Below are 144,179 nucleotides of genomic sequence, written 5' to 3' on the forward strand. Positions count from 1 at the left end.
GCTGTGTCTATCCGGAGGTTTTATGAACAAGGGGGTGGGCAGGGGAGAGGCTCCTTCCCCTACACGTGTGTGGCACTGGGGTTTCTCCTGCCTGTGACATGCAACATGAGGCAGGCCCAGCTGTGTGTTGTCCCCCTGCTGCTTTACACCATGGTGTGCAGCCTGTGCCTCCCTGGAGCGCAGCGCTCCTCCCCAGGTGCTCCCAAGAGCATCTCCAGCGCTCGGGTCCGGGAAAAGGGTTTCTTGGAACTGTTTTGCCATATTGTGTCCAGCACGGAAGTGACAGTAGTGTAACATCTTCTTCCTGCCAACACCCTTCTTAAAGATCCGTGGCCTGGAGCAGTAAGAGTCAGAAACAGCAGCCTGTACTTTTTGTTATAGACACTCGCTTTTCAGCTCAGCAGTAGTTGGGACCATCTGTGCTCCTCCGTTCCTCCTGATAACCCAAAATCCCAGGCTGAGGAACACGAGGAACTGCCTTGCAGCAGTAGTGAGTCAGAAGAGGCTGTGGGCTGTGGCAGAGCCAGAACTCCTGCTTGGATAAAAACGGAGAGTTTGAGTAACTGGGAGCAAGACTGACTGAGAAGCCGTCTTGCTTCACCCTGCTGCCTCCAAATGCTTGTGAAGTGCTGAGTCAGCGCCAGGCTCTGGAGTCCGTGCGGTGCCTTGGGTGAAGCAGATGTCTTTCATTGAGCCTCTTTGATCCTTTCTTTTCAGTTTACTCACAGAGCAAATCTCCCCGTTACTTTCTTTCAGCTTTTGTGACTGTCTGCTACAGCAGTGCCATCCTCTTCCTCACCCTCCTACTGACTTTGGTGAGCAGAAGAGGATTCCCTCACTGCATGGCCCTTAACTCTGTTTTCCTGTCTCTTTGCTGGAGAATCCCCCACAGTTTCAGCAGGTCTGATGCTAACATTCCAGGTTTGCTTTCTGTGTTCAGTGCACAAAGAAGAACAGCTAGTGTTCTTCTTGCTCCTGATGGCTACAGGAACAGTCCTCTGACTCGTGTGCCCAGCTTGAAAAGGAACCATTTTCTGAGGGCCAAAAATCTCTTGCATTTTTCCAGAAGTACCTGGGCTCCAGTTTCTGCTCGAGAGGAACACTTTTCAGTCAGTCCGGTTTCCTGAACCAGCGCACCTCAGGCTCAGGCAGTGCCAAAGCTGGTGTGCAGAGGGGATGGCTGCATGGTGCTATGCCCTTTGGGCCATGACACCTTTAGGCAGGGACTGAGCAAGGAACCCCTTCTGGCAACTGATCCCTACACATCACGTTTGGAAGCCTTTTACGAGGAGGATGTGACCCCACAAACTCCCCAGCGCACAGATGTTTTCCCAAAGTGAGCATTCAAGCTACTGCTCTTGTAGTTGCATGGGTTTGCAAACTTTAATGAATTCCTGGTATTTAGCTCAAAAAAGAATAAACCGAAACCATCAGGAAATGCCCCATTAATGCCCTGGAGATAGAATCAGAGCTGGAAAACTCCAGGCTGGACTGTAACAGCACAGCCCATGATGTAAAACCCATGTGTTCAGCAGGCCAGAAGCCAGGAGCCCCAGGCTATAATCCCAGTGCTGAGCTCCCCAGTTTGGCTAATAAAATTACAGGAAGGGGGGGAGAGTCTTTGTTTAAATTTCCCCATGTTTTCCTGAGCAGGCTCCTTTTACCATATGCATTAAGAGTCGCGAGGTTACTTGGGGCTTCCATGCGTCTTCTTGAAGCTGGGGCAGCCCCAGCCTTTCCGGGTCTCCCCACTTGGCAGCAGCTGTGATGCAACACCCTGACACTGCCTGCACGGCTGCAGAGCTGGGAGTAATGCCGAGCGGCTGGCTAGCAATAGGAAAGCTCTGGGAGAAGGCACCATAACGCACACAAGGCAGCAGGCATGTAAGAAGTCTCTGGAAGTGCAAGTGCTCATGTGCACCTCCTTGGCTCCAAACCACCATGTTTTGAAATAGCAGCGTCTATGTGATGTGAGTCGCCCTTATTCTCAATTATTCACGAAAGAGTCACATCCTTTCCACCCTGGACTCTTCTCCATACTCACCTCCTGTGAGAAACAGGGATGTACTAGTTGCTGCAAGGTGTGTTCATTTCCAGAAAGGCCATCAACTACAGCATGCACAGAAAAAAGGATCTGGGTTGGTTTTGGTGGAGTGTGTTTAATTTCTGTGTTTGTTTTTTTCCTGCTGTGATTAAGAAAAGCTCTTGCTCAACAAGAAGGCATTTGTTAGAGGTGTGCCTGTCCTTCATTAGGGGATAAGAACAGTTCATAGCTCTTCCAGGGCTGATAATAGTAAGACGTTTGGACACATAGATAAAGAAAAGCTGATCTCTATGAGAACTAAGGAGAAGGGTCAAAACTGGAATATATTTCTGGAGCCAGTTACTAGGAAGAAACTAGGGAGTTTTGCCTCACGAGCAGGGAACTGGAATGCCAGCTATGGATGCAGATTCAGCAGCTGGGCTATTTTTGGCTTGTGAACTGTTCTAATGGCTGTTTATTTTTAAGGTCATTTTCTGTTTGCATAGCATGTACACCCTTCTGGTGGGTGGGAGGCATTATAAAAACAATCACTGCTGCACAGAGTTATGAACTAAGCTTGGAGAGGGATGGAAAAAACAGAACTCTGTGTACTTATTGCTTTAAAACCCCAGAACATCTGCTTAGGTCATAAGGTTTGTTGACCCACTCTAAGCTGTACCCCCACCAGAAAAATACAGTTGCAATTAATACAGACTACTGCAGGGGATTGCAGAAGACTTGGGAAAACTCAGTCAGATGATAACATGGTTTAAATAAAAAGGAAGCCATTTTTTTTTTCACTTGTGCTTACCTTCAAGCAGTAAATAGAAACCCAGGGCATTCACCCCAGGGCTGAGGAGTCAGAACTCGTGCTGGCCGGCTGGGCCTGAATCCCAGCTGTTGTTTAAGACTCTTGTTAAACAACAACATGCTTTATTGTCATATTTTCCTGGCTTCTTCCTGTTGGCCATATCTTTATTCACACACAGTCAAATGATACAAATTCATTGGAACAGTGGCAGTTTACAAAAGACAGTAAGAATGATTATTTTTAACTGAAATTTAAAAACCCCTAAGCCTGGCCATCTGGCAGGCAATGCACTGTTTGGAACAGGTCATGGTAAGGAAACAAGTTTATAACATTGGCAGTGTACTCCCCGCCATGTTCCTTTTCCAGAGCATAAAATATACAATACAAAAATATACTAAAAGTAATAACAGAGTTTGTAGAAATGTCTGCTGCAAAACAATTGCTGTTGTCTGATTTTCAGTATATTTACTCCCATGCTATATTATGATAATATACTTGAATAAACACGGTTTATTTCTAACTTAATTTGAACTTTAATGTTGCTCTCAGGTTAACTGTAAAATCTTGGGCTCCAATCCTGGAAGTACATAAAAGACCTTAACTTTGGACTTGTGAGACTAATAGACATGAGGTGAGCCCACAAGCGAGCATTCAATGCCTTGGGCTCCTGCTCAGGAGGGAAGTGGAAGTTGAAATGCTGTATTTCATAGGATCTTAATTTGGGGTATTTTCCTGGATTTTTCAAGACTTTTAACAAGTCTTCCCTGGGCTATCCTTTCACCTGATAGGCTTGAGTTCATCAAGTTGCTGGTAGAGTGGTGGAACTGCCTATTTTTTGAGATCTGGGGCTGTGCACTTAGTTGAGTCAACTGTGGTAAGTCTCTCCCTCATTATCTCACTCCTCTGTATAATTTTACCTGTCTCTTTCCCCTCTCCTTCCTTCCTCCTAGCGCAGTACCACCAAAATGCCCTCGTTCCATGCAGGAGCTGGACGCTCCAGTGCTTTGCTAAGGCCACTTACGCCGAGCCTCGTACGAGCTCCCTGCATTTGGAGCACCATTCCATTAGTGTTTCCAAAGTTGAGAGACCTGGGAGTAGAAATGTAAGCCCGTGCCAACCTTACCATGAAGGGATGAGCGGCTATCCCCTCAGGCTGGCATTCTTGTAATGAGAATCTCTGACATGGATGCAATGTTCATGGAAAATGGCATCCAGAATGCCCCTTGACATTACAGAGGAACACACTGCTAGCAGGCAAGCATGTTTAACTCCAGGATTTCTTGCTTCTTTTTCTCCCAAAAGCCGATCTCAAAGCATTTGAGAAACGAAGTTAGTATTGCTCTGTTTTTGCAGACAGGAAGACTAAGGCACTGAAGGGTGAGGTCTTTTGGCCAAGGCTGATCTGCAGGTCTCTGCACCAGTCTGTCTCATATCTCTTCCCTGAGCTGCTGCTCTCTGTGCCCATGTTGTATGAGACAAATTCTCAGAGGGGTGACCCCATCTCTGCTCCTCACACAGACGCCACACACAGGGGCCAAGATCCACTTTGGTAGGCACGGCCTCCAGAGAAAACATCAAGAAGGACATGCACTGGAGCCAGAGGTTGGCTTCCCAATGTCTAAATGCCACTGACTCCCAAGGAGGTCAGCTATGGAAAGATGACCAGGATACTTCTGAGGTATAAAACTCTGTGTCTGCTGGCCACTGGTCAGCTTTGTCGTCATCAGACTTGTCACTGTCATCGCCACTGGAGGGTTCATAGCCTGCGATGTCAGAGCAGATTGGCTCTGGCTGCCTGTGATCTGCCTCTGCCTCCTTTTTCTTTTCTGCCAGCAGCTGCCTGTAGCACAGGTTGCAGACCCTCAGGGGCTTGGGGGACAGCCGGGGCATCAGGAATCTCTGCCTGGAGCAGTCTGCGCAGACGACAAAGCCGCACTTGCGGCAGTGGTGCCTTCGCGTGAGCGTGGAGAACTTGGTCTGCGTGCAGCGCATACAGATGTCTGTCGCCTTGTCTGGGATCCAGGGGGCTGCATGCTCCGTGGAGGGCTGCCGGCCCGTCTTCGTCAGCAGGTGCCTGATGCACTCCTCCAGATGGCTGATCCACTCCTTCCGCTCCGTGAGGGAGGCTGCGGAAACCACAAAGGACTTCTTGGAGGTTTTAATCATCCAGCGGTTCTTCATCTGCAAGGTGTCTGGCAGCGTCTCTAAAGTGACATCTTCAAGGGGAATGATGTGCTGGGAATTGTACTTCCTTTTGTTGATGACTATGCTGCCATAGACAAGGATGTCATTGAAAAGGAAGAATATGCGAGGCTTTGGTTTCTTGCGGCATTCTTTGGTTAAAATCCCTTCTCCTAGAAGGACCCTTCCCGGGACGGCTAAGGGCTGTCCAGAAGCCCCAAAGCAGTTTTCCACAGCAGCAATGCGCTGGCTGTTGATCTCAGTATTTGCAAGATGGTCCACCATCTCCAGCTCACTCTGAAAAGAGGAAAATACGGAGGGAAGTAGTGAAGCTGCAAGCATGTGCATCGGGGTGGGGCTGAGTAGCGAACATATGCACAGGTGAGACACTCCTAATGCAACCTGAGGTTATGAGTAATCTCCTTGTCAGTCCTCACTTTAGTTTGTTACCTTTTTAAATTAAATTTTCAAACTTTCTGACCCCATTTTCAACAGCCTGGTCTATACTGCGATAGTTCAGTTTGCAGCAATGGAAGCCCTTGAAGGCAGAATCAGCTCTTCCATTACAGCTGTGCTTTTTACCAGTATAACTGCATGCCCATAGTAAAGGAAGCCGGCTGGTCTGAAACTGCTCTTATGCATTACTTGCTCAGGAGTTACCATACTGTGACAGCTGAAGGGTACCAGGACCCCTCCCTTCTATCCCTCTGGGTCCTGGGAGCTAACTGATGCCAAGCTGGATGCAGGCCCAGGGAGGACACATCTGTGGTTTTGGGAGCAAGCCTCCCGTTTCTGACTGCACACCTGCTTTCTTGAGGATTAGTTACAGACACACACACCCCACGATGCCATTTTGAGCCAGAGCTGAGGTAGAAACAAAACAGTGCAGTAGCACTTGTTCCTGCTGGTCCTCCCTGCGTGACAAAAAGGGGAGGAAAAAAAATATAGCAAAAAGCACCCACTATGTGAATAAACCCACACAAGCCAAGCCCTTCCTCCATTACCCCAGTTATGCTGGGGCTGCCAGTGCTTCCAGTTACAAGACACATCATTCTGAAAATAGTCTGATCTCTGCTGAAGGGGAAGTGGAAGGCAGCATGCTCATCCCTCTTCACATCTCTGCACCCTCCTTCTCATATAATCTGGGGGTTTGACAGCCTGTTGGGTATTTTTTTAATAGAAAAACCTACATAAGGGTAACTGTAGCGAAAACAAATGTTTGCTATTGGTAGTTTGCAGTAAGGAAAGCACTCCATGCTGTAAGTTCAGTTTTTCGCTGCACCTAGCCCCTCCTGTGCTGAAGGGTGCTGCTCCGAGGCCAGCCAGCCACGGGAACGTGAGTCATTTCCTCCTCCCGCGAGGTAGCTCAGCCATCACGAGGCAGCTCCATGATCACAGGGATCTGTGTCGCCCTGGTTGCTGTTAGTGGTTCATCGAATCACTAATGCAAAGCTGTTCTCCAACACTTTCCCCATTTGCCTTGTCCAGAGTCCCTGCAGTCATGGGTGCTGGAGCGGAAAGGGAACAGACAACATGCCTGGTCCTGTGTGTTCGGGACAATGATGATTTACATTCTCCCCTTGCCCTTCACCCCAAATCACCCCTTCAGTATGCTAGAAGGGAAACCACAGAGCCGCTGTTTAAGGCTGCTGCGTGCCATTTACCTCTCGTCTGAGCTATCTGGCAGACAGACCAACCAATTCCTCTGAGTTCCCAGAATTTTCTTCACTAGAGCAGGCCAGGGTACAAGGACACAAAGCTAAGATGCAGGTTTAGCCCCAGAAGACCTAAATGAAGCAATCTACCCTGCGGAAATAGCTTTCCCAGAGAAATGTTGAATGGCCAGTGCTCCTGAAGAGCTGGTTTCTTTGGGGTCTCCCTCGAACTAGAGGGAGGGTCCCAAGGCCTCTAACTTCCTTCTGGAAGGATGTGTATCTTCAGGGCCTCGAAGCACCAGAATGGATTTGATGGAGTTGGACAGTGTTAAGCATGTCCACTCGTGTGTGTGTGTTCTCCAGCATGGAGGGCAATTTACAATTAACTGCAATGTTCCAACCGGGGGCCATGCTGCAGCCAGACTGGGGGAAGCCAGGGGCCTTGACACCATCAGCAGTGGCTGAAGCAATGCCCCATCCAACCTGCCATTTCAGTACAGACATGCAGAAGTTATGCAAAGGGATTTATTACTTGCCGTCAGGAGATGAGAAAGGCTCCATTCCCCCCCCTCCTTGATCTGTCAGCCTGAGTGGACCCGTGCATGGAAGGGAGCTGCTCTCCTACAGGACATACATTCAAATTTATTCTGAATTACATTCTGAATGCAGCACGTGTTTTTTTTCTCTCCCTCTTAAATATGCAAATCAGGCCAAAGAACAAACAGGCAGGGAAAACTATGGTCCCAACTGAACACCAAACTCCCTGACTATGAATACCTGGAGTCTCACCTATCCAGGGACGTGGTCTCTCAGGGTTTCCTGAGGAGCTTTTGAGTGAAAGAGCAAGATAAACACACGAAATAATAAAAGAAAAAGAAAAACTGAAATTACAGCTCAGGAAGTTTAGTGTGGAAAGACTGTGAATGCAACAAAATCCTGTCAAGAATTTTTGGCACCAGCAACACCAAGTGGGATAAACCAAAGCAGTTAATCCTGCTCCCACTAGTCTTCTCACTTCCTCATCATGTTTCTGGGTTATGGAGTCCCAGCTCTTAGCCTACTTATTTTACTTTTATTTTATATATTTCAGAAGTGTAGTCTAACCTCTCAAGCAAGCACAGTACTTGACACAACTCTATTTCTAGGGATCTCCATGTACTGGATCCCAGTGGAAATGAAAACGTTTTGTTAGATATAAAGACGGTACCTGCAAAGAGGTAGGAAACATAAGTCCATTTTCAAAGAGGAGTGCAAGCCGGGCTGCCATGAAAGTTTTAGCTGTTGCATGGATTTGGGCCCCTGCATAGGCCAGAAAGCTCCTGAACTTGCTGTGTGGAGCAACAGGAGAAGGGGCTGGACAGGGGAAGGACACAATCCTGCAACGTTGAAGAAATGAAAGTGAGCGCTTATTACGCATCACACTTCTACCTGCAGGGTATGTCCTTATTCTTCCACCCTCTGGTTTGTTACCTAGTTAAAATGCCACAAGTTAAGCAAAGAAAAGCTAACTCTGTTCTGGGAAAATCTTACCTGCTAAGACTAAAAGTGTCAGCTGCGGTTCTAGCCCAGGGTATTTCCCAAAGGAGTTTTCCCAGGGAAGCAAAAGCAGAGCATTTTTCTTCCATCTCTCTCCCCTCAGGCATAAATGACTAGAGAACAGCACATACACATACTAAGCAGTAAAAAAATAGGAGGGGTAGGATTCACACTCCCTACCTTTAGACTTGGACAACTAACTCCATCCCTCTCTACATGCTCCCTTTTTAGTTAGAAGAGGGAGAAACAGCCATCTGCAGAAGGTGACTCGCCTCATCCCACCACACAGAAGATCAATTCTGCTCCGACTGGTAGTGTTCAGCTTGAGTAACCACATACAAACCGATTTCATGTTAATATTGTGCCTCACTGCAAATAATACTCAGTTTGGCTTTGGAATGGAAGTACTATGTGAATTTGGTATAGATAGATAGCTTCTGAGTGTTATTATGGTCTCCTTTACTGGGAAGTGAGAGCCTCTCCCTTTGGAACAACAGTGATGAGATATACAAATGAGGATATAAATTCTAATGTATTTTATTCATTCTGGTAAATATTTTTTTCCTGTTTGTCCAAGTTTGTCCTGACAGGTCAGCAGGGTCAGAGTGCTTATTAGCAAGTGATACATATGCATGTGCGGCAGAAGCTTACACAGTTGAAATGAGGGTGGGAATATGTACTGTACTGGCATGCTAATTTTCATGGGAGATTTTGGCATGGCAGAGTTTGGTTTTTTGTTTTTTTTTTTTAATCAGGATCTGTTGGTTCTGCATGTGATCAAATATTATGCAGTGAATATGTAACTCAGTGAATACAACTGATATTCAAAGGAAAAAAACCTACTATTTGGCACTCCACTCAAGAAGTAAGCAAGCCACGTCTTTTAACAATGAGCCCTTGTTCACTTGTGATTATAAACAGCCATGTTGATGCATGCCAGGCAGGGCATTTCAACTTAAGCTCCTGGGTCAGCGAGTCTGGGGTATGTTTTTCAAGTCTGTATGTATCTAAGTCTTAGGCATAGCAATGTAGTGAGCCGTTCTACCTGACCCTTGTTCTTGCTGTCAAACAGAATGGACAGTCCTGGTGTCCGTTGCATACCTAACGCATACCATGTGCAAGGGATGGTCCATGAGTATCAGCGCACTGAAACCAGACTGCTGAAGTCTGCCAGCAGAAAATGCCTTGAGCCTCATCTCTCCACAGCTCTCCCTTACTCCCTCTTTCTGCTTTGCTCAGCTGTGAAGTCCCTCCTGGAGTCAGGGCTGGCATAAGCTCTTCCTCACCAAGCATGGTTAACTGGGATGCAGCCACCTTTTGCCAGAACAGGCATTTCAAGCAAGAAAAAACACAGTTCCTCTCTTTTTCCTGCTGGGGGGGATTTGAGCTTGCCTATCCCTCTTTCCTGGCATGCTGTAGCTGCTGGACCACTGGGGGCAAGGGGGGCAGGCTCTGGCAACCCCATTCCAGCTGTGGTCATAAGAAACCGAATTCAGTACATCTATGTTTTGGGACTGTCACATGAGGCCTTTGATTGAGAAATACCACCAGTCCTGGTGGGATATAGACTAACAAAGCTTCCTGCCACCGTTGCTCAGCATGCCCAGGACTTCTGGCATGTAGGGCCTGAGCATGGGGATAGCTGAACAGTGGCTTCTGAGGAGCTCAGACTGATGCTACCAAAACCAGCAGTTGGCAGCCCGAGCTCAGCCGTGGCTCTTGCACGTGCCACCCAGCCTCAGAGGCACCCAAGCAGCTTTGTACAGAAGGAAGGAAAACCTGAAACTCAAGGAAGAGCCTCAGCCCCTCCCTCTCCCCTGCTCTCCATGCACACATCCTCTGGCAGCAGTACTCCATGGGCACCTCCTGCTCCCCACTCTGCTGCTCGTCAGCGTCAACCTGGCAGGTGGCCATAAAGAAGAGACCTTCATAAGGAACTCCCAGCATCGGAACGGGAGGCGGCAGGACTAACGTTAACAGCATTTGGTCAGGCCACCCGTTACATGCTCAGGCTGGACAAGGGCTCCTGACAAATGACATACACAGGCTTGCTGGTGAGGGCGGGCAGTCACCAAGGAAGAGATGAATTCTCTGTCTCTCCCAATGCCCAAAAGCCCACATGCCTTTTAGAAGAGATGTACGGCCAAAGGTGGGGGGTTCCTCTTACAACTCTGCAGTGGGACCACTGTCTGTGGCTTTAGTACAGGGTCAAACTTGGTAACTTAAGAGTTCTTTCTAAAAAAAATAATAAATCGTCACTCTAACTAGCGCTTATGCCGTGCACAGACATCGGGGTGCTGCACAGCAGCGGGTGGCGATTCGGTGCTGCCCCGCTCTCCCGTGAGCAGGGCACCGCACCTATGGGTGGGCGCAGGTCCCACCGCGGGCCCCGCAGCGCCGAGTCCTCCGGGCGGCGAGCACGGCCCCCCCCCAACCTTCTCCTACAGCGGGCGGAGCAGCGGAGCGCAGCCGCCAGACCGCTCCCCTCCCGCCGCACCGGCCCCGCGGCGGAAACCCTCGACTCTTCCAAAACTCCCCCCTCCGCGCAAGCTGCCTGCCGAGCCGAGCCGAGCCGAGCCGAGCCCCCCCACAACCCCGCTAGGCCCCGTACCTCCGCGGAAGGGCCTCGACCGCCGCTGGCGAGCGCTCCCCGACCGCCCCTCGCCCGCCGGCTCCGCTCCGCCGCCGGCCCGAGCTGCGCTCCCGCGGCCCCGCCCACCCCCGCGCCCGCCGGCCAATGGGCGCCGCTCGGCCTCCGAGCGCCGCGGGGGGCCGCGCCCCCTCGCTGGGCGGCGGCCAATGGCGGGGCGGGGCGGGGCGGGGCGGGGCGGGGCGGGGCGCCGCCAGGGGGCGCCCGAGCGCGGTCTCCCCGCTGCGGGGCGGGGCCGGGCGATGGGGCGGGGGAAGGGCGGGAGCCGCCGCCGCCGCGAGCTGCCGCCGCGAGCTACCGCCGCTTCTGGCGCCGCTGCCCAGCGCTGCCTCGCGCGCTCGCGTCCCTCAGCGCCGCGAGCGGGCTGGCCCGGGCCGTGCGGGCCCCCGGGCGCCTCCGGGCCCTTCTGCCGCCTCTCCTCAGCTGGCGCCCCGACAGCGCAGGGGCTGGTGCCCCCTGGGGATGCTCCAGGGGCGTCTCTTGCTGTGGCTGTGTCTCCCCGGTGGCTGCGTGTGCCACGGGCCACCGACCGCCCCTCCCGCGTGTCGCTGCCGTGGGGTTGTGGGACGGGTGAGCAGAGGCCGCGGGCTTCCCTCAACACCCGCTGTGGGCGCCCCAGGCCGGAGGCGTGGGTGAGCCGAGCTCTGGTCTGTGCCTGGCGCTGTAAAACAACCCCCAGGTACCCGGGCCTGTGCTGATCTATAATTCAGGTGCCTGCTCTCTTTCTGTAATAGCTTTTCTATTTTTAATGGGAACTGATGGACCTGTCAAGGTATTAGAAATGTGTTTTTCTTTCCAGGTTTTCGTTTTCTTTAGTAATAATAATGTGGACTGGGAAGCTTCTGGTTCACTTTAGAGCTAAAGTGCTTGGGCAGTCACGAGAGTTTCCACGAGACCTTATTTCTTCATACTTTATGTTTGTGTCTGATGAGTAGGTGAATGAGGACATGGACTACGTTAATTGCAGTATGTAGCTCCCTGGCAGCATATGAGGGAGGGTTAGTTACAGAGAGGGTCCTCTGATCGGCAACAGACTTCTGAAAACCTGGGAGAAGAGAGCTCACCACAGAGGGCAGGCGGCTGGGCTGAGCAGTGATTTTCATGTTATTGCTAGGGCTTTAGTGTGGGGTCTCTTGTGTTTGTGGGAGAGCAGGACTGAGTGGTCTGTCAGTGGAAGAAGGGGCAGAGCCTTTGCAGACCAGTTCTTACAACTGAGAGCTGTTTTGTGTTGAGCCTGGACACCACCAGTCTCTGTCCTGGCTGCCTTGCAAGCAGTCTTCTAGCTCTGGGGAGATCCGCCCAGTTTAGACATTAATCCTCGACAAAATGCTTTTTTACATAAAGCTAACTGTAAATATACAAAGTGCTGAACTAAATATGTCAGTTTGTCTTAGCTGCCAGAATAATTCAGATCTAACCAGCCGTAGATTATTACTCTTAAACTGGTTTTTTTTTTTTTTCTGTGCTGGTTTTGGCTGGGATAGAGTTAATTTCTTCACAGTGGCTAGTACAGGGCTGTTTTGCATTTCTGCTGGAAACAGTGTTGATAATGCAGAGATGTTTCTGTTACTGCTGAGCAGTGCTTACACAGAGTCAAGGCCTTTTCTGTTTCTCACCCCAGCAGCGAGGAGGCTGGGGGTGCACAAAAAGTTGGGAGAGGACACAGCCAGGACAGCTGACCCGAACCAGCCAAAGGGATATCCCAGACTGTAGGGCATCATGCTCAATGTATGCAGCTGGGGGAAGGAGGAGGAAGGGGGGACGTTCTTGTCTTCCCAAGTCACCGTTACGTGTGACGGAGCCCAGCTGTCCTGGGGATGGCTGAGCACCTGCCTGCCGGTGGGAAGTGGTGAATGCATTCCTTGTTTTGCTTTACTTGTGCGCACAGCTTTTGCTTTACCTATTAAACTGCCTTTATCTCAACCCACAAGTTTTCTCACTCCTGCTCTTCCAATTCTCTCCCCATCCCACCAGGGGGAAGTGAGCGGGCAGCTGTGTGGTGCTTAGTTGCCAGCCGGAGTTAAACCACAGCATTTCCCTATGTGCTAAAATTATTCTGAATTTTCTCTCATGTTATCCTAATCATAGTCTTTATCACTGAGATGTAGTGAAGGGTCTGGAGCACATGTCGTACGAGGAGCAGCTGAGGGAACTGGGGTTTAGTTTGGAGAAGAGGAGGCTGTGGGGAGACCTCATCGCCCTCTGCAACTACCTGAAAGGAGGTTGCGGAGAGCTGGGGATGAGTCTCTTTAACCAAGTAATAAGCAATAGGACAAGAGGGAATGGCCTCAGGTTGCACCAGGGAAGGTTTAGACTGGATGTTAGGAAGTATTTCTTTACAGAACAGGTTGTCAGGTGTTGGAATGGGCTGCCCAGGGAGGTGGTGGAGTCCCGTCCCTGGAGGTGTTTAAGAGTAGGGTCGACATAGTGCTTAAGGATATGGTGTAGTTGGGATCTGTCAGTGTTAGGTTAATGGTTGGACTAGATGATCTTCAAGGTCTTTTCCAACCTAGACAATTCTGTGATACTTTGATTTATTTTTCTTGTTGTTTTTCAATACGCTGACCTGGGCAATAGCTATTACATGTTGGCCAGACATAGCGTTGGGTTAGCCAAACAGTCTGGGATTTGAATGTTGTTTCTACTTTCTCTTCAGTCAGAAGTGGAGGTGTGTTCAGGCAACTGCTGCAGGAGGCAAGGGAAGCCCTGAGGTACACGCTGGATGTGCAGTCAGTATTAAGCAGTTGCACTTGAGAGCTGACTTTCTGTTGGTATTTTGTTTGTTTGTTTTGGAAGCTGTTACATCCTTGTTTGAATGCCTTACTGAGATACAAACTTGAGAGTTTAATCAGTAATCTTAAAAGCTATTTGATAGGCAGGCTCAGGAGCTCTTTTTTCCTGGCTGTAGAAGCGAAACATTTGTGGGACCACTTGAAAAAGCTGCAGCCCCAATTACCAGCTTTTAATGCAACTGGAGCAAGGTAGAGACTTTATCTGATCTATTGCCTCTGGCATTTTCTCCAAAACCACTTGTTTCTCACTAGCAGAAATATCTTGCCCAACTGGGATGCAATAATTTCAAAGCAAGTAAAGGAAACTGCAGCTGCTCAGCTGAGTCAGCCAAAGGTAAGCTCTGCAGGGGAGAAAATGGCTTTTTATTATCTTCTAGTGGCAAAATTACTAAAACAGCCTGCATGAAAAGATTAGATTATAATAGTAACAAAAACATCTGTTAAATTCTGAGCTCAGTGTATGTTTAGTGCATGTTTAAAAAAACCCCAGACATTTAATAAAATTATTTTGAATAAAACTCAATATTGACATTTAGTTTGGGATGTTAGGAACGCACCGTGATCGTAGGAAAGACTGTTTTTAACTAATTGACTACATGGGGCATTTCATCAGTGAACAAGACAGCTTTTAGCTATGGAGATTTTATTGAATTGAGCTTGGAATACTCCTATTACCTAATGAGTGAATAAGTCAATGTGTGTTCATTATACAGGTTACTTGTAAGCATGAATAACCTCTGTCCTACGCTCCGTGAGAGTGCAGTGTGCAGGGAGGGATGAATGTTTGTCTGATCTAGCTCCTGTTGGATCCACCTAATCAGCCTATTTTAGAAATGTATGAATTGTTGTGATTGATTTGTGTCTCTGAAGCCCTACCATCATTAGCGTGTTTTAGAAATGAGGTGCTTCCAAGTCTGTTGGTGCAGAAGTCGGAGCCCTGCTCAGCTCCCTCAGTACAGACTGAAACTTCAGAATGTTGGTTTCTAAAATATCACTAGTCCGCATGCCTTAACCGCTGCCAGACAAACCCATTTCAGAGGGTCCTTGTGTTCTCAGGGCTTCTCTCAGCCCACTTGCAGGAAGTTACCGGTTCTTGAGTGGTTCCTGGGAGCCTGGCTGCAAAATGATTGTCAATGATGAAAGTATTCCTGAAAGCAACCTTGAGACCTGCTTGCTCCTCTGTCTTTCACAGGAAGCAATACACAATCAATGTGCTTTTGTTTTTACAATGGCATTGCTGTGCTTTGCATATGTGTAGCACTTTAAGGATCTTGAAGTGCAGCAAAAATTCTGATAAACATATGAGGGTTTGTACCCTCCTCACAGAGGATGAAACTGAAACTTGGACACTTACATATAGTCATGTGCAGCTTGATCACTGAAATAGGAATAGTGGGTTATTTGCTATTGTTTTCTGCAGCAATGGGCTCTGGCTCAGAGTGAATCACTTGGGAGGCTGAGGGACATCCCGCAGAGCTCCTGACTCATGGCCTCGTGTGCCTCACACAGAGTCATACCCCAGCTCAGAAATCTCAGTGATTGTTACAAAAGCTGTCATGTTCAAGGAGCACAAAACCAGTCATGCTTGCAGATTCTAAAGTTGTAAGTTTGCATCATAAGAGAATTTGTGTTTGCTGTGCCTTGCTCTTCCCTGCTCAGACCTTCAGCCCTGTTCTTCTGGTCACATATGTATCGTGCTGTACATGGCCTTTAGGTAGAGTTGGAACTGAAGTCTTGAGCAACCAATAATGACCAAGCAGGTAAACAGCAGAGGCTAAATTTAAATGCTGTGTATAAACACATAATAAATACTTGCTCTCGGGTTGGGTTCTAGGAAAAAGCAAGAAGGGGGTGTGTTCTCCCCAGTTAAAGGAAGTGTGGTTGTCAGCACTACAAGAAGGGTTTGAAACCCATGTTATCTTTAGACTGTATACTGGTGTTCATGTTAAGCTTTGTCAGTTGTCTGTGGATCACAGTGCTGTGAAGACATAGGTATTTTGCTTGTTGCTTCTTAATTTTCAGTGATAAATAGCAGTGGTGAAACATACAGTGGGAGAGAGAGGAATGCTAGGGGTTTTCCCACTAAGCCAATTTTGCTGTCTTCACAGTGATCTGTAACTGTAATCACAGAAGTGGTTAGAAGATCTGATCCAAAGCTTGGTAAGAGTTTTAATTTCTGCTTTGGATCAGCATGTAATATGTAGTTCCATTTATATCCTCCTTCTTGACTGTAAAATACTCAGGGTATTTTGTCACTGGAATGTTCTTTATATGATGCCATTGGTTTGTACCATTCTGCATGACAGAGTATACTGTGACCAGGAAACATGATAAAACTTGAACCTTAAAACCATGAGCAAACCCAGATATGCCAATTTATGCTCGTGGGTCAAGCAGAGAGTGTGCAGGAGTGTGGTGGATGTCAGGAGGGCATGCTGGACCTCTGGGGCTGGCTGTGTGAAGTCGTGAGTGGGAAGCTGCTGCTGCCAGGACTGTGGATTTGCCTCGCCTTGCGGTGCAGAAACTCCCCCACCGTCCCACACTGGCAGCTCTTTCCCTGCCTCCCAGAGCACCTATGCCACATACCCCATGACAGCTCTGTGGCTTCTCCCATGTGGGCTGGTGGGTTGAAGGTAGCAAGGGCATTTTGTAGCTGAAAAGTGAGCAGGTGCCAGTAAGGAAGGGGTTGCATTGTTTCAGTGGAAAAGGTTTTTTTTTTAACCCAGGTTACCTAGTCTCAATTTTTTCAGCTTGTGTCACTAACCCATGCTTGCTTTCATTCTTAACAGCATGAGCTTGATGTTCATTTTCTGAGTGGATCGGTCGCTGTGAGTCTCCAGGCTGCACCCAAGAACTGCCCAGTACAGGGACATACAACAGGGAAAGCTCAGAAGTTTGTTCTCTTCAGAGGAGCAGGACAGGTGAGTATGCACTGAAAAACAAGCAGTAGGTCTGGCATGCTGCCAGACCACTATTTCTGAGTAGTGTTCCCCAGTAATGGGAGCAGGTTTTAGTCAAAGTATGAAAGCGGAAGGTGAGAAAGAGGTGAGGTAGGAGAGTATGAAATGCCAGAACTGTGAGAAGGTGCAGGTATTCAGTGCAGACAGGGGGTGTCATATTAATGGAAAAACGTATGAAATTAATGTGGAAGAAAGTGATGTGTCTAAAAAAAGCTGCTAAAAGCATTTTACAGCGTGCTGTGAGAGAGTACTGCATCTTTCGGGCTCAGCCAAATTGCAGAATAACACCATTCTGTGCATGTTCTTCATCTGAACTCTTTTCCTACTATTGCTATTCTATTTAAACAGTGATCTCATATTCAGAGTGTGCTTTTATTGCACAAGATAAATCATGGTGAACAATTAGGTATTTCAAACACTAAACTTAGGTAGATTAGGCATTTCAAATATTAAAGTGGGGAAAAAGCACAGGGAACAAGAGTATGATAGTCATCAGTTAATTTAAAAAGATGTAAATTTGTTCACTTATGATTGACTGATTAGTCAAAGACACATAAAAGAGTTTCATTCATAAACCCTGCTTTGCCCATGGATATAGCTTCTGTTTATCTGAAGAACATGCTTTGGTCTCTCTCCTTTGGAACTGCTACCGAGGCGGGGGGGGGGGGGGTGGGGGTGGGGGGGGGGGTGGGTGTGTGTGTGTGTGTGTGTGTGTGTGTGTGTGTGTGTGTGTGTTGCTCAGAAAAGAAAAATCATCTCTTTGTAAGGGACCTACGCCTTGCCCCACATCAGTGCCTTTTGTGCAGGAAGGCATCTGCTGTGATTGCCTGGGGAAGTTTGATGCACTGAGTACATAGTACTCTGTATGGAAAGGAGAAGAAAAAAAAAAAAAAAAGGAAATCCTTGTTTCCTTTCGTGTTCTTCAAATATAATGGAAAACAGAAAGGCGGTGTGTTTTTTTCAAGGTATTCTGCTGATATCCTAGAAACCAAGAGGGCAGACCTCAGCTTGGCTGGGATCCCCATCCACTGGCATGCTGGATCTTTAAATGGAGAGGTGCTGAGCTGAAGGAGGAACCATGGGGATTTCTTACCCGGTGGAAGAGGTTTATTGGCTTTTAGAGAGTGTGTTGCTGCCTGGGCTGCGCAGTGTATGTGATGTGACATAGGCTAGGGTACAAAGGATGTGTGAAGGATCACACCTTAATTTGTGAAGCGTAAAAATTCTTGCCTGCTTGAGAAAGCAGAGGGTTTTTGTGTAACAGGAGGTGTGTGGTGGGGTGTTCAGGGACATCTGAAGGAGGAGTTGAGGATTCTGCTGTGTACTTCAGCTCAAGCTGTGCAAAAATTGTCCATGTGCATGTGCTACCATCCTGCCTTTTTGGGAGTGGAAGGGAACTGCAAGAGTTGTTTTCTGGAGATTTCTCTCTTGATGGTATACTGAAATATGCAGGAAGCTTTGGTTTTTGTTTTCTGCTTTTTTTTTTTTCTTTTTTTGTCTTTCTCAGAATGAAATATTTCTTCTCTAACCTCAGCCCTGAAGAGCCGTTGAGGGGAGGCAGGGGAGGGCTGCCATTTGGGCTGTTTGAATTCATTAGCTTGGGAGCCCCCACAAATGCCTCAGGCCATGTACCTCCTCGTGCACCCAACTTGGGAGAATCTCTTACCGCTACTGCATGCATTAGCCTTCATTAATACAATTAGCATAATAGTGATTAGGATTCATTATTCCCTACAAAAAGATAAAGCCAGTAATACATATCTCAGAATCAGATTCCTCAGTGCCTTGTCTTGGGATTGCTTTATTTTGGGGTTGTTTGCTCTTTATATCCTTCCATCTCCTAGAAAAAAGGAAGCCACTTAATTGTAAAACTGTTTGGGTCAAAGAAATGCACTAAGATGATCTTTCACGCATGCTAAATAGGTGAATTGATCTATGGGACCCACACAGCTCAGACAGCCACTCAACAGTCGAAACTGCAAACTTCATCTTCTTCAAGCACAAAAGCTACTTAGTTTCCCCATGTTGAAGACTTTTTATAATAGCAATAAGGCAACTCTAGAGAGAACCATCTAATATTAACTCCAGGGAGTAATCATCTAATCACAATCTGGGGGTGATTTGAAGCACTCATCTGGACCAAATGCCTCACAACACCCCAGGAGTGGTTTTATTGCATGATAGCAGTACCCCATTGAGCCTTATTGCTTAATTAAAAACAAATTCCCAAGTAATTTTTTTGCCTTTCCATAAAAACACAGTAGTACATAGCATGTATAAAACATCCATTAAATGATGGTAGATGCAAATTTACATTGTGAGATACAATCCGTTTCTTTACCACTTGGGGTTGAAGTTAAATGTAAAACCATTTCCTATAATCTGTGCACTGCTGTGTTTAGCAAGGAATAAATATGGGAAAGAGAGGTTCATTGTAGGATGCCTTGTTTTTATTAAGTGATATGTTTGGTCTCCTTACAAAGGAGTTCAAATTCTTGTCCATCTTGCAGACACAATAGTCAGTCAACAGTGTGGCCTCTTCTGCTTCCTCCTGGAGATTTCCTGTTTGCTATCATTTCAGTGCAGATCTTCAATAGGAATCCCGTACTTCTGTCTGGGATTTCCATTCCTCTCTGAGCAAAGAGAGCACAAACAGTGCCGGTGATGTATTTGGGATACATCTAACATACTATACAAGTGGTGCTCGGCTGTCCTTTATGGGGTTTGTAGTCTAATGCAGATTAAGCCTGGTAGATGCAGGTTACAGCCACTTTTGGTGGCTTTGCTGCACAGCTGACCTCTGCCTGCACTGGGTGCATGGCCGAGATGTCTCCACCTCCTGCATTTTGACTGGGTCCACTGCTACAGCTGTGGCTGCTCTGCAAGGGACCCAGACTGTGGATGGGAAGAGTATGAAAGTCCTTTTTGTTCATGTTGAGGCATGCCTTAGCACCCCAACCCACAGCTCCCTTATACCTTTACAGAGTGCTTTCATAGCCCCAAAGTGATTCACAAATGTAGTGCTCCCCTGAGGACTTTGAGTATTGTTCATATATTACAGGCAAAGGAAGCAATACCAAGTTTTTAAGTGTTTGTCCAAAAATCATACAAGGAGTGCTAGATACACTGCTTAGAAATCTTGGCAGCCAAAGCTGTCATTGGGCTTTCAGCTACGGCACTGAAGTAAATGGGGGGAGAGAGGATCAGTATGACATTTTCTTCAGTTTTGTTGTGCAGGTGCCTTTAATTAATTGGTGGAGATAAGCTTGCAAGTACAGTTTTTTAAATAAAAGATGAGAATTAGTAGTAACTATTACTCTAGTTGTTCCACATGCCGAAGCTGCCTTGTGGTACCTACAAGCTCTGGATAGAGCATGGCACTTGTGTCAATCTCACCTGCTGTGGGCTCCATTCAGTGTTACACACACCCTTCTGCTTTTGCCCATCAAACGGTGCTTCCCCAAGGACTGGTGGGAGCTGAAGCCATGTGTGAATATCTACTGCTGATAGCAGGTTGCAGCATTCAGGGTTATAGAGGCAGCATGCTTTGTCCCATGTTTAGATTCTGTAAAAAATAAATGATTTTTTTTGTTTGGTGAACCACTTTGCTAGAATGTTTTGCTGACTTCATTTTTAATGTCCCGTTAGAAGGATGTTAAATGTTGTGGTGGAGGATTTGTTATAAAGAGGTTATGGCATCGTACTAAGGAAATGCATGAGAGTAAAACTAGTTGCCTGCTTCTGCTGCCTGAGATTAGTCTGAAAGAGTGGCAAAAAGAATAATTAAGTCTGTGTATTTAAAACAGTTCTACAGTAACTTGGGACATTGTCTGGTCAGGAAAGGACATGAAAGGACCTGACAATGTTCTCGAACAATAAACATTTTACCTGAAAGATCTCTGCTGGCTTTATTAGGAATGCCATTATCTTGCTTTGATCTGACTCTCTAGGACTGGTTGCTCATACAGCTGACATGAAGCAAGTAGCCAACAAAGGAAAGCCCTAATAGAATAGAATCATAGAATCGTTTAGGTTGGAAAAGACCTATAAGATCATCAGCTCTAACTGTTAACCTAGCATGGCCAAGTCCATCACTAAACCATGTCCCTAAGCATGACATCTGCATGTCTTTTAAGTACCTTCAGGTCACTTAACTACTGCCCTAGGCAGCCTGTTTCAATGCTTGACAACCCTTTTGGTGAAGAAATTTTTCCTAATATCCAATCTAAACCTCCCCTGGTGCAACTTGAGGCCATTTTTTCTTGTCCTATTGCTTGTTACTTGGGAGTAGAGACTGACCCCCACCTCACTACAACCTCCTTTCAGGTAGTTGTAGAGAGCGTTAAGGTCTCCCCTGAGCCTCCTTTTCTCCAGACTAAACAACCCCAGTTCCCTCAGCTGCTCCTCATGAGACTTGTTCTCTAGACTCTTCACCAGCTTTGTTGCCCTTCTTTGAACATGCTCCAGCACCTCAATGTCTTTCTTCTAGTGAGGGGCCCGAAATTGAACACAGTGTTTGAGGTGCTCACCAGTGCTGAGTACAGGGGGACGATCACTTCTCTAGTCCTGCTGGCCACAGTATTTCTGATACAAGCCAGGATGCTATCGGCCACCTGGGCACGCTGCTGGCTCATATTCAGCCAGCTGTCAAACCAACACCCCCAGGTCCTTTTCTACCAGGCAGATTTCCAGCCACTCTTCCTCAAGCCTGTAGCGTTGCGTGGGGTTGTTGTGACCCAAGTGCAGGACCCAGCACTGAGCCTTGTTGAACCTCATACAACTGGCCTCGGCCCATCGATCCAGCCTGTCCAGATCCCTCTGTAGAGCCTCCTTACCCTCAAGCAGATCAATGTTCCCACCCAACTTGGTGTCATCTGCACACTTATTGAGGGTGCACTCGATCCCCTTGTCCAGATCATTGATAAAGATATTAAACAGAACAGGTGAGGGAACAGAAACTTGTGACTGGCTGCCAACTGGATTTAACTCCATTCACCACAAGTTGTGGGACCCAGTTATCCAGCCAGTTTTTTACCCAGTGAAGAGTATGCCCACCCAAGCCATGAGCAGCCAGTTTCTCCAGGAGAATGCTGTGGGAAACGGTGTCAGAGGCTTTACTAAAGTCAAGGTAGACAACATGCACAGTCTTTCCCTCATCTGCTAAGTGGGTCACCTTGTTGTAGAAGGTTGATCAGGTTTGTCAAGCAGGTCCTGCCTTTCATAAACCCAAGTTGACTGGGCCTGATTGTCCTGTACATGCTGTGTGATGGCACAGAAGATGATCTGCTCCACAACCTTCCCCAGCACTGAGGTCAGGCTGACAGGCCTGTAGTTCCCTGGATCCTCCTTCCAGCCCTTGAAGATAGGCATCACATTTGCTAACTTGCAGTCGGCTGGGACCTCCCCGGTTAGCCTCGACTGCGGATAAATGATTGAAAGTGGTTTGGTGACCACTTCCACCAGCTCCCTCAGTAGGATGCCTGGTGGAATGGCAGGCATAGATGGTAGGTAATTCAGGAAATACATTTGCAGTAAGGAAAATTTAGTTGTTATGGAAACGTCTGAGAAAGGCAGCTGACATAGGGTAAGGCATGCACCAGATTAGCAGTACACATAGACGCAGTAAAAAGGCAAGTTCATGTAAGGTAAGGGAGCAGTTTCTAGGCACTGTCTGCTTCATGGGTGGTTTTTCTGTGGGAACAGGGAAAAAAAATCACTTTAAAACTGTGAGCATGTGGCTCCATCTTCTGGTACCAAAGCAAAACGTGTTGCTCTGGGCATAGAAGGAAGTGAGGAGATTTTTATAGCTGCTACAAAAGCAACAACAAAAACAACAGCAATAATAATAATAAATTAAAATACTTGTGCCTCAGAGCCAAGCCACAAGTTGTTAATGTAGTTTTGTGAAGCTACAAACTGTTCTGCTGCATGGGAAGAAAATTATCTCTTGAAACATTCTCTTAAGTGTGTAGCCCCAAAAGTGGCTTCTCTTCCAAAGCACGACACCGCTCTCCTACGTGTAAACAACGTTTGGTCAGAGCGTGGACCGTGCCAGCAAAGCTTGGTACCTGTGAAGGTGTTAATATTGTCTCCTGCTTATAGCTGTAGGATGTTTTTCTTTGTTTCCCCCTCCCCAACATTATCTTTGGCAAAGTAGCTAAAATTCATGATACATTGTCACAGAAATACTAACTGGGTAGAAGTAGAAATGAATGGTTCTTTGAGGTAGGCTGCCAGAAGTCAAAAGAAAATAAAGCTGGTTTATTACTTCACCAAACAGTGAATGTTGTTACAGTGCATATTGCGCATGCTTAATTGAGCTTGATTACTCAATCTGTTCACCTTAGTAACTAATTTTGTTTTAAGCAGAAGTAAGTCATTGTTCAAAACCAGAAAATGTTATCATTCTCTGGGTAAGCCTTAGGTTTTCTGAGTAATCCTAAAGAATTGCCTCAACTTTGTTGCTTTTTTTAAGAAAAAAGCCCACCATCACAACAAATCAGAAACACAGGTAATTATCTTGATGCAGTGCTGTCTTAAAGCTGTTGTTTGCAAGTCATTGCAAATAGGAGGTATTGCACTGTCAATGCAAAATTAAAAATGTGGATCATGTGTTTTACTTATTTTTACTTCCATGTATGTATTTAAGTATGTCTGTTTTTTTCCGTGGATATTGAGCCTAGGATATAAGGGACCCTGTATTCTTTGTATGAAGCATTAGTTTTCAGTGTAAACTCCTGCATGGCAGAGCTGTGAGAATGAAGGTGGGGGAACATAAATTTAATGTCCCCATTGCTTCTGCCCGAACTTGCGCCACTCTTCCACTAACACGAGTGATGAGTTATTTGCATGCAGCACTTACCCATGGGGAGGGTTGTGTGGAGACCTGCTTGGAAAGAGTGCATTTATGTCAGTCCAGCTCCTGTATGGCAGGGAATTGTATCACAAAAATAATCCCTAAAGTAAGCCCTGGCCAGGGCTTCTCATCATGGCCTCAGCAGCAAGGCTGTGGATATTGAAACCAGAGGTAGAACTAGCCTTTAGTCTTCAGCGTGGTGCTTTTAAGGCCCCCACAGAGAGGGAGACATTTGCAGTGGCCACAGGCTGTGCTGATATAATAAGATTGCATCTTCCATGGCTTGTATTTAGCATTTCTAACCTGTCCCTGAAGCCAGAGTGCATTGGACTTGCCCTTGGCACTACCCAAGGTTTCTCTTGAGTCTGCCTCCAACTCCTATGATCTTTTTTTCCCCTCCCTATATTTAACTTTCAGCTTAATCCTGTTTTGTTTCACTGGTGATTCCAAGCTTCGGTATCTAGGGTCTGTAGCTCTCTCCTGTGGATTATTCCTGAAGGGATCCACTCACTTTTCTGAAAGATGTCACAAGGGTAGCACTTTCACTGACACTAACAGTAAATAAATACTACAGACCTCTTTTATTAGGAAGTACAAACCCACAACAAATCCGGCCTGGAGTGTGTTTGATAAATCAGATCTTTTGCAGACATCTGGAGATTGTGTTTGCAAATCCCCAGCCAGCTTGTTTTGTAGTCATTGTTACCATAATTCAGGTTAATGTTGTTGCCACTTTTTACTTGCTAAAACGCATGTGGTGCTTTATTGCTGAAAAAAGTGGCTGCCTTGGAACAGAAGTTCGTTTAAAACCCTTCTTGGAAGTTTGCTGTTTGGAGAAACAAATGTCAAATCAATTGTCCCAGCTCCAAACTGCCATTCTGAAAATGCAGCTGTGAAAAGAGATTACTTGGGTACTGCAATGGGGTGCGTGTAAGAATCTAGATTGAAAATTATGTAGCAATAGAGGCCTAAAATAACAAGTAAACTTTTAGCTTTTCCTGCAAAGATTTGCTTAAAAAATACTAGATCCCATGCGAGAATGCTCATGCCAAGTTTTAAATCTCATTTGAATTTTTATAGCTGTTATAATCTCTGATATATAACCTTGGAAATAGGGTCTCATAACAGAAATGCCGAGTCCCTTGACTGTTGCCTTGCAAAAAAGAGTTGCTGTAATAGGCTACAATTCTGAGACAAGTTTGCAAGGCTGTCTTATGTCTGCATATCATCACTCAAATGGGTCTAAGCTGGGCTCTTCACGTTATTTTAGGGTATTTGTGTGTATGTGATCAGCCGTACGCAGCTGTTCCAGTAATGTCAGCCTTCTAAGTATAATAGGCACAATCCAGCATATCCTTATCCACTGAAATGTTGCCACAGGGAGAGGCTTGGAGTTTGGACACGCTGTCATGAAAAGTAAAGAAGAGCTTATTTTCTTTTTTCCCATCATTCTTCTATATTTCTGCGCAGAAAAAATGGAAGTTCCCAAGGAGCCTGAGCTGCAGAAGGATTCCACGTGCCAGTGCTCTTTTCCCTCTCATTATCATACGCTTGCAATCAAACTCTAATTTTTGAAATAAAAAACCTGCAGGATTCTTTATTGGGACTATTAAACCTTCAATCTTCATTATTTAGGACGGCTACTTACCTTTTACTCAATGAAGCCATAATGCAAGTGCTCCTATAAAAACTATCAAAATGGCTACTGTGGCAGTGAGTAGATTTTCCTCCGTGTAAAATAATCCTCTGTGAGTGAGACATAACTATCATTTACATTAATTAGGCAGCCATATAATGGTGTGTTCAATAGCTATTACATCATTTAAATTCTTCAGTGAGCACCTCAGCCACCCAAGAACTATCCAGCTGAACATTTCTGAGTCCATAATTTTGAAATAATCCTTTCGAGGAAGAATATGCATGGCAGAGTGTTGCAGACTATTTCACAAAAAAAAAAAAAATCACTTTATTCAGATTTATGGGATTATTTTAACATTTACAAGAAGTGCATCATCCTATTTTTCCCGCCCTCCCAGAATAACAGTGCTATTAAGTGGAGTCCATTTTGGGGCTGATACTGTCTGTACTCTAGAGGATGGCCAAGGAGCTTGTAGTCAGAGGTCTGCGTTGGCAGCTGGACTCACATACACAACAAGCACGTTTCTCTTAATATTCTGTTACAAGCCTGGGGCCCCACAGCCACGTGGCTCAGCTGAGAAGCCCTGACACATAGACAGGTGTGTGCAGTCACACTTGAGGTTTTGTTTTTGAAGTCTTAACTTTTGCCTTTAACAAGCATGTGAGGACTTTAGCTTTTATATTCAATTTTGGTTATTGATTTAAAATTTGTGAGGTCAAGCCAAAGTCCTTTGGCATTTCTGGTGGTATCATACTTCCCAGAAACTATTACATAAATATTATAATTAATGTTCTGACAACATTATTATATATTTTTGTATATTTTAAGATTAGTGTCTCAGTCAAAGGTATGCACATATGTCATGAGGCTAGGAGCTCATTCTGAGAGCTGAAAGAAATAAGGCCAAATTTATTAATACACCAGGAAGAGATTTCTATTAACGGGCCTGTACTGCAAATCTTTAACATGCTGTTCAGCTGCCTATAGAAGGTGATGGTTATTAGAAGATTGGTCAGGGCCTGAAAGTATATGAAAATATTATGTTTTAAATCAGTGTTGTTTGGCAATAGTTAGCTGCTATGGGCATAGTTCCTAGCAGAATGAAAGAAAGTAATAGCCTAATAACAGGCTGGGGAGCAGGCCAGGATAGATCGTAAAGTTTAGGTTGTGCCTTTTCCTTCAGCATACTGCTTCAAAGCTATCAGTTATGTTATTTTAGTCAATTGTACACTCAATTTTTTTCTCTTCTTAATGGTTGTAAGGTACTGTACCTTATCTGACTAATACAATAATAGAAAGCAGCAAAGAGCTCTCTTAACAGGGAGAGCTCTTAATTCAGTATTAAATGTTGCTGGGTTCTCTGTAGTTCTCCATAATCCCTATCCAACAGGTAGAGTGTGCAAAGCTATGTGTCAAAGCCTGTCTGTAGGTAGAACGCCAGATACTGTTTGTTCTGCAGCCCAGGAGGTTTGTATTTGCCAGATGTAACTGCGCCTCTCAGCAGCAGTGGATGCTTGATCCTCTATTTTTCACATTTGCACGTTAATTTAATTAAAACAGTACACTGAGGGAGATTTCTGCCTTACCAAAAGAATATACTTTAATCACACACTGTAGGGAAGGTGATTCAGAATTGGAGTTAGTTACCATAGGAATGACAGAATTAAGGAGGGGGAGTGTGAGACAAAGGTGAGTCAAACCTCTGTGAAATTCCGTGGAATTGGCTGTGTTGACGTATAATTTGGTCTGATATGGAGGACCATGGTCTGGTGAATGTTGTAGCATGACAAGCTTTTTAAATCCAGTTTTTTCATTTGTCTAACAAGATGAATGAAGGTGAGAATTTGTTACATAAGTCAACTAATGTGCTTTATTCACCAAGACCCTGCATACTAATGAGCTCACCTTGAGTGCAAGAAGACAGTATAGCTGGGGTAAGAGGCACAGCTGACAAGAGATAGTCTTTCAAAGTACTCAGGTGTTTCCCATATCAAGAGAGCTTGTTTGGAGTTTTGGTGTTGCCAAAGAGGCCAATTGGATATTTGCCTCAGCTGTGATGGTGCAGGAGACTGGCCTGATACAGCTGTTATATTGGTTTGGGGCTTTGGAGGCTTTTTATCCTGTTAGTACTGCTCAGATTTCACGTGCTGTGTAGGCTGCAGAAGATGGGGCTGTTGGAGCCAGAAAGGAGAGCTCATGGATTGCTGAAGCCTTGTACTTGCATCACCTATGGTAAGGTCACTGCAGAGGCAAAGGGAGATTAAGAACACTGTAGTGTGTGCTGAGGGAGGACTGTGAACAGCAGGAGCTAGGAGTTGGCTATCTAGTGGTCTTCAGTGTGAAGGTGTCAGTGACTGCAGCAGGAATGATGAGGTGACCATAACTTTTTGTTAGTTAAAAAACTTGTCTGTGTATGTTTTTGGGACTTGTAGCTGGTCTGTGGGCATGTGTAACTGCTCTGGTAAGGGGCTGAGGAATTGCCCTGTTTAGATAAAAGCAGTGTTGTCTTGCTGGTTTTGAGAAGACACTGCTCCTGTTTCCTGAAAACATGCTGCTGTTAAGCAGAGGAGCAAGGTGGTGTCTTAGGTCTAATGCAGTACAGTGGGTCCTGTCTGACATCAGAGCTGTGTTTTAAGTGAATCTTAAAAGGAGTAGAAGGAAGTGTAGAAAAAAATGAATTAACTGTTCTGGTTATATGTGGCAAAGGATGCTATTTAAGAAAGGAGTTATAAGCAAAGATGTAAGTTATTTGATGGCAAACCTGTCAGTAGCTCTATGGTGTGTGCTGGTTCCTTGGCACACGCACACCAACAGAAGCACCCAGAAGAGTGTGGGCCTGGGCTGCTGTAAGAGCTCTGTTGCAAACTCAGCGTTTCCTAGTCATGCTGTTGAACACCCAAGGACACAATTTTCCTTGGAAAGTGAAAAATTTTAATCATTTTTAGATGGTATGCTGTGGCTTTTGTTCTCTTCTCAAGGACTGCTTCATATTTATTTGTAGAATATTAAAGGTTATCTCTAAATCTCCTATAAAAGCTTTATAAACACTTGAAATAAAGTGCTGATGTGGAGAAGGACCAATAGCCCCTAGTTGGTTAGTGTGTGACACATGCAATCTGTAGCAAAATTGGAATATCTTTTTCCCTAGAAAGGTGGAAGCCTGCAGACGATACAGAGAATTACCAGTGTCACCAATGAATACCTGCAGCTTTTCTTTGTAGGATTTTTTTCCTCTACCGAACTGATGCTCCTTCCATTTGTTATTCAGTCTGAACACCAAGCTCACTCTGTTTTTTCTTCTGTACTCTTTCTCACCCCATCTATTTTTTAGTTTCTTTCCATTAGAAAACACCAACAATGTTTCCAGTCAAGGTTTCTAAACCTATGATTTGCAAATTATGGTAAAAATAGCTAAGCTAGGTTTGCCTACCTTTTATGTATGCACCTCAGAACAAGAAGCTTCCTTTTCCAGATCATACAGCCTGGTATAGCTTTATTCTGTCCTTTTCTTTTCCAGTTCAACAGGGGCATTGTTCTAGTAAAAAATACTACTCACCCTTGCTGGGACTTCTCCTTTGCAAAATGTAGCTATTTGTTAAGGACTATGTGTTACTGTTCCAAATTATTTTAAGGTTTATCTAACAAGAGTTGCTTGGTCAAAGGTTGTAAGAGGCTTAGATATTACTTCTAACCTCTTGCATTGACACAAGTCCTCCCAGATCTAAAATACTACAATGGACAAAGAGAGTCTGTCAGAGGGATGAACTTATCCAAGAGTTGAGAATTCATTAAAAAGGGCTTTGGTCCAGATCAGATTTTTATGCTCTCTTATGCTTGTCTAAAACATTGGGTGGCTTGAATACATAGAGTTAATGTCAGCTGTGTGCTGCTGTGATTTCAGTAACTTAGTATGAGTTTCCTGAGAAGAGTCCCAGGAGGCTTTTGGGGGTTTCCATTGTATTGCTGTGTAATCCATCTTTTAGAGGAAGTATTAAAAAAACCTCAAATAGAATATTCTGTATGATTTCTCAGATGTGACTTGGCTTTAATTTCAAGCATTTCCTACAATTTTGAGGTTTCAAACAAATTATGGTGGGTTTTTTTGTTTCCCATTCTTGCTTAAATGTTCAAAATTCAGTAACTGGATTGTTTACAACTGTTTCCGTTCAGTTGGTTATAAATATATATACATAGTAAAGAAGAGCAGAAATGTGTGTAACATAGTGAGACAGTATATTTTTCATTGTTGTTCATTATTCCCTGGTTAGCCTTCTCTTTAGTGAGAGTTTAGGTATAAAAATCATAACGAAAAACACGTCTGCTGCACGCAGTTCGGAGTTGAACATGTGAAGGAAGAGGCATATTAGAGACAGCTGTGATTTAGTTCTCCAGTTCTCTAATATTAAATCCATTAAGTATTTACTGTCTCAGCTAATGAAGAGATGGGGAACAGTCATGAATCAGCAGGGGAGAACTGGTGAGCAGTCATTTTCATGTTACCTGGTTTCTAAGGAAGTTCCTTCACAAGCAAAGGGAAGTTTAATGTGTTCTAGTGAAAGATGAACACAGAGCTGTGTTCTGCAGAATGCAGATGGGATGGGGGTTTGGTTCAAGGAGCTGATGGGTAGATGGTGATACCAGCAGTCTGTGGGAGCGATTTAGCTTAAGTGATTTACGGGGGCTGTTTAGAACACCTCACTGAGTCATTACAAAAAGGCCTTTTCAGGTGATTTACCAACTGCAGTAAGGGTGTCTTGAATGCGTTGGCTGTTCAGCTCTCTTGTTATTCTTCATTTGTCATCTGTCTTTATGTGCTATTAGCATGTGATTACCTTGAGGAGACCTTTGAACATCTCTTCAGCACTCTTCACTGTAAATAATGAATGTCTTGCTATTATTTATCGAAAGGGACTGCTAGGCAGCATTTGTCTTTTTTGGTTGCTGAAAGTTTAAAAAATGGAAATGCCAGTAGCTATGGGAAGTTGTATCGTGTTCATCTAATGTGTCCATATGGTAGAATATGGTATGTCCTTCACAGCACAATGAAACATGATTGTGCCAAATTCCAATTTGTATGGCATTCTCATTAATGATGTCTATTTAAGACGTCCGTTAAAGGCCCTTAATGTTAATTAACTGGACTATGCCAATAAAGTTCTATTAGCTTCCCCCTATTAATTTAATATTATAGGCATTTAACAGATGTCTTAATTAGATGTTACACTGAAGGCTATGAGCAAAATTAAAATTAGGTCATTGTCCTGAAAGAAAAGTTTCTGCTATGATTTATGCTTTCTACCATTTTGTTTGTTTTTCATTCTGACTTTTCACAGGAAAATAAGGGATTTAATTTCAGAGAACATTAGGTACTTCAGAGAACATAATGGGTACTAGGTAGAATAGTAACTTGGGTCTAACAACTTTAACACATCTTATTCTTACTTCGCAGATATAAATTCATTGAAAAAAGCTGCTATTCTTTTGTATTTCCCAGTGTGTTTATCTGTATTTTCAAAAGCTTTCCCAGTGTTTCTTTCTCCTAGTTTCCCACTGGTGTGAAATGACTGTATTTCCCTGTACAAAATACACATCTCTAGCAAAAACTGTTTTCCCCACCTCAAGGGCAGTACTTCATATAATTGCAGCAGATTTATTTCCATACCAACTCTGTTATTGCCTGACTTCAAAGGGGGCAGAGAAACAGTCTGTTCCTGAAAAACACTATTCTTGCCCATGCTGTGATTTCAACTGATCAGTTTGGTTCGGCGATGCTGCATCTGGTTTGTGTCTGAGGGATCGTGCCAGGGAGATGCAGCTCTCCTCTCCTGTAACCTCCCCCAGCAACAGGTTCCAGAAGGGAAGCAGGAGCTCTGGAGGCCAACTGAGGGCTGACTGGCACAGTTAGTGTTTTCACAGGACTGGGGAGGGTTGGAGGTGGTGATGATCTTTTGGCTTTCTCGTGGCAGATAAATGGTTTGTGTGCCCTGCAGTGCAGTTAAGAGCTCTAACTGGAGCTGTCCTAACCCCAGCATTAGGCTCTGGTGTATAGTGTATGTGAGGAACAGCTATGTCCTCTTTAAAGAGATGACCCTGGTTGGCTACAAGCTTCTTAAGTGGTGTTTTATTAAGGGTGGTTCGTGAGTTTAAAAGACTTACACTATGAAACTACCTGATGACTTCTGTTCCAGTGATGTACTGATCACAAGTGATACAAATTGCCATCCACACTAGCCTTTTTAAAAATTGTATGTAACACATACTAGTAAGAATAAAGGTATCTTTTAAATGTGTAACAGATACCATGTCTAAATATATATAAAAAAGGCTAGAGTAAAGCTATGAATAGAGGTTACATATTTGTAATGCAATTTTGTAGTTCAATTACCCACAAGATTGAATGGGGGTCACTTCCATCTTTGAATTTCTAGCTTCAGGCGCTTCCCTCTTTTGTGATGTGTTGTGTTCCCTACACTTTGGCATAATAATATGTAATTACTAATACAGACATATCTGGTTTAACCTTAAAGGAGGATGTTATTAGTAAGCACCTGGTAAGCAAACAGCTTATAGGGCTGCATTACATGTTTAGTATGGTTATATTTTCACTCATATACATGTTACCTGTAACAATATTAACCACAGGGAAGGAGATATTCAAGGTAAAACCTATCAGTTGAAACAACTTGCTTGCACCAGGCAAAGATGTTATGTTGGCCCAGGAACAGTTAATATAAAAGAGCAGTTATCATCACTTCCAGTCTCATTGTAAACACATAATAGGCAGAGAAAGCCCAACTGATACAGAAGGCAACTGTAACATTTATCAGGGTTACAAGACCTAACTTCCATTGTGCAACTTTATGATTTTAAATTGAAACAGAAGTCAGGTAATCAATACTAATCATATAAGTTTAATAAAAGTCAGAATGTTATATACAAATAACAGATAGAACAAACTCCAGCAGTCTGAGAGACTGTTAGTGGTCATTCTTCAGTACGAAATGCTTTAGAAGTCTTTCACATAACTATTCCACTTTTAATCTGTCAGAAAACCTGGTCTTTAAACTGCAGGAAAACAGCAGACATTTCTATTAATACTTCTGACTTTCCATGAAATCAGAGGTCAATAGTTCCTTTCAACTTGAATTTTTTTGCAGACCGCTCACTCGCTCTAAGCTGGAACTTGCTTCCGTAGATGTAGGAAATGAATCCATCAATCTCCAACCTAAATATGTTATTAAGTTTGGGAACAACTGAAAATGCAAAGGAAAGAAATTAACAGAAGTGGACTAATGTAAATTCCTGTTATGAAAATATACTGATGTACCATGGGTTACTATTCACACATAGACTTGATTTGCCATGTTTCAAGGTTTTAATGCTGTAGCAAGAAATGAAAAATAACCAAACCCTCTACATTTTAAACTGGAATTACTAAATTACTCCTCTTCCAGGAGTATGCAGTAATGTGCTGAACATCTCATGTGAATCAGATGAATGAGCCATGTGCATAAGCATGTTGGGTTCACTGGAAATGCTTTAATTGCTCATTTGAGATACTTTTTTGGTAAGATATTGGGCTGTTACGTGGTCAGTGAAGACACTGATTTCTGCCACTCTATGCAAAGAACTAAAAGGACGGATATAAAACAATGTACTTGAAGGTTCAAGTTGAGAAAAGCACTGCAAAAATTGTCTTGTGTACCTTTTAATTTGTCCTCTTTAGTGATAATTTTGAAGACATGTTTAAATTCCTGTAGAACGATTCCTGTTATCCCAACATAAGAGGGGCACTTTGATTTTGTGACTGAAAGAACAGAAGTATGTATGTATTAGAAAATTTCAGATGCAGGCAGTTCTTTACTCTTCTACAGTTGGCTCATGATTTTAAAAACTGCATTATTTTAGACTAATGCAAACCAGTTACAGTAATCACTGGTAAAACTTGCAGTTAATCTGTACAACTAACAACATGATCTTCAAGAGCAGTTGAAAAGTAATTAGCATTGGTAAATAGAGAAAGAATCCATGGACATATGATCTCACCTGTGTGATTCTAGAGTTAATGATACTGAAAGGAATGTAATAATAAGCCCCTGAAACAGAGTATCTACTTAACTTCAGATGATTTTGTAAAAGAAAACAAACGGAATACCTGTAACAATAGCTCCATGGAGATCAGCTTTTAGCAGTTTGCCCTGAACCATATGTGGCTGCCTTGAAGAGGGTGCAATTAGAGAAGAGGGAAAGAAAATTGTAACAAAAGTTAGGTTTACAAAATGTGACTCTGACTACTGAAATCATGGTCATAGCTTACAAAAATAGTATACACCCTATCAAGTAACCATGATGTTTCAAGCAGTAACTCAGTAATCCTGGAAATATCTACCAAATCAAAACCACACTAATTTAAAAATATCTCAACTTACGCATCTGGTTTAAGTCCATGACAGAGGTCTCTGATATACTGTTTCCAGAGTTCATGTAGTGGTAGAAAGATGGCGTATCTGTGGTAAAAAGACAAAAGTAGTATACAGGAACTTAATTATCAAAAAATCTATTGGTTGATTACTAAAGTAATCCATATTTACATTGTTAAAACTAACATAAGTTTTGTAATCTGCCCTCATAACCTGCAAATAACAAACAACAGGTTTGCTGTATAAAAAAAGTACAAAATATGCTCCCCTCTACCAACCCCAAATGGTGACATGTTTTAGAGGATGAGAATACATCTAAGACTGAAGAGATTTCTACTCTTTACCTCCCCACTTTGTTAGCAACAGCAGGGGCTTTACTCAACATGCATTAGTTTGAGGAACCTGATGCAGATTTCTGACTCTCTGGTCATGGCCAGTCTGACTTAAACTTAAATCAGAGGTGATTGTATCTGGGTTAGGTATACAAAAGGAAAGAGAACGAGTAACAAACAGAAATGAATTTTTGAACTATACAGACAAGAGAACTGTTTTTCATGGTGAAATGCCACTAACAGAGTCTCAGACGGACTTTGCATACTGAAGGGTTAATATCCACGTGTATGTGCTGTCACTTTTACATACTTTGATGTACTTCCCACTCTTATCACACAAAGAAAATATTTAAGATCTTACCTTTGCTGTTCGGGCTCAATTTCAAAAAGACGCATTTCTCGCCTTTGTTTGGCAGTAAAACCTTTTGTTTTCTTCCTCTTTTGCTTTGTCTTTTTTTTTGAATAATGCTCAAGAACTACAGCTTTCCGAGTTAATATATCCTGGATAGCTTCATCTTTCTTTTTTGGCATACTACGCTTCAGGAAGGCATTTACAAACGCTTTGGCCTCTTCTGATCCCTGAAGCTAAAGATATTTTAAAAGATACTTTATAATATTAAATTTTAATTGAATTAAGAACTTGCTGCTGACTAGCAGTTTTATCAAGCTGACAAAATCGACATAGGGAGATCTACACATAAGTAATCGTAAATGGAAAATGTTCACGTGCAGAAACCCCGTGCATGCACTGCCGAGTGCAAGCAGACGATAGCCTACGGCTTTCTCACGTCAGGTGAATGTGTCTGTTAGTGAGGAAATGCCCATTTTTGCACTTAATCTGAAACGGTGCCTTCAAACGCTGCAGCCAAACGGAGCGTACTGGGGAAACCAGGGCCGGCGCCCCCGCTCGCGGGCATAAACCCACCCCCCTTCCTTTGGTTCTGAATAAAACTGTGTGAGAAAAGAGTTGAAATCGCCACGTAGCTCCCGGGACGGGCGCTTCGGGCGGGAGAGGCTGCTCCCGGGACCGCCCCCGCCGGCTGTCCTGCCGGGCCGGGGCTCCGCGGGCATGCGGCGGTACCTGGCGGCGCAGCTCCCCCGTCTCCTCCGGCGGCAGGCGGCGGTACAGCAACCCTGCAAGGCACAGCGGGGCAGGGCGTCAGGAGGGGCCGCCGCGGCGCGGGCCCCCCTCGCCCTCCGGCGCTCGCCCTCCCTCCATCACTCACCCTCCATCGCGGCGGCGGCCGGCACTTCCGGCGCAGGTGGGTGACGACAGCGGAGGCGACGTGCGCCCGCTCAGAGAGGCGGTGGCCCGGGCTGGCCGCCAGGCGGCGCCTGCGCCCGGCTGCCTTTTAACCTCCCGGGCGGGAACGGGTGGCGCTTGGGCCGTATTGATCAGATTATCCTAATGGCGAAGGTGCTCCAGGAAATGAACATCCACAGTTCTCTTTCTACGATTATTAGGAGCTAAAAATATCTTATGGCAGTTCCCTAGTGTTTAAAGCTCGCAGTGGCCCTCAGAGGTGCCAAAGCCAGGTGCAGGCCTGTGCGGATGGCGCTGCAACGGCCTGCCCTGCCCGGGGGAACAGGGGCTCAGGCCCGGGCGCCGTTTGAACCCGGGTTGAGTTCAGGCTTAAAGAAACCCTCAAAACTGACCTTCACACAAGTCGTGTATCCAACACGCCGGCCTTGGTGAGCTGTGTGGGCACGCAGGCAGCTGTGGGCAGGGCAGGAGGACTGGGCAGGGGGCAGCCCTGCCCTCACCCTCTGGCCTTGCCTGAGGGCTGCATGACAGAGTCATGAGGGACAAAGGGAAACCGGTGTCAAAACATTTTCAGCAAACAGAAGCCAAAAGAAGTGGGGAAAGTTGTTAGGTTCTGCTTTCTAAAAAGCTTTTCTAGAGAGTTTATACTACTCAGTTTATCAAAAGAAATACCATCTTGTTACCATCTCCCCCGCTGCTGGTTTAGGTTAGTAAATCCCAGCCTTAACCTCAAATTTCAGAGGGTGCACCTCTAGAGGTAACCAAGACCCCTGTGTGTCCCAGGAAGAGCAGCCTCCCTGCATGTACCAGTGTTTCTGGGTTATTGCCTAACATGGCTGGCACTAGGGTCCCAAAGATCTCGGTGTCCCCCATAAATCACAAACCATGCTGGGCTCTGGTTTAGAGGGAAGCCATTGCTAAGACCAAAATCCAAAGAAAAGAACTTAAAACAGGGAAGTCACATTGCTTATTGAAACCATGAGGTTCTACAAAGGGGGAAGTTGTGGCCAGGGTAGATTGCTAGATTAGCCGTTTAGATTAAGCTAGATAGGGACCATTTAATATCTAACTTCTGTTAGGTGCCTGAACAGCTATGTTAGTATTATTATACAAGTGACAGGTTTATTTCAGCAGAGATCAGGATGCAAAATTAACATTCTTTCTAGCCAAAGAAACAGTCTTAGAAAATTAAATCTGTCTTATTTATCTTCTTTATACTAACAAGTTCTCTGACTTGGGAGAGTAAATTGAGCACCAGATATTTCAGTTACTATCATGGGGAACTTTCTTTTAAAAAATGTCTTGTCATTCATACCTTCTGTAATGCAGGCCACCTCATTTTCTCTAGTCATCCACCACTTCAGTATGATCACTTGGATTAGACAAGTCTGTTGTTCGAGTATTGATTTGTTAGTGTCCCTCCCATAGTAACAACATTGCTTTAGAGTCTGGACACGTGTTGTGACAGGCAGCCTGGACACATCAACCCTCACTTCTCCCTCATCCTGAAGTTGCTTCCACCAGAGATGCTGGGACATCCATTTCCACCTTTCCATCCTGCAGCCCCCTCACCTTCTGCCTTTTGTTGCCTCATTTGTTCTGCAGGTCTCCCCTGCCCAGGATTTACAGATGTGGTGCTGGAGTCAGCTACTGCCTGAGCTCTCCAGGCTGTGGGCAGGCGCAGGCCCTCTCTGCCCCCCACCAAAGTTCTTCCCATTCCAATTCTCTTGGTAGGAGAGAGGGCTTTTTCCTAGTCCCAGCCTGTCCTTCAAGGCCTCTCCAGCTGTGGCCCTCACTGCCTTTGCAGGTACCTGGCTGTTGCATGCTCCTGTTCAGCTGTTCCCAGTAGCTAACAGTGTGTCAAATGCTACTGTACCATGCCTGTACTCGCACACCTCCCCCCCCCAGCAACGTGAGATCTTTGTTTAAAATCTGTCCCCATGTTTCTAGCAATCAAGGTCAAAAAATCAGGAAGATGCCACTTGCTGTGGGGTTTACCCGCTCTAATATGTCACTGCCTCTTCACTCCTGGGATAGGACAAAGTTGTGCTCACTGGACAACAGAGGTACCTTGAAACCAGAGCAGCCAACTCCTTTTCCTTGCCAGCTTAGTCCCAGCTCATGCTGCTCTCTGCTCAGACATGATGGTTCTCCAAATACAGAAGAGGTTTATATTCTTGTCACGAGGGATGTTGGCTTAGCAGATAATTAAGCACTGCTTGGTAAAGGATACTTAGGGAGCAAGTTACTGAGGCAGGGTATAAGAAACACGGTGATTTTGTTGAGTGCTGCTGTGGAGCACAAAGGCACTAAAGTGATCCCTAACAGGGAATGAAATTGTAGAGATCTCTGTATGTGTGTAAAGAAGAAAGGGCCGGTCTCTGCAGAGTATTAAACATGAGCACAGGTTGGTTTGTATCGCAGACCTCCTGGCAGTTAAGTACATTGCCACAGCAAGCAGATCTCTTGGTTTTACAAAGCGTGGACTCCTTGAGTTGTCATTGCTACTAAGAAAAGATCAATTTTCATGAATGAAGTACCGGGATAAGCACTATGGGTCTTTAGGGCCGTATGAGTGCTCCTTCACTGGATTTATGCTGCAATTCCTAGGGCACTTCAGGGATTAATAGTCAAATCAGTGTTGGCGGTGCTGGTGTTGTAAATCCAATGATCCAGGCTAAACTGGTGCCTGGGGAAGCCAGTCTCTTCCAACAACTCTACATCTTCATTTCCCAATTTATCTTCAGATATAACATCTGAGGGAGCAAGATCAGCGCGTTAGTGTGTGTCACAGCAAGAAGGCTCCGCGTCAGGAGTCAAGACTCCCATCACATAAACATGAAAAAGAACAGGTGAAGAAACTGAGAAACCAGAGAATAGGCAAAGACTATTTGTAGAAAAGAAAGAGAAGGCTCAGAGGAATGAGGAGAGATGGGTAAAATGTGAATATAAAATGAAGTGGAAACATGCAAACAAAATAATTATAATGCATGTTTCCAAATGTGCAGCATCACCCGCTCTGCCTGTGTTAGTGTCTTAGACTTTTGAAGCTCTTTATGTCAAGTAAATCACCTTGGAATAGGTTTATAGTGATATAAGTCCCTAGTATATATTATTAATACTAAGTTATAGGTGCCAATATTGGCATTTCTTATTCTATGAAATCTATTTATTGCTTTATTTATTGCTCTCTAAAAATAATAACAAACCCCCAACATTGATGCAATCTAACTGTGTGCACTAGGGGGCCATATTGCTGTACCTGTAGGCGCTGTTGAATTACAGTGGTGGGGAAAAAAAAAGTGTGCAGGCCAGGGTAGGTAACAGCAGAGTCATGGGGAAAATTGAGTGAATTTGGGAGCAATTATAGAAAGAGCTTTATATTGACAGTCACAGAAAGCTAAAACTTGAGATGCAGAGTGACCAAAGATGTTAATTAAAGATATTTGTATGATGCAAGATGATCAGTGTTTCTTTAAAAAAGGGAGTAATTTTAGAACTGAAGTGAGAGATGAGCAGAAATACATGAAGTTAATTGATGTGTGTAAAAAGTGACTGGGCTATAATCACTGTTACACTTCTGCTGATTGTCACTGATAGAAGAAATAAATACTGTAATTCCCTGGAAGGACTGTCTCAGCAGGCATTTGAGCTTTCAAGATCAATATAGTTTATTCCTCTTGGCCAAATTGTATTAGTAACTGAATTTGGTCCCTAGGGACGTCTGTACTGGTGAAAATAATTTCCATTTAAAACCCTCTGATCTGATTTCCACTATCCAACTATCAAGCTGCTAATACAATTTCCACCCCCTTCCCTAGGGTTGTGCTGAAGCAGCGAGCAGCCAGCCTGTGCATGTCCCGCAGCCGTGCCACCACCGCCTGCCCGTGCCCCGCTGCCCCTCCACCGCTGCCTTTTCCTCCTCCTGCCGCCACCGCCTCTCGGCCTGGCAGGGAGCGCAGAGACGCCCCATGCCCACGTTTTCAGGGCGCCTTGGCTGGCCGTACCCAGCTCTGGCTGTGCAGTGTCAGGGTGGTGCAGTGCGCCGTGTGCCCTGCGTTTCCAGGGATTTGGTACTTGTGGTTCCCTGGAAAAACTGGTCTAGGAAGGGCTTGTGTCTGTGGGGTGGCAGCGGGTGGGCAGGGTGAGAACTGCCGTTCAGCCAGGTGGGTAGGGTATTTGATATCAGTAGCCTGATTTTGTTCATGTCAGTGCAGGTTTGCTAGAGGAAAGTTTGTAAGTTTTGTGTGTGGAAGCCCAAACTCCTGCATTCTGGGTTTGGTTGACCAATTTTAGACAGCTGTGGTTCAGCATCATTTGCATCATCTTCTGATGTACCCTGTATCCCTCAAATGTTTCTTTTCCATATATTCTTCAGTAAGTTTTTCTGCTTTATGAGCTTGTCTTTAACTCATGGATTAGGACGAGATATGTGTTCTGTGTGTCCGTCCCCCCTCCCCCCAGCTGATTAAACTCTTCCTTCCAGCTGTAGGTTCATTATTTCTTTACCATCCTAGCTCCTTGTCATCTCAAATTGCAGCTACCACTTCAGGGTAAATAAAAAAGACTCTTTTCTGTGTGTGAAGAAAACAAGAAAGCGCTTGGAAATGTAATCCAAATATATCTTACTGGCACTGAAGTCAGAAAGCAAATAATAATCCCAGGATGTTTTCAGAAAATGTCAATGATTTAACAGCCGGGTTTTAAAGTGCGAAGGGAAGAGCCGAGCAGCCTCTCGCAGGCCCGTGTCACCACCGCCGCTCTCACTAGAGGGCAGCCCGAGACCGGGGGTCGCTGGAGCGCCTCTGCGGATGGGCAGAGGCACAGAGGCATAGATCTGCTATGAATTTGCTGTGCTTATTTCTACGTGTTGTTATCATTCAGCTAACTGGTTTAAGTCTTTAAAAAAAGAAAGTTTGAAGGGTGTTTCCTCTTTTGGAAGAAATTTGCCTGCAGCTTTTTTTAGCAATGCAGGACTCCAGTTCTCCCAGACACCAGCCTCTTCTGCATCACCATAACATTATCAGTGGAAAGAGGATTTTGAAGGAATTCAATTTCACCACAAGTTAAGGAGGCCACTTTTTAAAACACCAGTATATTCTTACATCAAAATAATAAGCTATATCCTTCTTAAAGTATTAAAAATATGAGCAACGCTGGTATTCACCTGGAGATAACTACTGCAAACTAGAACTACCTAGCCTTGCCTCACAGAGCAGTGCTAAAAAAGCAACACTTGCTCCCCAAAACAGTAACGAGGAGTCAGAGCTGAGGCTTTGGCAGCTGATGTTTGGTTTCCCTGCATGCTGGGATCACGTATGATCCAATCACATATCAGGATGACAGACACCACTGCTGCACCTTAACAGCTTGTATTTACTAATTAATACCAGCATTCTGCATTCATGTATTATTCTGTGACAGTCTGTCTTACAGTCATTACTTTTGCTGTGCTTTGAGTCTCATTTAGATCTTATTGAATATTTTATTTTAAAATATAATTAACATTGGCTCATATGTGATAGGGATGTATGATGCAAAATCAGTATTAAAAATGATAAATTATAAAGTAATAATAGTCACTGGAGTTAGAGCAGATTGAATAGTTTAACGTATTTAATTTGGTTTTGTTAAACTACATAAAATTAACATAATTCATTAACATTTTGAAATAATACAAATAAATAGGGTTTAGGCTCAAAAATCAATTATGTTGGATTTTCATAAAAAAGGTTTAGACTTGTCAATTCTGCAAGCTTTTGTGACATGATTTGGTTGTCTTGACTTGGCACTTTACCAGTGGGTAGTAAGTTTTGGCCAAAAACATGTTGCTGCGTACTGCATGTTACTGTTTGTGATAGTGTGCACTGGAAAAGTGATACCTCAAAGAGCTGCTGCACTGTGGCTGCCTCAGTATTTGTGCATCCTTGTCAGCCAGGGTGCTTCCTCTGGTCACCTCCAAACCTCCTGGCACTGCCAGGCCACCCACATGCTCAAGGTCCACACACAGTGAGCTCCTAAATGTAACCAGGAGCTTTAGGCATGCTGTGTGTAACAGCCTCAGGGCTCTGGAGTGAGGTGAAGCAGTTTTTGCTAGGACTGAGGTGACAGGAAGGAAGAGGCACTTTTTGCACAAGGCTTATGTTAAAATAATTTATGTTTCACTGAAGGATCTTTTGGTGCATTTCCCAGAAAGTGCTTAAGCACTAAGTGCTTGGGTCAGAGTCTGGGGAGGGGGCACCCTCCGGCTCTGGGGGTTCTGGCTGGGGTCACGGGGGCTGCTCCTGCTGCCCTGACCTGACCCATGAAGGAGCAAGAGGCTCCAGCTGTGCGGGGCCGTGTCTGCAGTGCAGCCACCTCCCGCACAGCTCAGTGCCAGCAGGTGCTTCGTGCCAAACAGCCAGCATGCCTGGAGTTAGGAACTGGGAGGAAAGTCCAAGAAAGTTGAAAAGGTTCATTAATTAAACAGATACAAATTTCTCATTTTTCTTCTGTAATGAGGTGTTTTTCTCAACGGCATCACTATCAGCAAGGCCCTGTTCCTGCCAGACTCTTTCAAAGTAACACAATTAGGCTGTCAGGAGTGAACCAGTCTTTTTAATAAAATGAGTCAGCTTGCGCACCTCCAAAGAGATGCATCGCTGAGTCCACACACATGAAGCCAAGGCACCACTGGTTTGAACACCTCTGTCACAACATGCCAGCTCACACGAGTCCTGTCTGCAGGACGTGTGTCTCCACAAATTCCAGTAATGCCACCCAGAGAAAAACAAGTGGAAACTGTCTTGAAACTGGGCTGAATAAGCCTGGTGATGTCCCTTTTGCCACAGTCAGCACCTGAACTAGCTGTCCCCTGAGCTGCTGCCCAAGGCAGTAAGAGAGACCAGCTGCTTCACCTGGCTGTTGCAGAGTGCTGCGTAGTCACACAGGTTACGTATAACCCACAGCACTGGCTGTGACTATGCTGGTAATGCATGTAGGCAGATTTTTTTTTTATTTTTAAATGTTCCTTATATCTACATTTGCTATCAGTTATAGAGGCACTAGTGACAATATAAAGTGTGGCCCAAACCATCAAGAGGAATTCAGGCAGATCCCTCTCACTGAACTGCAACGGTGGGCACTGAGCCATGTGCTCAGGAGTCCCTTGGAATTTCCACTTGGAGTTTGCACACAAGGAGGATGAAGAGCAGTCACAGCATCTGAGGGTTTTGACTCGCACTGCAGGCAAGGTCTTTATGAGCAGTGGTCAGGGTGGTCAGCTGCTTGCTTGGAGCTAGTGTGAGGCTTTCAGCTCCCTAGCTGTAACCTTGAGGTCTTCTGACCTGCCGGTGTGTGGTGGGGCAGTGAGGGGGTTAATGCTGCTGGATTGCTTTCATAACTGACAAAAAGAAAGCCCATCCAAAGCCAACCAAAAAAAAAACACCCCTGTTTGTTTGAGGTCAGTGCTCTAGTAAGTGTCTTTTAAAGAAACAATAACCTGGTGCAATAGAAAATATTTTGTCCATCTCTTCAATAGAAATCTGATAAACCATGGAGAGAGGCAGGTGTCCAAGGAGATAAAAGTAATAAATGTGGCTGCAGTTCTGGAGTGAGCTAGCCTGTCAGGCTGGTAATTAAATGAAAGCCCCTCTCAGGAACTGCTGGAAGCTAATAGATATACATGGAGATGCCAACTCATTTGCCTCAGAAATATATGTTAATTTTAGCTTGAGATTAATTTATGCATTTTGCAGTGGGACAAAATGGTGGGGGCAGGAGGGGGAGAGCTTTCATCCTGCCAGTGAATATTTCAGGTGGTAGAGATTAGTAAGCACCTTATACTTCTTAAAACCAGAACAGGGGTGAGAATGGGAGAGAGAAAATGTTTAAGCAGAGCCTCTAAACAGAATTAACTAATCAATCACAGGCTTACAACTGACCCAAACCACATTTGCAGACAGCTGCAAGGGGATCCTCTGCTTTGCCCCAGCTCAGTAAGTACAGAGCCCCAGTTAGCAAATAGCTTGATTCACTCTGTGTTGGTGTGGTTTAAAGGGATTTCTAAGAGTTCCATGAGTGTGAAATGAGGAGTGCTGCAGCGGCAGATAGCACCTACAGAAAAAACAGCAGTTATTTGCGACTACATTAAGCCCCTGGGTGTTTTGGTAGGTGCACAGAGGAGGCGCGGGAAAGGACTGACCTGTATGTGCACTGGTCATCACTGACAGAACTGTAGGTGCTGCCGGGGCTTGGGCTGTGGGTAAGTCTGCTCAGGCGCTTACTGTTGACAGGGCTGCCTGGCTCCTTCTGGTTTGTGGTTGTCCTGTTTGGAAGACAACTAGTTCTGTGGCCAGACAGACATCAAAGTGGGGGAGATGTTCTCCTGATGCAGAAGGCAGCAAGGGGACTGTGACCCTGCTGTGCACGCAGGCAGTGTGTGTTTGTGTGGTATGGTCCCCCTCTGAGGTAATTTTTGACCCTTGTGCCCAGTTTCAATGATATTATTCATCTCAGCCATTGAGCTCTCATGCGCACCGCTGCCTGCGATAGAGGGTGGCTGCACCATTAACGTTGCGTGCTCTGGCCCGTGGTGAATCCATAGTTGCCGGGGCTTGCTGGGGGCGTGTGGCACCGCACAGGCCCTCTGCTGCTGGCAGCACAGGGCTCTGCTCTGTGCACGATGCTTGTAGAAATGAGACCCTGATTTACACTTCTAAGTGTGGTGTTAAGGGCATGACTATAGGTATTTCAGCTCTGAAACACACGCTGCAGGCTTCTTTCTAAAAAAACCCCTCTGATCTGTAAAGTTATCAGCATTGAGGCAGCAGAAGGCAAAGCAAATTTTCCTTTCTTTTATTCTGCCTTAGAGGAGGAATACTCACTTGCCCTTCAGCGTGATTACAGCCCATTTACCAACACTTCTTTTTGAATTTTAGACCTACAATTTGGAACAGTCACAAGCAGGAAGTATTTCTTTTCAGAGCCTGGAGCAGTCAGCGAAAGGGTAAAGTTTATTTAACAAAAAGAATAGTTCCAGCTGAATTCACATTGTGAAATTACAGGTCCATTTAAAGCAAAATAGAAAAGATGGTGGGGTTAGGGTCAGGGAAAGAAGATAAGGACATCTGCTGCAAAGTGCATCCAACAACTGTCTTCAAATTTTTAAGTTTTTATAGGACATTCCCCCCCCCCCCCCCCCTCCCCAGGCCAGGGGATGTCCTTGCTGCAGGGCTGGCCAGGGCAAGGCCCTGCCAGGGCACAATCCCCCTGAGGACTGGCCCCAGCTGCACACTCCTGGCTTTGCAGCCATTGCTCTGATCCCATAGAACTCACCTCAGTCCCCTTTTGTTCCAGACTGCAGCTGTCAAAATGCACATTTTTTTCATGAGAAAGAGGGCTGCTACCAGCTTTTCACAGTAGTACTTTAAATAGCTTGCTCTTCCCCCTCTTGCTACCGAGGGTGGCTGCTAGCTCTCCTCCCAGGCACTGCTGTCCTGACCTTCCACCCCTGCCCCGAGGGCTGCTAGCATTACCGTAGCACTGGGAGGAGAGCTAGAAAAAAAACCCAGGGATGTTTTGTCAGTCCTACCTGTATCATCCCTGTGTGTTGGCCCATCAGAGCTGTGGGAGACATGGAGGAGCGAGGAGAGCCTGTATCATTACAGGAGGGGCTCCTGTGTCAGGGAGATCATCTTCATGAAGCCCTCCCTGCCACCCAAGGAGTTACCCATGGCCCTTTGAGATTGCCAGAGGGACGTCCAGAGATTTGAAGAGACTTTGGGGCATGCCTTAGTGTATCTCTGTCTTGACATTGCTGAATCGTACTGCTCCCTTCCATCACCCTGGCATTTAAACAGAGATTGAATTTATAGTTGTCCTCTTCTTCTGAGTTAAAATAACAAAAAAAGGATAGAAATTGTCATTTCCCACATTGTCTTGCATGTAAAAATACCAGGCTCCACTGTCGCCCCCATTTTGTGCTGCCTACACGGACATGTGGAGTCAGTTCTGGGGGCAGAAAACGGGGATGTTCTGAGTGGCTAGTGAAGATACGTTACCTGCAGGTGGCAGCTCAAATTCTGCTCTGGCTTGATAGCACCAAGAAATTTTGCTGCTTTGAGCAGAGGTGATGAAAACCAACCAGTTGGAGCCCTTGTTCTCCCTGAGCAGGGGAGGAGGCGTTTCCGCAAGCCAGCTTCGAGCGCACCTTCGGACACAGCACGGCACTCGCTGCAGCTCTGCCCCGAGGTCCTCGTGCTGCCAAGAGCTGTGAGTTTAAAACTAGCTGAGCCTCCCACCCAGCAACATGATTTACTAAACCACTAAGATATTGGGTCAGCCTTGTAAATAATTTTAATTATTTCACTAAACAGGTTGTGGAAATAGATCATTTATGCTTACAATGCTGTGCATTCATTATGGAAAAGAAATTACATTAACTGATTTAGGAGCTAATAATAACTGAAAATAACAATTTAATGGAAGCCTTCCAATCCCGCACTTTGAAAGCAGGATACAGCTATACACAGTCTACCCATTTTAATCTGAGTCAAGTATACATAGCAATTTTTTGACTCTCAGAGGAATGTCAGTCAAGTACAAGCAACTTGTAGACTTCCAGCATTCCATAAATTACATTATAATAAAACAAAACCAAAGACACTGTCAACAACCATTTTTACATACTGGCAGGGTCACATGAACCAGGCACGTGAAAAATATATGTATGAAAATATATTACAGTATAACAAAGCGGAGGTGGTGCACAGCAGGGGCTATTTTCCACTTGCAATTGCTATTTCCACAAGACCGTAATTTGCGCTGCTGGGCTTGAAGGGCATGTCTCTCTCTCTAAAATGTTGGGGGTTTGTATCAAACATCTGAATACTAAATATATGCTATATACATGAAATATATAGAAAGAGAGAGAGGGAGGAAAACAGCCAGAAAAAATTAATCTCTCCTGTGCAGCAAAAGCCAGGTGTCACCATTCAGTAGTTGGGATCAGCATTGCTCTGTTACAATTATTTTACTGTAACTAAACTAAATTTGGTACTCTCTGTCCTGGTTTTCTTAATGCATGCATGATAGTCACCTGTGCTGTTAAAATATTTTCTCCTGAAATAAGCTGTACATTGTGACTATTTAATGCCTTATTGGCCATCGAGTAACTACGCTGAACCAGGCAGGCACGACTGTGGGCAGAATTTAAGCTGCAATCAGATAGCACACCTATGTTGCCTGCTCATTTGAAAGCCTGCAGCCTACTGATAGGCAGTTGTCACATCAGCTATCTCCACTCTGCTTTGCAGGCAGTGTTAAGCTTTTCTTTAAGCCCTCAGGCTAGATAGCATTTGAATTATGCACTTCATTGCACCCCAATTAGCTAGGGATGCATGACAAAAATCACTATCAGTGAGTTTATTTGGGAAAACACCTTATTTTGCTACTTGGTTCAGCATATTAAGAAGAAAAACACCCCCCCTTTTTCTCCACTGAGAAAAGCTTGTTTTAGAGCAGAGTGAAACTTTGAGCCACGGCAAATCGCACTGCTCCTGCTTATTCACCTGTCGCCTTGAGCTCCATCCAGCTGTTTTGGGAATGTTAAGTGCTGCTCAAATAAAAATAAATGGTTTCAGCATGACCACAGACCTGACTGAGCACGTTCCTGGCGCAGGCTGTACAGCGCTTCTGTCTCCTGCTCCGGAGACCCCACAGCAGGGGAGTTTTACAGTGTCCCCCAGTAAATGGCCCCTGTGGCTTCCCAGGCCGCCTCTCCTCCTCCCTTGCCGTTTTGCAATAGCACTCCCAGCTCCAAACAACAAACGGGCTGGATGTTTCTCCCAAGCCCTGTAAATGCCAGCAGCAACAGATGAGCACAGAACGAAGGGAAAGGCGCTGTGTGAACACATGGCATTTTCATGGCCCTGAACACGAGCAGTGCTTTCTCTGGTGCTGCTCTGCTCCAAAAACCTGCCGTGGCAAGGCTTGAACCACCCCGGGAAATGAGCCTAAGCTTGGTTGACTTTTCCATGCACATTTACGACCAGGTTGACACACACTTTCTGAACCCAGCAAAGCTCCACGCATTTGCTTTTGAGACGGTTTGCTTTAGTGTAGCATAAGTAGCATAAGACATCTCTGGTCTTAAAATAATTAACTCTTGTGTTAATAAAGAAATGTAATGTTCTTGAAAAATATCGCAGAAAGTTCAATTTCTCACATTTGACACTGCAGCAAGCTGGATTTAGTTCCATTTACTCAGTCTTGATATTAAATCATGTTACAGTTCAGATTTTGACAGATGTCTGGTGTGTTGCTAACTACTATTTGCTTGTGTTTAAGCTCCTCCAGTTCTGGCGGCAGCAAGGTGAGCTGCCTTCTGTCTCTCCCTACATGCTGAAAAACTTCAAGGTGGCCACATCAACAAAGCCACAACAGGATCAATGCACCAGTATGTACCCAGTTTTGGTCTTTAGGTTTGACATGCTTACTTCTCTGGAGACTGAAATGCCAGTGTTATTAATTATGAAAAGATTTCACTTTATAAGGAGTCTGGCTGCTGACTTCAGTGGGTCTCAGCTAGCTTGGATAAAAAGTCATTAGCTCAACCAGCAACTTACCCATAAACAGGTTCATTTTAACCAGGATTGCAATTAGCACCTTGCTGTGCATTTAACTAATTTGAGACTTTCATACCACTGTACTATAAAAGTTGAAATTATATCCATGCGCTCTATAAATGGATTACACTATTATCATTATTTGTAGCACTGAATGATAGTATTTTTACTGTCTTGCACTGAATTAGCATAAATGAATTACAAACGTGAGTGTATCTGGTAAACATCATAAAGTAACTGATTCTTTAATCAAACTGTGCATTTTCATCATCTCATTTGATTTTGTTGCCTTTAGCTTCTCTTGTGCACTTTCTCAAGTGCCTGCATTCCCCTCAAGGTAACAGGTATCACTGACAGACTTGGTTTGGTCTAGACCATCATTCAGGACAGTTATTCCTTGGCCTGATTTGGATTTAGATGGGCACACCATGTCTTTGTCCAAAGATTTATCCGTGTTCCCAAGCAAGTGCAGCTCCCAAGCTCACGCACTGCTTGGCTGAGTCGCAGCAAGGCAGCTGTCCAGAGCTCAGAGCAATGTATGTTCGGTGTAACAATGTGGGGTGTTTCAATTCCTGTTGGAGACACAGGATTAGTTTAGAGAAAGTAGGCTTTTAAACCAGAGGATGGCTTTTCCTTGTGCTCCGCTGTCCTTGCTGGCTCGAAGCTGGGGGAGAGGTGGTGGCTGTCCTGCTGCAGCAGAGCACGTGGGGATGAGCCGTGCACTGGGACGCTGGGCGAGAGGCACCCTGAGCTGCACTGCCCATGGCTCAGCCCCTGCTGTCCTGCTTTCAGTGCCTTCTGAGGGGATCCCAGAAAGCACAGGAAGAAAGAAAGAGCCCTCTCCACCACGTTGGTGATGCTCTGGAGGTCCCAGAAGTCCGATTCTGTGAGTGCATGTCTCAGAGCACAGACTGTGCTCCAGCCCAGGGCTGCCCAGTGCCACGGGAGGGCATGTGTCCCAAACAGCCATTTAGTGATCAGACCCTTCGCTAAAGTCTGGCCAAGCTGCTCCTGTCTAGGTCACAGCAATGCACCGTGTTGCTCATCTTGGGAGGGAAGGGTGAGGCAACACCCAAGGGGGGTGTCAAAGTCCCGACCCTGACCTTCCTCATACCCATCCTAACTGTGCAGAAGCTCCCCTGTGGGGCTGATGACACATTTTCAAAACTGCAAAGACAGCTGATTAATGACGTACTGACAGGTATCAGTCACTTGGATCAACTCTGACAACTCTGGAAGCACTGAAATACAACTGTCCATAACAGTAAATAAATTATAGCATATACATTAAAAAGAGGCTCTGCCATGGGAATTCAGAGCTAAATCTCATGTTTACCATAGATTATGAATACAGAAGCACTCTTAAAAAAATGAAATTAAAAACTATTGTAAGAAACACAGCACTTGGCAATCAGAAGTATCCTACTAATTTCTGCCAGAACAGCTGACTTCGACTGACAGCCTAAATATCCATACCTGTCCAGATGATACTATGTGGATCACCCTGAAACCCAAAATGAGTCATGATACTTGCTGGATTTTCAGAACAACTTACAAGCCTGAAAAATATTTAGTAATGAAGAATTCCTATTCTAGTTTGTTAAAAAAAAAATCAATGACTTCACCTTTTCAAGGAAAATGACAAAGAATATCCAAAAATAAGAGACCATTTTATGTGGTCATGTGTTTTTTCATCTTGCATAACACTCCTAAAGTCTTACCTGTTGCTTCCTATTTCAAGGGTATTAATACAGAGATGAATTAAAGTTTTAAACAGATCTGGTCATGGAATAGAAAAAAAAAAATAACAACCCCCTTCCCATCTTCCCCAGAGTAAATCCCAAAAATGTCCTACTAGGAAAGTATAGTCCTCACTTGAACTGTAAGCATTTTTGAGTTATTTATCAAGACCTTGGTCATTTAATTTGTATTAAACTACAGATGATTTTCCATATGAGATTTAAGAAACATTTTAACAATAACAGGAAACCAAATCTATAGGCAACAAACAGGGAAATCCATTAACTAACTCTACAGCGCAGCCCTCTTCAATTCGACTCTTAATATAAAACTGCAAGTTCCTTAGAATGTCCATAATTGCTATAATTAAAACGCTGGCAGTCACCAGAGGAAAAACAGGAGATTTCAATCCATTCATTGACATTAGCATGGATCCTTAAAAAAGCCATCTTGTTCACTGCTATATTTTGTACTGTCATTGATGCAGATCTGAACCGCGTATTTCCCCCTGCTGGCTCCATGTATAATAATATCCATCTTTACTCAGAGGAGATTGCTGGGTTGTAGAAACACGGTCTAAAAACAACAACAAAAAGCCCTCCCTTCCCCTGTCAAACCACAGGGCCATGCCCAGAGAACCACGCTGCTGCTGTGCTGGGGGCAGGACAGGGTGATGCAGGAATCCCTCACAGCCGCCCTCCTGCCTCATTGGGATTTTTCCAGCCTTTCTTTCGTTCCCTTTGTTTTAGGGCCCATTAATTTTCCTATGGAATAACTGTAACTGCTCCTGTGTGAACAAACCCCAAACCTGTCCCACGCATGCACACAGCCCTGGGCTCTGCCTCAGGGCATCTCCTCAGAGAGCAAAGCCCCCCACTGCCTGGCAGCCCCCTGCATCGCAGCTCAGTGATCTGCAGTACTACAAGGCTGCCAGGAGACAAAAACACTACAAAAGCCCAAAAACGGTGAAGAAGAAAAAATCCAGCATCTTTTCTCTGCTGTAAGTGAATGTTTTACCATCTAAACACTCTCTTTATTAATCAGCAATAATTTGCGCATGTTGGTATTTTAGCATTCCCATGGCTTGTAGCACTTGTTGTTTTCCCTTACAGGGTGGCAGAGAGCCCCCGGGGTGACACAGGGTGTCCCCACGGGCCAGCAGCTCCCCAGGTTGCGGGGCCGAGCTCCCTTGGCAGGGCTGGGCGAGCTCTCCTTGCTCCCTGCAAAACCAGGCAGCACACTCACTTGTACAAATTAATATTTTCACAACCACCCCCCCCCCCCTCCAATCAGTCTTTGCTAAAAGCATTAATTAAGACTTTAACATTTTTGATCCCATCAATTTTCTGTTCTCTTCTTATTAAATAGATGTACTAGGGGAGTTTGAATAATAACTGCCCAAAGTTTGGGTATAATGGATAAATGAACTTTGCCAGCCTCTGGCTGAGCATGAAATTTAACGTGTAGTAACAAATGCAACAGAGGTGGCTCATACATTAACCAACCTAGTTTTGACACGCACGTTTGGGAGCACATTATTTACTTACTTACTAATTCTAAGTGAGACTAGGCTCCAAAATGTTTTATGCAGGAAATGAAAAATGACATGTTCAGAGTCTTCTGCATTCTCCATCTCAGCAGGAAGCTGCTGGCTCACCTGTCTTCCTTTCGGCAGGTCTCTGGCCCTCTTGCCATGCACAGCGACGTTTTCAGGCCTGCACACTTTATTTCTCTTGGGAGTTTTGCCAGTAAAGGAGACCAGGAACAAGGTAATTTTGCTTTTTACTTGCTAGGTCTTGGCACTTTGAAGGTCACCTGTGTGCTATAAAACTACTTTTGTTCCATGTATTTTTACATGTGCATGGCTCTAGCACCAGCTTTGTTACACGGTTGTAAATCCATTCATTTTTGTAGAAATCCATTAACTCGCAGTGAATTTATAGCAGTATAACTGTGAGCAAACTATGGCTGATGGCACACACTGGAAATATTACAAGGAAAAGTGCAAAGTTCTATTGATTTTCTCTCAGGAAAAAATGTGTGTTTCCTTATGATTATATTATAGATGACTCAGCTCTGGCCCCTAACAGCCCTCACTCGTGCTTCCCAGCTCAGCTGCTTCCTGGCTTTGCCAGGCGGAGCCGCTGACTGTGCTGTCCCCTGTGCAGGGACCAGGGCCTGTCTCTCCCCAAGTGCCCGGGGACACCCAGGTCCCACCCTGCCACCAGCGCTGGAGAACTTTCTGCCCAGCTCCACGGCACTGCAGGAGACACGCTGCCTTTCCGCCGCTCTGCAGTCCAAGCACTTACTCCTAATCGATTCTGACGGCAGACACCACGAGGAATGCCGAGATTTATGAAAGAGCAAGATTTGCCACTAGCCTCTGTCCATTAAGAGTGCAGCAAAACCTCACTTTACCCTTTGTAAATACAATCAGCAGAAGTGAGGCAGTTGCCCTTTCCAGAAGAAAGAGCACTCTCAAAGGACAGATGTTTTAGCAAAAGTCCTTAACACACTCACAAGCAATAAGGCTCCAAATTCTTTACATTTTTCCATCAAAATGTTTCTCATTCCCTTAAGTGCTTTTTTAAAGACTAAATACTGTACTGAAAGCTGCAGCTCCCTCTTTAGCCAGTTATTTCCCCTGCACTACCCAAAGCCGGGGTCAAACATAGGCTGTGTATTTTGCAAAAAAGCTGGCCTGAATGTGAAAACCAAGGCCCCGAAACCTCATGACAACTCATTCTGCACATTTTTGAAGGCAGAAATATAGCGAAAGTAAAGGTAGAGCCAGGTTATCTTGGCAATCTGCTCCCTTGTTGAATTTATCCTGTGTGCTGGTAATGAGTTATCTCTGCATGTGTGCAGGTCTTCACTGGAAAGAAAAGATGCCTACTGCTCTTGTTAGAAGAGATTTTTCATCAAATCCTCAGGTTATTGTTTAGTAGTTCTGAGGTTTTACAGTGAACTGGAATATAATAATTGTTATTCCTACTGTGGCACACTTAATTCTGATCTCAGAAAGGATAAAAAAAGTTATTTTTAGTTGCAGATTTAATATTTTTTCACCTTTAATGTGATTAAAGTCTAAAAAACCTTGACAATTCTACTCGTGCCATTGCACACAAAACTTCCAGTTGCTGCCACATCCCTGTGCAGGCAACAGGCTACAATACAAAGGGAAGGACAAATGCAAGATGGTGTATTTCCTCCCATGTTTTCTGCAAACCTCACAGTATGCAATTCAAGACATAATGTAGTACGTAAGTGATGAAACAAAAGTATCAAAGTAGATGATCTGTTTACTAAGAGACCATGCTGAGGTATGGCTGAAGTTGAAATAGAAGTGTAACTATTCCTAGATAGACATGCTCCACTGCTTCAAGGGTCAGCTATTCATTTAGATAAATTTAGGCAGATTTTCTTCCTCTTGTAGAAAAATTTGTTTTGATTCTCCCCCTTAGAAGGAAGAGGAGTCACTGAGAAATATTCACTGCCCTTGAAAAAAAGCAGCAGCGATGATGAGCTCACCAAAGGACCCACAGTTCAAACCCAGGCAGGTTTCACTTTCATGACCAGCCGTTACTCGAAGGCCGAGAGTTGTTGTGACATTACAGTCTCCACACATACCTCTGCATTGAACAACTGTCCTTGAACAAGTTCCCAGACATGAATACTGGTATTAATTTAGGCATGGCCCCACATTCAAATCTTTTTTTCCACTTGTCTTTTCCTCTCAGGTTATAAAAGACTCACCCTCCCATGCACATATGGAAGCCAAGGACCGTGCTCTTCAGAGTCTTAGGCTCTGATGCACTTCCAAGTTTGCAACAAACACCTCCCCCAAGTCCTTCCGAAGAGCAGTTCTGCTTTTTGTGGGATGATTATGAATTATTCCCCAATCCACTGGATAACTACAGCTGGCATTAAGGAGATGAATATTCTTACAAAGATTTTATCACCTTTGGATCCCCATGGTGAGTTCGCCCCAGTACAAGAGGGTTTTTATCACCACAATGTAGTAACATGTATGAAACACAGATACATTTTGGTCTCACACCCAGTGAGATGTGAGTGGCACAAATCCCTCACTATTACTGGCAGTCCTAGAAAAAGCAAATTCTGACCATCTGAGAAATTGAAAATCCCTTCCTACCCTCCTTCTAGAAGAGGACTCAGGTATGAGGTGAGGCAATGGCACGTCCTGCTTTTGCTCCACAGCTTCTGCCGAGAGAGTCCTGCTGGTGCTGTAGCTGTCACTTTACCATTTCCACAATTAAGGTCCTTTCTAAAATGCTACGCAAATGAAAGGATAAGAATCACAGTCAGACATAGGAAATTACAAAGTACTTCACTAAATTCAGCTAGAGGTGGTCATGTTTCTTTACCAAGTCATACTATTATCTCACTTAAAAACCAAGCACTTTGGAACAGAAAAATAACTGCTGTATTTACTGTAAAAAGCTTCATTAGAGGAAAGCTCACTAAGATAAATTACACAATTATGTAATTTTAAAAATCTGAATATATTTTAAATAAATATTGGAATCAGGTCTGGGGAATATGACATTCCAGGTTGATTAATTTTTATTTTCCACTGGTTGATTCATCTTTTTTCAAAGAGGCCTTGAAAAAAACAAAGCAACTTACCTTGAGTGCTCCATGCTGTCACACTGTCCATCTGACTAGATCTTGCATTAACTGCCCAGAGATAACTGGTGTCCACACAGGAAAATGCAGCTATAGCTTGTGTGACTAGCTGTCAGCACATTCCACTGTGGGGTTTGCAAATACACGGGGGTGTGTAATAAATAACTGATGTCGATTTTGTTCTGTTTGTGATGCACCTTTCCTCAGTTCTCTGTGCTGTGACAAGGTAGGGAACAGACACAGCCATGAAGCCTTCTCAGGGAGCTTCAGGACACAGGGAAAGGCACACACATCTGTAAAAACTTTACTTCAAAATCTTTTTATTCAACTGTTATTCAGCAATATACAATACAGTTTATAAACAAATGTCTTACCTTGTTTCCAATCTTCATTTAAAAATAAATATTATTGACAGTGAATATTAATTATGGTAAGATGTACCTTTTTAATTAAAATGCCTCCAAAAGAAATAATTTAATAAAAAAGAAAAAGGAAATCCAAAAAACCTAAACACAATAATCTACTAAAAATATTTCCTTTCTTAGGAAGGGCTTTGACCCAACATCTTTACATATTGTCATAAAGGTAACTGCTCAACAGTTCGTGCAAAATGAAGAGTCAGAGGAAAGGTTTAGAAAAGAAAAAATATTACATTAAAATAGAGAAATCATAAGTGCCATGCACAGAGCAGGCCTTTACACCATAGAGTCTGGAAACTAGATGCATTATTCTATGTGGTTTACTTTCTGTGGCATCCCCAAAAATATGTTTTTTCCCCTCATGTAGGATTTATCATGCTTCCTTCAGTCTCTTTCTGTCCATCTTTAAAACTGTAGGTATTTTTTTGTCAGGGGTTTGTTCTGTTTTTAAATAGGTTCCTTTTTGTTTGGCTGAGGAGGAGTGGAGGAAGTAGTCTGTCAGTGGTTTACTAATAAATGTACAAGCTTATGGAGTATTAACAGGAACATATATAGGAGTGGGTCTGTAGCATAAATAGGTCCTGTACCTAGAAAAGAAAGAGACAAGGGAGAGAAGGAGATTTTATTCTTTATCTTTTCCAATATAGAAGATTAAATGCAGAAGAGAAATATAGGAAGATTTATTTTTATCACTTCAGAGCCAGGGGTCAGAAGCTTAATTTTAATAGTAAAACAGCATCCTCAAGCTATCCAACTCAAATAGCTTTCTCTTCCCCCTCCCAAATCTAACTCCACTTAAGTCATTTCATTATGCATTACTAATGGTATGCCTAAACTTGGCTTCAGCCAAGTTACCAGCAATTGAGATTTCTATAAATACACCTTAATCTGGTATATAGTTTCTTGAGAAATGACAGGTATCAACCACCCATTACTTTAAAGGGAAATGACAAATGCTGCAGCTGTACTCCTTGATTAACAGGACATGAACCCATTTCATTTGGAATGGGAACAGTGAGACCTTGACATCTTCTTTACCTTTTATAGGAAAGAGCAGAATTTTAAATTAAAAATGTGCACAGGAGCTATAGAAAAACAGAGGTCATATGTGGAACACATCTGTTACAGTCACTGCATCCAAACTCAGGGAGAGCAAGACCACTCCTGCTTCTATGAGGTAAGTGTATGCGGCGGGTATGGGGCTGCAGGGGTAGTTATGTATGTGCCATCAAGGGAAAGCAGGTGCCTGCAACCTTACAGCTGGAGCAGGAGGACGCAGCTCTCTGGGCAGGGGAAGACACCGATGCCTTTGCTCACAGCAAGAAGTGGCATCTGTGTCCATAGTGCAGCTAACTGCAGCACTAATCACTTGCCTCGTATCACTTACTTACACTAAGGTACTTGTTCAGTTTATTTCCTAGTTACTTTCACCAAAAAGGAGGAATTTACTGTGTGCCACCACGGTCCAGGCCCTCTCCCTTGTGTGGGAGGGCTGAGCCACAGGGCCAAGGTCCTTTGGCCACGCTCTGCCAAGACACGCAGGCAGGGCGTGGGGTGCTGGGGTGGCTCCGTCTCTGAAACACGTCACTGCTCTGCTGCCGGGCAAGGGCGAGAACAGCCCCTTCCTATGGAGGAGTTCTGCTGTCCTGGTGCAGCCTGCGCCGTTGCTGCAGGACAAGAGATTGCTGCCTTTCACACCCCAAGCCCCGGCCGAGCCCACACAAACAAGGCTGGACTGGGCCGCAGCGGTTTGGGTCCGACACCTTTCCAAAGCCATGACATGGACTAGCGTGTGCAGCTGTCACCAACACTGTAACATGACAACACAGGGCTGCACACCCGTGACTGATGCTCATGCAGCCGTGGGACATTTCTGCAGGGGTGAATGCAAAAGCAGGAGCCCAGCCGGAGCTTTGCCCTGCAGCTGGAGTGCACAGAGGCACCCGGGGAGAGGCTTCATCAGTGCTGAACACCCTTCGTACAGGAGTAATCAGTGCCCAAAATACTGACAGCCACCCAGAAAAGTGACTGTCAGAGCCACTTTGCAAAGTGTTAAAGCTTTAAAAAAAAGGTTTTTGTGTTCAGTATCTCTGAAAAATGAATCAGGCCACTTCTATTTAGGAAACTCACTTCAGGCACCCTAATGCAAATACTTTAGTATTGGTCTCTAGGAGATGTGACTCTCAGCTGTGATCAAGGGAAATACCTCGAACAGTTCCTGAGCAAACCACTGCTCTTGGGCTCGCTGTTCAGGCTGCCTCCTAGCCTATATATACACCTCACCAGCAAAGCTAGAGTATTATTATCTCCAATATCAAAAAAAGGTTCATAGTAATGTGGTGTGCAATTGAGGAACTCAAGAAATGTCCCCATAGTGCTATCTCATAGACACCTAGACTGTGTGGAGATTATTTAGTTATTAAGGTTTTAATTAAGTCCTTGCATGCACAAACACGTGGCTAAGGGCTGCCTACGTAGCAACAGCAAGGCATTAAGATGAATACAGGATTTTTCTTTTAAAGTTGAAAATCATTAACAGACACAATTAACTCGGGTAACTAAAGGAATAAGTTGTTAAATTCTTTCAAAAAGACATTACAAGTGTGTGCAGGAAAGTGCATGACAGCTGCTAAAGCTCAGGTTCCCAGCCAGCACATGGGACAGACCATCACCAGCCCCAATGTTCCCACTGCTCTGAGGCAGCAATGCAGGAGCTCACACGCTCAGACTCGCCTTCCCTGCCCCAGGAAGCAGCCCTGCAGAGTCGAGGTGCAAGGAGGGTCTGTCCCTGGAGACCTGCAGGCAGGATAAGCAATCCCCTTCCTGCACTGAGAGGGTGAGGGCAGCGGGAGGCCTGCCTGTGCCGATGCCAACCCTGCCAGACTTCAGCCTCTCTGCCAGCAAACAGGGCTGTGACAGCCATTCCCCAGCCTCAGGGACCTCCCTCCTCCAGCAGGTCCTGGGTTCCCTTAAAAATATACAGGCAATTCACAAATACATTATATCCTACAATTTTAGCAAGGATAAAACCCTAACAACAAATCTACCTACACCAGCAAGAGAAAACAGCTTGCTGACTGGGAAGGCTGAAGGTAACCCCCGCTTTTCTGCCATCTCTGAGCCTAACACGGTATGTGGTATCTGAAGACAGGCTGCTTATTCACAAATTGCAGTCACTGGCACAACAGACCCGTACCTCCAGTGAGCACATCCCCATTTCCAAGCTGTCAGATGGCTCTTCTCACTTCTGGGACATGGCACAGCTGCAAGAACACCAGCCCAGGATGGTGCCCATGTGCTGTTGCCACCCCCCGTGCCCGGGGATGCAGGGACAGCTCGGCAGCAGCCGACTCTCCTGGCAGCTGCACGCAGCTCACAGGTGCCCAGTCTGTGTCCATTCCACACCTGCCCACCACTGCGGTGAAGAGCCCGCCGCGGGTATTTATTATGCTCAAACCTGGGGGTAGTGAAAACCCATTTTTCCCTGCCAGGGCTGAACTCAATTCTTTCAATGAACAGGACTTGAGTTTGAGGAGATGCTGCCGGTTATGCAACAAGAAAGCTGAATTTGTGTAAGGGGGGAATCCCCCTGGAAACGCTGAGGAACTCAACCTGGAGGAACAGGCTCTTGTAGCTCAAGTGCTCTTACAACCATCACACTGAAGGGCTGCAAAGGACACCAGGTTAGGATTGTTTCTGTTCTGAATGGAAAGCAGTATTAGTCACAACTCCGTGCAGTAGCTGTGTGCCTGCTTACTAAAATCACTCCTACACGTTTTACCTTTACACACTAGTTTTAGTTTAAATCTCAATGCAGAACTGTGAATGCAACAGTCCAAATTTTTGTCTTTTCCTCTTGTAGAAATTGCTGTTGTTTTTAATTTACATTCTTCACCATCTTAATTTGACACTAGAACATGAGTTCAGAGTCTGCTAACAGAAACTCATCAGTTAAAACAATTTTTTTAAAAATTATTTGAAAGCAGTTATTCTTACTGAACACCAAATACCAGCTTCTTTTTTCATACTGATTCAGTGTTATTCTGCTCTAAGTCTTCAGGCAATAGAAGCAGATACGCAGAACTTCAGAATTCTCCTCCCTCTGCCATAAGCAGACTGGAAGTATAATTTCCAGTAACTTCTCCCTGTTTAGCTAACCCGAACCCTTCTCATTGTAGGTAGTATTGTTTATAAACAAGATGGACTTAATGTCCTCAATTCTACTTTTACTGCAGTAGTGGAAGTCTTGACTTTTGCTCAGCAAATAGCTAAATTTGTAGACATAAACCAAATAGAATGTGGTCTTGACCACTAGGATCTGGCCATGCAATCGACCCAGATTTGAGAACAGAGTTTCTATCCAGAGACTTTAAATCAGGAGTACACTGTTACCAACAAACTACAGATGCTTACAATAAAACATTTAATTTATATTTTGAATATTCATTTAATGTTTTGTTATTGTAAGCTTATTTATTGCTACACAGATTTACAATTTTGCTTTCAAATTATTTATATGCACATGGCTAAAAGGGAAAGTCTACTCCTAAGCAGAACAATACCAAATCGTTCTCTTCGTGTATGGTGAATTGCTCTCTGGCATCACTCATCCTTCTTTTCAATTTACAACATAATAATGTTTTACTGTAGTTTTCTATTTAATAATGTTTTGTGCCAGCATTCATCAAAGTTTGACTTAAAACAGTTCATCCAATCGAAAACAAACATTAATTAACGAAGTGACTTGTAACACATGGAAAAAATGGGATGATTCTTTCACAAGCTGTATTTAACCAATGGCGAAAACCCACAGTTTCCAGAAGTTTCCTATTTTTCTTCCTAGAAAAAATCTGAAAGGTCCTTTGATGTCTCTTTCTGAGATAGTGGTAAAATGCAGTGGCCCATATAATAAAAAGCTGAAAGACATCAGCAGCCTGTTTTCCTTGAAAGATAACACCTGAAATCTGACTGCCTCTTCATGACGGAGCTGGGACCCTGGTTGGCAGTATCACGAGACATTTCTCTGTACTGGCTTTTATGCAGTGACCTGTTAGCCTCACCCTGTTTTCCTTACAGAACAATGTTCAATTAAAACTTTCAAACCTGGCATTTCATTAAGAGGTGAGGGATCAAACTGACCATATAGATTGATTTATTCTCTCAGTCCAGAAACTTTAGACTGTGCTCAAGACATACTCTTGGAGAAATTGCTCCTATTATGTTGTATCTATGGAAAAAATAGGGTTTTATATGGGTTGCTGGTCAAGGATCATTACAGGCAATAACCTCCTAGATAAAACAAATTCTCTCTCACTGACATACATTTGGAGCACTTCCACTGAATTGAAGGGAATTTACCAAACTTCAGATCTAAGAGCTTCTTAGAAGTTTTTAATTAAAAAGACACCATTACTAAAGTCACTATACACTTACTGAACTGAAGAGATAATAACCTACACCACATTAGAATTACTCCACAGTCTGAGACATGATCTTATAAGCTACATATATCCTTCTTCCACTCTTCAGTACTTACAGCACAATCCACACACTGCATTTTTGCTATCAGGGTTTTTTTAAAGGCTTGTAACTGGTGCCTTAAACTTCCTAGTCCTCACCAAGCGCTAGTTCTCCAGGCTGCTGTGCAGAAGTGTATCCAGAGCCTGTGCTAACTTTAGCACATTCTCTCAGCAAAACCCCAGAGCACTACATGTAACCTGAGGTGCTCCTGTTAATATGTGGTACTATGGAAATCTATGCAAAAATACTAAACTATGGGGTCCCCACTGCTCCTGGCTTTCAGCTGGCTGTGGATCATCATGCCTAGGCACAACCAGAAACAGCTCCTGAGCTGCCTTTTGATGTCGCTAATTTTGGCAATGGTGACTTCCCACCTATTTATAAGCAACTGCATGGCCTCTGCTCACCACTGAACCTGCCTAGAAGGCACAATGACAAAATTAGTTTTCTACCCACTATGCATTTTTATTTATGATTTGCTGAATGTTGGAACAGCTTTAACTTATCTCAAAAAAATGCCTCATAGAAGCCAGCACATGTATTTATTTCTACACAACCATGCAGGTATAAACTAGTTGATCCTGCTGTCTTCCTTCATTCATGCCATCAACGTTTTTAAGGTCAAGAGAGTAAATCTCACACAGCTGGGTGAAACTAACAGTATTGCCTCCACTTCCTTCTTGAAAATGCCCATGTTTCACTTTCCTTATCCACACCGTAGCCTCAAACTCTGCAGGAAACTGAAACGTTTTACTGGCCAGAAGATATTGGCCAGTTTTGTGAAACCGTGTTGTCATTTTAGGTCTCCTTGAATATACCCAAGTTTCACCGTTTGTCCACCTTCTCTCTTAAGATATCTACTGCTATGTTCAGGCCTGCATTTAGAAGTGAATTGCCAAAATACCACGTAACAAGGGTAACTGAAAGCCAATCCTATCCTAATTTTGGAAACTCAACAGGTTTTAGTATTTCAAGTAAGATTGCATTTGCATCTGGAGTATTTAGCACTCCTGAAATGACTGTGTTTGACTTGCCCGTACCCTTATCTATGTGTTGGGCTGAACTCAGGTGACTGAACACAGAGGTGAGGTAGAATATAAAGTGTGATAACTCTACAGAGGCTGCATACAGGACAGCACAATGCAAATTTCCAGCATAGGTAAAAAAATAAGAACGTGTATGTGAGAAAAATTCAATTCTTTGTAGCAGCCTCATTCTTAATTTTGATTGTTCTTGATGTGACATCTGAAAAAGCCCATCTAGGACAGAAGACTGGTGTTTTTGTGGTAAACCACAGCATAAGGTAAACCACACCATAGCAGAAAGGCAGAGGAATTGCAGCATATTGAGAGGCATGACAGCAGTGGTAAGGAGACCAGTGGAACCTTGTTTTCTTGAGAAGGGGCATCTTCTAGCTCCCTGAGCATTTCAACTGACATGCTTAACCCCCACTTTGAGAAAGAAAACTACGACATAGCTAACCACCCTTGAATATTGTAAAGTCCCTGTTCTAGCATACTCTATGAAAAATGGGTCACGTACATCACATAGTTAGGGACAGATTAGAAAACAAAGAAATTGGATGGCAAGGAGAGGGAGCTGTAGTCATGCAAGGAAATGATGCAGAAATAAAAGTTTGGTTCCAATACAATTCTAAGAAAGAAAAAAGATTCCTTCTGCAGTGTTGATTTCCTAAAGTACTGCAGTGCTTTGCTGGAAGTCAATCTGTGCGAGTGCCTGTGGGATAGGGCAAACACAGGAACTGGTAGAGGACTTGGGTCTACGTTTCTTAAGGCACTTACAATTACTGAGGTGGATTTCTGATCACATTAGAGGTCATTTCGACTGAGACTCATTAAGGACAAACTGTTCTCAAAATATTAGGACAACAATCCCTCCCAAACATGCACATGGTACACAAATCAGTCAAGTGCTCAATTATCCTCTATGAAAGCTCTTCCGTTTTTCTCCCAGATTGTAAGGACATTATTAGACATAAGCTACAGGATTAGATGGACAATTGACCTGATCCAGTTCGACAGTTGCTGCAGGTCTGCGTGGCAAGACATTTTTTTATTAAATACAGCTACTAACAAACAGAAAGAGGGGTCATTAAACTAGTGGATTTGATGAATGTATGGAAGTACATATCAGGTACAGAGCAAGAAATACTTCTACCTTTATCAAAAATATTTCTCCTTTTTAGGTTACCAGAAAAACATGCAGTTTCATTGTCAATAGGCTTGTGAAAACTCATCTCCCACTAAAGTTACAAGAAGTAGGGACACGCAATACAGTGAACAGTTGGTACATTTTCCCTCAATATCCCCACTTCCCTCCTGTGGTAGCCAAAGATGTACAGAGCAGCCAGCAGTCTTACTGAAAGCCTCACTCCACTTCTTCCAAATGCTACATTTGACTATGAAAACTGCTCTATTGAGATAAGGTGGTGCCCCCCCAAAATCCCAGCAAAGCAGCAGGTGAGCCGCTTCACGTGGAGCAGGGCCCTGGAGGGGCTGCTCTTGGGATCTGTCCTACACTGGAGACAGCCAGATAAACCGCCCAACCACTCCAAATATCCACTCTTGAGAAATCAAGGAAAAACTTCAAGAAAACACCAGCACATGCTTCAAGAAAACATCAACACTAATTTAAAAGAAGCTCCAAAAGGAAACACTGCTATAGACAGTGTCAATGTAAAATAGGAACGTATCCTGAATACTTGAAAAGAGTCATTCATTCTATATAGATTACTCAGCTAAAATTCTTTGTATCGGTCTGCATTTAAAAAAGCAAGTGTCTCTCCTGAGCCCTGCAGCTGGTCTCCACTTTGCAGTACATTCCCATAAATGGATTTCTGCTTTAGTATCTGTGAGATGATCTCTCCTCACAAAGTATCTTTTTAAAGAGATCCAAAACATGCAACTACAGATTTCATTTCCAGAATTTTCTGCAGTTCCATGATGTAAAACTAACTTAGCAAAACCAAGCACCATTAATTCACTCCCTGACACTTGAATAATGAGACCTGCAAAATTCTTTGTAATGTGATTTGGTGGAAAATGAATTTTGAACTAAAACATATCAAAATATAACTAACTACATTAGTGGTAGTTCAGGTGGTAAATGAGCATCCAGCCCTACACATCCTTCTTCAGTACTACTATGCGAGTACGTCCACAGCATACTGATACACACAACTAGCAAAAACAACAACTCAGACTACCCAAATCATGAGGCAATGAAGAATACTGGTAGCAGGGTTTCAGCTACTGAGCTTTGAAGTGAGTCTGGGCCATATTCTCAAGTTTTTCATTATAAACAGGAGAAGTAAAAGCCATGCTGCAAAAAGCAGGCAAGCTAGATATGGTCACACAATTCCATGTTGACACTTTAGGAAAAGACTTTCAATAAAAGTCACACTGGACAGAACCACAGATTTCACATTCTATAACTGATAAAAGCTGTAAATATTTGCAACCCAGAAGTAACAAACAAGACACTGTAGTTCTCACTTCACTGTATTTTAGAGTATTTTTTACATGATCAGGATTAAGAGCAAGCTGCCAGTGTAGTTGTAATTATCACTCCAATCAGAATTACTAAAGTTAAGCAGATCCAAGTGCAGATTATCTAAGGATTTTTCTTTGAAAAATAACCCTATCCTGTCCATACTTAAAGAATAGAGCAAAGTGCATTAGCAGAATACACAATGACACAAGGAAAATGGCTGTATTGAGAGCATGCGCCTGAAAAAAAGCAGAGCCTGTCATTTACATAAAGAAAGGATCACCTTTTTGCTATAAACAAACAGCAACATTTTGGGAGTGACCCACTGATACACAGACCCTCCAGACCTTTCCAGTGATTGATCTGCTAGATATTAGCTAGCTAAAGACACTGCCGTACCTTAGATCTAAGGGAGGCAAAACTTTACAGAATAAACCAGCAAGGGATTATTTAGAAAAACTGGACACGGGATATTCCTCAGTGCTCTCTTTACATGTGAAATCTCCAGCTCCCTGGCATGAGAAGGATTCAGATTAGAACACTGATTTTAAAATTTGTGTTCTAAATATACCAGTTTGGTGAATTTTACACAACAAATAAAATGACAGACATAAAGACAGTGTCCACTAGAGAACTTACTAACTGTGCTCTGCCTCATGTCGAAGTTAGCAGCCGCTCCTAGCACACACAGCAAGTTTGCTCTGCTTCCTAGCCACAACCATGCAAATGCCAGGTACGACCAGATATTATGGCAACTGCTTGACATCCTGTGTGAGCTTCGTTAGCACAGCTCCCTTCTCCAGCCGTGGCACAACGATCTGTGCACTGCGATCACACTGTCTTCTCCACAGAGCACAGTTGCTGCTCTGCCAAACTGCTGCTCTTTCCAGCTAATAAAATTGCCTCCCAACTGATAACAGCCTAGCAATATAAAATACTCGGTTGTTAACTGCTGTTGTGACAAATAATACCGTTCTGCTGACAACCCCATTTTTTTCAATACAAACCTACTTGAACTGTTTATTATTGACATATGGGACTGCTCTGCCATTACCTAATTTTAAAAAACACATAGTAAACAGCAACTGTGAACCTGCCAGCATTCTCACTGCTTTAGCAAAGCTAAATCAAAACCCAAACCAAACCCCTTTTATTACCAGCACAGTCCCGTCAGGCTCTGTTATGTAAAGAAGAAACACCTTCTTCACAGGACTACTGTAAGATTCATTTCCTGACAGATCCTACTTTATGGTTGCTTTCCAACTGCAGACCACCACTATTAATATCCTTCTCAAAACCAGCACCAGTAAGATTGTCTTGACATTTCTTTCTGCTATGACTGCTACGTATACCACTTAAAATATTACGGACCCATATAATCCACAACACAGTTCGAGTGTTACTTTGTACATCAGTAAAGCTGCATCAGTGTAGCAGAGGTGGGGAATGTGTAACAATTAGCTGCCTCTTCTGAAATACACAGATTAAGTTAGCTGGTACTGCAAACTAAGACTCCATTTTGCAAAGTATCTATTGAAACCGTACATAAAGAACTAGCAGTATATGTATATTCCTGCCCAAAATGCTGTTTGTTCATGCGGAAAGACACATGGGTGCACTCAGCCTTCCCTCACACAAATTTCTAATTTTCACTCACAAATGAATCAACCTTGTATAGAAATCTAGACCAACGTTAGGTACAGCTTCCACCTTCATTAGAAAGACCTGGAATACCCCTTTCATTGTGTTCAGTAATACTTTTTTAAAACGTTTTTTCCTCTATAACTTGAAGATATTAAAGAGGTTCAAATAATATTCAGATTTCTTCAAGGACACTGCACAGGCTTTAGTGGAATAGGTTAGTACAGTTTTGTCTGTCCTCCAGGGAACAAGCAAGAACCGCTGAAAGGAGGTTACTCAAATAAATTGCATTTCCACAGTACAAAACCACCCTGGCACAGCTTGTTTCTGCCCTAGGTAATGAGGTGACACGGTACTGCAGTTCGTGCTTTTGTCCGGTTTGAGAATTAATCCATATTACACACACACACAAAAGAAGATATTTGACCTCACTTGTCCCCAAAGCAGTCTAATTTGCCTAGATATTAAAGTGCTAGTGATGTGTATTTAATGAGAATTCTTTTTGCATGTTTATTATCCAGTGACATTTAGGAGGTCAGCCTGATAATTTAGTTATGGCCTCTGTCTTGCTACTTTATTTAATGTAAAGGAAAATGTGATGTGACCCAGGTTGCATTTAACTACAAATAACAACAGAACATGAGCTCATATATGGTCTCATAAAAAACATAGGGGGAATGAAGCAGACCCAGACATTACCGCGTTGGAAGGGTAGGGAGCCTAAGCTGAACAGCAACACAGACCTTCCTTTCTTGCTATTTTGTGTAATGTTCATCTACCAAAGATAAACGAGCTTCACGTGCTGTTTCTCAAACTAGCATGCAGAGTCATTCAAATTCAGACAAAGCCAGGAGAGCCCTAGACCCAAACCCTTACACAAGGTTAATCCAAACTCAACCACAGCCACTTCAAACAGAGGCCCTCTAACCAGCCACAGCTTGTTACACTCAAGAAGACACTGTGTTCATTTACTTTCCTGTCTCTAAGCTGCAAAAAAATACCTTTTCCTTCCCAGTGCAGGATGGAGATCTAACACTCTCCCATGTGGTGTCCCGTGTCAAGGTATGTTGCCACAGCTTGACTTTGTGCATGTACTGCCCTTACGAGCATCACTGGGAGCTGCACATGCACAGAGACTGCAGAATTGGGACCTGGTGCTTTATTATCTCAGGCCATGTAGCCCACAAGCAAACTTCCTTCTGCCTCAGATATAAAAGGCTTTGTGGGGGGGAGAGGGGGATAGGCGTGTAGAGAAGACTTATTTTCTTCCTGCTGTGAACACTGCAACTCTGCATAACACATGAGTCTGTCTGTGTCCTTCCTAGAGCACTCTAGGCATAATGAAGCACAGTTTCTTGTTTCACACTCCCATCTTTGTTTATTTTATTTAAAGCTTTCACTTCAGAGCTTTGAGGCTAGAGATCAAACAAATAAAAGGGAATTTGGAAGCTGCAGTGTCTGATCTACATTCTGCTCAGAAGTTAAACTAAAAATTGCCCCCAAGCCAATACACAGGCACTCATTTTGGAGACAGTTTGGTAGGATATGATACAGCCAAATTTGCCTTCCAGAGGTCAGTATGAAGATCCTTGTTTATTACTTCACCTGTCAGATGACAAAGTTAGTCTCACGACTAAGGCACTGGACTTAAGAGATCGGAAATTAAGTTTTCCTACCTAATTTCACAGCCGCCACACTCTCAGCAAAGTGGGTCATCGCTCTTCCTGCCATTTGCCCATCTCACACATTTGGACTACAAACTTTCTGGGACAGAGACACTGCGTGTCTTACTCACTGATGTTCCTATATCCCCCCTACTTACCCAGTAAAAACTAGGAACACTTCCAAACACATTAATACTATATGCGCTCTTTCACTTGCTCTCCATGATTTTTTTCCTTTACCTTTCCAGCAAAAGATTCCACCTGCATGTAAGTATTTAAACTGAAAGCTAAATACGATTTTCATTTAGAAGCATATGGACAACTCCTTCTCTGATAGTATTAAAGCCAATGATCTTACTAGCAGATCTTTACCTCCTTGCAGCCTAAGTAACATCTTCTGAGTTTCCACTTCCATCTACCTTACCAGCAGACAAGCAGTAATCTTTTTGACTCTCGTGAGACCACAGCACTAAGCTTTTATATGGTAGTTTAAACGTTACAGATAAAATTCTGTTTGAGTAGCTAATATTTCTGGCATATTGGGCAACTTTTCTTTTACACTAGATCTATTCCCTTATATACTATAATGCTGATCACAAATTTCTACCAAATACAATTTCAGATGACATATCCAAAACTATGGCTTTTCTATTTATACCTAGTTTGTCAGATGAGACTCTATGCTCTGTAGAGAATCTCAGTAAGACACACATTTATTCTAATAAGTTTGTTTCAGTTCAACTAGAAGATGTAAAGAATCACATTTTTCCACGGTGCGTGACTGGGACTCCAACTGAAGTCAACAAGAGCCCTGCAGGCACATCTGAAAGCAGCATTTGATCTATAATCACATTTATTGGAGTACAAGCACATAGAGGCCCGATCTTACTACACTGAACATATTGGGAAGACTTTTATTGCAAGGAAAATAGGATTAGAACCCAATTCATGCAGGACACTGTGGCTAGTGCCATGCCATCAGCTTTTAGGCAGAGCTCTCCAGTGTATTAAATGAGAATGTTTCTTAATCACTGATGGCAAATCCATTGTTTAAGCACATTTATGCTTTTATACAGAGGAAATATCCCTGTGTACAATGAAAAGACTGACAAACGCTAAAGACTTTTGAGAGCAAATACATTAGATGATTCAATTATTGCACACAGATTTGGTGCAAGTACTTATCTGTATGTGTGTCACAGAGCTCAAAATAGGATAACAAAGCATACGTATTATGCTACTATACATATATGTAACTCATACAGCAATAGAGCGTTGGATCCTGCAGTCTTATACACCTATGTGAACAAAGATTTAGTTTGATTTGACAGCCCTACTGTGTCAAAACCCAGCTATGACACTGCCTTAAGGGAGTGGACTCAAAACAGGGCTTCTAGTTTCCAGAGGTAAAAAAAGAGGAAAAAAAAAAAAGTATTTCCTATATAGAGACTGCATCCTTTACTGACAACAATTACTGTACCTAAAATAGCTCTAAAGAACACCACTCTAACATACAAATAGGAAACTCTGAAGCTTAAGGATGTAATTTTCTTTTAAGACATTCTGAAGAAAGTTTAGTGCTTATCCAACCTGAGTGACAGCACTGGAGACCTGAATCTTCTATTTCCTCACAAAAGCAAGCGATATCCCCGCAAGTTCTCATCACGCCGACTTCCATGTTAGTATTTTATGCACGTGTCTTTATTCTGGGTAGGGAGCAACACTTCACGTCTAGGGGAGGTAAATCCATTTCTTGCCTCTACACCAAGCTGTCTCTCTCTGCTCCAAACCAAGTGCCTGGCACAGACAGTCTTTCTGAAATACACTGGTGATGGGGGCTGGGATGGCAACCAGCAATCTGCTTCACAAAAGCAACCAAAGAGACATTTCATGGTGACAAGTTTCAGACAGTTCTGGTCCAGAATCAGGAACTTCGAGGGCCCAGTCTTTCAGCTGCTAATCTGAGCCATGCTGTGGCTGATAGGCAGCTCCAAACTGCCACATGTATGGAAATTACATGTGTAGAAGTCTGTTATTCAAGGGGTCTTGATTCAAGCAGAGTAAAAAGATGTTATTTTTATAGAGGACCATACCAAAATACAAAGTCAGTACAATATTAAGTCAGTACTATGAGCAAGAACAGGAGTCCTGCGCTCTCTACGCTTTCTCCCAGAATGGAAGCTGCCACGGAGTGGCACTGTTCACAGATACCAGTGTGCACAGGAGAGATGTCACAACAGGAAATTTCGGTTTAGTCTATTTTGTAGCCCTCTTAGCATCAGTCTCCATCTGGAGATCCCCACAAAATATTTTCCTGCATTCCACTACTCTTTTCACTGATGTAAATCATTCCATTATCTCCACTTTTGGCCACAATGCTTATAGTTTATTTTCAGAATTTAATCCAGCCTAGAAATGATGCAGCAGTGCCACATCCCCAAACCACAGACATGTCAAAAATCAGGATAGACAGCAGTTTAGATGATCTGGGCAGGGGGTCTTGCCCTAACAGACATATGTGACATGCTCTCTTGGTGGCACACACTCACATCCATCTGTTGAGATGGAGCTGAGCCCACTGCACTTCCATCGTCCTGTTTTCAGTTCACATGCACCACATAAGCTCTGGCTTCAGTAGGCAGAGCGCACAGTGCTGTAAATCCTAAACTCAACTTTTATTGTCGGCGTAGAAAACATTGCAAGTATTCTCACTGTGGGGGAGTGGAACGAGGAAATGCAAAACCAACCACCAGCCCTGGGCTCCTAGGAGGAAAGCAGATCTTTCCAACAGGAAAGGACAGATCGTGAGCATTACAGTGTTCGGTTTAATTTCTTGCGGTCAGTGAATTCAGCAAAAGCAAACAACTTTTTTTATATGCCCACAGGCACCTGCAGTTAGACCTCAGGAATCATCACTTTGTCTTCCACTAGACATCGATGAACAGCCAGCTTAAGTCTTAGGAAGGACAAGGAGTAAAACCTAGTTTTCACACTTATTTCTACATGAGAAAGAAACTCAGTTATTCAGAAAACAGCAAAAGGTAGTAGCCAGATAAACCACAGCACCTGTAAAGCACCAGCAGGTCACAGTGACCCACATACAACTGATTTCCATTACTGTGAGCCAAAACCTGCAACCGTTTGCCCTAGAAGTGTGAAGAGGTAGCAGGAAGAAGTGTGAACATTCCTGCCTGAGGATTATCAATCTGCGTCAGAAGAGACTCGGCAGAGAGGGGAGCTCAGGGCTTTCCCTGCACAGTCAGTCGCATAAAATTGTTTCCCTTCTTCCACAGATAACTTGGCAACAAGTTCTGTTCAACATTAGCTAAGTGACAGAGGCTGAGAGTGGAGCTAAGGCCCAGCCAGAGCAGCACCACACCTCTGAAGTTAGAAAAACCTTTGCAATGCAGATTTAAGACTGTGTTCTCTGTCCCAGACTTTGCTGTCATTAGTGTAAATAAAGGTTTACAACGGCCTTCTCAGGCTAGCCGTAATATGGTAATGTGGCATTCATAACTGAATACACCGTTAACTGACAGACAATCAGTATTAGCACAATGTTTGCATTTGCAAACCATTACAGAGCGTAGTATCTCCAATTCTCACCCTGCCAGTACTTCGACGGGGAGCTCATTGCACAGCAATTGGCATTTCCCTCCGGACCCGCACCCTGCTCCGCACGGGCCCGAGCTTGCCCGAGGCGACCAGCCCCTGTAACCGCTCCCTGGCTGACGCTGCCGCAGAGCAGCCACGGCATTTCGCTCGCTTGAGGCTCCAGCTGCCGTCTAAAACGCCACGTCCGAAAAGCTGCACGGAGGACTCTGGAAGCGGGGCCTTCCCCAGCACCTCCCCAAGGAAGGGCTGCCAGCCTCGCTCAGCGCCACCTCCCCAGCCCCACGCCCTGTGCAGGGCCGCCATGCACCGGCTTTTGGGCTAAGGCCGGTCCGTTTACTAACAGACTCGGGTGCAATTATTTAACGTCGGCGCGGCAGCGACAGCCCCGCCCATGACACCCCCGTGGCGGCGCCCGACCCGAACGCGAGTGGCGGCACCCGGGGGGGCCGAGGCCGGCCGGAGAGAGGGGCGCCCCCCGCCCTACCTGACCCGTGCTGCTGGCGGAGGATGGCGGCCTGTCCGGGCGGCGGCGAGGCCGAGGAGCCCGCGGCGGCGGCGGCGGTGGCTGTGCCCCCCTCGGCCGGGGGCGGCGGCGGCGGCGGGCGCTTGCCGGGGTCGGGCGGCGGCGTGGGCCGGGCGGCGGCGCCGTGTCGGCGCGGGGCCGCGCCGCTCTGGATGTGCGAGACCGCCTCGGCCGCCTGCACGTCGGGCGGCGCGAAGCGGGAGAGGACGCGCAGCAGCGCCTGGGCCCGGTGCTCCTGCGTCTCGTCGTCGCTGTAGTCCGCCACGCGGCACTGGTAGACGCCCTCGTCCTGCCGCCGTACGCCCGAGAGCCGCAGCCGGTGCGAGATGTCGTTGCCCTGGACGCGGACCGTCTGCAAGAGAGCGCACCGCCGGGCGCCGCCTCAGCAGCGGCCGCCGGTCCCGCCGCCTTCCCTTCACCCCCCCCCCCCCGACCTCCTCGGCACAGCCCGCTCCCACCTCGCGTACGCGTCTTGCTCTCAAGATCACCCAGCCAGGGCTAATTCCGCCCCCCCCCCGCCCCCAGGTGGAGCGCAGCGGACGCTTAAACCCAGCACCTCGCTGTTAAGCCCTATTTCGGGGTCCCCAGGGGCGATCCAGAACCAGCCCCATCATTCCCACGCATCCCTCGCCACCCCCCCGCGTGCCTGCCCCCAGCCTGGGGGTCCCCACTCCCCCCGCCCAGTCCCGCACGGAGCCCAGGGGCCGGACAGCCTCCAGCCCGCACGAACCGCCCCCACCCCGACACGGGGGAAAAGCCCCGCACCCCGGGGGTGGCTGCAGGGGGCCGAGCCCTGCTGGGGGTGGGAGGGAGGGAACGGCCCCAGCCGGGGCAGATGCAACCCCGGGCCCGCAGCAGCGGGAAAGGGGCTCGTTTCCTGCAAGGACAGGGAGAGAGTCGGGTCGCCACAGGCGAGTGGGGTTTGCGGAGGGCAGGGAAAAAAAGCCAACTTCTCTCCTCTTCTGGCCCAGAGTCCTTTTCAAACGTGGCTAAGGAAGGGCTGCGAGGCAAGCATCACCTCCTCTCAGTTTACAAGGAATGAGACGTGACTGCTAAACCAGCAACAGACAGGAATGTTTCAACTGAGCCACGACACACTGAGACGGGGAACTGTGCCACGCTCCCGCCGTGCTGCAGGAGCGGGGCTGCCAGCGAGACCAGCTGCATTCGTGTGTCAGCAAAGGAGGGGGGCATGCAGTAAATCCCACGCGTGTGGGAGGAGGGGTGTACACCACCCAGCTCGAGCTGCACTTACGCTGATTTTGGTTGCATCCTTATTTGTTACCTAAAAGAACGAAAAAAGGGGAGATTAGACTCAGCTGTGCCTGCACATCAACAAGATGCTCGTATTCCCACCCCAGCGCAAGAACAGGACACGGACAGAAGCAACTTCCTCCGCTTGCCATTCACACAGCCCGTGTGTGGCAGAGGGGGGGCCAGAGGAGTTCCCCAGGCGACAGGGAAGGCAGCAAACCAGTGCTCAGCTGGGGGGACTGGTTTGGTAAAGCTCCAGTGGTGCCCACAGAAGCACTGCCTTCCCCAAGGGTGCGAAGAGCAGCCAAGGGACTGCTTGTTGCACGCTGTGCTGCTCACACTCACTGACAAACACGGGGAAGATGCTTTCCCAGCAGCATTAGCCAGCAGTAAAGTGCTTGGGCAGGCTGGATCCCACACTGCTCAGGGCAGAGCTTCGGTCCTGAAACGTCCTGGGAGCAAGTATTGCTCAGCAGATTTCGTACTTGGTTATTTTTTTTGTCTCCAGCCAACTACTGTAAACCTAAGTGATGCCTCAGATCACACCAATGTGCCTCCCAGGGAGACGGTCATCATTCTCCAGGCATGCCCTGTCATCATTTATTGTAAAAGCAACTCACAGTTTTTATATAAGGTTAAAGAAGACATTTAAATCCAAGCGATTTATTTCCCTGTCTGACAACTGACTTACACTTTCCCCAGCTAGGCGGCATCACATTAGCTCAGTGTCTATATGCTTTGCATCTCTATTTGAGCTCTGCAGGAAAACAAGCGTGCCACAGAGAGGGGAGCTGGCACAAGCACAGAGGCTGCCGCGGGCCACCCTGCCGGCACAGGGGCTGGGGGGGCTGGAGAGGATGACGTGCCCCACGCTGCAGGGCTGCAAGTCCTGCTTTACCCCACTCTTTGTACAGCCCCGTTTGGCACCAGCACAGTGTCCTGCACCGGGGGAAGGCTGCAGAGTGAACTGGCTTATGCTGGGGAAATGCAGCTGAAAAATTTAGACTAGAGCCTGCCCTCACGCCAGGAGGCTTGCTGGGGGGAGGGGAAAGGACATGTAAGATTCAACTCTGCTTCATGCATTTTAAATACTACATCCGACTGTCTGAAAATGTCTTGCTGAGCTCCAGATACGGACACAAGTGTGTACATGCACCCCAAGAAACTGTGTGCATTTGTGTATGCAGATTCAGGCTGATATGTACTTAACATACCAACAGAGAGGTGTATCCCTCATAGCTCTCTCTGATCTATCAGTGAGCACACAAAGTCTCCCCCCTTTTACAACAGTTCCTAGCTCAGCCCACAGAAGCACTGGGTTTTGCTTGTCCCCAATTCATACTACAGCTATTTTTGACTGCCTCTCTTGGGTCCTTGCTGCTGATTTTGCAGTGGAACATTTATAATTTTCAATTCACAATCCCTAAAGCAGTGGCAATTTTTCCTGAGGTGCAGTCCCCCATGGTGCATGCCCTGTCCTCCTCCGTCCCAGGGAGGGCCTGGGGACGCTGGTGCTTCCAACTGCTCGCTGGCACTGGGTAGAGGAAGCAACTCTCCTCTCTGGGGCTGCCGGGCTTATTCTGATCACCCTCTGAGCATGTTGCACTCCAGGAAGAGACGTATCTCCGTAGCACTGTATTACCTTGCTCCTGCTGCCGGGGACACTGATGGCTAATTCGTGTGCAAGTTCTCTGGCTGGTTCTTTAAGATACCACCACTGGATTTCCAAGGAGTAAGAGGTGGATCCGCTGGCTCGGAAAGCACAAGGCATCTCAATATCATCTCCCTCCCTAACAGTCACATCTTTGGGAACTTCAGTAAACGTAGCTGAGAGGGGAAGACAGAGTTACAAGGGCTGGTTAACGGGAGAGATTAAAAGACAAGATCAGTCCTTTTCAGTGCACCGTGAGCTGCTTCAGCTCCAGAGCTAAGCACTGACCGAGACACGGCTCTCCTGTAGGCCGGTGACCGCAGGATAAGCAGAGCATCGGCACTGCGCACCCCGGGGCAGGGCCGAGCCGGTCCCCGCCACCCTGCAGCCGGGGGCCGCGGCTCCAGCGGAAAGGGAAAGTTTGAAGAGGGCCTTAAAAGCTCTCGTCCTCCCGAGAAAGCCCTCGGCTGGATACAGGGGCACCAGTGCCCCGCTGCCCCCTCCTCCCCCAGATCCAGCGCGGGAACTGTCCCGGGCTGCGCGCCCGCTGCGCCCCGCTCCGCGCCGCTGCCTGGGAGGCGCCGAGTCGCGCTGCCGGCAGCTGCGGCCGCAACAGTGCCACCTTGTTCTGCAACCCCCCCGGGCAGCGTCCCTGCCCCCGCCACCAACTGCCACGGGAACAGCGGCGGGGAGGGCGGCACTGGGAGCAGCTGCCGGCGGGAGCGGAGCGGCCAGAGCTCAGCTGCGGACAGGGCGGCGAGCCCCGCCGGCCCCCGAGCCCCGCCGGTCCCCCGAGCCCCGCCGGTCCCCCGAGCCCCGCCGGCCCCCGGCAGCAAGTTGTGTCCGGAGCGGCGGCTCACCGCGGGAAGAGGCAGAAGTTTCCTACTCACCGGTGACGATGAAGACCAGAGGCGCGTTGAACATCAGGTAACAGAGGGTGCAGAAGAGCCCCCGATTTTCCATCGCATCGATGTGGGCTGCGGGCGGGGGCCGGGCTCGGGGCGCAGCCGGGCACGCCTCAATCCATCGCACACAGCGGGGCCGGGGCCGGGCTCCTTCCCAAAAAGCCAAAGCCGCCCGACTAACCTTGCTTTGCGGGGAAGCGAATATAAAATCCACAGCCGGCTGCTCAAACTCGCTCGCAGGTGGAAGCGACGTTCCTGGGAATGAAGCAAGAAACCTCGTCCCGGTTCTTCGGTCCGCCGCGAGCGGGACTCAACTGCCCTGCGCCCAGTGCGGGCTCCTGCTGTCCGCGGGCGAGGAGGCGAGGCCGGGCTGCCCGCCGAGACCCATCACAGTGAGCAGCCGCTCCCGGAGCCCGCAGGAAGGTCCAGCGAGGCGGCGGGGACGAGCCGCCTCTCCCTCAGCCGGGGGAGCGCCCGTGGCGGCCCGGGCTCTGCCCCTGCACGGGCGGCGGCACGGCCGAGCCCGCCTCTCCCCGCCCGGGCGCCGAGCGGCCCCGACCGCAGCTGCCCCCTCCGGCCGGCCCCCGCCTCCGCGGCCGCGCACCGCTCCGCCCACAGCGGGAGGCCCCGCCTGCCCGCCCCCCCCCCCAGCAGCGCGCCGCGGCCGCGCTCCCTCCCTGCGCTCCCTCCCGCCCGCCTCCCCATCCCCTCCAGCCCCGCCGCCGCCGCCGCGGTGTTCCCCGCGCCCTGGGCTCCGCGTCAGCCTCCGCGGTGCGCGGCCCGGGCTCGTTCGCCAAGCGGCTGTGCAGAGCCAGGGGCTGGCCGCGTTTGCCGGCATCCCCATCCAAGCCCGGGTCTCCTCCTGGGGTGCGTGCCCAGGGGTGATGGTTCGGTTGCTGTCAGGCTTCCAAACTCACTGTGTTTGGTACTTGTTAAAATACAGTAAGAAAAAAACCCGACCACTATTGATCTAGAATACAGTAGCATAAAATGTTTCTGGGGATCAGCTGTTTCTCAGGCAAATATCCCGATTAAAAAATAGAAGCACGTGAAAGCGAAGTCTGAAAAGTCATTGCAGTGAGTTACAGTCACAAGCAGAGTTTGATTTTTTCAGTAAGTAATGTGAGGGAGCTGTATTTTAATAAATTTGAGGTGCCTTTCTAAAATCTTTGCCTTTTTTCCCCCTGAAATTCCACTAAAAGTCCCCGTTTTATTCAGCCACAACTTCGTTTAATCACTGGGATGGCATGGAAAGTGTAATTTATGATCTGCTGAAAATTTCCTTTATATTTTTAATGGTTTCATTCTGTATCAGAATGCAAAGCTGGATGCATGAAGATTTGTATGGTACAAATTATTTAGAAACATTCACTTTTTGAATAACTAAATCGGAACCATTTTTAAATGGGTGCTAGTACCTAACTTCCCAGCTAGCTCCCTGCCTGGCCACACTGCTGGAGCTGCAGGCTTGGGCCCTGCCAGCTGCTGGCTCCCTGCTGGGAAAACCTGCCCACATGGTTTCCACCAGGAAGTTTAAGTAAAATTCAGGCGATCCTGAAGAATACTGTAACTCCATCAAATCAGTATTTCCTGTTGGAAAGATTTTTCTTCAGAGCGTTTTCAGCCATTCCTACTGATCATATCATGATTTAAATCCTGCAATAGTCCTCTGGCAGGTCTGTGACAACTTGCCTGAAGAGCACCTCCATGCCTTTCTCTGTAGTCTTTTCTGGGAGCCTAAATCCTGCCAGCAGGCAGAGCCCGGTTCCCTGGGCAGGTGGAGTCAGCCCCCGCCAATCATAAAAGCTTTTATTGTAATAACTATTAAACACCATTTAATCAAACAGTCTAATAGCTTTGCTTTTCTACCCAAAAGCTCAATGTGCTTCACGCAGTAAGTAAGCATCATTATTTCTTTTCGCACATGGCCTTAAGCCACGTAGCACTGCAGTGACTTTTATGACCACCTTGCCAGAGTCCCCGCATGGTGCTTCACCTACCAGGCATGTGAAGGCAGGGAAAGGCAATCATGATGGACATACCTGAGGAAGTAAGTCAGCAGCCACTCTGCTCAGCAGCAAGAGTCTTCCAGTCAAATCCCAAGAATGGGCCAGCTGGTCCTCCGCTAGTGAGACAATTCCACAACTTTGTGCCCTCTGCAGCGGGATTGATTAAAAAACTCCTAATGAATAAACAGAATCAAAACAGAAGTATTTTTTTATTTCAAATTACTAGTGACAGATCATATTTGAAAAACTTTTACTTAAGTTTTTATTAAAATTGATGTTTAAAAATTTCTTCTGAAATTGCAGCATTGTGAAAATTTATAAAGGCTTGGAATGTAAAAATACTCAGTTCATGTTAAGTGAGTTTTGTTTCTTGGATATAAAAAATAAGTAATAAAAATGAAAAGGAGAGGTAAATGCATTTAAACTTAGCTCTGTTTCAATAAATCTAAGGTTGTTATCGTAGTAATAGTGTTGCTGAAGTGACGACAGTTTTATCTTGAATGTGTCCCTCGATTTATAGCATTAAACCTTCAGTTCTACTGTATTTACTACCCACCAAATTTGATTTTATATGTAGTAGCTGAACACTGAAGCGCTGATATCTTCGTATGCAATTAAAGTAAGGAATTAGGAACACAAGTGTGTTTTTCAGTCTTAAGTTACAGTAATAACAAGACTCTTTTTATGTTCTTCTCTTCTACTAAAATTGTAATGGGGGTCTATTGTACTCCAGCAAGTACTCTGTGCAAATCATTTTGCTCTTAGGATCATAACAACATCTGAAGTCATTTATTGATTCAGTCCTGCCAGCAAAAGGACTTCTGCAGCGCAGAAGCTATCACCTGCCTGCACTCATACCCCAAACAGGTCATGAACGGCACGAGTGTCACAGGAAGAAGCTCCCTTTGCAGCTGCTGATTCTGCAGGATCACCCACACCAGCGATCCTCAGTGAAATCAGGGAAACTATTCAGGTGCTTAAAGTAAAGGCTGTATTTCGCTGAAGACCATATTTTTTTGCTGTAACTATCACTCAGATATTACATTAAGCTGCGTGGCAGATAGGTAACAATATTCTACACCTAGGAAAACTGAAATTTGTTGTTTTTCTGGAGAAATCCTATGGTATTTCCATAGCTTTCCACTTCCAAATCAGATTTTACTAGAGAAGATTGTCTCTGCTGTAGCATAAGCCAAAACACAGGAGCATTTGTTCTGGACTCTTTATCACTTTATCCACGTGACTTCATCCCTAAGCCATCCCCGAGGAGATGGTGGCAGGGAGAAGCTCTGAAGTCCCTTTCCTGGCTCCTGAGCACCTTTTCCAGGGAAGCCAGAAGGAGTCTGAAGGGACCACTGGACGAAACCAGCAGAATCCCTCCTGAAGGGACAGTTGTCTTTGTTATTTTAGTCTCGTTCTTATATTCCACCATTAGCCCTAATCCTCCTTTGAGGAGCATCGCTGACCTCAGGGGGTGATAGTGCTGGACAGCGGAGTAGTATCTGGTGCTTTAAGCAGACACTGAGACTTACAGGACTGGTAATGGCAGACTGCTTTTGCTGTTGCTGGACCATGTTTTATAGCAACTCATGAAATCCCCTAAGCGACTCCAGCACTGTGTAGCTGATGACATTTAAGAACATTTCTCCCTGTAATTTTTTTAAATCACTAGCAACTCCATTATTTGAATAACCAAAATACTTTCTAATGGCTGCTTGAGGAGCCTTTAATTCATACCCTGCTGTTTGGAGTTAATCCATTCAGAAATTAAAACAGTGCAGGTCACCTTTGAAAAGGAGAAAGCTGCAAAAATATCCAATTTCCATCACAAAGCATATGTGATGAGACATTTACTATGAGTTGGTGTAAGAGCGCTGTAACATACTTGATGTGACGCGGTATTCCTACCATATTTAAGCAACGTTCATCTCTGCCCTAAATCCTCTGGCAGAATTAAGTCCTGTTCAACACCCTATTCTTAGATTTTTGACAGGGTTTTTTTTCCCTCATTTTTCTCATTAGGCTGACATGTTTGCATAGGCACAGGGGCCGGTTTTGCTCCTACTAATAGAAAGTAAATGCTTTTGGAAATGACTCCTGTGAACGTGGAGAGCAGTCCTGGCCCTCGGCTCTTGTGGTGGAGCAAGCAGTGCTGTCGCAGGCAGCATTCAGGCAAACTCTGGAGCTCAGGGTGCCTCCCAGGAACCTGAATATACTGATGGCATGCTGACTGGCTTCTGAAAACTGCATTATCTTTAGAAAATAGGTGAGGGGCAGAAGCGAATATTGGATGTAAAGAAACCAAAAAAAACAAGAGAGAGAGAGATGCTAAAATGTTCACATTTCTTCCAGCACAGTGACCTTCACTGTGGAGCTTCTGCCTCAGAGTGAACAGGCTGGCAACTGCCAGCCTGGTTACCTTTAAAATGTCACTGGTTTAACATCAAATCAAGGGGTATAATTGCATTTTTTCCTTCCTTCCTTCTCCTCACCCCCCAAATTCCAGTCCTGATCAGGCCCAAACCAAACTGAGAGCATATTTGTGTTCCCGTAAGAAATTTGTAGAAGGTATAAAAGCTGCAAGTTCAAAGGGCTGGATTGTTTTCAGTATACATGATGACTTTCCTATTTCCCATCTGCAAGCAGTGGGCAGCACTGCCTTGAAGTTATTCCAGGATCCAGGTGATAGGCAGAAGTCTAACACAGTGTTTGAGAAAGAACTGATTGGTCTTATATTAAGAAATTCAGGGCTAAAACTGTCAGACTCTGCTATCTCTTTGGTTCATTCATCCTTACTCTGGCCAAGTGACATTTCCACCATAAAGCTTCATTTTACTTGCCATGAATCTGACTAAGGTAGAAAGCACATTTCTGCATTTTGGCTAGGTACAGTTCTCACTTTATGCAGCAAATGCATTTTTAATTGCCTTTAGTTTCTACTTTATCTAGCTTTCTTACCTGATATTCTTTGTTAAATGATCTAACAGTATGAGATACTCATGCAAGAACATACAGAAAGAGAAGGCAACATATAGTAACACAACAATAGCTCATCTTCTAGCATGCCATGCTTACAATAAAATCAAAAGCAGTCAGAAAATCAAATTACTCCACACTGTAAAATTTATCTGACATTTATGGCATATAGCCTGTTTTAATAAAAGACATAATGCTGGCTGCCTAACACTTAGACAGGAGTATAAGATGGCAAGAGAAGACAACATATAAAAATTGTCATCTGTCAGGTCCATCGGCAGGTGGGGTTGCCATTCGGCAGCTCATCCTGCAGCAGATGGGAGCTGCTGCATCTCCACTGCTTGGTGCAATCCCTGCATATGAAAAGGGATCTACTAAATTTATCGGGAAGAGCTTGAATGAGGTGGATGACCCAGAGACAAGTAGCAGAGTAAAAGCCAACTCAGCTCAGTCTTGGGGATTATAAAAAATGCTCTGCTTTGCAGAAGCATACTAAATACAGGGAAGCAGCCAAACTTCAATATTACCATGAGAAGCTCTGACTCCAAATGTCCCAGCAGTGCCTGACGGTATGGAGGCAAGTATTGCCTCTGAAGTGTCTACCTACATACTGTGATTACTCCCTTTGAGTAACATGATTGTGTTTAACTTACACTGGGATCTTTATAAACTATATTAGATCACCATCTTGTAATACCTTATATCTTAAAGAAAATTATTATAAGATCATATTTTATGGATTATAAATTAACACTTGTCCCTTTTCTGGAGAAAAAGTAATAGTCATCCTTTGAAAGAGATAAACGCATTGACACAAATCGAAATAGTCCACATTCAGATCTACAAAATAATTGTAACAATTGTTTACCAACAGCCTGATTCATCACATTCTTAAAGCAGTATAATTAACGGGGAATTGAAGCCAAGATATTATTAATAAAGACTAAAAAGAGAACACTATTAAAAATGCTACTAAAAAAAAGAACGTTAAGTCAAAGAGAGAACACCACTGAGTTAGGCAATACCTTGTATTTCCCACTGGTCTCACAGAACCTAGTAACATCTCCCACACAGAAAACTGACAAATGTTTGACCTCAAAGTACTCCCAGCACCTCATATGGAAAAAAATCCATGTAAGAAACCAACAGATCAGACAAGATCTGCAGCAACCTCTTAAACTCTTAGGCCTCAGTTCTGCAAGTGTTTCTGTGTGAGCTGCAATATAAGTGCCTCAGCAATCTCCCAGCTCCAAAGGCAAAGGGTGAGGAGATGAACCTACTGTGCAAGATTTTAAAGAATACATGTTTTCCATGTGTAAAGCTGGAGAGTTTGCTTTACTTTTAAAAAAGCTAAGATTGTTTCTCCCTTCCTTTTTATTATTTGCATTGCTAGGATCACATCACGCTAGGCTCTCCAATAGTACAAAGCTAGAAAATCAAAAGAATTAGAAATTCAAGTCACATCTATCCAGTTTTTCAAGAGAGACTCAATGGATGGCTGGAGAATTAGTATAATTACTGCAACATCACAGATACTAAGCAAATAAAGCCTGATTAACTAGAGGTGGGGAAATGAGTTTTATTTGCTTAGAATGCATTGATTTCTTTTTCTTTTCCTTTTTCTTTTCTTTTTTTTTTTTTTTTTTTTTTTTTAAGTAAGAAATACTTGATAAACTATTGGAAGGGAAAACGTTGCTGTTAAAAAGCCATCACTTGCATCCCTCTGGTCAAGAGCTGAAGCAAGTACAAAAAAATTTTTCATTAAACGTGGTTGCATTAGGTTTCTTGATTTGGCTTCTAGGTAGCTCACAGAAACAAGCTGCTGTGGCAGAGAGGATACTGCTCTTGCAGAAGAAGTGAGGAAGAAAGCTGAGCCAGCAGGACTTGCAGCATCCTCTGCATCATGATGGTCTCTGTTTTCTGGCCTCCTGATTATCCCGATATGGGGGGTAACCTTCCTGTGCTCCCCTGTGGGCTCTTTTTCAGGACCAATTGTTTTAATAACAGTTTAACATAAAATACATTTTATTTTATATAGATCTATATTTCTGTCTCTCTATTATAGTACATACATACATACTCAGTGTTCAGGCTTGTTGTGCTTGAAATGATTTATAGATTTTCTATATTAAATACCTTTATAAATGCCACTTAAGCTGTGAGAATATAGGGGAGTACTCCATATGGAGTTAGGGATTTAAGTACATAGCATGCCAACGTACTATGTCTTTAAGTCACGGATGAGTGAGATAGCAAGAGAAAAGGTGTTGACAGTGTGAATCTGGCTAGTTGATAAAGCCAAAATCACAATCTTTGTTAAATCAGTACAATCAGAAAACAAACAGAAACCCTGTCTTTCCAATTGATACTACAGCATAAAAGAACAGAGTGCAAGAAAAGAAAAGTTCAAGTAGAACAAGAATGTTATGCTATGTATAAAACACACACAACACAAAAATCATATTACGCACAAACATCTTGTATTAAACGCACCATATCTGGGCTGACGCGCAGAAAGACTTCTAAGTACTCGATTAATTTTCCTTTACAGATCAAGACTGTATTTTTATTTTTTAAGGAACTATCTGCAGCTGCTCTCTGCCTAAACCACAAAAACCTATCCACTTAATAAAAGAATACAACACAACTCATTGAAGCCAACAGTTTCAAAAAGGATCCATTAATTTTGGATGCTTCTGGTTTTAGATGTCTCCCCTAATGAGCTTGAATGTAAACATGCTCTTAATAATTCTGCCAAAACTAGGCTAATAAGTTGATGTCTTCATTTATCAGCTGAAACACCTGACCTCATGCTGTACAGATGAATTAGATGCTCTGACTTAATCATTTATATTACTTTTCTTTATATGAAATAAAAATAAACTTTGGGCCAGGTTCCCTATTCTGTTCCCATTCCTCCCAGCAACATTGGCACTGGGAGAAAGCAGCCTGGATAGAGATGCCAGTAGAGCATCTCTGCAGCCTGCAGCAGTCCGCCTGAGAGGGGGTCACCTCCACACCCCTCTCATCACAGCATGTATTTGTGGAATGGAGAAGGGAATGTGAAAGGATGTGTATTTTTTGGTTTGCAGATAACCCTTTCATCAGTAATGTATCTCTTCAGTCTGTTGCTGAATCAACCCGCTACCCACTGTTTCAGAAAGACTGTTAGAGACTATGGCTCCTAAATTAGAATTGAAATGACTATTTTGTTCAAGCAGGATCAATTACTTGCTAGTGTTTCCTCAGTGCTCGCTGTGGTCAGAAAGCTGCAGGGCTGACGCACGTGGAGGAGTAAGTGCTGAACTGGGAGGTGACAGTGCGGAAGTTTGGCTATGGCCTGTTGATACATTAACATTTGATGGCCATGGTAGGAAGGACTCAAACTGAAGAAAAATCCATCTAGAAAATTGAACTGCTTATCCCCAGAAATGAAAGAAATCGGTCAGTGGGTATATCAGGCAGATGCTGGCGGTCACTTGTGAAGGGCTACATTCAGAGCTTGGAAATAGGGACCGTTCCAGCGAGTGACCTGAGAAACTGATAGACCTGAAACTGATAGACCTGAGTGATGCCTCTCTCTGCTTCTTGACTTGTGGCTGGGAAAGTTGGAGTCCACTCCTGGCCAGGACGAATTTTCTCTTGGGTAATTTTCCAGCAGCTCACAAGCCTAAAGCAATTTTTGCCAGAGGAGAAAGAGTTGCACAGCCCCAAATGACAAACAACATTTCACTAATTTATGGGATTTAAGTCACTTGCTTGGTCACAAATGGCCCAGGAATAGGAGCCTTCTTCCCATCCTCCAGAGATTTTGGCACCAGAAGATCTAGGGAGATGCTAACACAAGCAAAGGAAAGAAGATGGAAACTGAAAGGCAGATTGCTCATGATTCCACGTCCTTCCTGTGCAGACTCTGATGTTTTTCTTGGTGTTCTCAGGGAAATGAGATTAAAAATAATCCTTTCTCACCTCCCTTCTCCCAAGATCTGAACTAGTTAACTTCTGATAGGGGTTTTCTGTGTCAGCCCTTTGTACAGATTCTAATAGGGAGCACCAAAACCTAACCTCAGCAGAACATTTGGTAGGTGTGGATTAAAAGTTGTGCATTACAGAGTGCTAACTAATAATCAATTTGCAGCAGACAGGAGCTTGTCAGGGGGAAAGAGGGTGGGCAGAAAATACTGGCTATAGACAATACTCAGATGAGGTGTTGAACATATGGGAAGGTGGATTCAAGGAAACGCTCAGGAGAGTTTTGACTTTTACAAAAATTTAAATAAGGTTTTGCTAGTTTAAAATAATGATAATGAGCACTGTAGAAATATACGAGTTCCAGCAATTAATCTGCAAAAGCATCCTGGATAAGAGTCTGGGACAAAAGATCTTCATGAAATGAATCTGTAGAGGTGAGCAAATAGTTCTAATGAAGTGTTTCATGGACAAATAGTTCTATCTGCAGAATTTTAGAAAAAAATTGCAATACACATTTGTTCAAAGTGGCTCCTGTTAGGGATAAGCATGTGTCTGACTTCAGATGTTTCCCTCTGAAAGCTCTACTGACTGTCAGGAGGCTAATTTAGGTGATAACACATAGATAACAAAACTTGGATGCATAAATATGTTTCTCCCTTTCTTGGCTCTTATGTGGGTAAGAGTCCTGATGCTCAGATGTGACTTTGCTTTGATTTAAGCCTTTTGCATGGTGAAAATTTTTGAGCAGAATGATTATTTCTCAAGCTGTAATTCAGTCATGTCCAGTTCACTGCAGGCAGTCATTCAAATGCAGAGGCAGGTATCCACATGAATTGGAAAGGACAGGCTTCATAGCATGCTAGGAATTTGTGTTTCTGAGACTCAGGCTGTATGGATGACATTTGTGAGGCATCTTAGCGGGTGGGCCACAGTCACGGTGCTGGGGGACTGCAGCTCGAGCCCAGCTGTGCCAAGCAAGGCATGTTCTGTCCCAACCCCAGGGACCTACAGCCTGCTCAGAGCAGCACCTACCTTAAGTGTATTGCAACCAACAGGAAGAAGATAAAGGTATGTATTTGATTAGCCACAGAATAAATCATATCACTAAGCAAAAAGGTATTTGAAATAAACAGTAACAACTCTATAAAAATGCTAGAATCCAAGTATTTACAGCTACTTAAATATTAAAGCTTTTACTTCACTAATCTGAGATTAATCCACCATGCAAAAATAGATATTTGTTCAAATAAATTAACTACACTGCTAGTTAGAGACAGCTATTTCCATTGTTCAGAAGGTCTGTTTTATTTTGATCTTTTTTAGGAGATAATCCTCATAATCCTGTATAAAGTTGACTATGTGTTCTTCCTTAGAGCTCTTGGCATACAGCAGCGATCCTGCTACCACTCACTAGTTTCTGCTACTGTGGACTTGAGGTTTTCAGGCGGAAACCGGGAAGCAGTTATGAAGACGTTAACTGCAGTGATAACCAGAATGAATTCAGCCACAATACTGTGAGCAGATGAACACTGCGAGGAAAACTCTAAGCACTGATTAGAGTTTTCTATCCCAGCAAAATCAGTATTTTTCTTACAGCTGTGTGCGCGCTCACGGTCTATCCCAGTGCTTCCAACTTAAGCCGCCATATGTGGAAGTTCAGTCTGTTTTCCCAGCATTATTATTCTGTGTATGAAAGCTCTACATATGATGTTTTCTGCTTATCTATTTTTATTGCATCATTCTTAGCAATAAAGCCTCTCTGAGCTGTGCTTTACACCTCAGAACAAGTCCACTGGCCAGATGGTTGCTCTAACAAATGGGGAGAAATGTCAGAAGCACTTTTGCATACCTGGGCAGTGAGGCGCACCAGTCCTGCTCCTCGCTGCCAGCGCTGGCCACGGCACGCCGGGGCTGAGCACACCTTGCTTTTGTCGGCACAAGGGCAATAGGCACAGGGACAAAGACCACCCCTCTGGGGACGATCACTGCCCTGGAGAGAGGCTGCTTTGCACTGCCTGAACTCTCTGCCTGGGTCTCTGAGACCTGCTCCTGAAAGCCAAAGCCTCACCAACATGTTTTCTTCCTGGATGGCACACATGGCTTTTGCTATAAACACTACCCCCAAAATTTCAAAGATAGCTTGGAACGGGAAACTCCTAGTTGGCTTTCAAAATCATAACCCTACCATGCTTCATCTTATACTGATTATCAGCATTACATTATCTGCTTGACAGAGTATCATTTTATCTTGAGGGTGATGATTCCTCACTGCTGCTTATGATTTTGTACAGAATACTTTCTGCTGTCAGGGAAGGTGATTTTTAAAGTCCAATTTCACGGCCTTGTTGTGTGGATGAGAAATGCTAGGTCAAATAGGCAGGATTGGTTGGCTAATGAGACTCTGGTGAAGTGCATCACAGTGAATCCAGATTAGCTAATGATTATTGAAAGTCCTGCTAACAACAAGCAACATTTTTTGCATTAGGAAGCTCTTCTGTTGTCTATAGTTTCTCTGTCAATGCGATACCATCAAGTCAAAAGCAGATCTCTGGAAAACAGAGGCCTGAAGTTGGTGATGGTAGTCACAGCTAAAAGAAATCATATTAAATAATTTTTTAAATAATACCCATGTTACAGCTTGGCCCTACAGAAAGGGGAGAGGTGCTGTGGGAAGGAAGAGGGATCTGCTGGAATAATCTGTGGCATTCTGTATGTCTGGAGAGTTGCCAGCACCTAAACCCAGGGGAAGGATGGGCAGGAGAACTTGTTCAGAAGCAAAAAAAAATGAAGCTCTTTGTAACCTCAGAGAATCACTGGGTCTCATGGGGGAAGAATGAAGCCCTGGAGAGCAGAAGATATTCAGTCTCTGGGAAATCCTCCATTGTGCCCAGCCATCCTGGGAAGCAGCTGAATGGAGTGACGGACAGGACGCAGGGATGTGCAGGCACAGGCAGTGAGGTTGTGGTGGCCTCCTGAGCGCTGGGTAGCTGCAGCCCATGGGCACTACTCTGATCAAGCCTCTAAAAGGTCTCACCTTTTCAGGGGTAAAGTTGATACCAGAGGCAATTAAAAAAGCAGGTGTAATAACTTATGTTTTTAAGATACTGTCATCTTTATTTAGCTTTTCTTGCAAGATATTTTTTGTTGTTGTTTTGGCTGTACTTGGATCAACCTATATATTCAACAACAAAGACTTCAGTCTTTTTGGCAGTTATTTTTGACCTTTTCTTGAGCAATAGCTGATAGCTTTCCAGACTCTTTGTCTAATGGTAGAGGTTAAGTTAAGACTAAAATGTTCACCCGATTGCACTTGAACTTGTGGCTTATCCAGGTAGAAAAAAAAGATGCACTTTTGACATAGAGCTGCTTCCAAAAACATTGAACAAGTGTTTGGGCTATAACTTTATATGACATTATGTTGTATTGCACAGAAACTTTTCCAAAATATTCCACACAGACTAAAAACCGCCTTTGTAGTTTATGAAATGTTAATACCATAGCATGAATTTATATAGGGGCATAATTAAAAATGATAGCCTGGGGAAAAAATCTTATTTATAAAGTTAAATTCATTAAATTAAAAATGCAGCTAATGACTCACCTTTTACTCTGCAAATATATTAGATGTCTGTATTTTTATGAATTCTGCAAAGTAATTGATAGGCTTTAGTGTAACCCTGATAATACATGAAGGCACATTACATGAGTGAATGTTTTGGATGTGGTAAATACACTGTTAATTATAGAAAGGCCTTCTTACAAATTTAGGATACCACCTGTCCTAAAACTATCCTTTAGCTAGCTCTCTTCCTGCATTCTGTGCAGCTGTACTTTGCCATTGCACTGAAAATAAATAGGAGTATGCTACAGTACAAGTTAATGAATAAACGACAAATTACTAAAACTGTCTGACCAGATTACTTAATTTCTTCATCATGAGTCAGAAATCCTACTTAAGTTTCTTCATCATCTGCATTTACATGTATATGTTCCCTCAAAGTATGCTTTTTTGTTGTCATTGTTATTACACATTTTAATGGTTGGTTAGATTTGTCAGATTTTTGCAAATTCAGTGAAATGCCAGACAGGGAAAGCTCATGAAATGCAGCATTGTTTCTACAAAAAATTATTGTTATTTCCACATTTGACTTCTGCTGTTGTTGAGAGAGGGAAGGAAGAAGGGGTTCCTGATACTGCATGCTAATGCTGCCAAACTGAATGCCCAAAATCCTTTTTATCTTGGATTCAACAGTGGTTTTGGTTTATCCCTGCTTTTGGACTGGAGGTTTTGTGAGTTTTAATTTAACACTCTTCTATACAGAGACTGTATCTTATCTTCAGGATGAAGAACCATATAAACCTTTGGTTTAGGTAAATAGTAATGATGGGGATCTATTCCTTGAGTAGGATATTATGGAAATACCAGCTTGGAGTGGCATGGAGAACTTGTTCTTTTCACCCAGCTGCTCATTGTCATGATTCCCCTCTCATGGCTGATTATCTGAAATTTTCTGACAGGTGTAGGCACTATAGCATTCATGTTTAAAAAAACTGCCTTGCTTGTGCCTATAACTAATTCTTCCTAGACATTTGGTGATGGTTGTCCCCTCAACCCAAGCAGTAAATTTCTCTTCCATTGCTGTAAAAAACCCTGGCTACTTTTTGTATAAATGTTATTATTTACATCTGATATGATTAGTAATTGCAGAGGGTGTGAGGCCTGCTAGTGGAATTGAGTGGCTCCTTTACCCAACCATCTTAGCAGGAAAAGGCTTTCAGGGCACTTGATATTGGCTAACTCCACTGGAGCCGCCTTCCAGCTTGGGATGAGCCAGGAGTGTCACACAGATGCATGTGTGAAGCTGTAGCCTCTGGTTGTGGCAGTGGGGGCCAACATACCTACTGTATCTGAGTGGGTGGGACAGAGCAGGTCGGGGCAGACAGATTTGGGTCATTTCTTCCAAATTGTTATACAAAAATTGGACATTTTTAACCAGTGGTTTAGAATCTATGGAGTCACCCAATTAGACCGATAATAACCTCCATCCTACGGGCATGATGAAGAAGCCCCTGTGATGGAAAAGAGAACAAGCTCTTCCAAGTCTTAATTTCAGCCCCTTCATTTTATGCTCCTTTCCACATAACAATATCTATCACAGCATATAGGAATCAGTTCTGTCTCAGGTTTTTGCTGTTCTTTGACCCCTTGTAGATGCGAGCCTTTGCAGGCAGTCGCACCTTCCCTGGGGACGGACACACTCACTGATACTGCTACAAGCAGGAGTGGCCCTCGCTAGTCTCACGCTGGCTTCCCTCTTCCATGGTCATCAGCCGAGTGCATTTTTATACCCTACTGAAATGCCCCAAAATACACTGTCCAATTTGACAAAACTTCCAAATAATTATAAAGTACTTTTTACAATTTCCTAGGTAATATCCTTTCAAAGTTGTCCTGTTTTCTTTCTCTTTGAATGCATATTCAGAGCAGGCAGATTTGTAGGCACACAATGAGAAGTTGATTTTGAAAAGAGGTAAATAAATTGCACTGGCTGGAAAAGGGCTTCTTGCTGCCCTTTTATTATGATGTGCACACAACTTGCTACAAATTCTTTACTTTGCATTTCTATCACAAAGATAAATGAAATTGTCAATCCTGTTCACATTTCCCTTTGATGGCTATATAAAAGAAATAGCCAGGGTTCCAAAAAAAGCTTTCATTAATTCTTCTATTTATTAAGGTGAAAGGAGGACTATTTTGCAAACAAAGAGGAATAAACAGACTGCAGTGAAATGTCTGCTCCTTTTCCATATGAAATACCTTCTGCATGATTCCTAACTTTAGGATGACTCTGAGCAGCTCCTAAAATGGATAAAAAACCACTTGATTTCAGATTTCTGTAACTTTGTCTCAGTATTACACCACTCCAACACTAAACAGGATAAGTGAAATGCTTTATGGTAACATTAAAATTGAATCCAGGGAATCTGACCACACTGGTCAGGAAAAAAAAAAAAAAAAAAAAAAAAAAAAAGTTGTGTATCTGTTCCACAGATAAAAAAAATTAAAAATAGCACTGTTGTTTGAATGTGTGTGTGTGTGTGTGTGTGTGTGTCCATAAACACATAGATACAGATATCAGGGTCATTTCTTCAAAACCATCTTGGGAAAAGATGTCCCTTATAAATAATTTTTATTAGGAACAGTTTGGCGCAGAATAAGCCCTGAGTGCTGCCATGTAGCTGACACAGAGCCTACCAAAACTTACTCTTCCTTGGCAACACACCAAAATGAGTTACAGCCCAGCAGGACAGCAATGAGCTACCTCCAGTGCCAGGAAGGTGAAACAGAGCAAGAGGTTTGCCATCACTGCCACTGCCAAAGTTGAAAACACTAATCACCTAGTGGCTAGGGAAGGATGGGCACAAGTTGGAGGAGGAAGGGAGAGGGTAGAAAGCCCTCTTGGGAATGCAGTAGAAAGTGGAAAGCTTAACGTCAGGGAGGAAGGTCATGGAGAAATAAGGAGGCCACTGCACAGGCTAGCACAGGGCAGCCAGCCATGAGACTTGCCCTCTGAGATGGCCATCAAGGAAAGGAGAGTTGGGGCCCTCTACAAGAAAGTGAAGAATCAGATGATGGTTTTCACAGATCACCTCTGGAGCCTCTGCAGATGGGGTTAAATCTGTCTGCAGAGAGGATAAATTCTTACAGTATCAGGTACTTATGTGGACTTTGGTCCTTTACTTTTTTCACAGCACTGCTTTTTTTCCCTGTAGCTTTGTCATTACTGGCAGAGGAATAGGATTTATTAGATTCAGATTTTGAGAAAACAGCAGGCCTCAAGAGAGAAATAATGTTTGGAGACTCTGATAATTGAGATGGATAGGTTTGTAAATCATCTGAAGTTTACCAGGATTGTTGTCAAACCTGGTGTACTCTAACCTCCTGCCCTGCCTGGGAAGTGTTTGAGCAAAGAGTTTAGGTGAGGAAGAAATCTGGTTCTCTGTGGGACAGGGAAAGGGCAGTATGTCCCTGAACTTCATGAGACAGAATCAAGTCTAAATTAACACCCTGAAGTTGCCTTATTTGTCCTTCTTACGAGATGCAAAAGGTCTCAGGACAATTACTTCTGTCTTTTTTATTGTTTCAGTGTGAAGCTTAAAACCCCTGACCTTTTATCACATCTATTTAGCTGTAAATCCATGGCTCAGGAGACAATTAAAAATGAGATGCATGTTTTGTGTTTGGCAGAAAAATGCAGTACTAATTCATTTTCTGGCTACAAGAGTCCAACTGTGTTTAGTTTTTCCTTCTTGCATTCACATCTAAATCTACCTCCCTTCTTCCACTGTGCTTTATACAAATTTGCATCTATATGTGTTTGTGTGTCTGTGTAAATCTTCAGAGTCATTTTTTACTACATTTCTTATTAGCACAGAATATATAAGACACTCTCCAAAGGTCTGAGTTTTCAGAATATAAAACTCTTTTGCTTGTTAAGATTTGGTTCAGCCTCCTCTAAACGTGATCATAAAGCATTCATTCCCAGACACTCGGTGGCCCAGAAAGCGTGATATCAACCTCTGCTCCTAGTGCATCTGCGTGTGATGTTATTCACAGCCAAAATCCCAAGCCATATTTCTACTCCACTTTGAAGGAATCACTCTATCAGTGAAGGAAACAAGCAGCTTATCTACTACAACATTCAGAAACCTCCCCTTCCATCTCTTCCATCTCCTTCCATCTCTTTCCCTCCCTCAGTGGCAATATGAACATCAGGGATGGGAGAAGAATAATGCTGTGTTTCCCGATGCAATTAATTTTACAATAGTTCCACTTTAACACCTTTGGACATAAGCACAAATGGGAAAAAAAATTAAAGCTTAGATTTACAAAGCCATGGAAACAGCAGTAAACTGCTAGCAAAAAAAGTGCTTCCTTATCATCAGCAAGCAAAGGATTTAGCCACTGGGAGATGTTTGAACAGCAATTTTTAAAAATCTACATAAACGCTATTTCTGATTCCATGTGAAAGTCAGATTCAGTTCCAAAGGCTTCAGGAAAACCATGCAGGAAAGCTCGAGATCTTGCTTGAAAACAAGAGGTATCTGAAAGTACAGCCTTCCCTAATGAAGTCACAATTTAAATATCAAGTTTTACACAAAGCAGAAAGATAAAAACTCAAAACCAACTCACATCTTGTATCAAAACCAGTTGCTTTTAAAGATTATCCCTCATTTTTTCTTACTGTGTTTTGACAGATCTTGTGCCAGCGGTGGATAATAGTGAGAAGTTAGCCCTCTACGTTAACCAAGATACTGGTTGGCTGCACCCCTGGTATTTAGCAGTGTCAGGAATGCATTTATGAGCGAGGTACCCAGTTACAAGCTTTTCCCCATGAAGGGAGACCACGTGAGCCAGCGAAGCAGTGCTGCTCTGCCTGCCCCCGTGCACAGGACCATGCACCCCCTGACACCTCACGTTTTCTAGTAGCCAGACGTATCTAACACGTGCGTGCTGCCACAGCAACCATCTCTCCCTTACGGTGGGACCCCGGTGTGCCCTGTGCGGCTGAGCCGCTCCATTGGAAAAGGGGTTGCTGTGCAGTGGGGTGCCATGCCGAGGAGCAGCCCATGTGGCACAGCCGCAGCAGCAGCCCCAACTCTGCGGGCCCTGACGTGTTGCTGACACCACCTTTGCTGTCACACTGTGCAAGTGCTCTCTTGTACTGAGAGAGAAGACACTTGGTAGATCTGATTAGCCTGTAATTTCACCAAAGTGGAGGCATCTTTCTGTCTGTTCACTTATTAAAAGAAACTTTGACCATAGTAAAAATGATGATATGCAAGAATTGAGGCCCTGAAGCTTTCCCAGCTAGATTGCTTTTTGTCCCCCCTCTTTTTTTTTTTCTTTCAATTTTGGATTTTTTTCCCCATGACACTTAAAATTATATAAATATTATCAGCTAGATTCTTGTCTTCTGAACTTCTAATAATACTGAAGCAGCAAAGGTGTCTGTGTTTAAAACCATGGGACACTCACTAGCTACTTGGCCAAATGTTCTTTGCGATGCAAAGCTCTGCAATATTTTCCGTAGTGCCTTATAATGTCAGCTTTCAGAGTATGATAAGGTATCTCTGTGGTTTCATATTGCATCAAGTGGAAATCCAGCATACAAATGACTAGCTCAAGAATATTTTACAGAAAATTATTGAAATCTTTAAGCTGTTTCTGCTTTTACACACGAGGTGGAATAGATTATATGCTATTAAAGCATTTTTAGGAAAGTTTAATTTTTGGAAAAATGACTTAAATAAGGAATCTTATATTTATGGATTATTATACATTTGTCCTCCTGTACATTCCCCTCCATCACCCAAAAGAAAGGACTGTATGTCAGAATGGTCAGCAAAAAACAGGTCTCTGGTAATAAGGCTATATTCACATGCAACTACCAATCCATATGAGATACCTCATTTTACAAGAATATCATTCTCTTGCCTGCAGAGTGGCTCTGTACCTGATGTTCAATCATTATGTTCATTAGCGGGAAAAAATCCTTCAGGAGGATCATTCTTTTAAAAAAGTTATATGCAATTGTTTGGCTAAAAAGCACAAATGCCTTTAGTTATGTCAACCATGCTTGCAAATTAAAGGCATAATAACCCATTTGCATCTGTGTAAATCGGGTATTAGACCTGAAGTCAGTATTTATTTGTGTACATCTAGTTAAAAAATAAAGGAGTAAAACACACACACAAGCATGTTTAGAGTTTGTAATGGAATGGAATGATATAAAAGGATGTCAGATCAATAAATTAGTGATACCACACAAACAGAAAATCATGGGAGATACTAGATGATGGCATGAGAAGCAGGGAAATTTGTCTCTACATTTAGAGACTTTTCTGCACAAAAGCAATGTGAATATTGTCACTCATCCTTCACTTTAATAAATCTGCAGGACAAAGCTTAGGAATATCTTAAAAGTAATTGGAGTACGAAGCTGGCATCCTCTCCTGGATGTGAAAATATCTCAGGAGAGCTTCTACTAGTGGGCATCAATGTGATCATTAAACTTTCTTCTCCAGATCAGATTCTGGTAGGGAGCTATACCTCACTGATTTTAGATCCAAAATTCAAATTTACATTAAAAGAGTTTAAATATCTATAAGTAATATCTGGAAGTCCTTTCTCAGATACTGAATAAGCTAAGCCTTCAGAACTGGGTTCTTTGTGTGTATTCGGTTAAAATATACAACAGCATCAGTGTCAAACAAATGGATGTACTTGAAAGAGCTACAAAGGAATTACAAAAGACTCTTGCTCTCTTTACATCAGCTGTGCAATGCTTCATGCTCCCGCCTCTTGCTGAAACTGCTGCTATAAACAAACAAGCAAACAAACAAATCCCAGGGCTGTGCAGACAATGCTGAAGACATCATTAGCCATGGCTGGGGAATAAAGCAAGATGTCCTGACACTGGAAAGCAACACATGTGTTGAGTCATTGTTCAAACCTGTTCACTTCAGCCATTTTGCAAGGCAAGGCGTCAAGGACTGTATAAGCAAATTGAACTGATCTCAGTTATGATACTTTTCAGGAGTGTTGTGAAATTGCTGCTATGATTAGTAACAGTGCAATAAAACCCTTGTACTTTATCAGTGGAAAACAAGAGAGTTTATAGGAGAAAATAAACTTTACAATTCAAAATGCACTCTACAAATATTGGGTCAATTCCTGCTGTCCTGATTTACGCAAACATTCAGGCCTTAGCTAATCTGGAGAGTAGCCCTGCCTATAGCCAGGACTGGTACCAGTCACAGTTATTTCAGCTTTATCTGCTCCCCTTTGGGGATTGTGCTGGGAAGCTCCGTTAAGGGCTTATGGTCCCAATGCAGAAAATGCCTATGCACAGGGAGTAAAGAGTTTCATCCAGTGAGGATTAAAACCCCGGTTCTGTGTGTTTTAGCAATCAGTAACCTTGCCACGTTAGTTCAGTTTGTATTTTGTAATGGTCATACATCTGACATTAAAGTACATTTGGTTAATGGATCTGTGCCAAAGAGCACAGAAATATAAGTAATTCTTACAAGGCAAACTACTAAAAATAGTGCTACTTCTTCTAAGGGATGCAAAGGGATATTACTGATTAAGGGTCATTACTTCCTCTCCCACTGGGACTATTTCTGTGCTTGGTGCATCAGCAGGGCAGCCTGGCCTGGAGGAGACAGAGACTGAAGACAGAAAGTAGGGGAGAACATTCAACACTGAGATGAGACCTAGAGCAGCTGATTCATTGTCTCTGGAGTTTTTATGCTTGAAAAACAAGGAGATTTTACTCTCCCTATATTTCTTATTCCTTTTTTTTTTTTTTTTTTTTTAAATACCTGCCTAAAAGAAAATCTAGTTTTATCTGGCGTTAGGCCAATTAGTACTAGTGCCTGTGGAACCTATTAGCAGCATCAGCAACAGCAGATACGGTCAAAAAAAAAAGCTGGTCATTTCTGTACTTTCATCTTAATTGCAGTTTTAAATCTAACACTGGTTTTCTCATTAAAATAATGCTGGAAAGAAAAGCTGTGGGTTTTGGGGGTTAAAAAAATCTTTTATTTCCTATGTTCTTTTCAAAAGCTATGGTAATTATTTTTGTAGTGACAAGAGGATTATTTGACTTAATTTAATATAGAAGATTAAGTTCTCAGGAAAAAAAAAAAAATCATTGTAATGTACGCGAGTGGAAAAAAAATGTTAACTTTTTCCTGTATCACCAGAAGAACTTCCCCATCCTTCTGTGAGACAATCTTGCCCTGTGGTGTGCAGTGAGATTTAACCTGGAGCTAAAACCACCTGGTTTCTGGAAGCACATATGCTTGAAGTAGCACTTGGAGAACTGCTATGCTGGAGAAGTGACCAGGCCACTTCCTCAAGGATTTAGTTTTCTCCATGTTGCAGCAAGGTTGTGACAGGAGAAAAGGTAAAAAGAGAAGAAAGAGAGTGATTCTGTAAAACAGAGAGGAAAAATGGTGCAACCAGTTACTCCTTTTGTCCTCCACCAAGCCTGTCCCCATTCCCTCTCAGCACCAGTTACAGAGCAAGTCACCCTTCTCATTTTCTTCAGCGGAACCCATTTTACTGTCTCCATACACCAGGGATGATGTGGACCAAGGGACAGAGTGTGTCTCAGCTCTGACAGGTCTGCAGAAGAGGCAGGACATACTTTGTTTTCAGGAACAGTTAATATTAGCCACCAGAAGGACAAACAAAAAAGTAATTAAACCGTGTATCAGTCTTTGCTGCAAAAGGTGTTTCATTAGCAAAGCTTTAGCCATGAAGACAGCCATGCTGAAGGAGCCTTGAGCATACACCTGTCTGGGCACACATGTTAAACTTCTTTATCATTTGCTGTGAAATGTGGGGCATTCCTGGAACAGGCTGGTATCAGTGCCACAACCAAGTGTCAAACATCCCCCTGTACTCTGCACTGGTGAGGCCACACCTGGAGTATTTTGTTCAGTTTTGGGCACCTCAATACAAGAGAGTGCAGAGGAGGGCAACGAAGCTGGTGAAGGGCCTGGAGAATAAATCCTATGAGGAGCAATTGAAGGAGCTGGGACTGTTTAGTTTGAGGAAGGGAAGGCTAAGGGGAGACCTCATCACTCTCTACCCCTACCTGAAAGGACAGGGAGAGGTTGGTGCTGGTCTCTTCTCACAGGTGATTAGTGACAGAACAAGAGGGAACGGCTTTAAACTCCAACAGGGGAGGTTCAGACTGGACATTAGGAAAAAATTTTTCACAGAAAGAGTGGTCAGACAGTGGAATAGGCTGTCCAGGGAGGTGGTAGAGTCACCATCCCTGGATGTGTTTAAGGGTCGTTTAGATGAGATGTTGGGGGATGTGGTGTAGGGGAGAACTTTGTAGAGTAGGGCTGATGGTTGGACTCGATGATCCCAAGGGTCTTTTCCAACCTGAATGATTCTGTGATCTGCATCTGAGACCCCTCACCAACTCGCAGGTTAGAAATTCCTTTTTTTTCCCCCAAATAGTTCTACACTGGAAAGTCTTTAGGTTTTCTCCTTTCTAATCCAATTTTTAGAAATTCTTTTAAATTAAGTTTAGCTGTGAACTAATGGAAATAAATTAACTATGAAGTATATCATGGTGGTCCTGGTCTTGCAGTCTGCAGTGATAAATGATCAGCATCATAAAATAGCTGTTAATAGATTTTAAAGCCAGAGGGGAAAATTATGATCATCTAATTCTGACCTCCAGCACTGTGCTGGTGACTGGATACCCCCCTGTAACTACTGCATCAGGGCTACTGCCGTTCCCTGAGCAGCAGGATATTTTTCAGCTAGACAAGCCCACCAGTCCCTTTACAAGGAGTGAGATAGATCCTCACTGGGTGAAAATAATAATGGTCACAGCACCATGTGACACCAGCTGAAAATCTGTTCTGCTACTTTCTTTTTTTTATGATGCCATGAATCCTGTTCTCTTTACTGAAGCAGTGTTGTTCTCATTCTTTCTCTGCCTGATCCATCTTTCCTAAGCTTTGCTATTGCTCTTATCTTTCCTTCCCAGCAAGCTGTCTAACTGTCAGTTTTCCCCATCCTCTCTGCAAACTGCCCTCAGGCCCTTCCCCTTTCGTGGTCACATTATCTTCTGTGCTGGCTTGACCAAATCCACTTGTTGGCTCTGCTTTTTAGGGACACATGCCAATATCTTGCTCATGACAGCACAATCTACAGAAGGGTCTTTGCTGACTTTTTTTATTTTAGCACTTCTGCAGGCTCTTGCTTCCTGGAGGTCAGTCACCAATGACAAAAATGAGCCCCAAGTAAGCAGACATTTACCTGTAGCTCCACAAGTGGGCGAGGACCACTCACATGAGAAATGCTTCTAAGCAACTCATGAACAGAGAAAAGGGGTAAATAAGTTAAATGATCCTCTATCAAACACTCTGCTATGTCTACTTGTAGAACTGTGAGCACTATAGCTCTCAGTTTTCAAGGTTTGTGATCAAGTTTTCAAGGTTTGTAATCAGTTACTTCAAAACATGAAACATAAAATTTAGTTCAGGTAGGTCACTATATTTTCCTGCCTATATTTTCACATTCAGGAGAAACTCCACAAAGTACAGTTCATGGCTGGCAGTGCTGCTCATTACTGTTCAGAACTGCTGAACAGTAGTACTGAACTACTGTTCTCCTCCTACTTAAAAAGTTATAATGGCCCATGGGGTTTTAAAGTTAATTTTATTACTAGAAAAAGTCCCAAATGGGAGTTTGAGTCCTGAGCACTTGCCAGTTCTGATTTGCTCAACACCCATTCTTTAATTTTACATGTGTGCAGGCCCTTTTCACACTGATGGGGCAATGTTTGCCAGCCCAAACTATCTACCACTCCTATTAAATAAATATATATATAAGTAAATAAATAAAGCAATTATACATCCAGAAGAATAGCTGGTCTTGTTCAAAACCAGCCAGATTCATGACCTGACAAACAATGGCAGGAGAAAGACCAGAGAGGACTCCACTGGCTCTCCCCAAGAGCTCTTCCCAGACCCCAGGGGATCACTGAAGGAGAAGCAATTGCTGAAAACTCAACTGAAAGGCTCCTGGAAATACTTGCAGTATTTTCTTAGTGACATGGGTTCTTGGGCAAGTGCCAGCAAACACTAGTGTATGAAGCAAAGGTATGTTACGCTTCTGCTGGCTTACTCTCATAAAAAAGTGGGGTGATCTGAATTGATTCTTGAATGTGGCTTTTCTGGTTAGCACTGTATAATGCCCATTGCAGCATGTCAAGCCCTGAGGTGATGAGGGCATAAAGAACATTTTGATCCTAAAGAACAAAATAAATTACTTGGCTTGGACAGATGGAAAAGGACACTTCTTTTCACTGCTATCTAGCAAACTAGGAGCGGAGTTTAGTCCAGTGAGATCAAAATCAGCACCATAAAACCTACGGTCTGCAGCAGTACGGATGGCTTGTACCATCTCCTAAGCCATTTACTTTTAGAAGCTGAAAAATGGCAGCGCTAGAATTTGAGGTGAACATTTCACTGCAGGTGATCATCGTACTGAGCAGCACTAACTCAGGCTCTCATCTTAAAACTGTACTCTCAGTGTTTAACACCTCACTCTCCTGCCTCATTCTCCCCTCAAGAAGACCTTAAAACCAAGCCAAGGTTTCAGCATCCAATGCAGGATCACTAGCTTTAGGCACTCATTTCTAAATCTTACAGTGCATCATTGCTGCCCTCGGAAGCGGTTGCTGATTATCGCTTTCACAAATATTTACTGCTTTCTAATTCTTGAATAGAATATATTATGAAAATCTCCATATGCCCAGGCACAGCTTGACGTATTGGGTGAAAGACGACAACTCTATTTTGGATTCACACTGCTGAGAGAAGACTTACTGTATTGAATTCATACCTCATTTAAAATTGCCTTTACAGATAATAAATCCAAATGTTCCTTTGATAATTATTCTGTACTAAAATTAATGCCAAATAATGTGCAAGCAAGCAGGCAGGCCTTTATGGGTATGATTACAGCATTTACTCCTCTTTGGGAACTGCTGGAACTGTCTACATAAATAATACCATGCCATTATCCTTAAAGCAGCACATTTGTTTTACAATGAACCCTTGCAGGGAGAACTTTCATGTATATACTGCTGAAGCTTTCTGTGCACCTTAATCATCTATCATATCCTTTAAGAAAATATCTTGTAGAAGAGAACTTTTTTCCCCTCTACTACTGTTTGACATAAAACTATAATGGTTGTTAGGCATATTGGAAACCCTCCCATCCTTCTAAAAGACAATTTCTCTTCTTTATTCATTGTACTTGGATGCCTCTGTAGAGAAAGAAACTTTTACTGTGCTTTGTGCGAAATTCACATAAGTGCACACGTTGTAACTGCATGATGAACTGCCAGAGGTTCAGACAGTGTTTCTCCCAGCCTCATGAGTCTTAGTCCTTCATTACCACCCTGCTGTGCTACAGCCTCTTAATTGCATCCAACATTTTTGCTGGGGCACTGCCCGTTGTGTATTTGGCTCCTGAACTTTGTGTGAAATCTATCAGACACCTGAAACAAATCCTGTGCACAGTGAACACAAATTGAGTAATTATAACCTCATCCTATTTGTTGCTATCAATGAATTCTGAGTCAAAAGCCATATTTTTTTCTAAAGTCAAACCAGATGAGCACTAGGAATTGTGAAATAACATCTTCATTACAAACGGGGGGGGCCTATGCAGCACCGAGTCCAAAAGCATGGAATTATTGAACTGGTCCTGACTAACACTGGCATCAGAAAACCAAAAATACATGGATGAAGAAAAAAGACAGTTTTGTTGAAGACTGCTACTTGGGTAGCAATTACACTCTAATCAGAAACTTTACAAGGAAAAGCAGGAGTAACTCAATTCAGAGGCCTTTTACTGTCAATTACACTAGACCTTTTCTTATTCACTTTGCTGAGCAGCTACTGAGTGATCGCTGATGGAGTGAAATCACAAGTGCTGCATGCATTACAGTCACAGCTCTCCCAGTCTCAACCACGTGGACACTTCTTACAAGTCAAAATGTGATCAGATAAATTATCAGACAAGGACTCCAAGATTGAGATTGCATTATGAGTGCATTTATATTTTGGGCCCTTTTCTTCTGTATACAGACAAGTAAAAAAATGTAGGTTGCATTACATATATTGACTCTATTTTCTCTGCTAGATCTTTGCTGGGAGATGGGCTCCTCAGCGGGTGAGGTGTCACTGCTTTCCTCTGATACATTCCTGCTCTCTGAAATACTGGGCTTGTCTCTGCTTTGCAATGGAAAAAGAAGATTCAAAACCTAGGAAAAGTCATCATGCACAAGAGTGTTACAGCCTGGTCTTTTCTCTAGTTACCTCCTGCTTTGGGCAGTGTTGGGCTGATAACTCCATCATGTAACTGAAAGCTGATCTGTCGATCAGTGCAGGAATACCAGTAACACTGCTAACGCTCAGCAGGGCGGGTAAGCCTCTTCCCCCTTGAAGTGCCCAACCCCAAAGATAATAAGGCAACTCTGCAGAAGATGCTGAGAAAGCTTTTTTCTTCACTTTTTAATTTTTTTTTTTTTAAGAACTTCGTTGATTGCCTCTCTCCCCTAATTTTCCTCCACAAATTTGGGTTTCTTGATTTTAGAACTCTTGCAAATGGGAATCTTCGTCTTTCTTACAGGGGTAATAAAGTATGAGGTTTGTTGCAACGGTCAATAAAAATGGAGATCTTTCTGCCCTGATGGTATTATGTGTTCTCTGAACATTTTTTCTTTTCCACTAGAGTGTACCCAGCCTGTAACAGAGGCAGGGGATGAGGCAAGACATGCTTCTGAGACATAACAGAGTATCATTTTTATTTAGGGTTGGAAATTTTCCAACCCTTGAGGGTGACAAATGATTTGGTAAGCATTTCCACTTTCCAATAAAAGAAGTAGTCAAGGGCTCTTGTTGGCTTTGTGATATCATCAGCAACTGGAGTCTAAACCTTTCTTGTCTCAATTATGCTAAACTTAAATTGTCACCATTCACCTTTGATAAATGTGCAGGGACTCTAAGTGACCTGTACTGGGACTGGTGACTCAGACTGGAGATAAGGCAGGAGGATTCCTTGGGAAAGCTGGAGTGGTTGAAAGGGAGCAAAAGAAGTTGCATTTCCCTCTGGCACCCATTCACACTGCAGTGGGTGCTCTTGGATCATAAGGCACTGCAAATTCCTTGTCCCCAATTCTGTCACCCCCATGATGAGCTGGGTGTTGCATATGCCATGGAGGAACCAAACCAAACCTTCGCTCTTGGTGGGAACAGCAGAGTGCAGGACCAGCTGGGTGCAAGAGCAGCTGGGTGCTGTGTAAAGGCAGGGGATAGCAGGTGCTCCCCTCTGTGCCACCACTACGGCTAGCAACGAGCCAAAAGCTCCAGAAAGGAGTGAGACATGGTTATAGTAACTAAAACAGGACCTGAAGAGGGTTTTTTGAAGTTCTTATACAAAAAGCAGCACACAGAGGGATCATCTCTCCTCAGAACGAGAAATACAGATACTGCCATAGTTTGGAAAACGCAAACGGGAACTGACAGGATGAGAAGGTGAACTATAGCATGTTGGTGCTGCAGCTGAAAATAGGAAACAAAATCCAAAAGGAAATAGTTGATTCTACATTGTGAAGCCTGAGGAAATGGACAACTGCACTGACTCAATCCAATTAGGAAAAAAGATTTAATTTAATTACTTTCCACAGATCTTGGTCTCTGAGAACCAGTCAAATGCAGAGAAAGAAAAGATAAAGGGCTGCTTTAGGGGTGAACATTTTCAGCAAAAGGGATCTAAAGGAAGTTAAGTTGAACAATATAGGAAAATCCATGCAGAAGAAGATACATTTCTCCTCGAAGTTCACTTACTCTTAAGTATTTGCCAACTTTTTTTCAATTAGTTTTCTCAGCTCAAAGAACTCTGAAATTGTGAAGCCTTACAAAGACACATGATTAAATTGACTTAGACAGGTGAAGTTCAGAGCTCTCTAAAAGGTCGTACGATTTAAACTGACAGGTATCACAGAAGACAACCTGACTAGTCCAATATATTTCCCCTGCTAGAAAAGCCAAGGACTTTCGGGCAACAGATTATCATGGATGCTGCTACCAAAAGTTATTTACCTAGAGAGTAAATAAAAGTTCTGGCTATAGACAGCAAATGACACCAGAGTGGGCTGCTTAGCCTGCCACTGCCTACGTAATGGGACGTCATTCTGTATGTTCAGCCCTGCTGTTCTTAAGCCCCTTGCAGACTGTCTAACGCCAGGAACACCATACGCCTGCCACACTGATTTCGGCTGCAGTGCAGTTACCTGAAGTGAGAGTTATAGAAGACAGCCCAGTCTGGTCCAGGTTCTGCTTCTCTTGCCAGTGGTTATACCCCAATAACGAGAACAGAATCTAATCAGCAAGTTCATTCCCTTTGATATGGATGCTGACTAATTTCAAAGAGATTGTCTATCTCTCGCTGAGGCTAAACTTCAGTAACTGTATGAAGTTACATGTCATCAAGGACACTTGAAAATGTTTAAAAGAATTTTAGACTGTTTTGCTAGTCCTGCTTAGACAGAGATATATAGTAGTCCCATTAGGCATAAAATTTAGTGCTCAGTGAGGATACAGGCAAGAGAACCAAAACCATCCAAGGTTTATTTAAAAACCCTTATTTAGTAACATACTGTCCCCTTTTTAAATGATGGAGAGACCTTCATTTTGTCTCAGGACAGGGATGCAGCTCACAAAAGGACTAACGAGAGAGATGGGCAACTTGGCACAGCCAGGATTCCTTGGTGGAACAACGGCCCAACATCTCCCAACAAAGTGAGCTTCAGCACCCTCCAGAGATGCCTGCAAAAGTGAAATAATTGGTGTGAAATATTCATGGATCCACACAGCACCCTTGTCCTCACCTCAGTGTGACTGAACCAACAGCAGGGGTTTGTGAAGAGTAGACCTGGATAACCAAGAGCTGCTTCACAGTTCCTCAATTTTTCTATTTTGTGGACAAAATAACCACATGGATCAAATATGCCTGCTTTCCCTGTCTAGAATGTGATTTTCATTAGGTGTTTTTATTTATAGACAAATAATACACTTAGCCACTCTGGACCCTGAGTGGCAGACAAAATGTTCTTTCAGAGATGAGTCAGACTGCACTCCTTGTAGCGCTAAATTACAGAGGGATTTTCACTACACACTGATTCCAGCAATATGAAAGGTCAGTACACACATATCTTCAGGTGCGAAAGTGAGATGAGGAAATGCTTAAGCTTTTATCTTGTTTCCGAGTGCTTTGGGTTAAGCCTTACAGTTTTGCTGAAAGCTTTAGTGGCTTATATCTGCTGAATGATAGTGTTAAATCATGACTGTACTGATGTCCTGCACAACACTGTTTGTGGCCAACTCACCCCCGTTGCCCAATTTTTATAAGAAGAGTACAAGGAGGTAATAGGATTGGAAAGAGGGGCCCTATCATCTCTGCCTCCACTCGGTGAAACAGGAGCAACCATCCATGCAGGCTTAGTGTGCTAAGGCGCTTATGCCACTTTTGGAGGAGAGACATGGCAGACGGCTTGAAGAACTAACATGAACAGAGGGGAAAGGAGAGAAAATTAAGGTTAAAAAAGGCATTAAATGCTGCCAGAGAGACACAGAAGCAATTCCAGTGGCAAAACTGCATGATGTAAGAGTGCACACAAACCACTGGAATTTGAAATAAATATGATCAAAGGATCTTAACCCAATGGTGAGAGAAGGAGGGAGGGTGAAATGAACCTCACAGGGGAGCTTCATCACATTTGTGCTAGTTTGCTGCTTTGGGCCAATAAATTTGTTCAACTGTTCATGTCATCAGTTAGGGGAAGTCATAGTTTTCTATCGTAGCAGTAGCAGAGGGCTAGCCCTCGGCCTCGTGCAGGCTGGCACAGTCAAAGCCAACCTAGAGGGAATAAATTTGCCAGCTGCCCCTTGATGTCATGAAGCCAAAACCTGTTTGGTTTACTCTGCCCCAAATCATTCAGCACTGTTGCATTTGTGGTTTGTTTCCGCACTGGTCCTTCAGGTCATGACTGTCACCAGATTTTGTGAAGCACAAGTTTAAAACAAAGAAAAAGCTTTCCTAAATTTTTGGGAAGAAGTGAAGCAGAAGAATCCTTTCTTTCCTGATTACAGCAGCACTAGCATTCCACACTGATCATGCTCACCCTCAGAGACCTTGCATTTCTATTATTAGCATCACTGGCTTTTTCATTGTATCTTTACATTTCAGTTCTGGGTTATACCATGGGACTACTCAAAATTTCTGCCTGCTTTCCATTTCATAAATAAACATGCATGGGAGCAAAATCCCCAAGCACTCTTTGTATGCATAAAACTGACTCACCAACAAATAGCAATTTTGCTCTGAAAACTGATATTTAGCTCTTTCTGACACTGCCTCTGTGCAAATGGACAGCGGTGACTTTTATTTTTTTGTGGTGTTATTTCTCACTAACACCATTTTCTGCTATAGCTTTCAGTAACTCACTAAAAACTGGCAAAACCTTCCTGATATTTGTTTTATGGTAATAATACAAGCGATTACACTTTCTAAACCCAAACAAGTTCTAAGAAATCCTCTACTTGTCTGAAGTGAGTTTTTACTTGTAAGCCTTCCCCCCCATCACCATCTCCAGGACAAGGAGCAATGCAGATGACTTTCAAACAGTTCTATGTTCTGACCAGTCAGTGCCAGTGCAGTTCCTTTGACTTGTGTTAAACTGCTCCTATTTGTGCTGACATAAAAGAGAGTGAGCCCCCCTTTCAAGACAGACTCACTGAGGAATAAAAAGAACATCAATTTAATCTCAACACCGCCACCACTTAGTTTACCAAGCAGAGTAGGACAGTGAGAAATACAACTATATCTTATAAATACCATCCCCCCATCCCTCCCTTCTTCCCAGGCTCAAGCTTTGTTCCCAATTTCTCTACCTCCTCCCCTGCAGTGGCACAGGGGCAGGGGATGGGGGTTGCAGTCGGTTCTTCACCCCTTGTCTCTGCTGCTCCTTCCTCCTCAGAGGGAGGACTCCTCACACTCTTCCCCTGCTCAGGTGTGGGGTTCCTCTCATGGGAGAGAGTCCTCCACAAACTCCTCTGACATGAGTCCTGCTCACAGGCTGCAGCTCTTCACAAACTGCTCCAGCATGGGCTTCCCTCAGAGTCCCGGCCTTCTCCAGGCACAGCCCCCTGCTCTGGTGTAGGGTCCTCCCTGGGCTGCAGGTTGGCATCTGCTCCACCAGTGACCTCCATGGGTGCAGGGCACAGCCTGCCCTCTCACCACAGGCTGCAGTGGGGTCTCTGCTCTGGCACACCTCCCCCCTCCTGCCCTCCTTTCTTCCTCTGACCTCGGTATTTGCAGAGGTATTTCCCTCACAACTCCTCCTCCCAGGTTCCTCTTCTTAAATACCTTATCACAGAGGCTCAGCCACCATCACTAATTGGCCTGGCCTTGGCCAGAGGTGGGTCTGCCTTGGAGCCGGGGGAGCTTCGAGAAGTTTCTTGCAGGGGCCACTGCTGTAGTCCCCCCTCCCCCGCCACACACAAACCCAACACAGCTATCTTAAACTTTGTTGTTTGGCTTCCATCACCCAGATAAAACGTCTGAAGACAAGAAGAGATCCAGTTGTTTATAGAATCATAGAATATCTCAAATTGGAAGGGACACATAAGGATCAAGTACAACTCCCTGCTCCTTGTAGGACTACCCAAAACTAAATCATATGACTAACTCATTGAACTCTGACAGGCTTGGTGCCATGACCACTTCCCTGGGAAACCTGTTCCAGTGACTGACCACCCTTTCAATGAAGAACCTTTCCTTAATATCCGATCTGAACTTCCCCTGATGCAGCTTCACTCCATTTCCACGTGTCCTATCACTGGTCAACATTCCCTGTAATGAAGCCATGAGCTGTGGTTTATTATCTACAGATATTCCCAGGGCTGAATTATACTGTCACCTTTGAGGTGTGAAAGTACCCTACACTAACGGGATTATTAATCTAATGGAAAAAAAAGATTGAAAGGAACCAGGAACAGGGAGCTGAACCCAAACAAGCCAAATCAGAAGCCAGACATGTCCTCATAAGCACAGAGGGAGATAAACTGAATGAAGAGGAAGCATCATGTTCTTAATCTCTTATAATCAATGTGGTGATACCACTGCATTCCTTAATAATCTTTGTTTCAGGAGTGGATCCTTTTCTGGGAGATACACATTACAACAAACCACTGCTCTCTCTGCAGATGAGGAAAAAAGAGGAGAAAGAGTCAAGGAGTTTGCTCCACCCTGGGAGGTGGGAGGACAAACCTGCTCTCTCTGTGCCCTGCGGTGGCAGGGCTATGCTTGTGTGCTGACCGCAGGAATAACTAATTTCTGCTACTGTTCCCCCTGCCAAAAACCCCCCACCTGCTACAATACTGTTCAAAATACTTAAAGAGGAGCTCTAGGAAACACAGGCCTGGGTCTGTTTCCCAACACATGGTGTGAGCCACTGCTCAGTGGTGTTGTTCACACACAGAGGTGACTCTGGTGTCTTTCCAGTCCTGGTCCAGGCTGTCCAGCCATGCAGGGACAGTGGTGAGGACTTCTGCTCCTAGGGAGAACTGCTCCCAGCAGCAGGAGCAGTGAGAGCCTCCTGTCACAACCGTGGAGTATTTAACATAATTCCCTTCCTTTCCCATTCTGCAGAAGGAGCAATGAAAGCTGCAGTGTAATGTATTCAGCAAAGTTTGAATGATAAATGCTGATGGCATTTCCACTCACTGTTAATATTAAAAAGCTGGGGAAGACTCCCTCTCCTGAGGTGAACCAGAGCAAATCAGGAATATTTTAAATCAAAAGAGACTCAAGGCCAACTCGGAGTGAACTCTAAATTACATGGAATTGACACATGCTGAATGTACAGATTCTGTTTAGCCCTGCACCGTCTGCAGGGTGAGGCGAGGTATGCAATGCTGTGCCACACTTTGATTATAGCTCATTTCCTTTCTGACAGGATCCGACAAGTATCTTTACAATACTGAGAATAGTAAAAGTTCAAATTTTTTGTTTTCTTTTTTTTAATCATCAAAGTCAACATTCATCTTTGTATGGAAGTGGGTATGTGGATGTACTAAAATTGTGTATACTCTACTGAACACCGCTTCTCAGACACTGCATGAAATAGGAGGTCTGTATAGAGTATGTGCACATTTTTTGTGTGCTCTGTCATACAGCCCCATTTGAAATTCTTTCAGTTTCCTATGCCTGAAATGTACCTGTGTATGTAATATTTATAATAGACATATTTTTAGCAGAGAGAGTTATTTAGAATACATTTCAAGGGCACTGGTGAAATATGCCATGAAAACGTTCATGTTGCAGTTGTGGTTTAGAAGGAATTCTGGTCTCAGGAACCCCAGCAAACCAGAGAAACTCCACAGCTCTCCAGTATTTCTGATTCAGACAGTGGCAATTAAAAGCAGAAGCTGAGCTAATACCTCTAAATGGTTAAAGGGCTGGAAGAGGGGGAACTGCAGTGGGGAAGAGGCGGAGAAGAAGAAAGGAACGCTGAGTGTTATTGCCATTTGACAAGTAAATTTTAGAGCATATAGAAATAACAGAAGCGACAGTGCTGACATTTTGTGTATCTGTAGAAAGCACAGAAACCTCCTCTGTAAAGAACCATGAGAAGGTGAGAAAGGGTGCAAAAGTGCAAAGTGTCATTTTGCCTTATGTCCATGAGCCCTTGGACCACACTCATCAAGTTTAGCTTTATGCACATTTTGGAGCCTGAGAAGAAAGGATATTGCTCCTTTACACTCAGGGCTTATTGTCAACACCAATGGGCAACTTTCCACCAAGGGCTAACACAGGTGCTTGCTCAGAGGGGTGCACAGGGAGGCCAGAGGATGCTGAGCTCCTGGGGGCTAAACAGAATCAAGTGTTTAGAGCTGTCGCTGTTTGGTCCTGGCTCCGCAGTGGGACCTACATCCCTGTCTAAGGTGTACTTGGTTTCAACAAGGTTAAAAATTAAATAGAAATGCCTCAGCACAACACTGAAAGGAACACGCTGAGCAGGTCGCTGGCTGTAACAGTTTAACGAGGAGTTTAGCACAAGGTGGGACTAGAAATCCAATCCCCTTCTCGGGGCCAGAGAGTGGTTTTGGAGGATGCAGGAAGCTGTGGCTGGGACAGGCTGCCTGGGGTCCATCCCCAGTGCACTGGGGGATGCGTGTTTCTCTCAGGAAGCAGCTGAAGCTGCTCTAAGGGGAACGGCATGCAGATGCCACCACCGCAACAAAGCAACTGGCATTTCTCCAAAAATCATCAAATTTCTGAGCAAGCTGCTCAAACTAACACAATACAGTCAAGGAAACTAGACCTGAAGCCTTTAACATGATTTGCTGCATTCACCTTTAGGTAACTGATCAGCAAATATTCACCATAAAACCTTTGGAGCCAATCATTCACTCATGTGGGAAGAAACAGACTGTGAAACTGCTACAATTTGGATCAGTTTCCAAGACTAACTTCTGTCCAAGAGGAGTGAGCTTGAAGAGAGGAGATGGCACGAAGTCTAAATCCAAACAGCCCTTTGTGTCACAGATCCTTGTGTCTCAACCCAATTGCCCAAGGCCAGTGACTGCTTCACCAGCAGCCCAGCTAATACAGGCCTGCTTTGTCCAGAGTCACCAGCCTGAATTTAAAATGTACTTTGATGACCTGGTCAAACTGTTTTATCTGAAGAAACACCATTTCCTCAGAGTTCAGCCATTAATCCAGTTAAGTGTAATTAAAGCATTTGCACAAGTCTGAACTAATTTCTCTGTTTACAGAACAGATTGGATAAATATCCCTGTGAGAGGAAGAAAATTCATTACAGCAACAACGTAGGTCCCTGTATTTCTAAGCTGTCTTGATATGAGGAAATTACTTCGGTACCCTAACATAAATCTATCATTTCAGTAAGCTCTTAATGTAAAAGCACTGTGGAAATAATGTCAACAACCTTGTGATGACTAATAAATAGACTAATGTACACCCAGCTGCACATAATAAACCTTTAGAGAGCCTAATGCCATCATAAACCACAAGAACAGGTATCACAAGATTACAACTGAGGTTTTATACACAGACACTACACTTCAGTCATATTAATATTTATTTTCCTCCTTACTTTCCCCAGTTTGCTGCCCTTGCTGGCTCCAAAGCCAGCCCTCTGAGCTGGTGCCTCATGGCACTCCCAGATTTCTCCAACTGTTTCTCAGCATTGAACTTTCTCAGCAGTAAATCCTGGAGCTGTTGCGTTGCTGGATAAAAGCTTTTTACTTGTACATTAGACAGAATTTTGACATTCTCGGTGTTTTGCGAGAACTGAAATTCCCAGGGCTCCACTCAGCCAGCAGGGACACAGAGAAGGTGACTGGGCTGGTATAGCCGTGCAGGTGTTTGCCCACTGACAGCTGCAATGCCACCCAAACCTCACACCAGCCACTGAATGACTGCAGAACAGGAATGCTGTTTCAGTTCAGTCTCCTGGTTCAAGACAGTTGTTTTAGGCTGTCTCTTTGCTAATTACGTACAAGACAAAGCCACTAGTTAAAAACTCAGCTGTGCAATTTTGATTCTTACACAGTAACAAGAGATTCTCAGTGTTTTGTGTTTCTCAGGGTGTTAGTGTGATTACAAAAATACTAAACTGATCTGGTATAAAAAACTTCATAGTATGACTTGTAAGCAGATACAACCATGTGGTGTAATTTTAAGGCCAGGAGGTACTAAAAGTGGAAGAACATCCCTCAGTACCAATCTCCTGAGCATCCAAAAGTGCATGTTTGAATTCAGCACAGCTGCAGATTAAGGAATTAGGAAGGATACGGTCTGTCAGTTTACATTTTTTAAATGATTGATATTTTTTTCCTATAAACATCTGCTTCTAAATGGGTTTCATTATGGCACAGACTTTTGGATTGGAGAACGTTCTCAAATTCTATTTCCTTTCTAAGTTTCTGTAGGGTATTAACAAATCTGCGTATATTCCAACCTCATAGGAAAAATCCATTTGAATAACAATTTGTTCTGTCCTTGCTTTAAAAAACCTCGAATAAATACAGCTACTGCTGCTGATCAGAAGTAAACACTTCTTTATTTGTATTCCTCATCTTTACTCCCCAGGTTGTTAAGGTACGTGGTAAAACAGAACACCTCTAGCTCTTCCTACCACTCCACACACTTCTCTTGAGCTTCCTATTTCTACAGCTCCAGGTCTTGTGCCAGCTCCCTCACAGGGGAGGTTATGCGAAAGGTTTCTGCCTCCCAAAGCAGATGGCTGTCATGCCATGCTCACTGCTTCCTGAGATCCTCCTGTTCTTCCTGACATGGGATGATATAGAAAAAGCCCAGCTAGTAACTGCTGGTGTTTGAAGGTTTGAACTTTCTGACATCCTATTTCTTGCCCAGTTGTGCTGCTTGAGATGTGAGCTAGCAACTGAACACAGAGGAGTCCTTGTTAGGAGATGCTGTCTTGGAGGAGAGTGATTTTGTAGTCTCCCAGCAGTCAGATCACACTGCTGCTCAAGCACCCTTGCAATCCTCAAATTACCGTCTGTCTCTAGTTTTCATACAATAAAACACATCACAGGCAGAGAGACAACCAGCCCTGGGAAGGGTATGGCAGTCCGTGAAGTCCTTGAAGTAGCAACTGCACAACCTCTTTATTTATCCATTTGGGTCCATATATCTGTTCTCTACAGGAATCTTGGAGAATTTTAAGTAGCTCTCGTTAATACACTGGAAGAGATAGGATGATTACCTTGTGCTCATTAGAAGTGTATGAAGCTACCAGAGATAATTGGAGAACTCAGTGAAATATTTGCCTTTCTCAGGTTGCAAATATTGCAGTTTCTCATTAGTTTACCCTGCTATTGCCCATTGGCTCACTAACCAGAGTTTGCAACCTGAAAGGACAGTGGATGAATTCCTAATAAAACAGGGCAACATACTGCTCTTTATTTCTGGAGTTTCAGTACATTGTGCTACACTAAACAAACTTTCTGCTACTGTTTTGTCTGTGCAATAGACAAGGCAGTGTAAGTGAGGAAACCGATGTAAAAAAGGATGCAACTTGATGTCATGTTAACAGTGTAAAGACATTAAAAAGGGCTTTGCAAACCTCAAGAAAAAAAGCACTCATTAAACCAGCTCTATTTCATATTTATGTTTCATCATTTCAGGCAGAAGAGAAGTGAAATTAATTTAGTGCAAAATAGTTTTGTATCAGTGTTCATCCATGAACTGCACCAACACGTTCACACAGGTTCAAGTATGGAAAGAGAGTTCAATGTATTCACATCCACATCACTGTGAAACCAAAGGTAGGCTATCCTGAGCACCGCTGCAGGACTACAGTGATAGTGTATACTGCACCACTTGATTAATAACATATTGCAATGTTTCTTCAAGGGAGGCAGTACAACCAGGTTGGTACTAGACAGCGAGGAATCACCTCCCCCTTTCACTGCTCTCTTCTAAGAGCTTTGTGGACACAAATGCAGCTTGCAGCCTCCCTGCCACAGAGCCGCGATACGAGAGTCCCTGAAGAACAATTTCACTGATTGTCTACTTCTGAATGAAATACTAAGTACCAATCGTACTAAAGTACCAAAGGAGCTTGTGCAAAGCAGCCTTCCTCTGTGGACTTTCGACAGGCACACCACCTTATACCATCTCACCTCAAATACTAAAAGCAAAACACCTGCATCTAATTTCACTGCCACTAACTGGCTCCGAATTACAGCAGATATTTGAACATAAACCCCAACTTGATTAATCTCAAACTTTTGATGGGGAGAGGTGGGGGAAGCTCTCAGTTGAACTGAAAATCTTTGTAATTGGCCTGTGGCAACTGCTTTACAACAGAAAATCTTAAAAACAATCCTCCAGAAATGCCACTACCACTTTGAAAAACCCTGTAGTTTTCATGGCACAATTTAGTTCTAAATGATTATATAATTACATTTGTGAACGTAATCCTGTGGGGTATTATTCTAATTATAGACCACAATCCTTCTTAGCAGCTTTCAGAGAAATAATTTGCGTAATGAAACGACGGTTTCCAGCTGAAGCAAACAAACCAATCTCAAACCTTTTTTTAAAATGACAGGATATCCTTAATGGTGTGGTCGAACTTGGATCAATCCACTGACTCTGCATGTGACTGGATTTGGGGGATTCTTTATTCTAGAGTAAAAAGTGGCTGAGGGCAGCATGCTACCTGCAGAACCCACAGACGTTATCTAAGATGAAAAATAACACAAAAAAACTTTAAACTGAGACCACAGCTTTTCCATCCAAGTGTGACAGTACCACCACTCTGAGTGCTGTTGTACACAGAGGCTGAAGACAAGGGACTCCTGGCCATGTTTATTCTGATGATCCAAAGGGAAATTTTGCTCAAAGAAGCTTTTATCTATAAACACTGAGCTGCATCACAGAACAATGAATACAGTTGAAAAGCAAGCAAACACACAGTAATTCTGAATAGGTGCAGCAGCCTTCACCTGGCTAAATTGTGATCTTTGTAGATACTGGATGTCTCTGTAGACACTCCAATGCCACTGAATAGTGCTTCATGAATCTGACATGTTATCTGTGCCTTGGGCTAAAATCTATTCACTCTCCCAAAATAATTATCAGTCATTTCTTGACACAAAGAGCACCTACAAGGAGCATTTTACTATTGCCTACTTCCTGACTAGCAGTCCTTTATGGTTATCTGCATGCATCTTGCCATATGAGCTGTCTTGTTTGTCAGCTAGAAGTTTCCTGAGATTGTGTCCAGCTTCCCTTCTATCGCTTATTATGTAACATTTTTATGCAACCCTCCACCCAGGGTAACAACGCAGATGATGCCCACGCAGAAGCACTGGAGCACCCTGTGAAGACAGAAGTTTACAGGAGCTAGAAATGAGAAGGACCCATTAAGTCAGTAAATCTACCCTACTGCAGGAGTAGGACGTAGGTCCTTGATCAAAAGTGCACTGGGATATTAGGTAACATAGTTGGACTACAGAAAAAAGGTCAAGAAATAATTATTTAAAACCCAACAATTTCTCTAGATTATTTTGCTGGTTGCACAGTAGAATGCAGATTCTGAATTCGTCCAATTTTCTAATCTAGACAACATGCACTGATACATGCAGCCAAAAGACCAAAGTGCATTTACTGAAGACAGACAGTTGTTCCAAGACTGCCAGTATTTCAGACAATCAACTTCTCAATTGGATTTACTTAAAAATGAACTCTCTAAACATACAGATATGTGAACATGAGCTTGTTCATCTCCATTGTAAAGAGCCAGTGTCCTCTTTACTGTCCAAAACTGGAATTTTAAGTAATTCTTGTAATGAGAATCAATCAGCATTATTTCTGACACTAAAATTAACTTTGGAAACAACACCATATTAGAGGACATGGTTACTCCACTCAGAAGTCTGTGCACTGCCAACAGGACAAAGCTGCTATGTACCAAAACCATCCGTGCTACCTTGTTTCCAGCCCACTTCTCAAGGGAGCACCATCCTTGGCCCACTGCCAGAGCTCTCATTCAATATGGAAACTAGAGAAACTCAAACTTGAGGCTGTTGAAAGATCCTTCTTGTTGCACTACACATACCTGTCCCTGTGCACACATAACCAACGTCTTCACACCATCTAGAACTGCACACACTATTCTCTCCTTTACATTTCCTTTGAAAAAGGTACTTTTTCTGTACAGACTGGAAGCAGAAACACCTCGTGATGCAAGCACACGCTATCTCTATGATGCAGAATTAAAGCAGGGCTTCAGAGTGGGCCCCAAGAAACATTACAATCCTCCCACCACTGTACTTGATGAGAGTCAGCGGCTGCCAAGCTTGTCTGCACTCAGGAGAATAGCCCTAAAAGCATCAGTTTCAGTATAGGACAAGGAACAGGAGCTCTGAAAATTCTAAAATGCCATTTTACTCTAAAATACACCCCCCTCCCTCAAATTTTATTTCAGAATTAAAGTCTTCATTCCCCTGTTTTCCCACTGGTCTTAGACTTCAGCATGCAGACATCCTGGAAAGCATTGGTTTCAAGGGAGACTTAGTGGATTGCAAAGACCAACTTCCTCTACTGTATTATCTAACAGCGTTTGGAAACAGTAGGCAGCCATGTGGAAACGACAAATTGTAAGTGGGGTATTGTTGCAAGCGAGCACAATCACAGATGGCTAGATACAAACAAAAGTGGGCCCATGGCTTGCTCTCCAGCGCGCTTTATATGAATACTCTGTGGGCACCCATCTTGGCAATTCTCAATTTGTTGTATATAAACAGCAGCCCTGTAGTACAAGCACCCCTGCCTCCACTTCCTGGAGTGACAGCAGCTTGCAGTTGTTGCAAAATAGTGCGACCTAGTGAGCTAGATTACATGCTACATTGGGCCGACTGAGACAGCTATGCATGTCCCACTACATGTAGCTTGCGTGGGGATGAGGGAAGGTGTCATCACTTATCTGTCACAATTGCTCCTTTTTAAAGACCTTTATTCTTATCTTTGATGCTCAGGTATTTCTGTTTCCCCTTTCCCAGTGATCATCCACAGCAGACAAGGTATGAAGTGACATTTCTTATCATGTATACGTGTCAGGGAGGTTTGCAGTTTGAGGATGTGCTATTTATCTGCACATAAGGAAACAGCAGATGTTGGGGAAATACAGGAAATACCATTCCATTTATTATTATGATTTTGAATACATAAGATTCAATCAGACAATACAGGAAATCCCATATTAGTTTTGGTAATCCTAGCCCTAGCTGATGGGTTTTAGGAGAGCTCTCAGTCTGGACTTATACTCTGTGCTCCGTAGACGTATGTCTTCCTTTAAAGTTATAACATTATAACCTATAATGTTACAGATAAACATTGCAATCGGGCAGATAACAGGTATATCCCTACAGCACACTACACTGAGAAAAGACAAGCAGGGAATGCTCAGAGGAACAGAGAAAGCAGAGGCTGAACCTACTCAGTATGACCTGTATGTTTTGGGTTGAAGCTTACACATTCATGTGCAGGAAGACTGTTTTAGTTAAGCCAGCATGTATAAAATTACTTCTGTTCTTACTGTATTACTGCTTGCTTCTTCCTTAGGCTTTTTTATTCTTACTTCCAGTAGGTTATCAATCAGCTTGTTTTGGCTCAACATTATCATAAACGTTGATTACTGGTGTTATCATTACTTATGACTGTGTATGCTTCGATCAGCTATAAAGTAAGAATACTCACACTAGAGTAGTATATACTCACACATGGGATGGAAGGCACATGACATGAGAACATCTGAAAATGACTGGCGCCTGCTGTAGTTTCAGTCAAGCATGCTTACTGGACCAGGGGAAGAAAACAGATACGCCTATTTTATGTAGCTCTTCTTTTACAATACTAGTGTTTGTAGAATCGGTAGTCAGTTTGAATTGTGTTCTGTACATTGCATTATATATGTAAATTAATTCCTATTAATCTTTATAATGTTAAGCTACTGCTAAAAATGTTCATTTAAGAACTGCCTTTGTTCTTCTGTCTCCCTAATTTCTATTCCCTTCAGTCTCTTCTCCCTGTATATTAAAGTACTTTATTAATTTTGTCACGTTAATCTGATCAGGACTAAACACACTACCATTTCTAAAGACCTAAAACATGAAGCTAAGCTATAATGACATGCAAACAAAAAGCCTAATGTGCAACAGGCAAAGCAGCTCTCGTTGTGCCTGGCCTGTGAAGAGGTGAAATCTCTGCCCTACTTCTGGCTGAGCCCACCCAGCCTCCGTGGCACTGTGGCCAGAAGCCAAGCAGAGCTGCAGGCCAGAACAGAGAGGGCAGGGGAGATGAGGCAGGACACGCAATTAAAACATCATTAAAATAACAGGAGGGTTAAGTATGTCATCAGAAAGGAAGGGATAAAAACCTGACAATGGCAAAACCACCAAGCCCTCTGTCATTCTGTATACTATTGAATGAAAGCCTGAAGCAGAGAGGATTATCTCTGAATGTTGATTACCCAGACATTGTATATTAGAACATAGTACCCAGGGTCTATGGAACCGGTGTTAGTTCTGAAACAGGATGAAAACAGAGAAGTAACTATCAAATGTAATTGTCTTTCCTATTACAGGATGGACATGTTAATAAACTGAGGTCTTATGCCAGCAAAAACGATCTGCAAAGAAAGCAGGAATTCATAAGAATTCATGAAACAGTATGTACTTACAGGAACAAATTCCTATTTTAAGATTCATTTCCATCTTTCAAAATGTATATCCAGAAAACTGTTGCCCAAGTAAACATATCAATACTTAACTAAAAATTTCTTTACCTCTTCCATTTATGTTTACTAAGTTCTTGCAAGATTTTAGCAAGTGTTTTGGCTAATATCTGATGAAAATGTAGATAATTCAATGTCCAGGTGATACTGAAATAGGGGTGTGCTATAAACTTGCCTGGAGCTCCAGAGAGAAGCAACAGCAGGCACAAGCAGATTTTTCTGATCGAGCATATTTTATCTCATTATGTGATCGTTGATTAAGTTATGCCTAACAGGTAGAATGAGATTGATCTCATTGGCTATTTAAAAAAGAACTATTTTTCATGAATAAATATGCAGAGTCTGAAAACTGATTTTCAAAACTTGCTTCATAAACAAACTATAGCTTGTAGTATTTATTTGCTTGCTTGTAGTTATTTATTAAATATTTCTGAAGGCAGAATAGATTAGAAAATTGTGGAACTGGTTCACAAACATTACATTAATCCCAAAGGAAATAAAACTTATAAAAATTACCACTATCCTCTACAAATTAACTATTCTATGACAAAATTATTTTCTCCTTAATCACAGAACCAAATTCTTATCTTGAATACTTCCAGTTCATTAAAGGCCATAACGTAATTGGGAACTGTAAGATATGAGGAGGCAAGATGTGCCTTGTAGTAAGCAAAAATATTAATTTCATTTTGTTTTTCAATTCATTTTATTTTGAGGAATGAAAAAAGGAAAGAAAAGGAAACAGAAAGTGATATGGCTCAATGACAGTGATGTGCAGCAAAAATAAATAGGACATGAAAAACTAAAAGATAAACTGCAACAGTCCAGTCTGCATACTCAATATTAAAGAATACACATATGCTCAGAATACATTTTCAAGGCCTTGGACACACCACTTCATGATCTATGATTAATCATAGAAGAAACAGAAGACAGTCCTATACCAATTCCTTCTCTGAAAGAAAGATGTGTTGAGCATACAGTTCACCTATATAGCCTATGCATAGTTTTTACACATTATCTAGACACTTGCTGCCTGTTGAAATACAAGGAGAAAAAAAAAGGACAGCAAGTGGTAGGGAATTCCTTTCCCCATCGCTGGATCTAAAAGATCATTTGTAATTATAATATTTTCAAGTTCAGCTCAGTTCAGGAAGATTTAAGTGTCTTATGCAATTTTATGCACAAACCCATACTGACTTAGAAAACATGACTATATCACTCATGCTTTCTATGAGAGTTTTGTTAAGCTTATTTAGAAAGGTTGTGTTTCATGAACTTTTATTCTTTGTTCAAAAAGCTTTCAAATCATAGAATATCTGAGAAAGAGAGGAAATTGGTTTGGGTTAGTGGTTAAAGGCTTTGGCCACAGTCCATAGTCTTGTTGACTCCCTAACAGAGTGTGGTTATGGCTGACTGAAATAATTATTTATTCTTGTCTATACTTAGGGGCTAACCAGATAGAACTGTTCAACTGCACTGATTGCTTCACATAGTGCTTGACAGAAGTTTAATTCCATGGTTTAGAAGAAGTTTCTGATGCATATGATGAGTGCAGGGGTCACTAATCACTATTAAGCCTGGATCCAGAGCTGACGCAAGTACGGCACACATACAGACTGGCACTATCCTCTTCAGGTTGGTCAGGATACAAGGGAGAAAAACGAAACATTTTTTGACAAGCTGCCAAACAACTTTTACTTTTGCTTGGAGTGTGAAAGATGTATGAAGTACACTGACAGTAAAGAAAAACAAAACAACACTTGGATTTTAACAAGGCACAAAGTAGGAAATGGACACGTAAACTGATTTTACAGAGAAGGATTTTCAATGGATCAAATCCAAAATACTTGCATGCTGCAGCAGTCTCCATGACAAGGGAGTGGTGAGACTGCATGGGAAGTTATACGATGCCAACGGTTCATCAAAGCTGGTATCTGGTCACTTGGGAACATGGGAATGACACACTGTTTGCTAGTCTAATAAGATACCACGAGGGCAAATGTTATCAGCAAACCTGTGCCTATCTGGCCTTCCTGAGCAGTGATATTTCTGTTGGGAGCATTTGCCAGCACAATTTTTACTAGTAAGCAGGTGAGTCCCAGAAGACCGCAAATTGGCCTAGACTTTTCCTCTAATTTAAGAGGAAGGCCTGTCCCATTCAGCAGGTGCTGAAGCATTAAACTGGATAAGACCATGCACACATGGAGTTTGCTGTTTAAATTTTTTTTTTTTTTGCCTGATCTGTCTTAATTTGTAAGTAAAAATCCTGTGCATTAAACAGTTGTTGGTCAACACCACTGGCTATAAGCCTGTGAGCAGGACACCTAGGTCATCAATTTAAAACCTGAATTTGCTTTTCCTACAGTGTTGGATTGATCCACAGGAGCTGGGTAAAACTGTGCTGTGGTACTGAAGATGTATTTCCTAAGAGTGAGTATCATCTTATCTTCAAACACTTCATAACCACATGAGTGTGAAGCATTTTTCCATCATAATGCTTTGACTATTAATGAGAGAATATTCTAGTACAACAAATATGGGAAATAGCATCTAGCTTCAAACACCTGAATTAAGACTCGCTACATGCCTCCTGCAACCTCAAAGACATATGTAAGACCAATCCAAACTATGACAGTCTGTCAGGGACACAAAAAATGGAGCAGTAACAGCTTAAACATTATTACAGATTTCTCAAAGGTGCACAGTGGGTTTCTGAGTGCTCAGTTTCCACAGAAACTAAGCTACAGATTTCTTGCCTTTTGTAAGTCTAAGTCCTGTTAGAGACATAATGTTATTGCACTTTTACCTGTTTAGTGGAAACAGATATATTTTGTAAAGTTTGGAAAAGTTGAGCTCTGAAAATCTTAAAATAATTATCCTTATCTCCATCTATTGTAGACTTATGCAAACATAGGCACGAGCTTCGTAGCAGTTACTGGTACAGTACTAATGGTGATGATTTAAGTTCTCTTCAATCTTCCAGTGAAAGGGCTTAATCAAGGCACATTGGCCATAAAGGTTAAGTAAGTCTTGACAGAACTACAAAATATTTACAATCAAGGCCAACAACCTCAGGGATGTGGAAGTGAGAGGAAAGCTGTGTCTGCCTTCTGCAGCACAGGGAATTGAGATTCTGTCCAGCTCTACACATATTTGATTGTTTGATTTATTTCCTGGGAGCCCTTCATTTCAGATGGTATTCTACTTCTTTATCTTTTTTGTGCACATTTTAACTTGTTTACTGATTTACTAAGCAACTTTATATTAGCTCCCACCCAAAGGACTGCTGAAACTGCTCTAAGTATTTACTTTCAATCAGACAGCTTTTCTGTTCCATTTGTTTTCCTGACATTATCGGTACCTTCATATGAAAGAAGCAGCTCCAGTGGTGCACCTCTATCACAGTGGCTACATGTTTTAATCAGAAGGTAGAGGAAACAAATCTGAAAAAATTAATATAAATAGGATACTTCAACTTTATAACATGACTCTCTTACAGCTTTACGTCAAAGACATGATAGCTTCTACAATAGGAAAAGTTCTAGTGAGTAACTGGAGAATACTCTTCAGATGTTTTTTCAGAGTCAATTTACAGAATGCGTCTGTCTCCACACTCAGATCAGATCCCTGTTAAAATGGCCAGATTCTTCTTTCTGATGGGATCTGCTCTCAGTCCCTACACTGAGGGTTCCTCTGTCCCTCTCAGCCCCAATGTGAGCTGCCTCTCACAGTGATGGGAGAGGTCCACATGGGAAAATGGCCTTTCAGTAAAAAAACAAAGTATTCCAATCGTTACATATGAATATCATATCTGATCCCACAGAGCTAAGGCTTGTAGAGTAACCTTCTCATTTGTTACAGTCACCAGCAATTTCAAAAACATATGTGCTAATTTTCATTTTTAACCCAGCTAAAATAAATTAGCTCTCTCTCTTTCAGAGGGTCTTGTCAATGAGAAGAACACATGTATGTAGGCTGTAAGATACTTAAGTTTGTATAGTAGTTTCAGGGGTAGGAAAACAGTCCTGAGAGTTTCCCTTCAGTGTATCCTATGGGATTTTGCAATTTATAGCAGTTTCTTCCCTGGGGAGGACTTTGCAGCAGACCCAGATTGTCACTGCTTTCACTGAAGTCCCATATGAAAACCCTTTCGATTTCATCAACAAATTTCCGAGCTCTTTTCTGGTGAAATCACCAAAGATCCAAATGTAAACACTAAACACCAAGTAAGTACCAAAGAACTGCAGTAACTTTTCCATCACCCCCAGGCACTGAGTACAATGAGCTTAACAACACATTAGATGGTACACACACATTATTAAATAGTCATTGGTTCTTCTGAAATAAACCCTTTGATTCCTGCAGAGCCAGAAGAGTACCTATGCTGCCCAACTCCGGACTTGACTTGGTTGCTCCTGCTACTCCTCATTCAAACTATGAAGAAGCTGACACAAACTTCAGAAGCAGTAAAACCCTGGCTCCTTCTCCCATTAAAAAAAAAAAAAGGGCAAAATCCCCTCAAAACTAACCAATTCCCCTGTTCCTGAATTTCTGTAGCTGATTTGTTGGTGACATTTTTCATCCTGACAGCACATTCAGGAAACGTGACAAATTTAGGCAACAGTCTCACACTGAAAAATGTTCCTGAGAACTTTTCCCAGTTAAGCTGCAATGAATTTGCTTAGCAAAAAAACAAAAGGTTTTTCCTCAGCTTAGCTTCCAGTTACTTTGATACATGATGTTTCAAGTAGTTTTAAAAAATGGACCCAGCATCAGTTTTGTATTAGTTTTTAAAGCTCAGATCATCGTTCAAGATACTGTGCCATTTCTCACTGTTAGATCTGAAAGAGAAGCGTGAGCTTTTGCAGTACCCACTTCCACAGAGCCTAATTTTCCAAATTGTCCTTTCAATTTGTGGCAGCAACTCAGTGCATGACATCACCTGGCTCTGCAGTTGCAGAATTGCTGCATAATGCAATTTTGTAATTGTCAGATGTTGGAGCTCTGGCTGAGCAAGCTGGGGGACCTAGCTGTTGCTTTTCAGACCATTCGGTAATGAGTCAGTCAGTCCTGGGGAGGTCTCATATGTCTGAAATGAAGCCATAAACACTGTCACAAAACAGAAATAAAAGCTTTGGCAAGCTGTGAATGATTGGAGTGAATGATGGCCTGTGAGGGTCACAGACAAGATAGCCAGGCTCGGCAGAGTGGCTGGATAGGATACCTATGGTATTTTACGGATTATTATTCTAAACAGAAAATACAGGGTGGTGTGTTCGTGTTGAATGAAGAAGATGAGGGTGAGGAATTACATGTTGCGGTAGGTGTTCAGGAGGCTCTTAGCCAGCTGCACTCCCAGCCTTAGCAGCCAAGAGCCTTTTAAGTCTCTTCTGCCTGTATAACCTCTCTCTACCTCATGAATGGAAATTCAACACCAAAACTCTCAAGGTGACCTTTTGGTGAATGTTTAGCTTCACAGCTATACTTTCAACACAGCCTTCCCTTGTCCATGGGGCTTGAATGAGGATTGCGCTGTAAATATTCTTTCTGAGATATCTTCTCACTCTGGTGTATTACTATGTTACCATGAATTATTATAGCAAAATTTCTTTGTATTCACTTAATTACTAGCGACTTCTGAGATCAACAGAAAAACTGCAACTTCAAGATCCTTTCAAAACATATCCTAAAGCCTCCTGGATATTCCCAACTGCTCTTATGCGCTGCATACAAGGGCCTCACTGTAAACATCAAGAGCCTTTGGGGTTCTGCTAGCAGCACTAAATTGAAATGAAAGACGGTTTTGGCTAGACCAGAAATACACAAAACCATCTTTTTCTTGTGGTGGCATGTGTTCTCACAACAAAAACCAGCAAGGAAGAAACTAAAAATCAGCTACCATAGCAAATTGGTAGAAAAATTGTTTTGGATGCTAAGTACAACAATGAGAAACAGAAACCAAACTGCTATAGGATAACTTATGCATTTTGTCAACTGCCATTGAATTACCAGAGCCCACCCCAAGCCTGGAACAGGATAAAAAGCACATAAATGAGAATTTTACACTAACAGTGTTCTCCTAGGAGAAAAATGTTACACAAATATCACAAATGCCTAACTCTATCCTTGAGAAGCAAAGTTTTTCTTGAAACGGGATGCTAGCATGTACAATACTAAGCTAGTCTTTGCATTCTCAGGAATTTCGCACTCTGCAATGGCAGGTCTGTTGACTCTGTTGAAAACCTCTCCTTTTCAGTGAGATAGGCTTAGATTAACAACAGATCTATTAGTTTCATCACTACTCAAGTAACAACCAGTGTGCCAAGCTATAAATACTGTGCCTGTGGGAACAGTTTGTTTATTCTTGCTAAGTATAAGAAATTCTAGAAGAACAACTTGTAAATAGAAATTTTAGAAGCTTTAAAATTAGAAGATTGGAACCACTGTTTCAAAATTAAACATCTACAATTAATTTATGGGAAGTTAGGACTTGTGTTTCTAAGAGCTTCAGGCACATTGGACAATTGCTCACCTTAGATATTCAACGAAATGCAGAATTAGCTCAGCTCTTCCATCCACAAGTCTTCTTAAATTTGCACCCACAATTGCTAACCCTTTGAGCACATACTGCGAGATGCAAATAGGCTAGGAAATGTTCGTCTGTGATCAGTATCTAATGATTTGAGCGACCTGAATTTGGAGAACACTCATGGAAGCATAACAACTAGACAAAGAAAAGACCTGAGGCTGTTTTCATTACCTAGTTAGTGCAGCACTGAGCCTAGACTGATTACTTTTGGCCAATCTCATCTTACAAAGATCTGTGTGAAGAATCTTCAGCTCCTCGAGAGGCTTTCACAGTAAAGCAGATCTTACTTTTAAAATATTTGTCTTGATAACCTGTATCCACTTTTTGAATAGTTGTCCTGGTTTCGGCATTTTAATACTAGGCACACATTGCCTTGCTTTACAGAAAGGTATATTCAGCTTTATCAACTGGCACTTAAGATTTTGTTTGGTTGTATTGTTCTCTATGTGCTCTTCTTTTCAGCACTTCAGAATCACAAGGGCCTTCCTCAAGTATCTCCTGTACAACTTTGGTCCTCCAGAAAATGTATAAGAAATGATAAATTTTAATAGAAATAGCCTATGAAATCCCCACTAGACTGCACAGATGGCCAGAAATCATGATTGGAAGCACTCATACATATTTCAGAGTGATAGACTGGAAAAAAAGATACATTGCAAGATGAAAGAACAGCAAAGAAAACTCAAACTTAAGATGCACTTTGGCTGAAACCAGGTTGGTGTTTCCCCTAAATATCCATCATGCAATCTGATTGGAAACCTAACACTTGAGTTAAACAGATGCAAGTGAAGCACTGTTAAACAGGACTTTTTTAAGAACTGAGGCTGCTACCGCTTGATTATATGTCTTATGTTTAGCCAGATTAGTAAATATATAAACAGCAAGACAATTCTGCTAGATATGCACTACTCAGCGGAACATATGTAAATACATAGTGAATTAGAAAATGCAAACAGTTAGTCCAGACTGAAGGGCTGGACCTTAATACTCAGGCAACACTGTAGTTGACATTGTGCATAAACAATAAAAACTAGGACACTTGCTGTAGTTCAGTCAGCATGTAGGTTTTCTTTTAAAGGATGCACTAGCCTAGTATTAACATTATTATCAATTAAAAACATGTAAAACTTCACAGAGTTAGAAAAGGGAAGAAAACCCCAGAAAATGCATGGAGAAGTAGGAAGAAATCTAAATATAGCTATTCCATCATAAAGATTTTATTGGTGCTAGTTAAGAATGATTTGCTCACTTGTATCTTTAGCACATTTGTGCCAATTTTGCCATTTTTGTGCTTTTACATCCTCCCACTCCCAAGTACATCAGACATTCCCCTCCCTTTGGAGTACACCCAAGGAAAATGTATTCCAACTGCAGGCCTGGATGAGCTGTGGCTGTAAGCCAGGGCTTCTGCATTGCATTCCCAGTTTTTTTCCAAGTCTCTCTGTGAATGCCCTGTCAAATCATTGTCTCTAGAAGTAAGAAAGAGCTAATAAAGCTGTGTCGGTACGTTCAGTATGGTTCAGCACTCTCCTGAACCTCCTGTTTCACTAGCCTGAAATCCTATCTTCCAGTGCTTAAGCACGCTGAGACATAAAGTTTTGGAGAGATGTTACTGGAGAAGATCATTCTGTAAAGAGCATACTGCAGATAACTTATTAAGTTTGCACAGAATCTCAGAAGCTTTCTGTTCAGACAGGACAGATTTGCAGGATCAGGGCCTTATATTCTGAAGTGACAATCTGGACTGGTTCTTTGCCAGTCTAACTGGTTGAACTTGACTAGAACTGCTCTTGACTATCACTGGCAGGGAAAGGAAAAGTGGCCTTTGAACATGGAAGTGACATTTCCCATGGCTTCTGTAGCTGCAAGGACATCTGATAATACCACTGTGCAGAGAAGGGAAGTCTCTGCTGGATTGAAAATAACCCATTTTATTAAAAATTTTCAGTTCTGATGTTTAGTAAAAGCCAAGTAGCCTCCATCATCTACACAAAAATAGCCCACTAGGTATCGAGGGCTGCCTTTTCTAGTACGTCTGCATACTATTTAGCCCTAGGTATGTTCCTTGTGCATTAGCTGAACAGGATTCTAAGAACCACTGCTCGATCTGCAGATGCTCCACATTTAACATTGTTGTGCACTCACTCACTGAACCATTTTTAAACTCAGCCTCCTGCTGAGAGCTAAATGCACTGTTTGTATTCTAATCTTTGTACCTACTGCAGCTAAAGTATAACAGTTCCACAGCTAGAAGGCAATAGCTAAAGCAGAGAAAATGTAATTAAGAAAAATAAAAAATGATTGATAGAAAATACAGCACATTACTCTAGACATTAATTTAGTGCTATCTGAGTGACTTGAACAAATAATTTATTAAAATTACCTGGAAGCATCTTATGATTACCTCAACATAAGCACTCTTTAATTTGCCTCTGCTTCTATTCTTGGCAAGACAGTCCACACTTTGCATGCTCAATATACAAGATGCACAAAAACCAATTAATGCTGTTGACCTATACAAATAGGATAACACCAGTGGACTTGATCACCGCCAGACAAGTGCAGATAACTGGTAAATGAAGGACTTGGTCCTAATTTGTGAAGCCAGAATTAAAACATGCTCAACTCTCCTTGGCTTCCATGGGAGGTGCGAATGCTTAGTATCCTGCGCCACACTGAGATGCTGCAGCCTATCAAAGTTTTGACACTTTACAAGTTCATTGCCTGTAGCAACTAGAAAATGAACTCATAGAAGGGAGAGGTGGCTATAATGAGAGGAATACCACATACTTCCATGGCAGGCTTCTGCCCTGCTTGCCCTCACAAATCAGTTCCTCCCAAAGGCCCCTTGTGTGCTGATGAGCTCCTGACTCCTACAGCAGAGCTAGTGCCATGCCACAGGCTCTCTCAGGCTGTTGCCTCAGAGCACTCTTAGTCACAGGTCAGTTTCCTTCATAGGATTAAAACATTTCAGAGGCTTGGTCAGAAAACACAGGAAAGGCCTTGATTTCTCACTTCTTTGGTAAATATGTTGTGTATTACTGAACTGACTCTCAGCGCTGGGGGAGCTTTCCGCTGTGGTTAAACTACATCTAGCTCATCACTTAACTCCCATGTGCTTGCTCAGAGATGTTAGCAGGATGAGATCCCTGAAGAAGTCTGAACTAGTTTATCCAGAACAACATAAAGAAGAGGTTCTCTTATAAAAAAATAAGTCTAGTAGTTGAAGACATCAGACACAAGTTTGAAACCTTTTTAGAGAACTTATTTTGTTGGAACATTAAAGAATGTTTTGTTCAATGTCCCTGAGCAGAAAATTGTGACAAAAATGGAAATTGATAAGCAGGACATGTTCAAGTGACAGCAGATGAGAGCCAGAGTGACTGGCCCAGCACTGTTCCACTGCATTCAAATCTGGAGAACATATAGCCCTGTGTTGATTGTTGGGAAAGTCAATGTGATACTTCAGTTGCCCAGGAGAGAGACCTACCAGGAAATAAAAGGAAATGCTTCAGATTCACTATGTCCTGGCAGAAGCTCTTGATCCCAGGGTAGCCTTTTGTTACTCTGCCTGGCTTCCCTGGCTAAGTTTCAATGGCTAAGAATAAAAGATGGTTTTAATCTCCTCAGGTTTCTGATAGATGATCAAGCAGTACCTCCTCCCTGGAACTACACCGTCACTTGAGTCTGCTAATCAAGGCTTCACACAAAGACCATGTACTGTTTTGTAACCCCACAACGTCACACAAACAGAATGCAAACCACATCTGGCCCATTTGGTCACTTCTCCCTTTTTTTACTAACAGGTAACGGTTAAAAGCTCCTTCTTGGATTTCCCAGCTGCTTCAGGTCATGCTCCTTCCCAGTCAGCCACCAGTGACACTATGCTCTTGAAGGCTTTGGCCAGCCTGCATTACATCTGACAAAAAGATGGGCACAGTTTCCTAGTGATAAATGCCATAGTCCATAATGATTGAGAAAAAATATTTCATGGGGGGTAGGAAATGCTGTGCTGACCTCTCCTTTTAATAGCCACATCTCTGCTAAAAGGCTTCAATTCACAGAAAGCATGAGCCAAATGGTGGTGCTCTTTCGGCAAAGTGAAGGGGATTGCATCAAGGAAGGATTCTGGCCCCTTGTGTGCAATCGGAATGTGACAGCAGTGCTGCTGAAACAATCCACTGCGCTGCATAACAACTGCTGTAGGTCAGTGAAAGTCGCATCTTTTGCTTGTACAGGTGGTAGAGCACAGCCATAAAGCCTGACATTAGTGCCTCTCTCTGGTTTTTCCTGAAGTTCATTTTCTAAATGAATACCCAGCATATGATTCTCTCAGCCCCGTGTCTCTTCTGACGATTAGTCTGCTGCCATTTTGGGCTACATGGACCTTCCCCGAGTTCATAATAGGGAAGATATTAATTACATTCAGGGAAAATTGAGTTTCATGACTCCCAGAGGAACACGCTACAGTCTTCATGAAACAACTTCTTTCCACCTTTTTATGTCAAGTACAACAGTCTCTGCATAAATGGTGCAAGACATTTTTATGAGTTACATCGTGAGTGGAAAAGAACAGCAATTGTATCAAACTGCATGGGTGCGTTAACCTTGTTTGAGGAGCTAAAATTATTTTTTGGAAGCAAAGTTAAAGAAGATACCACACAAAGAAGAGTTTGTCACTTGGTCTTCCTTCTCTTTTGCCTGTATTTCCTTTCGGCAGCCGTTGTACCCCTGCCTATTTGAACACTGAAGAGAGTTCTAGCTGGTGAATAAAATTTGCAAACCCTAAAGCTATGCACTTCAATTCTTATCCCGAGGGACATTTTGGACAGGCAGCCATAGAGAAAACCAAACCCAGTGTACATTAACTACACTGAAAACTAATTTCATGCGGCAACTTGCACTGGAGCACAAGTCTTAGTTCCAATAGATAACCATTTCTTATTGCTCTTATCATGACAGCATCCTTCAGAAAGACAATTTCTGTCCCAGAAATAAGTGAATTATCTTAAATTCATTAAGGACTAAATCAGAAATTACTGTTTGATTTTGCTTGATTTGTGCTGCATAGCGATAATCATTAAAATACATCTTTCTTAATCATTCACTTTTTTATTGCTTGAAGCTCCTCTGGATGAGAACTATACTTTCCCAAGCACTGTGCTCTGGAAGCAACAGCACAGAATTGGGAGAAAAAAAATCCAAAACTAAATTTGAATCCTTACCCTGCCACTGCAAAAGAGGAAAAGGGATAAAACCTCCCTCACTCTCTTAGTTCTGAAGAATGGATATTAATTACCTTGCTCACATACACACATAATTTCAAATAGGCTCAAGTAGCATACATTTAAGAATTAATTGCACATGCCTGTTTTCTCTGAAGTTAAGACGCATTAAAGATGTAAAGACATTTCCAGACCCACGGGAACAATGTTCTTATGCCAGCAGTACTCTACTGGAATAAAAAAGAACCTGTGGTTTTTGCTTTTTTAAAATGTGTTTAGCAAGACTGAAGAGCCTAGCACTGCTGCTGCAGCTGCCGAGTCCCCGTCATGCCCAGGCCGAGAGCACAGGGAACATGGAGAGCACCGCACCCAGGTGTCCTCTAACCTGATGCACGCACAGAAGACACATTTGCAGACAAGCCCATCAGCAGCACCATTTATAATGGCAGAGGAGGAAGGTGTGAGCAACAGAGCTCTGACACTGGTTGGCAGACAGGGAAGGGGGCAGCAAGGGCAGGAATGGACATGGAATTTGCTAGTGCCAGGAGCAAAATTGGGTTCAAGCATCCTCTCCTGCCCTCCTCCCTCCCTCCCTCCTGCTTTTTAGTAATTTCTATCCAACTTTCTCCAAAGCATTGTCTGAGAAAAGGAGAACAGAGAACAGATCTGCTCAGAATGAAGCCTTGAAGTACTGCTTCTCACACTGCTCCTGTTTTACAATGAAGAAACAGGTGGCAAGGTCCTGTGGGATGCTCACTGGTTCATCCCAAGGCCTCTCCTCTGCTTGCTCAAAGCTTTAGTGGCCCATGGGAGCCCAGCCCCACATGGGAGCAGGGAGGGGATCCAGTGCATTACACCTCCTTCCTTGAAAGCAACTGACCCCGCTAGGAACAGCTCTCCATCTCGGCTATCTGGGTGGACTGAGCCATCATTCACAACCTCCCAGCCACTTCGGTGATGTGTAAGCCAAGGGAAGGAGAGACAAACTCGCCCAGCCACAGAAAGGGAAAATATATTGCACGGGGCAGCAGGGAAAGAAGCTTCTTCCCTGCTCTTCACACAGATGTATCACCACCAACAGCCCAGCAAAAACCACAGGCTGAGGTGTTAGTCTTTGTCTCGGCAGCAGCAAGGTAGGTTGGGCATCCTGCAGTTAAGCACAAGGGCTTGAGATGGAGATTTCAATTTCTGCCATCTAAGACATAGAGGAGAAACCCTATAATTTCTCTCTCACTCTTCCTGCAAAGAGCAATTGCAAGTCATATGTGTAGGGACCTTATACTAGTTTAGTGTGCCTTGTATGCTAGTTAGAAAGGCAAGACATCAATATACAATACAAAGTCCTAGTTCTGCAAGAGTCAAGGGCTTAAACCACCTTTAAAAATCTAACCTGAAATTTTGTGGTAGCAATTTAAAACAATAACAGTTTAACAGATTCTTGAAAATGCTGGATTCCAGCTTTAGTAAAATCTTATTCTTGATTAAATGCTGCTTAATTGAAAGTGGTGTGTGATTTCTCATCAGCATAAGTAATCTGCTATAATACCTGTACCGGCTGTCAGACCATTGTCAAATTGAAATACTGCTTTCCCCTTTCTCTCCATTTGATCATAGATTCCATTTTGGATTTCTCTGCTTTCTATACAAAGGTTTCTGAGCTCAAGATCACAGAGATGTTCTGGCAATAAAAACATTCAAGCAGCAATACAGACAGCTGGGAATTTGTTGCATCAGGATTTGTTTTTAAAATATAGGTTTCTTCTGATAAACTAATATTGTCATCTGTTCTGGTGGCAGAGCATACTGCAAACAGCAATCTTCCCCCAGAGAAAAAATGTCAGATTGTGATTTATGAACAGGGAGCCACTAAAGAGTATGATTTCACCCTAAATTAGTAATTTATCAAGTAAAGAACCACAAGCAAATAGCTGAATATTGGTGCCTTAAAGGGTCAATAGACTTCTCACTAACTTTTGCTTTAAGCACAAATAACCAGAGACTCCTCAAGTGAAAACTGTTCTAGTGGATGCCCTAGAAAATGAAAACATTTAGGTCTAAGTGTTAAGGAAAGCATTCCCAACATGACCTTTGTATGGACCAGTGTCTATAGAGGGTTCAGAGGAGCCCCACGCAAGGGGACTGCACAAAGCTGCTAAACATAGCAAGTCCATTCAAATGTGATAATATAGATCAAGAGGAGGTAGAGGGGAAAAGGGGGAGCAAAAAGGGAAAACAAAGCCATCTAAAAGGGCAAGTGTTTGTTTTCAACCTTAATTAATTGCCTGAAGTGAAGCAGTTGATTTCCATGTACAATGAATTATGAATTATTGGAAATCACTATGACACAAGTGACAGGACAATTGTTTTGTAAAATCCTCTTACAGGCCAGGGAAATGAGTTTCTAGGCATCCAGCTGGGCAAAGGAAGTGTCCTCTACCTCTGATCAACATTGGCGGGAAACATACACTAACAGCACCCAAAGGCATGATCATGGAAGCAAAGCTATTCAGCTAGGACTAGAAGCAAACCAAGGAAGCTCAGCATGTTTCTCCCTAGTCACTCCCTCAGACCTCTCTTCTCCAGGCTCCCAACCTTCATTTCCCCCGAATATCAATGATTTGTAATTTTGTTGACTTAGTTTTTTTCTCAGCCTTTGTAGTGATGCTAAATCTTCCTTGGGTAATGGTATGGTCTCTGCTCCTTCAAACTGCAGAGAATGAATGCAGTAGTAACCAAGTATGTGGAGAAGTGATGAGCAGCAAAAGAAAACTGGTGAATCACAGGAAATTTAGAGAGAGACACCCAAAGCCAGCCATCTAGATCAGTGTGAATGGCAAATGTTCAATTCTGGTCCTGAAGAGTTTTGAAAAGGAAGGCCTTTCCCATTTCTGTTCTAGCTTGCTTGAACATTCACAACATCTCCAAATGCTGTATTTTGGCTTTGTGAGAAATAAGCCAGCTGGCTTATTCAATAATAGAGTCAGTTCATAAGTCAAGTACTCTCAATGGTTTTGGCTTTAACAATCACAGTAAATATGCTTTGAAAAAATTAGGAATTATTACTTAATCTACTTTGAGAGTTTAGGTATTTCTTCTTTAGTTATCTTGGTGGTTAAACAGAAGCAGCTAAGAGGCTAGGGTTGAAGCATTTCTTTATGCTTGATCATCAGTTCTCAACTGTTCCTCACATCAGAAGCATTTACCAGGCTGGAGGAGCAAGTCTCCTGTGTGTCGGTAGCATTCTCTTCTCTGTTTGAATTTTGGCACAAGAACCGAGTCTGAAGCAACCTAAATTCACATTCAGGGGAGACAGACTGGGACAACGAACATTAGCAGGAGAGGCCAAGATTCAGCTCTGACACAAACAACCTGATTATAAATTGAGCCTGGATAGCAGACAAGCAGCCTAGAGAACCATCTACAAAAGCTTGCTCTAGCAGTCTTGCATCAATTGCCCAAAGCAACTGCACTTGTGCAGCACAAGAGCTGCTATGATACATTAAACACAAGCCCAGAAAAGCCAGCGAGTTAATGATCACTGCCCATACAGAAGTACAAAAGGAGAGAAGCAGTTATTTCATTTTGTTGTCCTTAGAAGAGAAAGCAGAGAGGCCACAGTCTGAATGTTTACAAGGGCTAAAGTCTTGTAAACAGCCAGAGGATTTTGCAGCAGTTAGGAGGGCTGTGGTGAATGGCCTGGTCCCCTTAGGCAATTTGAGAAAGCAGAGGGGTCAGTGCCAAGGCCGAAAAACTGATTAATGTGAGATGGTCTATCTCAGCCACAAACTTTGGCAGTTCACAACTCAGTGCTGACATATTTCAATCAAAGCATGTCTGCAGCTAAACTTAATAATCAGCCAGCCTATCAAGTGGTGGATGCTAAGCAATTCCATATCACCCCAAGAATTTTAAAATGGCAATGACTTACTGCAGGACTGCAGAGAATGACCCGTCTGTCAGATGCAGTTGTTGTATCTGTGGCTGACACAGATGTCAAGATTCCTGCTTCCCTCCATGAACACTGCTGTGATGCTGTAAAATGGAGAGGGCCATCTGGGATCACTGCCTTACGCAAGCCATCCAGAATCTGTCCTACGCAATCTTTCCTGCATTTTTCCAGCAATGACATTTCACCACTTTTGAATGAAATAAGCTCTTTCGCAGTGAAATTGCATCTTTTTCTGTTGGCAAGAGGTCAGACAGTCTGCTTAACAGTAAAGTAAAAAAAAAAAGTCCCCTTCTTTTTCCTCTATTTTATTTCTTTCATAAACAGAACAAATATTGCAATTGTTTTAATTTGACTACCTAAATTTATTTGCTTGCTTATGAAGACATAGCTTTTTTGGGGATGATTGCAGTCCCCTGAATTCCTATGGAAAGCCCTTAAGTCAACAAAGTTTTCAACCACTTCATACCACACTTCTCTGTACCACCAAACTGTTATTTTTGACACACAATGTGCAGCCTTAGAAGGAACAAAAAAAAGGTTATTTCCTGAAGAGCGGCAGAACGCATACACATACCCCTTGGACTCACCTGGAGTCAAACACTTTAACATATATTGAATCTGCCAAGAGTATGGGACGTTAAACAAACAGTAAGTTTCACATTTAAAATGAGTTTATCTGACAAAAGTCATGGGAATTGATTTACTCTGTCAAGAGAAAGAGCTCCAGCTTCTCTACCCTTTAATAACGTCCTTGGAGAGCCCTGATGGACACTGGAAGTTGGCAGTGTAATGAACAGCCCATAGGTAAGTAGCAGAGGCCATATCAGCACACTGTAAGCATAATTTTGTAGTAACTTCACATATACTTTCTTGTCCCATCCCATCAGCCTCCCGGGATAATAGATCATCATAAAACCACAATGTCCAAAAATCTTTGCTAAGGGCTTCTTCAAGATTGATCTTAGGTAGCAAGAACTATCTACACTCAAAAGATACATCTCAGCTTCTTTTTTGAAGCATATGCTAGTTAAAGTTTGTAAGATTAACAGAAATCTCTGCTCATATCAGAACTGCTCTGTTAATAGTTTTCGCTTAGTCACAAAAGCAACGAGAAAAAGGGCATTTGTTGGTAGAAAATAAAGCAATTATAGATAGGCATTACTGGATACAAAATACAGATTCTACACAAAATCCAGTGGCAGAATCTAAGTTGAAGGAAGAATCAAGGACAAAACTGGGGTAACAAGAGGAAAAAAATCAACTCCCAAGAGAAAGCAGACTGAGATAACTGTCTTGATATAAAAAAACCATTCACTTGTTAAAAGCATAAAATACAGGTTTAAAAAAAAAAATTTAAAAAGCCAAAATAAAATTCTAGTCAACAGCTTCCCATCAACAATGGCCTACAGAACAAATCAGCACAGAAATCTGCATTCAGCAGCTTGTTGCCAAAGTCCTACTCCTTACTGACTAGAGCACACAGCCCTCCCAGAGCCATTTGCCGTACTGAATGGTTCTGATTTGCTGTGAAAAGGGACCTAGTAAAAGGGCACACTTCTTAGGAGAGAGGTCTCTTATAAAGCCCCTGGGTAGACAAAACAACTTGAATGCCTCGGAAATTTCATGCTGTTGTTCTTGGCTGAGACAAAGCATTGTGGAAAGCCTAATCTGTATGTCAGTGTTACAAAACTAATATTTACCCTGTCTACATTATAATTTTACAGAAATAAGGAGATCTTATTTGAGCCAAACAGGTGATCTTGTTCTCACACCACCCTTTTCTTATAATAAAGAGTATCTGTGCCTGTAACCACCTTCTTGTACTACAGGAATTTTTCCGTTAATATTTCATACACCAATTAATTGACAAATGTAACTCATAGGCACTCAATTATAAGAAACACAAAATCAAATAAGGAGACAGTAAAGATTAGACAAAGGGGAAAAAACCCAAATTCAAAGATGAATAGCTAAATGGCACAGACAGATACAACTCTAACATCAGTAATAATCTCAGGCTACTGAGGTTGCGTTCCTTCTCCCATGCAGGTATACACGTCCAGCATCTGGGATTTTACTGGCACTTGCCTACCAGTGTATATTTTCTGGAAGACAGTTTGACACAGCAAACCCAACAGCAGTCTTGAACAACTTTCTGACACTTTCACAAGTACGGCATTAGAGAACTAGGGACAAATCTACATAGCCATGGAAAAATGATCTTCAGATGGTTTGTTCCTAGAGCTAACAGGAGCTGTCCCCTTTCCCTGCAAGGTTGCTCAGTGCTGGAAATGCATTTTCATGAATCCAGAGCAGCACCAAGCACAACCTGCATGAGAAACAGAAGTGTCCTCCGGGTGGCTGGAAAACTGCATAGTGATACTAATGAACCTGTGGGTCAGCTTCACTGAATTCAGTGGACTGAATCACTAAAAAAAGGCTGTATTTGACCTGGGGGACAAAACAGTGTGTTTGACCCAACTGAATACAATTTTGAAAGAAAAAGAAGTAAAAATCTAATTACTGTTTGAAAAACTAGTTTAGGATTGGGTTTAAGGCATAAGGGTAACAGAAGAACTTGATGGCTGCTGGAATGCCAGAAGCCTTCAAGAGTTAACATGTGACCTGGCATTACAGGGGTCCCGTTATCTTTTGTTCATGGGTAAACGTGGCCAACCTGACCATAGCTAAATCTGGGATTAGGATGTATGTAGGGTGTCAGAAGCAGAGGACTATGGAGTTTGATTTTTGTATAATCCCTACAGAGTTAATTAAGTGAGGGCAGGCATCAGTGGAATCTAAGTGCAGGCATTTGAGGCAAATGGGGGTCACTCTACCATTTTTTAAATCTACTATCATGCTATCAGTGAGGTTTAGTAAGAGGTAGCAAGGCAAACCTTCAGTTCTTGCATATTCCTCAAATGTTTTCAAATTCAGGATAAGTATAGATTTTATGGCCTACATTTACTTTTCAGGAAATTATGAGTCATCCTTCTAAATGAAAAATAAAAAAAGCATTTGCAGCTCTACTCCATAAACATTACAGATATATACATACAAAATTAACTCCATAAATGAATAAATATATTTAAATAAAATAGATATTTTTATATAAATAAAAATATATTTATATACAGACAGATAGTAATCTTTGTCTGCCCTAGTTACAATGGGCTCTGAGGTTAGAATAAAGACTTGAACAAAAAAAGTCCTGTCCAGCTTCATTTCCTGCATAATTTTTGAATACTCTGACATTGTGGGTTGTGAAATCATAGATCTATAACTGAGGACAGGATTAGTGTTTTGATTTAGGAAAGGAATTACTGAAGTCCACCATTTCTTGCAGTTACTATAAGCACACACAGAAAGCACAACAAAATGAGTAACACCCTCCTGCCCTGAAAAACAGAATGACAAAGACAACGACTGCTTCAAGTGTTTTCAGAAAGTCCTGTCTGAACAGTGGAAGCTGCAACTCCTGAAGGCTAACAGTGTGAGTAGAAGAGCTCAGGTACCGAGTCTGCCCTATCTCCAGAACACCAGTGCTCACCTAGAGGTTGTCAGAAGAAAAGCCTCCACGGGTTTTCTATGGTCTTTCTGCTGCTCAGAGAAAGATGCAGTTTATCAAATTCCCCATTAGCACAAATGCCAACGTGAATACACAATCAGTGACACCACAGCAGATTCGGCTTGTTCTGTTTAACTGCATGCTCTTTGCAGACTAAGCTAGGCATATTTAGATGCTCCAGAATAAATAGGTGCAAAAGTAAAACTAAACAGGAAAATTTCACTAAGTGAAGGAATCTGATGCTTCACCTACTTTTTCAGGTGGGGCTCACAAACACAAATGATGCTTCGGTGACTCCGCCCTCTTTGAAAGGAAGTGGAGAGCCTAGAGATTAACTTTCATCTTCCCACCACACTGCAGGTAGGAAACACAAGGAGAATATTAAGCTCCTTTCTCTCCATAATGACAATCTCCTCTGATCTAAAGACTTTTTTACGCCTTACAACTAAAAAAATATGTAAAATAAAATGAGTGGAATTAGAACAAAATCAGCTCCACTTCAGTATGCAAATATCCTTATGAGTTGAGAACTCAGTGCCATGAATACAAATATATTTCATTTGAACTAAAAGAGACTTTTTATCAATACAGAAGAGAGGAACAAATCCCCAAATTGGGTGAATGGAGGCTCTCAAAAAGAAGGTCATGAAAGTGCACTTTGGACTTATCTTCATTCTTAATGGAGGGCCCATTCCTGAAGTTTTTTAGGGAAATATCCCAGGGGAACCACTCCAAAGGAGCTCTGATACAAGAAGAACTTTACACGCCTCCAAGGTGTGGTGTGCTTTTCAGATAAGTATTTTTAGTGCCTTTTTTAAGTTACGGAAAATGTTCTCTCCAGAGGCAGAAAAAAAGATAAATGGTTTACATTATTCAAAGCAAAAAAACCCCAGCCTGTCCAATATAAGATCTCTAAATATACCTGCCTTGCCAGCATAGCCCATCTCAGAGAATGGATCAAATTTCTAGCATCAATAACTTTGCAGAGGTGATGTATTATCTCCTCCCACAACTGTTTACCAACAAGAAAATAATCTGTGGGGAAACAGCATGAAAATACCAGAAACTCAAGTGCTGAATACTCCAAATAACGATCCCCACCAATTTTGTCAGTAGAGGGTGCTTAAGTGAACAATTCCTCTACCCATCCCAGCTCTTAGCAGGGCTGGCTGACTTAGACATCCTCTTCTGACTCTACATTGCCTATTGTATTCCTATATTTCATCTAGAAATTTGTTAAGAAAAGTCAGATATGCTTATGCTGATGCTCTGTTCCTAACTCCAGCAGATATCTGTATTCTGCAGTTAGACAAGAGAGCTTGTGAAACTTGTTGTGGTTAAACACAGGCAGAGGAAAATGATGCACTGACTTGAAATGCTGTGCTACTATTTAACATAATATAGTTTTCTATTACAAAGCGATCATGAGGATTTCATTTTAATGCATACCCCTGTTAAAAATAAGGGTGCCTATTTCACTCACAGTTCTCCATGGTAATACTTCCTATTAAAACTGCTTCTTATTAAAGTTGCATTAAATCACCTTTCCATAAGGAATTCTGGCATATGTCTTCTTGCCAGATCTGAGTAACAAGTTGAAATATCACAATTTACAGCAAAATGAGATTTTAGAAATATTTTCCTTCAGGAGGATCAAACTGCTTAGTTTCCAGAAGGATTTTTCAATCTTCATTTCATAATAGCCGAAACAAAATGCTACGTTCTAATTTTGATACAAAAGGTTCCAGTGATTTCCCATAGCATACTGATAAAACCTGGTGCATTTTTGGGAAACATTCCCATTTTGCCAAATCAGTATTATCAGATAGAAAAATGCATCAACCAGCACCACTCTGTAACCTCTGAATTCGATTTCACTTGTTCCATTGCTGCACATGCTATTTTTTTTCTCACTTTTTATGGATTGAACTTTGTTCATCGAATTTCAAAAGTGTTTTCCCAATAGCATCTTTAGAAAATATAAGAAAAAAAGGTTCTCGGCTGGTGGAGGCTGGCAAAGCTCCAGCGAAGTCAATGGGCCTCAGCTGAGGCACTAGCCCTTTGTGAGTGTTCACAGAGGCTTTTTATATACTGCAGAGATGCTGGATTATGCAGAGAAGTCAGGAAACCTCACTGTGTCTCCAGTTTGCAAAGATTATAGATATTTTAGCAGTCACTAGTCATTTAAGGCTAATGGTACAATGACAGTTTTGGATAAAGGGAAAGACTCAGTAGGCTTCAGATAACACTGATTGCTTTACTTGACCATACATTTCCCTCACTGCATTGAGCGTAGCGCTCAATGGGTTTTAGGAGAGTCAGAGAGAGAATGTATGCTCAGGCAGGTAAGTATGTATCTGGAAACTACTGAAAGCACTACCTGCTGCTTCTTGCTTTCATTTTCACTCTGGTTCTAAGCAGTTTAAAGAAAGAAATAATGTACCACAGAGCTGAAGGAAAAACATTCTGTGGCAAAACTTGCAGGAGAGGACAGCCTTCCTGCAAGGAAATTTGCTATCTGAGGAGAGGCCTTCAAGCTGTTAGATGGTCCTATCCATGGGGCTGTCTGAATGTTTGATGAACAGAGGAGGGATCCTCAGTGTAGCCTGGGGATCTGAAGACATTCTTCCTACCAAATTATCTCAGACCAGCAGAAAACTTTCCATGTTGGATCTTCCAGCATCTAGAGCAAAAGCTTGAACTAATGGCATTTTTGCATATATTTACGCTACTTTTTGCTGTGGAAATTGGCCAACAGTCACAAGGACTTTCATCATAGGAGCTTTTTAACAGAACCTTTTATTGCTTATCCGCATAGAGTCCATCATGGATGGCCACTGCTTGCAGACAAAAATTTGCCTTCCACAGTACCCCAGACTCATCCTGTGGGCTATGGAGAAGTCAAACTTCCTCAGAAACTCTCCTTCACTCCTCCACCTTTCTGTCCTCTCTGAACAGATAAAAATCACTACAGCTGTGCCAACCACACTTAAGAAGATGGTGACTCAGCAAGCAGTAGAAGGTGGACAATGAAAGAGCAAACAAAGAAATTAAAATGACATTACAGAAAGAAACAGGGGAATCTAATGGGCTAGCTGGTCCCAATCCACTCAAACAAATCACTGGAATCAGTTAAAGAATTCAGTGTGATCTTCATCTAAAACATCAGCATATGACTCCACCATGATGATGCTGCTCACTTGCAGGAGAGTGGCCTCAGTTTAGTAAGCTCCTAAAAATGACACTGCATTTTCATGAGACTAAGTAGGGTCCATCCCACAGAGATGCTCATGTGCCAGATTTGGCTTAGCCAAATGAAAAGTTTTTAATTCCAAGAGAACTGAAAAAATATTTCAGGGCATGTTGTTGAATTCAAAAGTTCAGAGGTAAATAATATCCACCAGATAGTAGTATCTGTATCATATTAAAGCATAACCTATTTTATAACCATTTTAACTTTCGGTGAAATTAAATGGCTGTCGGTGAGAGAAAGAAACAGAAAAATTTGGCACTGCACAAGACGTACAGCTTAGTAGTCTGGGAATCAGAAAAGGGCAGGATCAAAGAAAGAAAAAGGTAGGGAAAAATACCAAACCCAAGAAAAGAGCATTGCATTGTAATCCAGTTCTTTATACAAAGTCATGCCTCAGTGCCCAGATGGCCATGAGCACTAAAAGAATATTGGAGTCAAAAGCATAGGACCTTACTTCCCTAACCCCCCAAAATAAAAGAAGAAAGAAAAATCTTGTTTGAGTGAGACTGCAGGAAATGAAGCTTTAACTCTGCTAGAAGCAGATACAAATGCATCTGAGTGACTGGCATCAATGTGAAAATAAGAGACAATAGAAAAAATATTCTCATAAATTTTTTTTGGAGCAGAAATCTTCTAGGTTAAAACTCACACTCCTAAATACTATAAAGGCAGTAAGCTATTCACTGGAAGAAACTGAGCTCCAGTTCATAGTATAGAGATTTGATTAGCAGCCCCTTGAAATCAATTGAAAAACCCCTACTACTAGCAACAGCGCTCAGACCAGACTCCACTTACTACAAGGCAGTAAGTGCTGAGAATGCCCCTCTATTCAGTTCAGCGTGTATGGAGAGACAGAGTTTAAGATAGGACTCTGCAATAAACAATTTAAGGAAAAGATTTACAAAAATGCCATTCTGAAGTACTGTAAACACAGACAATTCACCATAAAGCTTTGTAACAGCTGCTCTGCCCAGGGATGACAAATGCTACCTCCTCCACTGAGAGATGGAGAGAGAGAAATCAAAAATGTCAGCTGTTTTTACTGTGTAATGTTGCCTTCCAATATTTGAAAAATATCAGATATTAAGAGAAACATGTGGGGAGAATGTGAGCAGGCATTCAGAAATGGAATTACCCAGAAAAAATGTTGCAGTTATTTTAAAATATCCTGTGAGAGGTATACTACCCTCACACGGCAAGGAAAGAGAAAGAAAAATTAAAGCTAATAGAAAACTTGCTCTGTATTCCTCCAACATTGTAAAATAAAATATAACATGTAGGAAAGTGAGTGGCAGAGTATGACATCTGATTGCTGTCAGACCTTGCACCCAAACGTTAAGTTTATGGGTGCTCTAAAAAAACACAGGTACAATAGATGCGTTTAGAAATGGAGGAAAATGGAGGGGAAAAAATAGAAAAAAACACTTGAGCACATTTTCAAAAAAGGTACAGGAGCCTGGAAGATAAGCCTCTTGTGTAAATGTCATTTAGTACTTCTCAACATTTTATCATCTTACTTTCTTTTCCTCTATGTTACACAAACTTGTACTTTTTCAATACATTCTCCAGTCTTGTAAGGGGGCACTGCAGAGCTGGACTGTAGCTGTACCTCATCATTAGCCTCCAAGGAGGTGAATATTTCCTTCCTATTGCAGTCAGTCCCCCCAGATATGAGAGACATAGTCACATACATACAGCATCAAACTACCCACTTACAAATCCCTGTGCGCCATAACCCTGAAATGTTATTTTTATACAAAAGTTTATTTCAACACATAGACCTCTGTTGAGGACTTTCCTAAATCTAGATGTTATTCGAATAATCATTTGACTTATAACAAAAACTTTCTAAATTACATATTCACAGAGATGATTTAGTTTTACATTTCCTTTGTTTAACAGTAGATAATTATTACGTGAGCCAGGATCTGTGCCTATTGAGGTACAAGACCCCTTCCTCCTGTTGTATCTATGTTGAATTCATCCCTGGTGTAATGATGTCAGTAGAGATACACCAGGGGCATCCTTGACATGCTGTTCTGTAACTGTCTAGTAAGGCTGTGCATTGCCAGGCATCTATTTATGACATGTTGTTGTAATTCCAGGACTCAGGGAATTCAATGCAGTATTTTCAGACTCAGTCTGGCAAACCACAGAAGAAACAATGCACTGGGTTTTCTGAAGTTTTCATGAAGCTTTGGCAGCATTTGCCACCAACCATGATGCAGTGGTGTTGCTGGGGCAGGGTGATGGCATTTCTTTGTGTTCAATTTTTTTGAACAAATAAGGGAACTGTTTGGTTTTTGGTGGTTTGGGTTTTTTTGGTTTTTGTTTTGTTTTCTTTTTTTTAATTTGACAATGCAGAAGCAAAGATGAAACTAGCAGACTGAATTGATAATAAACAAAAGATTGGAAGTGCAATCTCATACTTGCAATTAAAATACCAGTAGCAGTGAGTATTGGCAAGGGGCTAGGTTTTCTGACATGGATCATGGTCACTGACTGTTAATCTTTCTGCCCTCAAACTAAATCGCATATCCACTGCCTCACTAACTAATGTTTCACTGCCCACCCAGCCAGATACATATTCAGTGCCTGTTGAATTAAGAACATTTAATATGTTGAATCTTTCCAAATCTTACTGCAGATTTGCCATTTCCAGAAGAAGAAACTAAAGCTTCACATCAGAGAAAAGAAAATGTTCCTTCAGGTCTCAGCTGTACTCGTGCAGATGAATAACTGAGATGAACTCCAGCTCCTGCTCCTACCTGCACAGGGTGGAAAGAGGCACAACCCTTACTCATGTTTGATGATGCTGCATAATGCATTTTGTGGTGTGCAAAGTTTCAAGCCCTTCAGACCATCTTGTATTTTATGATGCAGGTCTTTCTGTACAAAAAATAGCATCCAAAGTGATCTAAAGTAATTCCTTTCTTGTTAGACTACAGCAGAAGCCTTCCCTACTCACTCCCTGTCCACTCTTCAGTACGTAGCAATTTACTTTTAGTTTGCATTAGGTTAAAATATTTTTTTCTCATAATGGAGCACAGCAAATTTTTCAAAGTGACACAGGATGACATTACCAAAAGAAGAGGTTTTGTCACATGTTTTGAAAAGGATAGTTTCTTTTACAGCCTGAAATACCACTTGCCTCTTGTGACAGTGCTGGCAAATCCTAGACTCTCTGAAATTTGCCGTTATCTTTCTTAGGGGTTTTAAACTCAGCTAAAACCCAACCATGGAAATAGCAAATAATTAAAAACAAAAAAACAAAACCCAACTTTTGAGATTTGCTGCTACTGTGAGTATTTTACTTTATGAGGAAAATGTCATCAGTGCTTGGGAGCCAATGGTCAAGAACAACATACTTCAAAGTGAGTAATTTTTAAAAAAGGCTTATAGGCTCTTTATAAGTCAGCATTATTGCATAAGTGTGTTTAACAGATCCAGATTTTACTACTTCCCTGACTGAAATGAATCAGGTCCACTTCTACCTTACATTGTACCTATCCCAGGGAGGTAGCTCTTCTCACACTAAGAAAGAGCTCACGCAGAAGGTAATGTAAATAAAAGGACCCAGCAGCATTATACATATTATGCCCTCCACTCAGACATTCACTTCTACTCTGAATCTTCCAAACGTGATTTGAACCAAGTCTCCATTTTACTAGAAATGTTTTGTACCATAAATAATTGTAATCCCAAACGCTGCCTTGTGAGTATCTGTTCATTGTATCTGTCAGCAAATGCCCAGCTGCCTAGAGCAAAGACACTGAGCGCAGAGAGGCACGCGATGAAAAAACTGGTTTCCATAGGCTCCATAAGTGACATACGTAAGAAGAGCTCTAGGAGAAGGACAGGTAGAGAGCTATTGTGAAGATAAGCAGCATGCTGTTCTGCTTCACCCATGTCAACAGAAGCATCTTTGAGAATATATACTAGTAAATAATTTACTGATGAGGAGAGAAGCCTGGGACTGGAAATCACTGGGAGGTTTCCCTCTTCCTCAGCTACAGCACAGAACACTAGAAACTTCATACCTGCTTAACATCATGAAACCATCAGGCTTTTTCACAGCAAATACTGCTGGATAAACTTCTACAAGCAGAGATAGTTATTTTTGTTGCTTAGAGTACTGTAAATATTAACAAGCCAACCATTTAAATTATCAGAGTACTTGATTTTCTATTGCTGTTTATTTTACTGTCTTCAAACAGAAAAATGACATTTCAAGGATCAGCACTTTATTATAAACTAATACCTTTCCTAGTAACTGAGATTTTCCTGTTATTCCCAGCCTGGCTCTCACACTGACTGAAAGGCTGAGTTAATTTCTCAGTGGAACAGCAACGGAAGAGAAGAATAGGAGAAAGAGAAAGAGAAAACAATCTGAGATAAGGCTGAATAAACCCCAATTTTCTTCTGATTTGGTAAGGCCACACTGATTGGCATGGTATGAATTTTAACCAGATCTTGGTGAAGAACAGACATCCAATTATGAGAATTATTTCATCAAGCAATGAAGAGAAGAAGCCTGAGTGTTTTCAAAATAATTTACATGTGACAAAACTGGCAATTTTCTGCTTTGTGCTGGAAGATATTTCTAAAGGTTTTCTTTTGTTGAAACCTTTGTGGTATGTTATGGAAAAGTAGGAAGAGGAGAGGAAGATTCAACACTTCAGCAGTCACACACAGCCCAGGAGCCTTACTCCTCCCATAACTCCCAGCATCACCAATGCCAAGCAGTTAAATTTAGCAGGACTTTTGCCCTCAACTTAGTAGGGTCAGACTTAAGCACGTACTAAAGGTGGAGTTTCTCACACAGTATTATCGAAAAGAGCCATCTGCAGAAA

The 144,179-nt window shown here is 43.1% G+C and overlaps 3 protein-coding genes and 1 long non-coding RNA gene across 7 annotated transcripts; 1 reads left to right on the plus strand and 3 right to left on the minus strand.

Annotated features, from left to right (window-relative positions):
• Positions 1-2,940: 2,940 nt before the first annotated feature.
• PLEKHF1 (pleckstrin homology and FYVE domain containing 1) lies at positions 2,941-10,900 on the minus strand. 3 transcript variants are annotated; one of them, XM_074839880.1, is made up of 2 exons: positions 10,818-10,900; positions 2,941-5,312 (listed from the first exon to the last, which is right to left on the minus strand). In XM_074839880.1, the coding sequence occupies exon 2, from the start codon at positions 5,298-5,300 to the stop codon at positions 4,479-4,481; it is 822 nt and encodes a 273-aa protein (XP_074695981.1). In that variant the 5' UTR covers positions 5,301-5,312; positions 10,818-10,900; the 3' UTR covers positions 2,941-4,478. The 3 variants fall into 3 exon arrangements, with proteins under 3 accessions (XP_074695981.1, XP_074695980.1, XP_074695982.1); XM_074839879.1 differs by lacking the exon at positions 10,818-10,900 and adding an exon at positions 7,878-7,929; XM_074839881.1 differs by lacking the exon at positions 10,818-10,900 and adding an exon at positions 7,203-7,215.
• Positions 10,901-11,199: 299 nt separating this feature from the next.
• On the plus strand, positions 11,200-70,297 carry LOC141929768 (uncharacterized). Of its 2 annotated transcripts, XR_012625097.1 has the most exons (8): positions 11,200-11,566; positions 13,904-13,982; positions 16,438-16,569; positions 47,447-47,555; positions 51,140-51,233; positions 52,929-53,441; positions 55,581-55,710; positions 58,053-58,255. It is a non-coding gene; the product is annotated as an uncharacterized LOC141929768 (long non-coding RNA). The 2 variants fall into 2 exon arrangements; XR_012625096.1 differs by lacking the exons at positions 11,200-11,566; positions 58,053-58,255 and adding an exon at positions 70,162-70,297 and having other exon boundaries at positions 13,753-13,982.
• Positions 31,995-35,105, minus strand: POP4 (POP4 homolog, ribonuclease P/MRP subunit). The gene is made up of 7 exons (XM_074839832.1): positions 35,082-35,105; positions 34,937-34,989; positions 34,217-34,440; positions 33,533-33,610; positions 33,259-33,320; positions 32,809-32,910; positions 31,995-32,356 (listed from the first exon to the last, which is right to left on the minus strand). Exons 1-7 carry the CDS (start codon positions 35,086-35,088, stop codon positions 32,220-32,222), a joined length of 663 nt encoding a protein of 220 aa, XP_074695933.1. The 5' UTR covers positions 35,089-35,105; the 3' UTR covers positions 31,995-32,219.
• Positions 54,418-75,394, minus strand: VSTM2B (V-set and transmembrane domain containing 2B). The gene is made up of 5 exons (XM_074839635.1): positions 74,802-75,394; positions 73,903-74,087; positions 72,262-72,291; positions 70,968-71,358; positions 54,418-55,120 (listed from the first exon to the last, which is right to left on the minus strand). Exons 1-5 carry the CDS (start codon positions 74,872-74,874, stop codon positions 55,032-55,034), a joined length of 768 nt encoding a protein of 255 aa, XP_074695736.1. The 5' UTR covers positions 74,875-75,394; the 3' UTR covers positions 54,418-55,031.
• Positions 75,395-144,179: the final 68,785 nt, after the last annotated feature.

This window comes from Strix aluco, chromosome 14, assembly GCF_031877795.1.
Source record: "Strix aluco isolate bStrAlu1 chromosome 14, bStrAlu1.hap1, whole genome shotgun sequence".
NCBI lineage: Eukaryota > Metazoa > Chordata > Aves > Strigiformes > Strigidae > Strix > Strix aluco.

Excerpts from the sequence above, each read along its gene's own strand:
- PLEKHF1 (XM_074839879.1), bottom strand. The coding sequence starts at position 7,898 with ATGTTTCCTACCTCTTTGCAG. Across the intron at positions 5,313-7,877 it reads TGTTTCCTACCTCTTTGCAG|AGTGAGCTGGAGATGGTGGA; the intron begins GTACCGTCTTTA and ends TCCTCTTTTCAG.
- POP4 (XM_074839832.1), bottom strand. Across the intron at positions 34,441-34,936 it reads CGGGGGAGCTGCGCCGCCAG|CTTCAGGGATCAGAAGAGGC; the intron begins GTACCGCCGCAT and ends AAATATCTTTAG. Across the intron at positions 32,357-32,808 it reads TAAAGAGGACAAATTAAAAG|TTGTTCCCAAACTTAATAAC; the intron begins GTACACAAGACA and ends TTGCATTTTCAG.
- VSTM2B (XM_074839635.1), bottom strand. The coding sequence starts at position 74,874 with ATGGAAAATCGGGGGCTCTTCTGCACCCTCTGTTACCTGATGTTCAAC. Across the intron at positions 74,088-74,801 it reads TCTGGTCTTCATCGTCACCG|CTACGTTTACTGAAGTTCCC; the intron begins GTGAGTAGGAAA and ends TTCCCCTCTCAG. Across the intron at positions 55,121-70,967 it reads CCGCCAGCAGCACGGGTCAG|GTACAGGACCTATTTATGCT; the intron begins GTAGGGCGGGGG and ends TTTCTTTTCTAG.